Source organism: Papio anubis, chromosome 6 (genome assembly GCF_008728515.1).
Source record: "Papio anubis isolate 15944 chromosome 6, Panubis1.0, whole genome shotgun sequence".
Lineage (NCBI taxonomy): Eukaryota > Metazoa > Chordata > Mammalia > Primates > Cercopithecidae > Papio > Papio anubis.
Window position 1 is genome coordinate 87,156,945 of NC_044981.1, and position 144,179 is coordinate 87,301,123.

Below are 144,179 nucleotides of genomic sequence, written 5' to 3' on the forward strand. Positions count from 1 at the left end.
GAATGAGCTAAGACATAGGGAGACTGTTGGAAAGGCATGATTGTGTTTTGAAATGTAAGGACATGGGATTTGGTTGGGGTCATGGGAGGAATGATATGGTTTGGCTTTGTGTCCCTATCCAAATCTCATCTTGAATTGTATTTACCATTATCCCCATGTACCATTAGAGGGACCTGGTGGGAGCTGAGTGAGTCATGACCCACACTGTTCTTGTGATAGTAAGCGAGTTGTTATGAAATCTGATAGTTTTATAGTTTTCGTCCTTTTCTTGGCACTTATCTCTCCTGCAGTCATGTGAATAAGAACATGTTTGTTTCCCCTTCTGCCATGATTGTAAGTTACCAGAGGCCTTCCCTGCCATGTGGAACTGTGAGTCAATTAAAACTCTTCCCTTTATAAATTACCCAGTGTCAGGTATTTCTTCATAGCAGCATGAGAATGTGCTAATACAAATGTTTATGCATTCTTTGAAGTTATAATTTTCTTAATTGGGTTACAAAATAATCCATAATTCACGATATATAGCAAGGCTTGTTCTCTCTTCCTTATTCTACTCTTCTTGCTAATTTCCCTTCTTTCAAATTCAACAAATACCAATAATATATTTGTCTGAGTTTTTAACTCTACTAGGTTTTGATAATATAGAGGATATAAAAGTAAGTTATAACCTACAAAACTTTATGATCAAGTGGAGGAAACAGGAAAATAAAAATTGGAATGCAGTAAGATAAATGCCATGAAATTCAGAAATATAGAATGTCCTGGATTATGCAGAATAAGTAAGTAGCACAGACTAGCCATATCTTTGAAGTTTCTAGAGAACATCATTCTCTGACTTGAACTTCTAACTAGAAACTATATTGTGAGTATGGATTTGAGAGACAAGAAAGCATTCTTTTTTGACTAGGTTAGAAGCTGCCCTGGTTCATCTTCCCTAGCTCCAAATACCAGCAGAACAGTGACTACAAAAAAAAACTTAGAAGTGAGATTTGTAGGCTTCTTAGAAAAAAGTCATTATGAGAACTCCGACTTTTTGCTCTATAACACTCTTGTAGCACTCATTTTTATTGTGGCACAAATATGGAATTATTTTCTTTTAAACTTTTTTATTATACAAGCAACGTACTTTCACTATAAAAATAACATTTTAGCTATCAGATAAGTCAAAAGAGGAAATAAAAGCCCACATTTTTACCATCCTGTAACACACCTTAATTTAAACACAAGAACCATTTCATTTTGTTTCCCTGAGTCCCTGTAGATTTGTCTTGATGATTTTGACCAGAGTTTCACTTGTCCTTGGGCCACTGCTGGACAGAAAGTTGTTTCATAGACTCTCTCTATCGTGTTGTACCTGAGGAAAGCCCATAACCCTCATGAGGCTAAGAGATTTTGCTGCTAGCAACAGTGGGCAAGAGAAAAATTAAATGCAAAGGGAGAGTTTAAAAGTGACAAAATATCTAGTTTTCCAAAAGTGGTTTCTGCTATTCTAACCTGCTGTATGACTTTGAGCATAGCATTCATTCAATAATTTTTTAAATGATTCTACCAGATAACAGAAAAGTGTTTCCAAACTCATAATTCTACTCATTGGAAAATTAATAAATTAGTTAACAAATGTTGTTTATTTAAAAAAAAAGAAAAAAAAAACTTGTATTGATTCTCTTACTGGCACCTCTGAGGAGCTTTTATTGCCAAGATATAGCGCCCTTTCTCTTAATCTTTCCCAGGATGTACAAAACAGGGGATATTTGTCATTTCATTTGTTGAAAAGCTTATGTGATTTCTATAGCTAGCTGAGTGAATACCTGTTTTGGCTTTTTGTGTGCCTATGTATTCCAACTCAAGGAAATTTTTTCCTGCAGAAAGAGAAAACCCCATTCTTTTGTCAATCATAAATGAATATTTTTATTTCCGAAAGCCATTAAATATGTTTTAAATTTCAAGAAAGGGGTTCTTTCCTAGTCCCTGACACCTTTCTTCTTTCACTTACAGCTTCTTAGAGGAGAAAAAAGCAAAGTGAGACAACGTTCTGCAAAAGCACTAATGCTATGTCATTAACTATGAAAATGACCAAAGTCAGTGAAAGAAAAAGGCTGGGAAATAATGCCCAACTTCTAGTATCAGGAAAAAAAAAGGAACATGTCCACAGTCACAGTAAATCATTTGTAAATAAAATAGAGCATGTGAAAGGTGTGAATTACCTATTATTTGCAACTATATGCCATTTAGAAGTCTCATATTCAAGAACTGTACAATAAAAATAAATTGATCACAAAAATACATTCTATTTCATAGGTTTCATAAACTTTTTGTTCTGTTTTGAAATGCTAGAAGGATAAAGCAATTTATAGATAAGGAATCTGTGCCCTACTTTAGGTGACTTTCTCCCGCGTTTGAGGAATGTGCTTGTCTTACAAATAGATGATATAGGTCTTCTGCCTCTCATTGGCAGAAGCTTATATTCTATTAGCAAAATCAATAACTTTTAGAAATGGAGATCAACAAAATATTTCTTAACTAAAATATTTTTACTATTGACTTGCCTAAAATATCAACCTAAACACTATGTTGCCATAATTATTTTGTTATAAGTAAGAGGTCAACATAATTTATTAAAATAATCAAGTCTCCATTTTACCATTTACTTCTTCTGAGTTTGTGGAAAAGTTACTTGTAGGTTTGTTTTCTTTATTGTAAAATAGAAATACAAATTACTTATCTTAGCTTATTTTAAATATTACATTTAATATAAATAAAATCCTCATTACAGCATCTAGAGTCTGTCAATTAGTATTGTATATAATTGCTTATCTATTTTCCTGTATTTGCATTGTTTCCATGTCAAAATGCAAAAGTTAATTGAATGCTATTTGATCTATTTATTTCTTATCATAAATTTTTCTGTAAAATTATTTATCTAAAGACCTTCACTCAGCCGGGGGCGGTGGCTCAAGCCTGTAATCCCAGCACTTTGGGACGCCGAGACGGGCAGATCACGAGGTCAGGAGATCGAGACCATCCTGGCTAACACGGTGAAACCCCGTCTCTACTAAAATACAAAAAGAATTAGCCAGGCGTGGTGGCGGGCGCCTGTAGTCCCAGCTACTTGGGAGGCTGAGGCAGGAGAATGGCGTAAACCCAGGAGGCGGAGCTTGCAGTGAGCCGAGATCGTGCCACTGCACTCCAACCTGGGTGACAGAGCAAGACTCCGTCTCAAAAAAAAAAAAAAAAAAAAACCTTTACTCTTGAGGTCTTGAAAGTATAGGATACATACATGTTAACTCTTGAGAATGATGGTGCAAATATTGAGGAAAAGCATCTGCCGTGATTTACAGATTGGGTTATATTCACAAGCAGAGCAACCCTGAGGTGCTGATTCCAGGATATAGAGTTGAGTGACTACAACAGTAATGAAAACACCTTATATGGGAAAAAAGACTAATGCAATAACTTTCATCCTTGTGAACAAGAAATGAAGCTGTTCTTACAGCACTGATGGAAGAAGAAAAAGTGACTGGGATTACCTTGAGAAATGCAATACACAGATACTGGTTATGATATGGTAAGAATTCAATGAAATGAATCTCAGTTATATCATGAGTGTTTTAATCAAATGAACTTTGCCAAGTTTGTTTGTGAATGTACATTTATACAAAGGCACATGTGCTTCTTAATATGTTTTATTTAAGATCACAAATGAGAATATCTTAACATTCTATCAAGATTTATTTTATTCATCATCTCCGTATAAACACTAAAAAGAATATCTTAGATAGATAGATTAAACAGATAATAGATATAGATAGAAAGATAGATAGATCACACAAATAAGTATTCTCTACTTTCCACAAATGAAAATAATAGTCATAATTATTACTAAGGCATTCAAAAGTCACATTGGACAGAGATACCAAAGGTACCTAGGATTTTATTAACAAGGAGCTACTGAGTTCCTTTAGAGTGCAAAAAGACAGGCTGGGCATTTTCAAGATATTAAAATATTTTAAAAAAACATCTAGACTCTAAAGGAAACAAGACATTGATAACATAATGAAGATAATATCTGTAAAGTCTCCCAATGTATTTTTTTGGTTTGCTTACTTTGGTTGTTTTGTTTCTTTCCCCATTTCTATACGATCCAAACGTTAAAATCTGATCATGAGGATTTTGCAGTAAGACACCAAGCTTTTCAAAGGATGACACTGTCTACAAAAGTAAAGCCCATACGTAGAGAGGGAAAAGGGTGTAAGTGTAATGGTTGAGTTGGAATCTTTCCAAACAGACAGAGAAAGCAAAAACACTTTGTGTTAGACCATTTTCATGCTGCTGATAAAAATATACCAGAGACTGGGAAATTTACAAAGAAAGAGATTGAATGGACTTACAGTTCCACATGGTGAGGAGGCCTTATGATCATGGCAGAAGGCAAGGAGGAGCAAGTCACATCATACATGGAAGACAGCAGGCAGAGACCGATATTGTGCAGGGAAACTCCCCCTTTTAAAACCACAAGATCTCATGAGACTTATTCACTACCATGAGAACAGCACAGGAAATCCCTGCCCCCATGATCCAATTACCTCCCACCAGGTTGCTCCCACGACATGTGGGAATTCAAGACGAGATTTGGAGGAGGACACAGCCAAACCATATCATTCCACCCCAGGCCCCTCCCAAATGTCATATCCTCACATTTCAAAACCAATCATGCCTTCTCAACAGTTCCCCAAAGTCTTAACACATTTCAGCATTAGCTCAAAAGTCCACAGTCCAAAGCCCAAAGTCTCATCTGAGACAAGGCAAGTCCCTTCCACCTATGAGCCTCTAAATCAAAAACAGGTTAGTTACTTCCTAGACACAATGGGCGTACAGGCATTGGGTAAATATAGCCATTCCAAATGGGAGAAATTGGCCAAAACAAAGGGGTTACAGACCTCATGGAAGTCCTGAAATCCAGCAGGCAGTCAAATCTTGAAGCTCCAAAATGATCTCCTTTGGCTCCATGTCTCACATCCAGGTCATGCTGATGCGAGAGGTGGGTTCCCATGGCCTTGGGCAGCTCTGCTCCTGTCGCTTTGCAGGGTACCGCCTCCCTCCCAGCTGCTTTCATGGACTCTTTGGGAGCTCTGACCCCACATTTCTCTTCCACACTGCCCTAGCAGATGTTTTCCATGAAAGCCCAACCGCTGTAGCAAACTTCTGCCTGGGCATCCAGGCATTTCCATACACCCTCTGAAATCTAGGCAGAGGTTCCCAAACCTCAGTTCTTGATTTCTGTGTACCTGCAGGCTCAACGCCACATGGAAGCTACCAAGGCTTGGAGCTTCCACTCTCTGAGGCAACAGCTTGAGCTGTATCTTGGCCCTTTTTAGTCATGGCTAGAGCGATTGGGATGTGGGACACCAAGTCCCTAGACTGTGCACACCACAGGGACCCGGGCCCAGACAAGGGAACCATTTTTCCTGCTAAATCTCTGGATGTATGATGGGAGGGGCTGATGCAAAGGCCTCTGATATACCCTGGAGACATTTTCCCCATTGTCGTGGTGATTAACATTCAACTCCTCATTAATTACACACATTTCTGCAGCCGGCTTGAATTTCTCCTAAGAAAATTGGATTTTCTTTTCTATTGCATTGTTAGTCTGTGAATTTTCCAAACTTTTATGCTCAGTTTCCCTTGTAAAACTGAATGCCTTTAACAGCACCCAAGTCACATTTTGAATACACTTTGCTGCTTAGAAATTTCTTCCACCAGATATTCTGAATCATCTCTCTAAAGTTCAAAATTCCACAAATCTCTAGGGTGGGGGCAAAATGCTGCTAGTCTTTTTGCTAAAACATAACAACAGTCACCTTTGTTCCATTTCCCAACAAGTTCCTAATCTCCATCTGAGACCACCTCAGCCTGGATTTCACTGTCCATGTCATTATCAAAGTCATTCAACAAGTCTCTAGGGATTTCCAAACTTTCCCACATTTTCCTGCTGTCTTCTGAGCTCTCCAAACTATTCTAACCTCTGCCTGTCACTCAGTTCCATTGTTGCTTCCACATTTTTTGGGTATCTTTTCAGCACCTCTAGTGGTACCGATCTACTAAATTAGTCCTTTTTCATGCTGCTGATAAAGACATACTTGAGACTGGGCAATTTACAAAAGAAAGACATTTAATGAACTTACAGTTTCATGTCATTGGGGAGGCCTCACAATCATGGCCGAAGGCAAGGAGGAGCAGGTCACATTTTACATGGATTGCAGCAGGCAAAGATAGAGCTTGTGTAGGGAAACTCCCCTTTTTAAAACCACCAGATCTCATGAGACTTATTCACTATAATGAGAAAAGCACAGGAAAGACCTGCCCCCGCAATTCAATTACCTCTCGTAGGGTCCTTCCCACAACATGTGGGAATTCAAGATGAGATTTGGGCAGGGACACAGCCAAATCCTATCATACTTTAAATGCTGGGAAAAAAAGAGCTTGATGCAAGATCACAAGATCTTTATTACTCATTGATCTTGGGGCTTAACCTAAGAATGAAGAAAAAGGTGCAATAAACTAAGTTAAGTCTCTCCAAAATTTATGTGTTGATGTCCTAACTCCTAATGTGAAGGTATTTGAATACAGGGCACTTATGAGGTAATTCGAGTTACATTAGGTAGTAAGGGTAGGGCACTTGTGATAGAAGTAGTGGCCTTATAAGAAAAGGAAGATAGCTCTCTTTCTTCTCTCTCTCATTCTCTCTCTCTCTCTCTCTCTCTCTCTCTCTCATTCACCCACTGGACTTTGCCAAGTATACACAGTGAAGAAAGCCCATGTGAGGACATAGTGAGAAAACAGCTACCCACATACAAGATAGGAATAGAGCTCTCACCAGGAACTGAATTGGCCAGCACCTTGATCTTGTATTTCCAGCCTCCAAAACTTTGAGAAAAAATTTTCTGTTGTTTAAGCTACCTAGTCTATGATACTTTGTTATAATATCTTGAGGTAACTAAAACAAAAGGGTAATAATGGAAATAGTCAGATAAGTGTGGTGGAATCCCAGCATGTGGTGTTTTATTACTTTTTGATTCTTAGGAAATGGCTTGAGAAAACTAAAAGTTTCCTGGAGAAGCCTTAAGGTTATGACATAGCCAGGTTAACAGTACCATATTATGCATGTGACTGAGTAGCTGATGAAGGATTTTCTGTAGATAGGCCTAAGATAGCATCCATACATCTCCACATCATTTTTAGAATCCAGAAGTTGTCATCTCCCTGTTGGAGGATGTGTAAAGGTAAAAGGAGTGGTGGATATGATTACTCTTGGCTTTGAAGAGAGGAGGCAACAGTGTTGGAACTTCCTGATGAGAGGTTATGGCAATCAAGACGAAAGTAATAGATGCAAAATAAGCCTTTTAACATATGGGGACCTACTATACTTCAGAAGAGACCCAAAGAAGGCAAGGCTATATCAGGCATGACTCAGTAATCATTAGGGTGGGGCTCCTGGGGATAACACTGAGTCAGCCAGAAAATATGTATAAATGATAAAACTTAACAAAGAGCCTGTGGATTAGATAAGAGTCTATCTTGCTATGAGGCAAGAGAATGAGTACCTTTCTGCCTTCATTCTGGAATCTTTGTGAGATATCAGAGAGAGGGGAAGACCATTTGAGAGATGATAATGACTCTGCCTTGGGACCTTTAAATGCTGAATAGACTATGAAAACAAGAGAACTCTTCTGCCTGCAGTTGAAATAGGAGCATGAAAGCATGTCAGATAAGAAAAATAAGGTCACTTTATTTTTGCACATTGAATTCATAGTTGTCTTAGCTCAGGTTGCCATAGCAAAATATCATAGCCTGGGTGGTTTGAACAACAGAAATGTATTTTTTCACGGTTCTGGTAACTGGAAGCCAAGTGTAAAAGTTCCCAGGTTCCAGTGAGGACTCTTCCTAGCTTGCAGATGGCTACCTTCTTGCTATGTCCCACATGGCTTCACAGTACTAACTGCATGTGCTTAGAGAGGTAAAAAAAAAAAAAAAAAAAAAAAAAAAAAAGAAGAAAAGAAAAGAAAAAAAAAAGAAAAAACTGGTTTCTTTTCTGCTTCTTATAAAGATAACAGTTCTATTGAATTAGGACCAAGTACTTGTGGTTTCATTTAACCCTAATTACTTCTTTAGAGGCCCCGTCTCCAGTACAGTCACATCAGGTTTAGGGCTTCAACATAATAATCTGGGGAGTACACAAATACTCATTATGTAACAATCATATGTAAGTAACTATATCAATTTGGCTTCTCCTGAAAGCAGAGTGTGAGACCAGGACTTACACGATTTCCTTAGGAGATGAGGAATGAGAAAGGAATTTTGTGAAATGAGCTTAGAAAACAGGAGTAAGAGAGTGGAGAGAGTGAAACAGGAAAAGTTAGTAAAAGGTGCATTAGGATACACTTGGGCAAGAGACTTCTGTTAGCCAAGATATCTAAGAACTGCACACAATACTCCAGAATTTTCAATCTGAAAAATGAGAGATTGGAACACTTATCTACCCTCACTCATCTCATTATTCGAAGGCTCAACCCTCAGAAATTTAAAATGCACTTGTGCATTGACCAACTAAGGTGCCTCCAAGTAGTGAAGGTCTTAGTACAGAATGAGGAAAGACATACAATACAAACTTGGGGCAGGATACTGAGCCCCAGAGCAGGTGAGCTGGAACTTCCGCTAACACTACTGCTGATGACAGAATTAAGCAAAATATTGTGACAAGCACAAGAGACATCTGTGTCATATTGATTCTTGTTAAATGAAACTAAGAAGTAAATTGGCTTATACTAAGCTCCATATTAATTCCATTTAAGGGGTACAATTAAAAATCATATTGTCTTTCAAACTTGGGGGAATGGTTTGAGTGTGGTGTAAGAGTGGCAGTGTAGAGAAAATAGAAAGAATGGATGTGAGTTTCAGTTACCTATTACAGCATAATGGCTTGAAACAATATTTAATTTTTTATTTCTCATGATTCTGCAGTCCTGAACTCTTCTACCCCTCTTGATTTTGGCTGGGGCTGCAGTCTTCTGAGGCCTCGTGGGCTTGCAATGACTCAACATGGCTCCCCGACCTGGCTGGCAGTTGATGCTAGCTGCCAGTTCTTCCAACAGTTGGATGGAGCTGTTGACTAGAGCACATATGCATAGCCCCTTTCTCTGACTTGGGCTTCACATTGCATGGCATCTGGGTTTCAAGAAGTATCCTAAAATGGAAGAAGCTAAATCTTCCAGATATTCATAATGCTTACATGCAGAATGTTAGTTCCTTTGCTATGTACTATTCAAAAAAGTCAAAGGAAGACCACCTGGATGCAGTGAGAAATACATACATTTTACTTTTTAATGGAGGAGCAGCATGCATGCACAAAAAATAATGTAATTATTTGCAGTCATCTTTCTGTACTAGTTACCACAGTAGAAAAACAGGATACGTAGACATTTCATGAGAATTAATTAATGAGCAATTCCTCTCAAGTTCCAACCATTTTGTTAATACTGTGCTTCATCATCTATTCATAGGGGCAGTTTTAGAGGAATGAAAGCCTTTTCTACACTCAGTAAGGGTGATGAGGGAGTACCCCAAAATAATTGGGAGTGAAACTTACAGGAAGCCCCCGGCATGATTTTAAAACAATGCAGATTCTTGGGTGGAAGATGCTTAGTGAATCATGGCCTTTAGAATTGTCCAAGATACTGGTGTTTTTATTAATCCACACTAGATATCTATGATAAGAATATCTAGTAAGTGGAATTCTATGTCTTCATTCTAGGGCAAAAAATATCCCTGGGGAATAATAGCTGCTTTGTAAATTAAAAGCTCAGGTAGACATTTCAGATAGCATTATTGAATCTAACTCCAATATTTTGGAGTTAGACAGAGAGCAGTGATCTTGGAATCGGTCTAGAGAGCAAACAAGAGAACAAAAGATATAATAAGATTAGATTAACTAATCCAGAGTCTAGAAAGGGACATAACTGTGAAATATTTGAATATCATACTAAAGAGTAAGTTCATCCTGAAATTAAATGAGAATCACTGCAAGGTTGTAGCAGGAATTGTCATAATTAGATACATGATTTAGAAAAGTTTATGTTTTCTACAGTGTAGGCAATGAATCAGAGAATAAGAGACATAGAGATCTGCTAAGAGGGCATAGTAGCAAAGAATATGAGAATGGATAATGGCCTAAACTAAGGCAGTGACCCACGTGAATAAAGGTAATTAAGCTATTGGTGTTGCTTCAGTGGGAATAAAACACTTTCCTTGTGGAACGATTTGCACTTGGATTAATTGTTCTACAAGGACACCCATCCAGTACGGAAACACAGGTGAATATACATAATGCCTTGTTCATCTATAATCTTTAAAAAAACAAATTTTTTTTTTTTTTTAAAGAAGACTTGGCTATTTTTCTTTCTGTTGCATTTCCAAAAGTACATCAGTTGTCAATGTTCTGGGAAGGATACAAAGCCTATCTTTGCAGCTGATTTTATGGATAAGTAAAGCCACACCCCATTTGTTTCACTTTGTTTTTCCTATTCCCTTTATGGAACTTTACGAGGTGTAACCATAAAGTAATGGTTTTCTTATGTGGCTCGTAAACTAACTCTGAAGGCAATTCCAAAAGAGATTCAACACAGTTAAGAGCTATGGCAGCACTGCTAAAATGGAGTAGAGGCTCCTCAGGTGATTGCTTTGAAGGGGGCAAAAGCCATTAAAATGTATTTCTCTGGTATGTTGGTTTTAAAAGCACCCTTTCCTTTATCTTGACCTTCATATACCCACTGATTTTCTAGGCATTCCATGAGGATTTATTAAGTAATTTTTGGTTATGCCTTATTTAAAGGAAAAAGAATTGTATCAAGGAACCTGTTTCTTCCCTTTCAGCAAAAGACAAATAGGTTACTGTCCTCAGGGTTTTTGACAACTTCCATGTCCCTGACGGACACACAGCAGGCTTGTGGCTCATTTGCATACCCAGGAGAAAAGAATGCAGGGGAACTAACCACACTGGGCCTAAAACTGCTAAAGGCAAAAAGCAGGATCCGAGCAAATCTTTGGAACAGTCTCAGAAACATGAACTATATGCTGACTCCAAATATGTATTTCCATTTTTTGAAAATGAGGCAGCCCTGATACCTTGAAGAAGAAAGTTAAGAAAAATCAGACACTTTTATTGAATTGCAGAGGGACAATCCACAGAGGTAGTAAATCTATGCCTAACAACTCTAAGCCTTTTCTTCCCTTTCCCATACAGACACATAACAATGAAAATGTTCATTCCTTTTCCTGGTCTGAGAAACCCCTGGTCACAATCTAAACTTTTTTTTTTCTTTCCTCCCACACGTGCAAGAGAAGTTGCAAGCATTACCAACATCGTCATTTTATCTCCTTCCAAATGCCTTAAGCTTCCACTTTCATCAAGAAAGTTCTAGCTCTAAGCACAGGTAGTATCTCCCCAACCAAACTGTAAGAAGCACAAGTGACTCTGGCATTAATAAAAGTATGATGTCTACATTATTCTCTCAAAAAGTACTGACTGCAAAAGTAATCAAGTCACAATCTTTTTTTCTGCAAACTCTGATATAAGTTTCTGAATTTTACCAGGCAATTCTCCTCCTAAGTGATTCCTTTCTTCAGCAGGTGAAGGCACAACGCCTATTCCTTGCAAAGGTACTCTGTTTCTTCTGGAGTCTGTGGTCTCCACTAGAACTAGTGTATACACATTCTTATGACAATTTTATGTGCCTAAAATCATGCAGCCAGCCATACCCCTTTTCGATGCTCAAGGGAGAATTGAGCTCGGCACTAGAAAGTTATTGATAGTAATTATAATGAATTATGTATAGACTGAGATGAGTGCTGTCAAGAATCTGAATTTTTAAAAGGAAAGGCTGGTATATTTCAATGCATATGCATTGGGTGGGGGTAAGAAAGCACAGAAGTATAAATTAATGATAAATGGTTTAAAACTTGCCAGTAAATGAGCCTTTTGTTTGAAACATCTCTTTATCTTTTTACTTATGTGATGAAATGAGATATTATATGCTGGGAAGATGTAAGAAAGTAGCCATAAGCAGCACTAATAATCTGTTCATAATAGAGTAATGTAAATATTGTACCTCTTCAACACGCGTTCTCATCTTTATGAGTCTATATTTATTTCTTAACATAAAAACTGTTTTTTGTCTACTTTATAAGTTTAAGCTGAGATCCCTAAATAGCATAAAATATAAACACAACACAGACACATATACCTATATATACTTCCTATTACCCTCATTTATCTGATAGCAAATCTAGAGCAGAGTGATAACAAGGAGTACTTTGAAATACAAGCACTACATAAGTGCAAAACAGAATTTTTTTTTTCAAGAGTGGGAGAAGTCATATTAAAACTCAAGAAGCCTGTAAGATAAGCAAGAAATATAATTCTAAGGCATATTCAGAGAGCAAAGCACACCAGTTTGGATGTTTCAAAACGGTAATGCCTCTATTAAAAGAGGTTAACTGTTTTGAGGAAATACTTTCTTAACAAAAATTTTTTTACTATAGAAGTCAGCATAGAAATGTGCTCCCTCTCTGAATTTCTCTTTCCCTATCTTATATTGGGGACAAGTTAAAGCTACTCAGAGAGTGTAATATTCTCCAATGAGGTTCTACCAGGCATAGTGTTTTAGAACACCTTAGAGAGGCTGTATCGACAGTGTTTAAGAGCTTGGACTCTGATGTGAGACTGCCTGGGTTTGAATTTCCCTCTAGCACTTACTAGTCCTAAGACAGAGTTAAGTTACTTAAACTTTCTGTGCTTCAGTTTCTCAAACAAGGGTAACATCCACTTTGAAGGTTGTTAAAATGAATAAAAGACTTACTATATGTGAAGTATTCAAAATCATAACACTTAAGAAAGTATTGACATACATATACACATATAACTAAACACACATTTACATATATACACACATGCATGTGTGCATGTGAGCTCTGGGAGGCCACTACTACAGAAGCCTCTGTGCCTATAGAAGGCATTTTACAAATCGGAGACTTGAAAAAGTGGCCCAGTGATGGAATAAAATTTCTTGAGAAAGAATATCTGGAAGATATAAAATACATTGAAGTTGGTACTGTTTCCCCATGTTTCCTCTTAGTTACTCTTGTTCCAGTTCAGTGCTAAGGAGAGCCGAACTTTGTCATTGTCCCAGGCTGAGTTTGTTCAAAGAAGCTTTGCTCCCTAGGATTTTCTACCCTAGGAATCCCTGTACCTCAGTAATTCGGAAAGTATAGGCTACATTTCAGATGATAGACTGAATTTTGCCTTCTTATGTGCCACTTTCAGAATCTTTAAGACATTCAGGGATAAAGACGATTACATTTTATCAGACAAATATTGATCATTTTCTTGTATTTATAGATTTTTATGAAAACCAATATCATTACTCTCTAGTCACAGTTTTTTCAGATGTTCAACAACCACTTATTGAGGACCAATTAAAGTGTAATCACTAATAGGTTCTGGGAGTACATAGATGAAATACTTGCTCTCTACCCTCTCTGAGATGTAAATATAGCAATAATATTTTACAGTGATTCCTGAAGTGTGCTAAAGTGTTCCTTAGAATACCAATCCATAATGGCTCTAAAATAAAAATCACATCTTCACAACTTCAAGTTCAGTTAACGTATTATAATTTATCCAAGTAGAATATTGATCAACTGTATACTTTTTAAACAGAAGTGATTCTTAATAATTGACTCTATAGAATATATGATACTAACCAAAGTACTGATGTCAAAATAAATTGTTTAGAATATTCACTACTGTTTATTCATAGAAGTTAACAATTGTTAATTAATTTATATTTTAATTAGCCTCCTAAAATTTAATTCCATTCGCTAAATAGCAACTTATCTTACATACTTAAAGACTTCCTTTTCAAAAGACCATGATTACAAATAATATCTTCACTCTCTCCCTATACAATTCTAGATAGGAAGAAAATATTTGATCCTGAGATGTTTCTGATTTATATTAGTTTGTATGTTGCACAATCTTTCATGTCATAATTTTTGAAGTATTTGTATTAGGGTTCTCCAGAGAAGCAGAACCACTGGGATATTTATATGAAGGAATATGTAAGAGGATATTTATTATGGCAATTGGCTTTTATGATGATAGAGGCCAAAAGGTCTCATAATATGCTGTCTGCAAGCTGGGGAACCAAAGGCCTGAAGAATAATGGTGAGCACCATTGTTGTAAATCTTGGTATCCTATAGGCCAGAAAACCAAGATCTCTGATGTCTAAGACCAGGAAAAGAAGGATGTCTGCATGAAAGAGAGTGAATTCATTCTTCTTTTGCCATTTTTGCCCTGTCTGGGCTTTCAACAGATTGGAGGATCTGCACTCAAATTGGTGAGTGCAGATCTTTACTCAGTCTACTGATTGAAATGTTAGTCTCTTTCAAAAACACCCTGACAGACACACACAGAAGCGTTGTATTACCAACTATCTGGTCATCTTTTCACCCGGTAATTTAACACACAAAATTAACCATCACAAGTTTATTTTAATAAATATTTACTTTTTGAAAAGCTGCTTTATGAACTTGGTACAAAATTGAAAATATATAAAAAGGCAACTACTAAGTCTCTAGTTTTCCTGCCTGCATAATTCGGTGAAGCTTTATGGAAAGACTTTTTATTCATCCTTTTAGAAATAGCCTGTGAATTTAAATACATACATGTGCACAAAATTTTTAAACGTAATTCATGATATAGTATACAGATGGTTCTGTACCTTGCTTTGTCATTGAATATAATTTGGAAATCTGTTCATAAGTTAGAGTAAGTTAGAGGTGTCTCATTCATTTTGAAGTTTGCACAAAGCAGAGGGCACACCTTAGATGATTCCTTAGTAAAAATTATTTGTTCCTGTAATCCACTCTGCTCGACTCTATGCAGAACTTGCTTCTAACCAGTAGAATGTGACCTTGACTAGGTTAGATAATATAGCAAAGGTGCTGACATGTCACTTCCATGATTACTTTTCTTTATGAAGACTCTGTCTTGGCAGACTGGAGAAAAAGAGAGCTCCCATTATGACTTTAAAGAAGTATACTGTGATGTCGTGCAAGGGCTTATGAATGGAGCCTATGCTAAGGAACTATAAGCATCCTAGAAGCTGAGGAAGGCCCCGGTCAACAAATAGCTAGAAAAAAATGACCTTAGCCATATAGTTTCAAGAAATTACCTTTAGCAATAACCCAAATGAGCTTGCAAGCAGAGTTTTCCCAGTGAAAGCTCCAGGTAAGAACACAGCCTGGCCAACACTTTGACTGCAGCCTTGTGAGACCCTGAATAGAGAATTCAGTAAAGTTATGCTCAGACTCCTGATACATGGAAATTGTGAGATAATAAATGTGCATTGAATTAAGCCACCAAGTTGTCTTACTTTTTTTTTACCCAGCAATGGAAAATTAATGCATTTGATGTAGTACCATATGAAGAAAACTTTATTACTTTTTGTTTATTTATTTATTTTGAAATTTGAGGGCAGGCAAAAAAGTTGAATTAATAAGACTCACTATTTTGTGAAATGCTATCATCATTAGTCTAAGACTGCAATGATCCGAATGTTGATTTACCCCAAAATGTAGATGTTTGCGCTGAATAACGTGATAGTGTTAAGAGGTGGGGCTTTTAAGGTAATTAGGTCATGAGGGTTCCTTTCTTATGAATGAGGTTAGTATCCTTATAAAAGAGGCTTGTGGGAGTCTGTTGTCCCTTTTGCCATGTAAGGACACATAGAAGGTGCTATCTATGCAACAGAGCCTTTCCCTGACACCAAATCTGCTAGTGCCTTGGTCTTGGGTTTCCCAGCCTCCAGAAGTCTAAGCAATACGTTTTAATTGTTTATAAATTGCCCACTCTAAGCTATTTTGTCATAGCAGCCAAAGTGGACTAAGACAAAGATCCTTTTATTAAACTTATTTGGTTAATTTCTTTTAACTCACATTCTCTTTCTACCAATAAGCACCACTCAGATGAGTTTGATGTGTATCTATTTCATTAGATTATATTCTACCAATTATGCACATGTATCTGTAATTTGCCTAGATATTATTGAGGTATAGATCTGACTTTTTTTCTTCTCATACAGTTGTAAATTTTTATGATGGATTCATGTTGCTGAATTAGCTTCTATTTAGTTGTTTCTAATATCTAATAGAATTCCATGATTTGTTTACACCACATTCTTATTTTGTCTTTCCCCCGTACTGGATACCTAGAGTGTTTCTTGCTTCTCATTACCACAAACTTTCTAATAGATGAAAGATAATGCTCCTGTCCATGAATTTTTCTAGGACATATGCCCAGGAATAATACTGCAGGATCATAAGATCTTCAGATATTTGCTATGTCTAGTCTTTACACATTGACCATCAGAATGAGAATGGCAGCCATACTATAATATATATACCTTCCAGCAATGCAAAAATATTCCTGTTTCTCTAATGTTCTGTCATAATCCATCAAAGTTTTAACAACCCAGCAAGTACAAAATGGAATCTCACTGTTGTTATGAATTTCATTTCCTTGATTACTGATGACATTAAGCACAAGTCTACATTCTTGTTAAGCATTTGCATTTTGCCTGTCCCTATTATTTGTCTAATATCTGTTTTTTTCTCTCAACGCATATAAATTCAATATGTATATTCTAGATATTTGTGGAGGAAAAGTGTGATGAGGTTCTTAACTTACCACAGTCCAGATAGAAAAGTTAATTTCGGAAAAATTTTCATGAAGTTGGGAGACTGGCATGTGGTGCTAAACAATTGATACTGCCCCATTAAATGATTTGCCTATCTATATACCCATACCACACTGTCTATAAGAATAAATATCTTTATTTGTTTTCATATTTGTCTTAGCTACTGAAAATTTTCTGATTTTACTAGATTCAACTTGTGAGTTTCAAAACAGTCTCACAAAAATCCTATCAAAATATTTTAGGATTAAATTGAATTTGTAGATTAATTGGGCAGAATTGGTACTTTACAAATATATTAATAAGGTGTGTTTTGTATTTATTTAGAGCCACTTTAATTTCTATTAGTGATATTTTGTTATTTTAGTGAAGAAGACTTACACATTACTGATGGATTTATTCCTTGGTATTTGATATTAAGTTGATACTATCGTTTTTCCTTTTTAATTCTATTTTTTGAGCTAGGGTTTCACTGTCACCCAGACTGGAGTGTTGTGGGGAGATTACAGCTGGCTGTTATCTTCACCTCCCAGGATTGAGTGATCCTCACACCTCAGCCTTCCTAGTAGCTGGAGATACAGACACATGCCAACACCTGCGACAATTTTATTTTATTTTATTTATTTATTTATTTATTTATTTGCAGCAGGGCAAGGTAGAGACAGGATCTCACTATGTTTCCTAGGCTGATCTTGAACTCTTTAGATCAAGTGGTTCTCCTACCTCAGCCTCCTAAAATGCTGGGATTACAGGCATGAGCCACAATGCTCAGCCTAAATTGATATTATTTTAAGTCATGTTTTTTCTTCTTAAATTTGTTTGAATTTTTTGTTATTAATACATAGAAGTATAATAATTTATCTATATTTATATGATATCTAGTAATCATATAAAAATAATAATTCGTTATTATTTCTAACGTTTTATAAATTCTTTGGAATTTCCTGAATATATAATCATGTCATCTGCAAAAATTTATTTTTACTTTTAAATTTTATACTTTTACTTCTTTTTATTACCTTATTGCTCTGCCTATGATTGCCAGTAAAATTTTGAATAAAAAATCTTCACTCTTCATTTTTGTTTATTCCTTGTTTTAAAGAGAAAATATTTAAAATTTCACCTACAAATATGATCTTAGATTTTTTTAAGAAAATAAAGTCCTCTTCAACTTTTAACTTGTTGAGTTTTTTAAAAGCATAAATGAATGTGTTTATTTTTATTAAGATATATTTTCTGCGTTTTGTGAAATGATCATTTGTTATGCTCTTTATTCTGTTGATATTGTGAATTGTACTGACTAATTTTGAACATTAAAAAAAAATTTCAATCCTTGAATAAACTTTGTATAGCTAGGATGAATTATTCTTTTTTATATATTGCTATATTCAATTTTTGAATATTATGCTTAAAAGTTTTTGTCTATGTTCATGAGATATATTGGTTTGTCAGATTTCTTTGTTCTTATCAGGCTTTAGTGTCAAACATATGCCAGACTCATAAAACTAGTTGGGAATTATTCCTTCCTTTTCTATTCCCTTAAAGAAGTCACTAAGAGTGGTATAACTTTTCCTTTTTTAAATGTTTGAAGTAACTTATCAGTGATACCATATGGGCCTTAAAGTTTTCTTTGCATAAGTATTTTTACCCACACAATTCAATTACTTTACTAGATATAGGAGAAAGCAGAATTTCCATTTCTTTTGGCCAAATGTGGAAGTTTGTATTTTTCAGAGAATTCGTCCATTTTGTTTAGGTTGTCAGATTTATTAGAATAATAGTGTCTAAGACATCATCATATTAACTTTTAAATATATTGCAGGATTTGTGGTAATATCCCTTATCATACATGATATTGGTTAGACAATAACCAGATATGTCAAAATGTAAACATTCATTAAATCGTTATTAAACACCTAATATAGACCTAGCACTATTATAAATATTGAGAATACATCAGTCAGCAAACCAGACAAAAATCTCTGCCCACATGGCATTTATATTCTAAAGGGCTTACATTAAACTCCAAATTTATATTTGCTTCATCTACATAACTCCAAAGACTTTTTACTTTGACATTTAAGAATATCTAACTTCTCCTTCTGTATGAAAATGTATCAGATTAATATTAATCAAGACAAGGTTTTTTTTTTTTTCCATCCATGATCATAGTCATAGAGAGTAGAAGGATGGTTACCAGAGGCTGAGAAGTGTAGTGGGGGGTTGGGAGGGAGGTGGAGATGGTTAATGGGCACAAAAAATAGAAAGAATGAGTAAGAGCTACTATTTGATAGCACAATAGGGTGACTATGGTCAATAATGACTGTATATTTTTAAATAATTTAAGGAATATAATTGGATTGTTTGTAACTCAAGAGATAAATCCAGTTTTTGATATATCTTTGGTAAATACTCTCATTCAGGATACATTCATTGCGATTAGCTGCTGTCCAGCTAAAAGCTTTCTAATAACATTTAAGTAGAGTGCTGTTTGTGGTTTAAGAGAAGCACCTAGATTAGAGTGATGTTTTGTAGGCCTTCTCTCTCTCTGAAGCTCATTTAGCTGGGCCTGCCCAAAGTGATAAAAGAGGATGTATAATAATCAGCTGATAGAGCTGCCTAAATGCTGTGAAAACAGGAATAAAGGATGCCGTTTAGTCACCAGAGCATGCTTCTTGCCTGACCTTGACATTATCTCAAGTCTTCATGGTCTGTGTAATATACGTGATACCAAATAGTTATTCTTAATGTAGGTAATTCATTCTCTATAATTCCTTGACTCTCCTCTAGTTTCAAAGAAGGGCCAGCATATATACTGTCAGCTCCTACCTGCAGTTTGCTGTGCTGCATCTTTTGTGTGTCATTTACTTTGGGTAAATTTAGTGTTGTAGTTCTTTCAGTGTTTTTCTCTCTGTGTCTAATGAACTCTACAGTTCTGCATTATGTAATGTAAACTTCCAAGGACTTCTTTCTATTGCTTGCCTTAAGCCCCAGGATACTGGTTGAGGCTTCTACACTACACTCTCCACACTGTACTTAAGCACTTCTCGACATAGTGTAAGACACATTTTTAGACTCCAGGCACTCAGGAATTCCACACAATAAATATTCTCCATCCCTAGGAAAACTTCTACACTTCAAAGAATATTCCGTAGGACCTTCATCTTTATTGGGGAAAATATTTATCAAACACCTTCTCCACAAATCAGTTATGGGGGAGAAGAAAATGTTTCTATATTTATTCTTTAGAAAAGTCTTCATTCCTAGAAGTTTTCTTTCTTTCACATAATTCACTTTGTGAATTAAGATATAAGAGAGGCAAAACAAACAAATTCATATCATTTATTCGATAGATTATGTCCTTAAGCAGACTAGTTTAATAGAGATTAATTTTGTGAGTAATTGAGAGTACCTCCTTTTTAAAAGTCAAGTTGCGGAATGGACTACACGGAAAAAGCAAGAGAACTCTTGGCTTGAGACCTTAAGTCATTGTTACAAGTACATGCTATATATCCCATTCCATTTCAAAGAGTTAAGAGTTAATATGATCAGATCATGTTCAAGCAATAAGTCAAAAACAGGGTCAAGGTGCAGGTTAGGAGGCAGAAAACAGTAAGAGAGCAAGATTTGTGAGAAGTAGAGTTCTCCAGAGTCAAATACCTGCTGTTCAATGTTCAGCACTGGACTAGACTACAGGTCAATCTTCCTTGGAGAGGAAAGCAATTCTTATAAAACATAAAAGATTATTCCCTCAGTGGCTGAAGAATTTCAAGAAATGTCTGGTTGGACCAAAGGTGGACACTGGAAAAATGAGAACTACAGTACAAACACCACACAAAAAGAGGAGAGAAAAGTTAGGGTCAAAAAAGCACGAACTGAGTAGCTGGAAGGAAATATTTTGCTTACATGATTTTTCTCTTTATATCTAGAAAGTGAACACAGTGTGCCTTAAGGGAAAGAGGATGGGATCTGGAATACAAGCTGTGAGATCAACTCCTTGCTCTCCTTAAAGAGACCTTGATGCTTTGGGACCTGTCATTTGATCTCTTATTTTTCTCAGAAGTAAAAATAGAAATAACTGAAGTACTTATTTTCAAGCTCATGTAAGATATAGAGTATAATTATTAATAGAGTTTGTGCTATATTCTGACAATGTTGACAACGTTTGCTTTAGATCGTAAGTTAAAGAAGGCATGACATGTTCATGAATAGTGGCAGAGTCACCTGAATTAATGTCCACTTTACATTTAACAAGGCTTTTTTTTTTTTTTTTTTTTTTTTTTTTTGAGACGGAGTCTCACTTCATTGCCCAGACTGGAGTGCAGTAGTGTGATCTCAGCTCACTGCAAGCTCTGCCTCCGGGATTCACACCATTCTCCTGAACAAGGCTTTTTTTAAGCTTGTATTCTAGAGACATCTTGATATCATTAAAGTGGTAATTATTTCATCAAATTAATTCATTAATTCAGTGAGAACTTCATATTTTTCTCAAACCTTATGTGCTGCACATACAAAATACGGTGACCTTTGCTATTATCTACCCCTTTCTCTGCATTGTGCAAATTTCGTTCTTCCGTGAGTGAGTTTCCCTTCCCTATACAATTTTTGAAAATCCCAAAGGAACATTTACATTTTCTACAAATAGGTCTTTTTGGTTGCTTTTTAATTCTGCAAGGTATTGTATCAGTGGTTCTAGAAATATATAAGTAATCTGTAGTTTCATAATTGACTTTTCAGGCAGCTCTGTCTTTGCTTGCTGATGTTTCAAGTGCAATCACTTATTGTCCTAAGTGCAAATAAGACCAGCCTGTATTGTTTTTTAAAATTACTCATTGACTTTAAGTAAAAAATTACAGCCCAGAAAAACAATCTCAAATCTACTCTCAGGTAGGACCAAGATTAGAATCTACAGACCTCTCACCTCACTTTGGGCTCCAAACCAATACTATGCTGCAAATCTGTTAGCTTTCAGTCCAGAAGGAGAAACCTGTTCTGAACTGAGAATACATTTTCAAGTATTTTGAAGAACAGTGAAATTGTTCTATAGAAGTACACATTTTGCCCTAAGATTATGCAGAAAATTTGTATGTTTTCAGAGTAAGAACTCGTTTATCCATTACACATTCAGAAATACTGAGGTCAAGTATCAGAACACCATGGTACAAAAACCATTTGTGAAGACTTACCATGAGGGTCTTTAGGGACTCAAGTAATACCCATTATTAGAGATTTCAAGCCACTCCTACAGCTCTTTGGGTGCTGACACTTTATTTAGAGAGTGAGACATAAGCATGGATGAGGGCAGAGCAACATGTGAACTGTGGGACAGAGACTCAAATCGAGGGCAGTATTTCTGGAGAAACACTAAACATTCCTGGCAGTCTCAAGTATAAAGTATCCCACATACATATACACAATGGATTATTATTCAGCCATAAAAAAGAACAAGATCCTGTCACTTGCAACAACATGATTGGACCTGGAGATCACTATGTTAAGTGAAATAAGCTAGGCACAGAAAGACAAGCATCACATATTCTCACTTATCTGTGGGATCTAGAAGTCAGAACAATTGAACATAGAGAGTAGAAGGGTGTTACCAGAAGCTGAGAAGAGTAGTAGGAGGCCGGAGGAGAGGTGGGGATGGTTAATGGACTTAAAAAAAGAAAGAAAGAATGAGACCTGTTATTTGACAGTACAACTGGACAACTTAGTCAAGAGTAACTTAATTCCACATTTCAAAGTAACCAAAAGAGTGTAATTGGATTGCTTGTAACACACAGGATAAATGCATGTGGGATGGATACTGCATTTTTCATGATGTGATTATTTTACATTGCATGCCAGTATCAAAATATATTATTAACTCCATAAATAAATATACCTACTATTTACCCACAACAATATAAAAATTGAAAATAGGTAAATAAATAAATAATCCCAGAAAAAAAGGTGTTGCCTTTTGATGGATGTAAGATTATTTATGGCAAGGAGAGGAAGGTATCTCAAGTCAAGAGAATATCCTGTGTAGAAGCTCAAAGTATTCCTTGTAATTTGTGATTTGAGGACAATGACAATTTGATGAAACCTTGAGTATGTGGAGAAAGTGGCAGGAAGATCGTATTAGTGAAAGAGTAAATTACACATTATTAGGGCCTAGAAAACCTGGCAAGATCTAGTGATAGGTGTTTATTTTAAAAATTATTTTTAAAATTTTTTCTAAAAATAACTAGCCTTAACTGTTACAATGACCATCCAACCTATCTTTCATGAAGAATAACAATTGAATGCTAACATTTTTTTCTAAGTGCTTTTATGAGAACAGGGTGAAATATCACCAGGGATCTTTTTCAAATCTCTACCATACAAGATAATTTGACACATGCCACATTTTGGGAAGGATTAATCTTTTATTTCATATCCCAGAGGGGAAAAAAGCTATTGAAAATATTATGACTAGCTTCATCCAAAATACTCTAGTTTGATTTTCATGCACCCACAGCTAAACCATAGATAGTGAATCATAAAATGCAGAATTAATAAATTCAAATTCAATAAATATTTATTGAGCAACTTCTTTGTGCATGGTATTTTTCTAGGGACCTAGCTTATAGGGAATAATAAGAAAAACTCTGGCCACCTTTTACATTTTAAATATTGCCTTCACAACACCATGTAGTTTAAATGAAATTCTAGAATTCTTCCTTATATAGAATCACATAGTATTACTGAACATATGCATTAACATAAATAATGGCATATGTGAAGGCAAATATTTTTCAGAAATGTTTCTACAAAATTTATTTTCTATCATTGCATTAAAAATGGAATAATGACTGATAAAGAATAAAATGCTGAAAATATGTAAAATAAAAGAACAATAGAAGACATAAATACAAAGACAGATTTCATTATACAAAATTTTAAAATTCTAACACCACATATATGTTATAAATAACAAAGAAAATACATATCACAGAACTACGTTGTAAAATGATGCAATTACTTTGGAAAACTATATGATCACTCCTCAAAAATACTAAACAAAGAACTACCATATGATCACATATATAAACTGTGGTGTGTGTGTGTGTGTCTATATATATAGACACACACATATGACGGAATACTACTCAGTCATAAAAAGGAATGAATTAACAGGATTTGCAGTGACCTTGATGAGATTGGAGACCATTATTCTCAGTGACGTAACTCAGGAATGGAAAACCAAACATTGTTCTCACTGATATGTGGGAGCTAAGCTATGAGGGCACAAAGGCATAAGAATGATACAATGGACTTTGGGGATTTGAGGGGATGGGTAGAAGCGGGGTGAGGGACTAAAAGGCTACAAATATGGTGCCGTGTATACTCCTCCGCTGATGAGTGCACCAAAATCTCACAAATTACCACTAAAGAACTTACTCATGTAAACAAATACCACCCATACCCCAATAACTTACAGAAAAAAAGAATATGATTGTGTGTTCCTATAATGACATACTATGAGATCATCAGAAACATAAGTACTATGCCTTCCTTGTGTACTCACTAGAAAATAAAAGTCCATAATTATAACTAGAAAATCTTTGTAAAGCCTAATTTCATTACAGTTATAAAAAATAACAGATGCTGGTGTGGTTGTGGAGAAAAAGGAACACTTACACACAATTGGAGGTATTGTAAATTAGTTCAACCATCGTGGAAGATAGTGTGGCAATTCCTAAAAGACCTAAAGGCAGAAATACCATTCAACCCAGCAATCCCATTACTGAGTATATACCCAAAAGAACATAAATCATTTTATTATAAAGACATATGCACGCATATGTACATTTCAACACTACTAACAATAGCAACGACATGGAATCAACCTAAATGCTCATCAATGATAGACCGATAAAGAAAATGTGGCATATATACACCATAGAATAGCATGCAGCCATAAAGAAGAATGAGATAATGTCCTTTGCATGGACATGGATGGAACTGGAGGCCATTATCCTTAGCAAACTAACACAGGAATGGAAAACCAAATGCCGCATGTCCTCACTTATAGGTGGGAACTAAATTATGAGAACACATGGACACAAAGAGGGGAACAACACACACTGGTGTCTATTGGAGCGTGGAGGGTGGGAGGAGAAAGAGGATCAGGGAAAACTAACTAATGGATACTGGGCTTAATACCTGGGTGATAAAATAATCTCTACAACAAATCCCAATGAGCAAATTTACCTATGTAACAACCTGCACATGTACCCCTAAACTTAAAATAAAAGTTAAAACCAAAAGAGTGTGTATGTACATGTACATGTATTTGCATATGCAACATAAAGACAAAGATGATTACAGGGATGGGAGATTAATTCCCATGTCAAATGTATCTCTAGCAATATATCAATCGAACTTAGTTTCAGGGTTTATTGATGAATTTTTCTTTTTGTGTTGTTTAATGTGTTTTAAATATTTTAAAATAGAAAAGTAGTTGGGAAGTTGCTCTGTATTTAACGACTCTGCCACATGTTATCTTTTCCTTCGCTTTCATTTGAAAAATGACATTGCAGATTTTATAAATTTTTATTTTAAGATTTTAACTTAGATACATTATTTCTCTAATGCTTTTTTATTGCTTTAATTTTATTTTGAAACAAAACATAAGGATGCAAACTTCTTTCTCTCATTTTGTAAGTCTAGGGTTGTTTTTAATATTTAAGATGAAGATTCCGTTAAATTAGATAATACATGCTATGGTTTGAATGTGTCCCCTTCAAAATTTAGGTTTTGCCAATGTGTTCACATTAAAGGACGCAGCCTTTAGGCACTAATTTGGCAATGAAGGCTTATTCCTTGTTAATGCCATTAGGGGCCCTTTTAAAGGAGTGTGAGTAGGGAATCGGTCCTCTCTTGCCTTTTCACTTCCTGCCACAGCATTTCTCTCCTCCGGAGAATGCAGCCCTCAGCAGACACACCAGATGCCATTGTTTTGACCTTGGACTTCCAGCCTCCAGAACTGTGAGAAATAAATTTCTGTTATTTATAAATTACCCAGTTTATGGTACTCTGTTAATAGTAGCCCGAAACAGACCAAGACTCTGTTTCTCAAGTGTGTGAGGGAATTGCAGACCTAATTCTAGTTAGGGTAGTAAATGACCTATATCCAATCACTTTTCTTGATTTAACTCTGGAATATTCTAATTTTACTGGTTGGGTTGCTGATGATAAATACAATTTCAAAATGACCAAATAAAGCATCGCAATCAGAAATGATAGCTAATTTACCTCTGAGACTATTGTGAGAATAAAATTTCTTATGCACTCTGCCTTGAGTGCTTCCTGGAATTATAGAATGTAATTATGTTTTAAAACTCTGATTTTTAAGCCACCTGCTGATCATTTATCTGAAGATAATACTATTAAAATTAGAACCAAATTTTCAAAATTATTTAAGCTTGCCTATATTCTTAATTAAATCACTCATTCTGATGATCAACTCAGTAAAACAAGAAACTGATTTGATTACTAAATCAAATTACCATTCTGACAGTTGCTCTCATCTGCTGACTTATCTTGTAGTTTAATAGTGTGTCACTTAGTAGCCTTAGACTTGTACCGTGGCCTGAGTTTATGAATCCAACTTTAAGTATTTCTGAACATATTCAGAATTTTTTTAGTAGAAGTAGCTAAATGTGATTCAATGAAGAATGCTGTGTGTGGTGACTTTGTAACACATAAATTGAGCCGGGCTGAACTACGTTTCTGAGAATTTCCTTTACTGTATTTTTCTATTTAGGGTTGACCATCAAAGGGATTCTTGTGAGAGATTTAGAGGGCAGATGGGAAGCAGTGGCCATTTTGAGCTCACACACATTGTTGCTGACCTCTTGATTTATCTCCTTGGCCATGGCTGGCCGGCCACCTGCTTCACCTTTCCCTTCAGCTTTTTCAACTCTGGGGCCAGGTGTGGGTGCACGGTTTAGTGATAAAGGATCCCACCTTCTGCCAGACACTGACACCATCAAAGTCAGAAGCAGCTGCAACTAACATGGTTTCATTCTGTTCTAGTGGACCTCACTGCATGCTTGTGAGCTCCAGCTTTTCTTTCCCTTGCTGTTCCCCAGTTTATCCATTTTCTCTTCTCCATACCTTCCAGTTCAGCCATCAGACACTAAGGAAGAAGCTTAGATGCAATTGTGTTAAATACTTCTAATAAATAATAAATACATACATACATTCATCACAGTGGTTCTGCTTCTCTGAATGAGCCCACTGGTGCTCTGAATGAGCACTAACATATGCTATTGTATAGACTGAAAAACTTTAACTTTCACTTTAACTTCTCACCCAGAAAAAAAAATTTTAATATTGCCAATCAATTATTATTAATATTTAATTTTAAGCCAGCTTGAAGTAATTAATATATTTCATTAGGTACTAAATGAACATTGAGCACACACTAAACATCACTAATTTGATAATTTAAACTCTGAAATCCTCCACGATCCAAAACTTTTGAGCACTGACATGATACCACATGTGGAAAATTCCACACCTGACCTCATGTGATGGGTCATGGTCAGAAAGAAGACACACAACACACAGTTGATTCAGCATTCTTGAGGTAAAAGATACCCTCCCAACCCCCTTCAGCTGTGATATATGTTTTTCATGGACACCTGGATTCCCCATGCTAGCAAACCCACAAAATGTATTAAAATTGCATGTGTGCAGGCCAGATGTGATAAAGTAGATTCTACACAATGCCCTTCAAGAAGCTAAGACTCACAGGTATTACTTGCTGTGTTTTATTTACTTATTCTCTGCTTTTTGGTGTAAAGATATTGTTGAAAATGTCAAAAAAGCCTGTAGATACCCCTATGAGTAACAGTGATAAAAAAGGAAGCATTTATACTTATCTGTGGCATAGAAAGTCAAGCTGTTGGAGAACATGAACAACGGTGCAAATGTGAAACATCTTACAGAAAAGTACGGTGTTGGAATGACCATCATGTAGGACTAGGACCTAAAGCAACAGAAGGATAAACTGTTGAAGTTCCATGCAAAAAGTGACAAAAATAAGTTAATGAAAAATGGAAAAACACTGCATAAAGCTGCTTCATAAAAATGAAGATCTCAATTATATATTGAAAGAGTGGATCCCTCATTATCTCAGTGAACAGATGCCACCTAATGGTATGCCAATCATGAACCAGGAAAAGATTGATGATTATCATCACAAACTAAAAATCAAAGGAAATTGTGAACATTCAATAGGCTAGTCACAGAAATTTAAGAAAATACATAGCACTAAATTTTTAAAAATTTGTAGTGATAAAAAATTGTGGTGATCATCTGCTAATCATAAAGTGGCAGATAAGTTAATGATGAGCTTGCCAAAAATGATTGCTTATTATTTTATCACTGACGAATTCTGATGCCAGAACATATCTATAACATAAATGAAACATCACTGTTTTTTTGGCATTAGTGCCTCAGAAAGACAATGACTACAACTGATGAAGCAGACCCTGCAGGAATGAAAGATGTAAATGACAGAATAACTACACCAGAATGTGCTAATGCAGTAGGCACACAGAACTGTAAACTTGCTGGAAAAGGCAAAAGGTGTGTCCTCACTGTTTTCAAGGAGTGATTTTCTTACTCGATCATTATTATGCTAACAAAATGGCGTGGATCATGAGGAACATCTTTCTGATTGGTTTCATAAACATTTTGTACCAACAGTGCCTGCTCATTGTAGGGAATGACTGAAAGACGGTAATTCTTTGACAACTGTTCTGCTCATCCTCCAGCTGAAATTCTCAGAATAAAACATTTATGCCACATACATTCCCAGAAATGTAATTTCATCAACTCAGCCATGTGACCAGAATATTCTTACATCAGTAAAGAGTAAATTAAAAACACTTTCTTAAGCAGCATGCTAGCATTAGTGAACAGAAGCATGAGTTTGGAGGGCTTTCAAAAGGAGTTTAGCATGAAGGATGCCATGTATGTTGTTGCCAATGCTTGGAATGCAATGACTAAAGATATGGTTGTTCATACCTGATGCAGCCCTTGGCTTACAAGTATGTTCAATAATGATAATGCACAAGGTGGTGACTGAATAATACAGTAAGTCAATTTGAAAAAATGTTGTCTGACCTCCTTACATATGTCAAAAAAAAAAATACATAATTTCAGAGTCTGTTGGTAAGCTGTAAAAAGTGCATATCAAAGAATATTTTAACATTGATAAAGTGGTCTCCATTGTCCATTCATTAAGTAATGGTGAAATGGGCTAAATATTTCTAAATCAAGATGATTGTGATAATAGTGGCAACAAAGATTACATCATTAACAGTGAAGAACAGGTTCCCATAGATAACATAGTGAAAATGTGTCATGGGCTTATGAAAAGACTAGAGCAGCAAGCATGTATAATGGAACAAGAAATCTCATGTCAGTTTATAAAATCAAAGAGAGACTTCCAAGGGAAAAAAACATTGTTAATGAGGCAGACGACTCTGACATAAATATTTTGAAAAGTCATTCAGCAAAATGCCTCTGATATAGTTTGACAGTCTGTCTCCAACCAAATCTCATGTTCAATTGTAATCCCCAATGCTTGGGGAGGAATCTGGTGGGAGGTGATGGGATCATCAGGGCAGATTTCCCCCTGGCTGCTGTGATAGTGAGTGAATTCTCATGAGATATAAGGTTGTCCGATACCCATCAAGCTACCAATGACTTTCTTCACAGAATTGGAAAAAACTACCTTAAAGTTCATATGGGACCAAAAAAGAGCTTGCATTGCCAAGACAATCCTAAAACAAAAGAACAAAGCTCAAGGCATCATGCTGCCTGATTTCAAACTATACTACAAGGCTATAGTAACCAAAACAGCATGATACTGGTACCAAAACAGAGATAGAGACCAATGGAACAGAACAGAGCCCTCAGAAATAATGCCACACATCTACAACCATCTGATCTTTGACAAACCTGAGAGAAACAAGAAATGGGAAAAGGATTTCCTATTTAATAAATGGTGCTGGGAAAACTGGTTAGCAATATGTAGAAAGATGAAACTGGATCCCTTCCTCACACCTTATACAAAAATTAATTCAAGATGGATTAAAGACTTAAATGTTAGACCTAAAACCATAAAAACTCTAGAAGAAAACCTAGGCAATACCATTCAGGACATAGGCATGGGCAAGGACTTCATGTCAAAAACACCAAAAGCAATGGCAACAAAAGCCAAAATTGACAAACAAGATAATTAAACTAAAGAGCTTCTGCACAGCAAAAGAAACTACCATCAGAGTGAACAGGCAACCTACAGAATGGGAGAAAATTTTTTCAATCTACTTAGCTGACAAAGGACTAATATCCAGAATCTACAAAGAACTAAAATAAATTTACAAGAAAAAAATCAAACAATCCCATCAAAAAGTGGGCAAAGGATATGAACAGACACTTCTCAAAAGAAGATATTTGTGCAGCCAACAGACACATGAAAAAATGCTCATCATCACTGGCCATCAGAGAAATGCAAATCAAAACCACAATGAGATACCATCTCACACCAGTTAGAATGGCGATCATTAAAAAGTCAGGAAACCACAGGTGCTGGAGAGGATGTGGAGAAATAGGAATACTTTTACACTGTTGGTGGGATTGTAAACTAGTTCAATCATTGTGGAAGACAGTGTGGCAATTCCTCAAGGATCTAGAACTAGAAATATCATTTGACCCAGCCATCCTATTACTGGATATATAATCAAAGGATTATAAATCATGCTGCTATAAAGACACATGCAAATGTATGTTTATTGCGGCACTATTCACAATAGCAAAGACTTGGAACCACCCCAAATGTCCATCAATGATAGACTGGATTAAGAAAATGTGACACATATACACCATGGAATACTATGCAGCCATAAAAAAGGATGAGTTCATGTCCTTCATAGGGACATGGATGAAGCCGGAAACCATCATTCTCAGCAAACTATCGCAAGGACAGAAAACCAAACACCACATGTTCTCGTTCGTAGGTGGGAATTGAATAATGAGAACGTTTGGTCACAGGGTGGGGAACATCACACACTGGGGCCTTTCATGGGGAAGGGAGAGAGGGGAAAGATAGCATCAGGAGATATAGCTAATGTAAATGATGAGTTAATGGCACCAACATGGCACATGTGTACATATGTAACAAACCTGCACGTTGTGCACATGTACCCTAGAACTTAAGTATAATAATAAAGTATAATAATAATAAAAAAAAGAACTTTAAAAAAGGTAAAGAAAAAAGTGTGTAGCACTTCCCCTTTCACTCCCTCTCTTTTCTCCTGGCCATGTGAGGTTGTGCTTGTTTCCCTTTTGCCTTCTGCCATGATTGTAAGTTTCCTGGGGCCTCTCCAGAAGCAGAAGCTGGTACAGCCTGCAGAACTATGAGCTGATTAAACCTCTTTGATTTATAAATTACCCATTCTCAGGTAGCTCCTTATAGCAGTGTGAGAATGGACTATTGTAGTCTCCTCATCCCACTTCCTAATTCTTCAACTGCTTCTAATGTTTCTTCTCAAGTAAAAAAATAAAATACAATGTACAGTAACCTTTTAATCAAAACACAGCATCATTGATGGAGACTGAAAGCCTGCTGTTATTTGTTGTTGCTGTTGTTTAACAGGGGATGCAGGTATTCTGGTGATGCTACTGTGATGCATGGTTACCCTGAATGCATATTTTTACTGTATTAATGGTATGTCATATTTTTTACTATCAAGTATTTATGTCTGAATAAGTGTAAAAAACATGATTGCTTATTATTAGCATATAAATTCAGAGTCAAGAATGAAAGTGATGCAAACAAATATAGATTGATCAATGGGTGGCTGAAATGGTGACACATTTGCATTCTGATGATTCAATGTACATAAACTTTGATTCATGCACAAAGTTATTTTAAAATCTTCTATAAATTACCATTAGGCTATGTGTACAAGGTGTATACAAAACATAAATGAATTTTACATTTAGACATGGGTTGCATCCCCGAGGTATCTCATTTATATGCAAATATTCCAAAATTTTAAAAATTTCAAAATTTGAAAGACTTCTGATCGCAAGCATTTTGAATAAAGGATACTCAACCTGTATCAGTGAAGGTGTGTTATTGAAGAAGAAGAGATACTCAACACCAGTAATGAAAAAGGAATAAAACATGATGCATTTCATTCTATTCCAAACATAACTTTTTTATTGACTGGGAAGATTAAATTCTGCCTTCAATTCCCACTCTTACAGTGACTTTATAAAAGATAAGGGTGTCTAATCTAGAAAGTCAATGTTAGGAATCATTCAGTAGTTGCTCCTTGTAACCCTATCCCATCAGTGCAGATTAGTTTATCACATTAGATAGTTAATAATTTGCAAAATCAGAATGCTGACACAGAGTTTAGAGTAGATGATATAAATTGCAGTGGGCTGGAAGCACGCAAGCAACAAATCCCAGATGGTAGAAATCAGGACGAGGGCTCTGGCCCACGAAAAACAGGCTCCTGGTGATGGCACCATTAGAAGAATACATGAAAACAGAGATCCGGAGAGTATTGGGTAAGAGTCACAGACAGGAAATAGTTCTAGAAATATCCAAAGGTAGGTTGAAAGTATCTGTTAATTTTTTTACCAAAGTTTTAAGATGTATTAAGGTTTGAGTTTTTCATGAGATCTCTTACTTTTCTTTGAGGATCTCTATAGTTCCACACACAAAAAAATTGCACAGTGACTTATATGTGACTATTCAGCAAATACTGTTGATCAATAAGTATGTAAAAATGAGCAATTGTTATATGTTTTATTGTACAGCCTCCAGATTATTTAAATAATTTGCTATCACAGGAACTGTGTTAGCAAAATACTAGAAAAGACATTGGAATGACCTAAGGTGGGCAAGGACATTTTCTTTTTTCCTCATTTGTTCACTAGTATATCCTAAATGCCTAAACCAGGGTCTGGCATGCTGCAGTAACAGTCATTTACTGAATAATGCTACAAGTAAAATAAAGTTTACAACATATTGTATTTTAACAATAAAGCCATGTTATTTTATTTTTTCTATGTTTCCGTTCAACTCCAGTTATATCTTGATAGAATGAGAGACAGAAGAAAAAAGCAATGGGGCTGGATTTAAGACAGCAGATTTGACACAGGAGGCAGTTTATCCCCATTAACAAATGTTGGGATTGATAGAAAACAGTGTCAAAAAGACAATGCAAAGCCAGTTTAAAATATAAAGAAAAGTTTTGGTGGACTGGAAACTGTAAGCTTCAGTGTCAAGAGGGAGAAATGTCTCAAAATACCTGATGCAAAGGATAAAGAGAAGAGAAACATATAAGCAGAATGAACACATAGTAGGCAAGAGTCAAAGGATCTTCATTTTTAATAGGAAGATGGGTAGAGGAAGATTTAAAAAAAGAGATCATATTTGAGAAAATAATAGATAAAAAATTCACACAATTGAATAGAGAGATATATAATAAATTTCTAAGACAAAAAAGAGAACACTCAGAAACTGCCATTATTAGGGAAAAATAAAGCAGTTGACCTCCAAAGGAAAAAAGACTCACTGACCATTGGTTTGATAGCATCCCTGGATATAGGAAGAGAAAGGATCAGTGGCTTCAAAGTGCTGAACCAAGAATTCTCAACTCAGTTAAAGGTCACTCAAGAATGACAGTAAAAGAAATGTCCAGACATAGAAGGACTCAGAATATTTAACATGCAAAGAACTTCTCTCTAAGAAACTCTAAGATATTTACCATACAGAGAACTTCTCCCTAAGAAACTCAAAAAAGTTAGTAACATATATTTTTAAATAAACATTGATTTCAAAAATTGTATTTTCAAATGAGAATATGCAGTCAAATTCCAGATGATTTAAAAATGTCGATGACAAGAATACCAAAGCATCTGTAGAGAGAAAGAAAATCTCAATAAAATGCTCCGTAATTAATAGGAAATAACAATTTTAGTATGTTAGGTAATGTTTTATGAGTAACTACTGGAATATAAGTAAGATACACAACTTTTAAACTATTAGAACTACTAGAAGAAAAAAGAAACTAAGAAAACTTAAACTCATATAATTTTATATGTTTTAGAAAAAAAAATCCTCCTGTTTAATTATTTGACTAGTGCCTCTTTGGTGTCTGAAGTTTCCTTCTTGTGATCGGAAGAATGGCAGCAGTATCTGTCCCAGAGAGGGGACACTTGTACCTTAGACCGATTCTGCAACAGTGAATCTTTTCTCTCATTTTTCCAGAATATAGGAGAATGTATCTGATACCCTCTGCCCTGGTCATACACTAAGAATGTTCTGAAAAAACAATACAAGGGCTGGATTTGATATGAAAGAATACAAGTAATTTTCAAATATATTTATCCAGGAGCATTTTCATTTAAAATATGTTGTTTCTTCAAATCCTGTTCTCAAACCAACTTACATCAGACCTTGGTACTCCCACTCTCTAGAGACACTCCACACTCGGCCCTTTCCTGTTCAGATCCACACTTATCTTGACTTCAATAGAGCTGTTGTTCAATTCATGACCTTCACATCACTGAACTTGTTAACAGCATTAAATTAAATGATGAAACACATTTTTATTTTTTTCGTTAAAGTTGTATTATCTAATCATGCATGCTTAATTTTTTAAATATTTTTACTCATTTTTGAAACTTATAGAAGAAATCATAACATGTAAAGTGTTGCATAGGGCTTTTGTCACTTAATATAATACAATGTTTAGGGAATATCCATTGATTTTCGTTAGTATATAGTATTACATATTGTAAATATATTATATATATTTATCTATTCTGCTCTTTATTGGCATTAAGCTTTCTTCCAGTTTAGCACCATTTCAGTTAATGATGCTATGAAAATTTTGCAATTATTTTGTAAACATAAGCATACATTTCCACAGGGTATATACCTAGGGGTGAAGTTTACTGGGTAAGGCGGTATGTTTATTCAAATATATGAGATACCGTGAATATTTTTTCCAAAGTGTTTGTGTCAATTTGAATTTCTTCCAGTAACTTTATGAGCATTTTCTTTACTCCACTTTGCCACTTACGCTTAGTATTATTATGATTCTTATGTTTTAGTGTATCTGTTGTTTACTATGTGGTTTTTAAAAGCACACTGTAGTAACAATGTGCTTTTAATCTGCATTTTCTAACTAGGTGTTGAGGACTTTCCATATGTTTCTTGGATATACAGATTTAGTTTTAGGAACTGACTGTTAAGTCTTCTTCTTCTTCTTCTTCTTCTTCTTCTTCTTATTATTATTATTATTATTATTATTTTAGTAGTAAACTGCACTGCCTCATATACCTATAGTAGTTCTCTGTGTATTCAGAATACAAGTACTTCCCGTTTTATCAAGTGTTATCAACCTGATTTCCCATTCTGGGGCTTGGCTCATGAATTTGTATTAAGAGGTATAACCGTGTCTTTTGTTAAGAACAAAACTTTTATTCTATTGTTTTCAAATTTCTCAATACTTACCTTTATTATGGCTTTAATATTAGTGCATTTTTATGTATTAATAAATCATTCCCTCCACTAAAGTTATAAAATATTCTGCTATATTATTTTACATTATGGATCAAATTATCTTTTATCATATATGGATAAGTAAGGGTAATAATACATTGATTTAAAAGCCATATTTCCTACAAACTGATGCCATATTTCTCTTTAAGTGATCATGTATTTACAGATTTGTATCTAGAATCCCCATTCTCTTATATTAGTTTATTTCTATATCCTGTAGCAATATCACATTTTCTCAATTATTTTGACTTTATCAATGTTTGCTTTCTTTCAAGAAAATCTTTCACCTTGTACATCTTAGAAAGTATCTTGGCCCTTTGCATTTCCATATAAACTTCAGAACCAACTATTTTTCTTATTGGGTTGAGGGAAAATTGAAAACTGATAAGTGCAATATTGATTTTTATAATTCATAAATATCCATCTCCACTTTCTATTTAACAATTATTAAAATACTACTTTATCAGTGGAAAATGTTTATATACCTTTTTTTAACTTATATTTTAAGTTCAGTGGTACACGTGCAGGTATGTTGCATAGGTAAACTTGTGTCATGGGGGTTCGTTTTACAGATTATTTCATCACTCAGGTATTAAGCCTGGTATCCATTAGTTGGTTTTACTGATCCTCTCCCTCCTCCCACCCTCTACCCTCCAAAAAGGCACAGTGTGTGTTGTTTCCCTCTGTGTGTCTATGTGTTCTCATTGTTTAGCTCCCACTTATTAGTGAGAACATGAGGTGTTCAGTTTTCTGTTCTGTTCCTGTGTTAGTTTGCTAAGGATAATGGCCTCCAGCTCCATCCATGTCCATGCAAAGGACATGATCTCATTCTTTTTATGGCTGCATAGTATTCCATGGTGTAAATGTACCACAACTTTTATATTTTTATTAGATTTATTTATGCCTTCATATTTTTGGCATATATGTTTCATTAATATTTTAACTAATTATTTATGTTTAAATATACCATTCATTCTTTTAATATTTAGTTCAGCAAATGTGCTAACTTCTTATTATTCCAATTGCTAGGTATGTCTATTCTAAGTTTGCCTTCCGGAATGGGGCTATAACCAGTGGATTATTGAGGGTGGCTCAAGGACACACTGGGCCCACTGTAGAATGGACCAGTCTCAAAACTCCACTGATACCTGAACTCCATAAGCCCCTGCTCTGACAGGAGAACTGCTACCCCACACCCATGAGGTGAATTAGAAAGTTAAACATACCACACGTGAGAGGCCAGAAAGCCTGCCCTGCACCAACCATCAGAGAATTATGGCTGCTGCTCTACTTCTCTTTGAATCTCATGGACATTTCTTTTGTGATGTAGCGTAACTTAGAATGGTCTATAAAATGCAATTCCAGCTTAGGTACCTAACATAGTATAAAAACCTCTAAAATCCCAGTTTTCTTCCAGATGAAAGGATTATTCTAGATATTTGTCATATTTGTCTGTTCTCACACTGCTCTAAAGATACTACCTGAGACTGGGTAATTTATAAAGGAAAGAGGTTGAATTGACTCAGTTCCACATGCCTGAGGAGACCTCAGAAAAATAAACTTACAATCATGGCATAAGGTAAGGGAGAAGCAAATACCTTCTTCACAAGGCAGCAGGAGAGACAGAGAGAGAGAGAGAGAACCGAGAGAGAGAGAGAGAGAACCGAGAGAAAGAGAGAGAGAACCGAGAGAGTGAGAGAGAGAGAGAGAACTGAGAGAGAGAGAGAGAGACAGAGAGAGAACCGAGAGAGAGAGAGAGAGAGAGAACCGAGAGAGAGAGAGAGCATGCAGGGGAAACCGCCACTTTAAAACCATCAGATCTTGTAAGAGCTCTCTCACTCTCACAAGAATAGCATGGGGGAAATCACCTCCATGATCCAATCACATCCCAACTGATCCCTCCCTCCACAGGTGGAGATTACAATTCAAGATGAGATTTGGGTGGGGACACAGAGACAAACCATATCACTCATACATTGACATTTGTATGAAATTTAAAAAAGGAAGGATTCACTTTCTTCTTTGTAGTTTCTGGTGGTTTGCTGGCAATCTTTGACACATAGGCTTGGAGTATTTAATGTTACTCTCTTGTCTTCACATGGCATTCCACCTGGATGTCTTCACATGGCTGTCTTCTTTGAACACCAGTCATATTGGATTCGGTGCCCATACTGCTATTGTATGACCTCATCTATTCTAGTTATATCTACAACCATGCTTTTTTCAAATACAGTCACATTCTGGAATACTGGGGATGATTCCATTTTTCTTTAAGGGATGTGGATAGAAGACACAATGCATGGGATGGGAAACACCATTTAATGATGGAACTGAAATCAGGCTGGCTTATGGAATGATGGCTGTGAGCAAAGCCCACACACCCACATGAGACATCTAGTGTGAGTTAGAAATAAGCTTGTTTTCTTAAACTGCTGATTTAACCTGGACTGTATTCACTAATATGACACCTTTTGTTGCATTATTAACCAAGATTTAATATCTCATATTATATTAAATAAATACACAGGTATGTATCAGTTTCTTGTGTGTGTCATATATATATATATATATATATATATGACTGCATATGTAAAACACAACTCATTAAAACTAAAAATTTGAGATTTGAAAAATATGAAAAGAAGGAAAACTTTCTTTAATGGGATATGTTACCATATTTTGCAGTATCTCTCATAATATTAAATTTAATTATAACAATGATATGTTCATAATAATATTTCCTGGTTTGATCAAATAAAACATATGAACTATCATCTTAAATTTCACAGAAAAAGATAACCTTAAGTACTTTATTATTGTATTATAAATAATTATAAGTACTATGATATTCTATTAGAACAACTTACATATTTCTAAATCTGTTTCTAGTTGGACGTTTTTCCAATATATTAATTTGGTCTTTCTCAGTGTCAAGAAATGAAGGAAGATTACTCTAAATAAGAGACTATGGCATTAAAGCCAGTGTTTCAAATGCAGATGTAAAGCTTATTTGAGTCTGGTAATAATGTCAAAAAGACCTTAATGAGCAATTTAAAGCAAGATAAGATAATATGAAATATTCAAAATGTGAAACCTCAATCAACAGGATACGCTGACTTATGCAAAATCATTTATGTTGAGAATAAGAAGGGATAGAGCCATGTTTAATTTATTGTATCTATTTGGAAAAGGTTTTTCTGTTTGTATTTTTAATTGTTTATTGCAATGAAGCAAAATATTAATAATAATAGTTAATTTATTAAGCACTTATTATGGGCTAGGGCACTCTTTCAAGGATTTTCTTACATGAACTCATTTTGACCTCTAATAATGTCTTGAATTGTCATACGAGAAAGCACTTCACTCTTCTGCCTTATTATCAACACGAGAATGGCAGAGATCTCATCGGCAGGAAGTGGATTTTGGATTCCTCATCCCACACTGAGGGAATGTGGATGCTGCGACCGTTTCCAGCTTAGAAGTCTCTATATCTTCTCCTGGGCATGTGTCTCTGAGGAAAATTATTTGAAGTGATGGGTTTTGGACATAACCTTGGTTCAAATACCAAAAAACTGTGTGAGTAAAATGTGATGGAATTTCACTGTGGAGCACAGTGGTTAGAAGAAGCAATAACAAAAACAGACAGAAATGATGACAGGTCATAAAAACATATGGCTAAGACAAAAAAAATAAAAAACATTATAAGCACACACAAAAAGCACAAAACAATAAATAAAGAATACAAAATAAACATATTAGAAGAGTTGTCTAATTAGAAAGGTGTATTAGTGAAAGCAAAGAAAAAGGAAAGAGAGGGCAGATTACTTTATTTAAATTTAAATTTTAAAACGTGAATGAAGAAATTTTCATGGGTGAAGGAAGATAGTGTGCCATGCACTAAGAAATATTACTAAATTGGTGTTTTGCACTGAGTTCTGAAATAAAAAACATATAAATACAAGTAAAAATATTCAAAAGTTTGAAGGAATGTTGTCTTTCAGGTCAGAAATTAAAAGGATAGTACTTAGTATTGCTTGAAGGTGAGGTTATACAAACTAATATTCATTGTTAGTCTAAGTTAAATTTGAACAACTATTTTTAAAGGATATTTTTATAAATATGCACTATCTTTAGTCTAACAATTTATCTAGAAGGATTTTGTAGTAGAAAAATAACTGGACAAGTAACAAAAAGATATATCTGCAAGACACTTTAATTGAAGTAGCTGTAGAAAGGTCATCATTTGCTTTCATTATATCTATCCGAAAGATTATAAAAGTATTAATATATAAAAGTCAAACTATTTATTTATATGTTATATAAAGGGAATCAATTCCCAGCAAGTAAACTTATTGCAAAATTGATAATTATATCTCGAATTTTAGATAAGCACTTCAGACTTGTACTTTGGAGAAGACCAGCATTGTCAAAATTATTGCTTAATTGAAGCTAAATAAATTTCTTCTGCCAATACATAATTTTAGCCTCTATCTCCATTCGATTCTTGCATTTTCTCTCTTTCTATTAAACTAAGAGAAAATATAATAAATTAGTAATGACTTTATAATGTATTTGGAATCTATACACTAAAACATGGAAAAATATAGTTAAATATGAAAAATGATGGGCTCTGTTATTGAGATTATACTTTATTTTTACTTCTCTTTATTTTCTCATTTTTTCTACAAAGAACACAAATCACTTGTTTAATATAAAAGGACATGGTAATTCTTATTTTTTCTGAAAAGACAGGTTAGGGGACTCTTTTGCAGATAAGAGGTAGAAATAATAGGGTTGCAAAAAAGAATTTTTCTTATAAATGGAAACAAAGACACAGTGTAGTAAACTCATAATGTTGCCTCTGAATTAGCCTGCAAAGTTCTAAGTTAGAGCCTTATATTTCCACCGTTCTGTAGGCATCACTATCTAGTAAACATATCCTTTCCAATACTGGACAAATCTCCAACTTTGTCTCAGAGTGGAGACATGTGGACAGTTGCCTTTTCTTCCAAGTAACAGCCAAATCCAATCAGATTGACTGTATATGCCCAGCAGTTCATCAATCAATGTATGTTACTTTATTGATCAAGAAAATCTAAATCTCCTTTTTATATAGTGCTTTACATATCTAAATTTTTTTAAAAATTGATTTGGAGAATTATTAAATTTTTCAGGTTACAGAGATGGAGTTAAACCAGTGACAGTCACTGGGGCAAGGGTAAAATGTATCTCAGCATAAGAAATCTGAAACTTTGCCTAAATACATCTCTTAATTAGCCTATACATTTGCTTTGTTTTCCCAACATTTTACTATAAAATATTACAAATACATGGAAAAATTTAAAGAGTTTTGTAAACACTGGCATATCCATCTCCTACATTCGCTAATTACCATTGTCTTCTACTTGTTTTATCACTTATGAATGAAGCACTCTAATCTCAGTCAAGGCATCTTTTTTTATTGGTGCATTTAAAAGTTTCAGACATCATATGCTTCCGCCTAAATATTTCTCTCTCTATATATATAGTTAACTATAATTCAATTTTTACAGTACTGCTTTTTTCCCCACTTACGTTAAAATCCTTTATCTTTCACAGTTTATTTCACCCCAAAATTGTCATGTCTCTGAAATTTGGGGCTTAAGGTGGTAAATATTCACCCTAAACAATTTCTGAGCTAATCCTCATAGACGATCACTTGAGGCTCTTCCCACTAGTAGATCCATTTTTGTCTTGTAATCCAAATGGAAAAATTTAGAAAAGAAATCATCAGAAGGCACCACTCTCATTTTATTATCAACAAATCTCCAATTCTGACCATATGCTTACCAGTTTTCTTTAGTCCTTTTGTTATAAGATATTTGTTATAAGTGTTGTGCAGAGCCAGATGTGGCTCTCTGTTTGGCAGGGCATGTTTTATTAAATTTGTGAAGAATATGGCTATTTCAAGAAGTACCAAGAAATCGAAGGGAAGAGAAGAGAGTAAAACTGATTTATGCTTAGAAGCCCTGAGTAGTCCAGGATAAGATTGTAAAACACACCAAAATTGGAGATGATAATTTACATTACCAAAAGAGATATTGTTTGTTAGATTGCATATGTCTGTGTAGAAGGAGGGGTGAGAGACTGCACAGTTTATATTCTTCCAAACTAAACAATAAGGACTGTCTGACAAAGTATACAGCAGCATGCTATTCTAACCTCCTTTTGGCCCATGGGTTTTTTGAAGGTTTTGCACAATAAGGTCAATGAAGGTTACGTGGATACTCTCACAGTTGAACATAGTATGGAAGCTCTGATAGTTAATTCTGGGACTTTCATGTGCTATTTGGATGCAGGACTTGCCAAAACTACCACAGGAAATAAAGTATTTTGGCTTCCATGGATTCTTTTCCATCCCTCACAAAATCAAATTATTCCCTGGTTACATTTCTCAAAGTGAAGAATTCAACATGAAAGTACATTGTAAGCATATCATGGGCCAGTATGTTGCGGATCAGATTTTTTGGGGAATTCACAAAGAAAAACATTCTTATAGTAATTCACTGTATACCTAAAGTACAATATAGCTCCTCTATAATGTGTAGAGGACAATGTCCTCTCTACATAAAGGACAATGTAAGTCTGAACATAAGGTGGTTGGTGAATAAGAAAACTTATGCTGCAACCCAAAGATTCGTGCTCCCGTGGATGAGGAGGGACCTATGAAAAAAGCTTAAGTGTAAAGATGGTTTCGCTCCAAACTATCATACCCTGAAAAAGGTCAGGTTGCTCAGTAGCAACTGAGTGACGTCACAGCCTAGGAGCAGGCTATGACAGCTAAACCAAACCATCAGTTTTCTAGGAAGACCTTTAAGATAAAAAATAAAATTATTAATAGAGAAAAAAGTTACCTGTTTTCAAAAGCCAGTTCTTGCAAATTGGCTAGTAATTCTTTTCCTCTGTAATTTTTCAAAGCATGTGATCTCCCTTGCATTTCTTCCATTATGAAATTTTCTAATATTTAATCAACATGTTCTCCTATATTTCATTCTAACTCTCATAATGCTTAAATTACACTCTCATTTTTCCATTCTCTATAAAAAACAAATTCCAAGAAATACTATATCCATTTTTCTCTACTTGCTAAGCTTGCATTTTTAATAGACTTCATTTTCTAGAGTAGTTTTAGATTTGCATCACATTTGAGCTGAAGTATAGAAATTTCCCATATAGTGGCTGATCTCAATGGCTCATGCCTGTAATTCTAGCACTTTGGGAGGCCAAGGTGGACAGACCACCTGAGGTAAGGAGTTCAAGACCAGCCTGGCCAACATAGTGAAACCCAGTCTCTACTAAACACAAAAATTAACCAGGCGTGATGGTGGGCGCCTGTAATGCCAACTCTGGAGGCTGAAGCGTGAGAATCTCTTGAAACCAGGAGGCAGAGGCTGCAGTGCGCTGAGATCATACCATTGCACTCCAGCCTGGGGAACAGAGTGAGACTCTGTCTTTAAAAAAAAATAAATAAAATAAAATAAAAAAAATAAAAATAAAAAAAAATTCCCATATACCTTGTGCACCCACATACGCATAGACTCTGCCATTATCAATTTCCCCCACCAGAGTAGTACGTTTGTTACAATTGATGAACCCACTTTGACACATCATTATCACCCAGAATTCATAATTTGCATTAGGGTTTACTCTTAATGTTGTTTGTTCTATGGGTTTGTACAAATTTATAATGACATGATTCATCACTGTATACAGAATATGTTGATTAAGCTAACATCCTCTGTGCTCTGTCCTTAGACCACGGAAACCATTGATCTTTTTACTTTCCCCATACTTTTGCCTTTTCCAGAATTTCATATAGTTGCAATCAAACAGTATGTAACTTCTTAAGATTGGTTTCTACCACTTAGTAAAATGAACTTGCTTTTCCTCCATATTTTTTTATGGATTGCTAGCTCATTTGTTTTCAGCATTTTATATCCACTAAATAATGTTTCATTGTATAGATGTACCACTGTTTAATCGTTCACCTACAAAAGGATATCATGGTTGTGTCCAAAACTTGCATTAATTTTCAACTCAGTTTTTCCTTATGCCATTTGTATAAAATTGCACCTACTGCACACTATACTTGTTCTCAACTCACAGAGATACATTTCTACCATCATACTACATTAGCTGCATATGATTAAGTTAGCGCTCCACTCCTCAACTCTCTATAATATTTTAATTCCCATGACATTACATTTTTCCCATTTTCCTTTTTCATCTCAGGCTTTTAGTTGTGTTTCTTTCTCATAAGTTCCTTTTTCTTCCTTATGGTAATTAAATGTTGTTATCCTGCTGGGTTAAGGCATATACCTTCTTTCCTATCTCTGTTCTCTTCTTAGATGGTCTTAATCCCAGGATTTTAAACACCATCTGAACCAACTTCTTATTGGGTATTTCCACTTAGATGTATCAACACCTGTCAAAATATATTAAAAAATCTCTAGCACTACAAACATATATTTTTCTGCATCTCAGTAAATGGCATTGCCATATAGCCAGTTTGCAGTTATTGTTAATCATTGTACTTGCTTTTCATAACTCTTACCTCAAATCCATCAGCAAGCTTTATTATTCTTTAAATTTCTTGACTCTATTACTGTCTGTCTCTCCTCTTGTGTTCCCATACAATTCTCCAATGCTGCTCACCTAGAGTATAACAGTAACCTTTATATGGTGCTTCCCTGTTTCCTCCAGTGTATTCCCCACATTGTTTCAGAATAACCTTTTAAAAACTTAAATCTGGCCGGGTGCGATCACTCACACCTGTAACCCTAGCACGTTGGGAGGCCGAGGCGAGCGGATTGCCTAATGTCAGGAGTTCGAGAAGCATCTGGGCAACATGGTGAAACCCAGTGTCTACTAAAAATACAAAAAAAAAAAAAAAAATTAGCTAGGCTTGGTGGCGTGTGCCTGTAATCCCAGCTCTATTCGAGAGCTGAGGCAGCGGGAATTACTTGAACCCGGGAGGCAGAGGTTGCAGTGAGCCAAGATTGCGCCACTGCACTCCAGTATGGGAACAGAACAAGACTCCGTCTCAAAAACGAAACAACAACAACAACAACAAAAACTTAAATATGTTCAAATCATTTACCTGCCTAAATCTGCCCATGCCCTCTCTTCACTCCCAAATCACATCCTTAATTCCTAGAATGGATTTGTCTATATCTAGCCCTCCTACCTTACTGTGTCCCACTTTTCTCCCATTTTACTCTTACTTAAAAACTAGCTTCCATTCTGTCCCTCCAATGTATATGCCAAGCTTTTTCCCAACTCAGGACCTTGGCACATGCAATATCTTCTGTCTGGGAGGTTTTTCTCTCTTTTGCTCCTTTCATAGCTGGTTGTTTATCCTTCAAGCTTCTGCTTAAAATTATTTCTGAACAAAGCCTTTCCCTACTACTTTGGTTAAATAAGTATCACATTTCCTTCTCTATCACCAAATATTTTTATTTATATAACTCCAAAAAAGTACTTATCATATGTTTACTTCTGTACTCATCACTAGATTTTAACACTTTTGAGTTCAGAGAACATCTGTTTTCTTCACTATAGCCTAACACATACTAAACACAATACAAATTTGTTGAACAACTGAATGAAGACATTTTCAGCCAAAGAATAATTTAAATATCCCTCGCATTATCAAAATCAGCCAGAAATTGCACTGATATTGCAAAAACAATGTGGAGTGTCAGATATCTACACACATAGAGGTAATGAGCATGCAGATAAGGAAGACAGGGGTCTGCAGCATCAGCCAGGCACATATCATATTGTGCAGAGTATATTTATGCATTCTGTGCATTTTAATACAGATTCAGTGCTCAAGACTAACTCTAAAACCTCATACAAACAAAGACTAAGGCCTAGTAATAAGTGCCCCGAAGCAAGAGAAAGACAGTACCAGAAGATAGAAGTGAACAAAGGTCGGGGAGCAAACACATGACGGTAGAGCCTGGGTATTAAGTAGTCTCTGGTCATAGTAGCAAAAGTAACAGGGGAAGTTGAAAAGCATTCATTACGTATTTGTTTTTCCTCCTTCCTTATTATATATAACTACAACTAGAAAAATAAGTCATTAAGCATTAAATCATGCTTCACGTTTAACCTCCCCAATTTATTTATTTACTGAATAAAATTTATTTGCAAGACATTGCCCCATTGCACTTACAAAATTAAAGTTCCAATAAATATGTAGGTGGTCATGTTTCAGAACTACAACAAAAAGGTATATATTTTTATTTTCTTTACATTTTAATGTAATAAAATATCTGTAACACACTAATCCCAAAGTGCAAAAAAAAAAGGTCTACTTGTTAAAATCACAGACCATTTCTAACCCATTTTTGGTATACCCTAGTTGTACTAACACTTCTTATATGATAAGAAGTTGCTATAGCAACAGATTTTAATCCTTTAAAGATCACTTTTGCAATTTACTGCTGGTTTTCAGTACAGAGATATACAAATGACTCTTTTTGATCCATATTGTTACTAAAATTAATAGTGTATCAATTGAGAGTCCAAGGGTTTTGCTGTAAGTATAAAATGGAACCAGCAACATTTAGCTTTATTCACTTCGTTTCTCCACATTGCTTCTATTCAAAATGAAATTTGCACATTATGTATCCCAAACTCTCACTGAAAATTCACTATCTGGTAGGAGCAGCTTCATTAGGGGATAAACCAGACCATGATCCGCTCTCTATCACTCTGTGGTCAGAAATTTCATTAAATAGGCAGAATGCTTTGTTTTGTTTTGTTTTGTTTGTACTAGGCTACAAGGTGTCTTTTTTTTTTCTCTAATTTGTTAATCTATTTTAAAATGCATTGAAAAGGGGCATAACTGTGGATAAACATTTTTTAAGGCTTCTTATCAGAAATTGGAAAACATGATCTACCTTTATTGAAAATTTTCAATTAATATTTTATTCTGATACAAAAGTAATAAGTGTCTAAGAATCTCGAAAATACAGCAACAGAAAAGACAAATATAACTAAAAATTCTAGCTTCCTAGGGTTTATCACAGCTAACATTTGGGCATAGAGATATATAAAATTAGGCTTATTCAGTACCTAATGTGTAATAACCTGCAATTTTCTCTTAAAAGCATATCATGAATATATCTCTATATTCACAACTATCATAGAATGATATTTAATACCTCCACAGCATTTTAATTGAAGGATGTAAGTTATTTGTAACCATCTCCTTTTGCAGATCATTTAGGTTGTTCCCAATAACTTGATCTTTTATATAATACCCCGTGAGCATATCTGTGTGTCGGTCTTCACCCAATCCTCTCTTTCCTTAAAGGATTGCTAGTTCAAATGACATGTGTATTGTGTATTTTCATTACTTACATTCAAAGTAGTTCATAATTAAGTGGTAAAACCATAGCCATTAGCTTCAGACCACTTTGACTGAAATTGGAGTTGACACTTAATATCTCTGTAACCTAAGGCAAGTTACTTAACCATACTATGCCTCCAGTATCTCATCTGTAAGATGAGAATAATCATATTCCCTACCTCAGAATAATTTTTAAACAATTAAATCAATTTATACACTTAAAGAGCCTATATCAATGCCTGGCAAAAAGTAGTCACTCTAAAATGCTCCCTGCTATTTGCCAAATATACTGCCGGAAATAATGTACAAATTTATGCTCCAAAAAATAGTGTATACATATTCCAATGTCCTTACAATACAATCAACAGCAGATATAATTACTTTGTACAATTTTATATTAAATAGTCAAGTGTTACTGATGTTTTTAAATTAATAAACTTCATTTTTAGAGCAATTTTAAGTTCACAGCAAAATGAGCAGAAAATACAGCGTTCCAATGTAGCCAACTCCACCTATGCACACGTCTTACACTAGCTACATCCTGCACCACAGTGGTACATTTGTTACAACCTTTGAACATACATAGACACATGTTTATCATCCAAAATCTGTCATCCACTCTCAGAACCATCCATTCTATGGGTCTGATACATGTATAATGTGATGTGTCCACCATTGTAGTATCATACAGACCAGTTTCACAGCCCTAAAAGTCCTTTGTGCTCTGCATATTTATTTCTTCCTCCCCACAATGCTTGGAAACCACAGATTTTTTTGCTTTTTCCATACTTTTGACATTTCTAGAATGTCATAGAGTAGGAATCATACAGTGTGTAGAATTTTCAGACTTGCTTCTTTCACTTAAGGAATATGCATTTCTAACATGTAATTTCAAGACTTGATAAGCTAATTTCTTTTTATCACTGAGTAGTATTTCTTTATCCAGACATACTATAGTTTCGTTACCCATTCACTTGCTGAAGAACATCGCAGGTGCTTGCAAGTCTTGGCAATTATGAATAAAGTTGCTATAAACATTTGTGTGCAGATTTTTGTATGGACATGATTTTTCGATTCATTTGGATAAATACCAAGGATTATAGTTGGTAAGTGAATTGATAAGAGAATGTTCAGTTTTCTAAGAAGCGATCTATTTATCTTTCAGAGTGGCTATGCCATTTTGCACTTCTACCAGCAATGAATGAGAGCTCTTGTTTCCCTACATCCTTATCAGCATTTGCTGTTGTCATTGTATTGGATTTTGGCTGTTCTAATAGGTATGTAGTACTATCTCATTATTTAAATTTGTAGTTTGCTAATGACATCTGGTACTGAACTTCTTCCAATGTGATTAATTGCCATTTGTATATCTTCTTTGGTGATGATTGTTCAGGTCTTTTGCTCATAGTAAATGGCAATTAAATTTGAGGCTCAATATTGTTCACAATTTGAAAGACAATTCTCTTTCAACTTAAGTAAAGTTACAGCATTGAAAATGGTTGGTAGTGAAAGGCATATTGATTTCATTTAGTTCATTTTTCTGATGAGATGAAGGTCAAAATGTTTAAGAGATTTACCTTAGTAAGCATGACTGATTAAAGTAATAATAAGATACAATCAACTTTTATAAACTGCAAAGACACTCGAACTAAGACATAATAATTACATTGGGAAAAAACAAATATTTAGTTAAAGTTATAAAAAGGCAAGATTGCAGTATATCCTAAATGCTCTGTGCAATCCAGGTGTTTGTAATTTAAGAAAGTTATGTCAATAAAAGCCTAGAAAAGTTTTAGAAGTAAATATTAAAATAGTCAAGGGCGCAGGCTCTACATTTAAAAATTAAACAATAAGAATTTTAGTCTTACGGTGAAGGTAAGGAGGAATATAATCAATGCTTTCTGGTTCTTGCTCTTGAAAGATAAGTAGGTAGGTAGGTAGATAGATGAAAGAGAGAGAGAGAGATAGAAAATAAAGTCATTCAGCAAATGTTCAACTGTTCAACTAATATAAACACTGGAGTCTTCCCATAAGTCTTAACTACAAAATAAATACAAATACATACTATGTGGCATTGAAAGCAATAAGCTTATGAAATTTATAACATAAAATGACTGATATCATGTTGGAAATATTTTTATGTATAAATATAATTCATACGTATAAATTTAATAAATTTTATATACATGTAAATTTAATATACATATAAATAATATTTTTTAAAATCATTTATTCAAAATTCAAGAAATATTACATAAACAGAGAAATAATAGATTCTTCACAGTTATGAAAATGTTAATGTAGTATTTCTAAATATTTAATGTCGTCTGGAGGACAACCAAAGTCTCTTAAAAAGATATAGCTAGTTGCTATAGTAAAGGCCCAGTGATAAGCTGAAGAAATCATTGCGCCATGGAAGTATGGCACTCCTAGTGTCCTTGTGCTTCCCCACAATACATATTAAAGCCAAAATTTACACATCTGAACTTTAACAATAACAGTGACTATCACATAGAAACTCTGCCTTGACATTACAAGTATGGCTATGAAGGACTTTCTGGTCTATTATACTAATGATGTTGTTGGCTTTCTGTAAATCATCTGAATAATTGTAACCAACTGTCAGCTTTTATGCAACTGGAGTTGGAAAAGAACAACTTTTGGGAAAGATGTCAGAGAGAAAGACCAAAATAGTAAGAAAAAGTTAATAATCTTCTTCCAAAGAAAACCATACATGCACATACACATATACACAAATAATAATGTTTGCAAACATTATCTCTAAAGCTAAGATTAGGAAGATATCTAAAAATCCATGTATGTCTAACATTGGGTAAATTTATGCACTTTTATAGATTGCTTTCTCTCAGATGATCTATTAGTTCCTTATTCGATCACTTTTAAAACTATTAAGGTAAGTAAAACATATGAAAATACTCATTTTAAACACTTTGGTTGAAAATGCAGTAATGGATCTGAAAAAAGACTGATTTAAGGTGACCAAGTATCAGACCAGATTTATAATTCAGATCATTTGTATTTTCAAATATTAATTTAATCTAATTATTTAACAATTTGATGTAGGTGTGTAAAGGATAAAATGACAATTTTTAAAAATCTTTTAAGTACGTGTTGGGTATTATGGTAGTTAAAGTTAAATTACACTAAGGAAATCTGAAGTGTTCTCCGTCAGTGTGCCTTTAGGGAGCAGGGGATTTTATGACTTGGTTTTTAATGACCCTTGTGATTCCTGAGGGGAGTCATAATTTTTTAATCAAGCACAGCTGCCATTTAATAAAAGCCAACTTTTCGAGGCTAGGTCAGTGACAGTAAGTTTAACAGCTTCCTTGATAGTTTTGTGAATGTTTTCTCCTAAGCCTCACAGTTCTCATCTTTTTAAACTTTTGTAACCTAATTGAACAAGGGAATAGAATCTACAGGTCATAAATTTTTTTGCAATAGATTCCTTTAGACTCTAAGTCCCCAGATGAGTATAAATGCGTTCTATTAAATTTGTCATCCTGTTTTTGAATCTTTACGTTAAAGACATTTGGGAAAAAAATAGATGAGTCAATGTGCTCAATGTGAAGAATTTGAAACTGTTACATAAAATTTAGGAAAGTTGATTTAGCAACAATATTGTCAAAATGTCTAGTTATGACAGTGACATTGTCTATCCCTTTCTCTCTACTTTCAACATCTGTGTATATACTAGTATTCTAAAACTTATCTCAAGTCTTAATGGTCACAATTTTTCTCTGAAATGACATCATTCTTCCCTCCATTACTTTAACTATATTCTCAAATTTTCTCTGTATTTTCTAGCATGGTAGTGCTTGAAAATGGAAGGCATTTGTAAGGGCTTTTCAGAAAAGATAATGAAAAATCAGGTAAATTATTGTATCATAGCTTGGGCCCTGTTGCTGTATCACACTGTGCTGGGATTTGTATCTGTGGTAATGGCGGTACTGGCCACTAACATATCAGGTCTGTTCTCCCTCCCGGCATGTGGAAGAATTTCACTTACTGAGCCTGATGAAGTTAGACATGGGCATGTTATTTGTTTTGCTATTAAATAAGACCAGGGTTAGAGTGTCATTTCTGGGCTGAAGTGTTTAATTGGTAGAGGCGTACATCATACATTGAGAGGGCAGCATCATCTTAAGAGGGTGACACTCTGTCTGCCTGGATCTTAGGTGACTCTGATAAGATTGTCTCTTGTGAATGTATGCTTTATATCTAGAGTAATCATGAAACAAATTTTTATTGTTACAAGCCACTGAGATTTGAGGTTGGTTGTTATCTGGTCTATCTTGACTGATCCACAATCTAATTTTAATTTATTCCTAATCACCAAGCTAATTATGTGAGTTCTTTTTATTTCAAGATAAATGTCTAGAGATGGTTGTCATAAAATCTGTAAGTGCATTAAACTACATATTTTAGTCTTACCCACTTTTATAAACTGTATTTCTATTTTAACTGTGAATAATGCAGCTATTTTCTTTGGACTAGTAGGCTAAATTAAGAAAAACTGACATCATACACTAAGTTTAATACTCATCAAAATGAAACTTTCCATGTCACTTTAAATGGCATCACTGATAAAGAATGAAGGCTGGGAACTTGATTTAATTTCACTGAACTTACTGTTGAGAGAATTATGTAGCTCTAACCTTTCCACCCCTGTTCCAGTGTCCTAGTCTACCACCTGCAGCATCATAAACAGAGGCATCTTGGTAAACGGGAGCCATCTGCAACATAACTCATCTCTTCAAAGGGCGGCTGGATTCAAGTGCTCTCATGTCTTCCAGTGTGCAGTATATTTAAGTTATTGCTTTTAAATAATCTTCTGTTTTCTCTTTTGTACAATGGCAAAGACTTTAAATAACCGATGTCAAAATCACTTGGTTCATCTGCTTACTGAATTTCCAGAGACATTAAATATGAAAATCTGCATCTATGGTGTAGTGTTTGTATGTGAACTAAGGTAATTCAATCATGCTTTTGTATAGACAGCAATGGTCCATTTATGACAACAATTCTGAATACATTATGAAAAATTAACTTCAATATTTTTGGTATTATACTTAGCTCCCTCAAGATAAACAAAATTTCATGCCACTGTTGCTGATGCCCTAATTCTTACTTTACCTGCTGTGCATAAAAAATATACACTAGTAGGGGAACACAAACAGTGGTAATGGTATAAAGATTTCTTATTTCAATATTTACCTTTTGTGGATAGATTTAGGAATTTTCCCTTCCTTTTAATGAGAAGTAAAGGTAAGCTGGCTACAGTAGGGTAATACAAACGTTAAAATTATTGTGAATGCTATGCCATATGGTGCTTAGATAATGGTAGAAATAGTTTTTGATCAGCAGATACATTCTCATTAGAATCTCAACATTTTTAGCATAGAACAGATGAATTTTCTTTGGAGCAGTTTGTTCTAAGGATGGCTTTCTTGGCTGTGATAGCAGGTTTTGGAGTTTCATGAATTGTTGCTATAGCATTATGAATTGAATAAAATGTCTATTGTATTTTCCAAGGTGCATGCCTCCTAACATTTAATGGCATCTTAGTCTATATCACATTTATTTAGTCTATATCACAAATTAATGCTAACAGTCAAAGACAAAGCAGTCTTCTTCTAAGGTCATCCGTATACATCTTCACATTACCTTTGTGTATGTTGAGAGATAACCTCCACATTTCAGGTTATTAATGACTCTCATGGCTGAGGGCTGGGAAGAAGAATGATGTTAGTCAGTGCCTCATCATAACCATGTAATGATTTACAGATGTACACTGACTATTAGACCTTAGAACTAAGATTAATATGAGAAAAATAATGTAAAGAACCATGAAGTAAGTTTAGATATATAACTGACTAGACTCTCACTCAAATTTGCAAATATAAAATAGAACCCTGCTTGTCTGTATTGTTTGATTTTAATTCTTTACTTTTTAAGTAAATCAACAGAACTAATTTTATAATAGCTTTGATTGAACTAAACAGTTATTAACATAAATAGAAAAGAAGAAAATTTCAATGGCTATGCTAAGAGAATAGTGAAGCTTCATTACTGAAAATTTTGTAAGGACTTTTTTTTTTTAAACTTCAAACCCTTAGTTATAATCCCATGTTTGTTTGTTTGTTTGTTTTCAGTGACTCTTAGTTTAAGATAACCCTGTTACAGAGCATATTTAAATCTGCTGGAAAATAAATGCGTTCTTTTTTATTCCGTTAGATACAAACTCATCATAGAGAAAAGGAACAGATGTGTTCAACCTGGTATGGTTAAGTCACATTCTGCCTTTGTAATTTGGAAGTTGTGTAACTGTCCAGTGCCTCAGTTTCCTCAAATGTAAAATGGTGATTATAACAGCATCTACTTTTGGAGGCTTCCTCGAGGATTACATTGAAGGCTTATATTAAGGCCTAACATATAATTAGCACTGAGATTTTGCACATTGTTTTTATTGTAGTATTTTATTATATCATAGGACAAGGCATCATTAGTACATTGTATCATTCATACCTAATTGTTATTAGATTGCATCATAGACCAGTATTAGCCTATGGAATTAGTAAATTTCCTTCAAATGCTCATACTACTGCTATTCATAACATGACAAATTTGTCAAACTCCTCCATTTCCCTAGTCGACGCATTCTTTCACTCTCTTAGATAACTTGAGATGATTATTCCACAACTTCTCCTTTGTCTTAACTCTCAAACCCTTCCTCCAACTTAACTCTCATGTTATGACCTGGCTTCCTATTTAACTGAGAAAACTGAGAGGATAGGAAAAGGGTATCCTCATGTTCATCTCCCCAGGAACTACATGCAAGCCTAGCAAATGTTCTTTTCTGTAGCATCAGATTAATCCCTTTCTACTTAATCATTTCTATTACCATGCAGTACTATTTTTTTAAATTGCTTACATTTTCATCTAGAAAGATCCTATTAATCTCTTTGCTTTACAAAAGAGTTCTTCTAAAGATCTTACATTTATGGTTTTCTACAATCACTGTGCTCTCATTCTTTCTTGAACCCCTGACAAAAAGGAATTTTTGCCTCTATGACATAACTAAAGCAACTATTGTTATTGTTAATAATGACATTGGTGATGCTAAATCTGATTTTCATTTTGAGGTTCTCATTTGAAATATCAGCAAAATTGAAATAGTTAATAAATCATGTTTTTCTTGAAATGCTTCCTAGTTTTTCTATGTCCTTACCACTTCCTTCTTTTAACTCTTTCTTGCTCAACTTCCAAAATTATAAATATTGTAAAATATTTCAGTTCTTCTTTTCTTCTCTATCTTCACCCGCTCCCTGAATGATTTTATCTAGCCTTTTGGCTTGAAATTATAATATGTGGTAGGACTTAATTACATACCTCTCATCTTGACCTTCACCAGCAACTGCTTATTCAGCAGCACAACTTGGATGACAGAGGGAATCTCAATCCTCTACCCGTCTTCCTCTGTACTGCTTTCTATTTACCAATCCAGTTTCTATGTGTGCCCTGAAAACAGCTTGCTCACAACAGAATGTTTTGCTATAAGAATATATATTTGCCAATTAACTTTGGCATGTATGTAAAGCCCTTTTGTCTAATGTAGGGAGGCCTGAAAGTAGTTCATTAAATAAAATCAGGTACATAAATATATTGGTGGGTTATGATTTTAACAAGTATTATATGATAGAGTAATGCATATTTGGTTTATTTAATATTTGTTAGCAACAGTACTTCTCCATTTTCCAGAATTTGCAGAATAATTTCATTCCTTTTCACACACTTAAGATACTTTGTTTCATGTCTCATAGCCCTCTATTATTTGAGTTCCTGTACTAATTCAGGAATCTCACCTCAGACCTTAATTTAACCAAACAAAGCAAAGTGAAAACAACCATCCCACCAAGCAATCAAATTCCCTCTATTGTAAAAATTCCTTTTACCACCAATTCTGAATTTTCATTTGTAATTATTTTATACCTAGAAGTCTCTCTTTAGGTCTTCTCTTTTAACCAGTGTAGTTATATAACTTGTATCCAAACTCTGTGATAGCCAGTGTCCAGAGCTGAATCCTCAGTGGAAAAAGGTTTTCATGCCCTGTGTAGTTTGAAATTGGGATATCTTTATGACTCGATTTTCAACAATATATGGCAGAAATGGTGTTTGTTCATAACAACCCTTACGCTTCCACCTGGGGCTCTTAGAACACTCACATTTGGAATACTCTTTTAGCACCGAGCTGGCATGCTTTAAGAAACTTGGTCACATGGAGAAAAGATATGTAGGCTTTCCAGTTAACAGCCCAATTTGAGCAACTAGTCAACAGCCAACACCAACAACCAGGCCGGGCGCGGTGGCTCAAGCCTGTAACCCCAGCACTTTGGGAGGCCGAGACGGGCGGATCACGAAGTCAGGAGATCGAGACCATCCTGGCTAACAGGGTGAAACCCCGTCTCTACTAAAAAGTACAAAAAACTAGCCGGGCGAGCTGGCGGGCGCCCGTAGTCCCAGCTACTCGGGCGGCTGAGAAAGGAGAATGGCGTGAACCCGGGAGGCGGAGCTTGCAGTGAGCTGAGATCCGGCCACTGCACTCCAACCTGGGCGACAGAGCGAGACTCCGTCTCAAAAAAAAAAAAATAAAAATAAATAAATAAATAAACATAAACACCAACAACCAACCATATGAATAAGCAATCCAAATCCAACTGAGTCTTCATATTGTACTCTCAGCTACAATTTGACTGCAATTGAATGAGAGACCTTTTCCAAGAATCCAGCTGAACCCAGTCAATCACAAACTCCTGAGAAATAATAATAATTATTTGTAGAGGATTTAGGGTGGTTGCTATCCAACAATTATTGTTCATGACATTGGGATAGGTTTGAGATCATAGGTAATACCAAATTAATAAAATGTACACAATTTAAAATGCTTATTTGTTGATTTTTAAAAACTGGCTTATTGGTATACTTATAAACTACTTATAACAAAACTATTTTCAATTTTTTTCTTACACATTTGAAAGTACATATATCATCATAAATTTAAACAAAATATGAAACCTTATTTATATTGGTTATCTAAATATTAAAAATAACAGAAGCCAAAAATTATTCTCAATGTACATATATTAATTATATATTAACGTTATATATCAATTTGTTTTCTAAACTGCATTTTTCTCTAATATTGAGTTACTTGTATTTATCTGGTGAAATACTATTTTCAGTTTTATTATTTATGTTCATAAAAATTTTTAATATCTTCCTACAGTTGCACTCTATATTTAGTATGTACATTTGAAATTACTCACCTTTTCCATTGACTACATGAAAACAAATTATGTAAAATGAAAGATATTCTCAATACTTTATTTTGACTGAAATGCTTACATATATTAATCCAGAGTCCCTTTATCTGAGAATTATTTTTATAAGATAAAACTCATCAAAAAGTTATATTTATTAATATTTATGATTATTTTGACTATTTCATCAAATTTAAATGCAGCAAAGCCTTACACTTTTTCAATTTTATTCCATGTCTGAATAGAGACATTCATTCAAAGCAAACAAAAGCTCTATCAAAATTTTCTTCTTACAAGCATAAATATTTCAAAGAACAAGCATACAGTTCAAAAATAAATTTTGAATACTGAGTTCTCAACATTGTTCTTCAGTTTTCCTGTGTTTTATATAAATACAGTTTAACTTCTTCCTGTTTGCATGCTTTTATCAATAACTTGATTTGCTAATAGCATTAAAAACTAAAAATTTGAGGTATTACATTAATTAAGTACTTTAACTAGAGATTTTGATTTGTTCTTCCTAAATGCAGCCAAAGTATTACAAAACAGTTCAACATGGGAAATACAGGAAATGTGTTTTGATTTATGATGTATGAAGTAGTTCCTTATAGGCTCTACTGTATCTAAAATCAAATTATTATTGAACAACAAAGGAAGTCTATATTACAACAATGAGATATTATTTTTTATCCAACATCAGTGTATGAGAAAAATATGTAGTTAGTTCATCTGAGTATATGTAAAAGTAATTTTTGTCAACTATGGCTCCTATTTAGGTTGTTCAAAATAGTACAGTTTGCTTGAACATACTTTCAAGGTATATGTGTACCACAAGCAATTACAAGGATAATTTTACTTTACAATTTTCTTTAAATAAAACTTTTAATTTTCACTACACACACAAAAAAATTTATTCTAAATGCTGAGTTTTTATCTGAATTTATATAGCCACAAAACTACCAGGTATTTCAAAGAAAATTTTTGAAGGCTCAACTTCGATTTGATAAATTGTATGAAAAAGATCAAATTGTTATTCTGATTAGCTGGTTTTCTTTTCTAAGTAATGACACTGTGTATCAAGTTGGAATAATTTAATTGATGCAAAATTCTGCAAATGGAACCAACATGTCCCTAGCCACACTTTTTGAATGTACAAGAAAAACAAAATTAAAAATGTGAGAAAATAATTGTGAATAAGTCATATGCTCTAAATAAAAAGTTACATTTCAACCCAGAATTTCATATCCAGCCTAAGCTTCATAAGTAAATGAGAAATAAAATCCTTTACAGAAAAGCAAATGTTGAGAGATTTTGTCACCCCTAGACTCATTTTGAAAGAGCTCCTGAAGGAAGCACTAAACATGGAAAGGAATAATCAGCACCAGCCAATGCAAAAACATACCAAATTGTAAAGACAATCGATGTTATGAAGAAACTGCATCAACTTAAAGAAACTATCATCAGAGTTAACAGACAACCTACCGAATGGGAGAAAATTTTTGCAATCTATCCATCTGACAAAGGGCTAATATCCAGAACCTACAAAGAACTTAAATTTATGAAGAAAAATACAAACAACCCCATCAAAAAGTGAGCGAAGGATATGAGCAGATGCTTCTCAAAACAAGACTTTTATGATGCCAACAAATATATGAAAAAAAGCTCATCATCACTGGTCGTTAGATAAATGCAAATCAAAACCACAGTGAGATACCATCTCACACCAGTTAGAATGGTGATCTTTAAAAGTCAGGTAACAACAGATGCTGGAGAGGATGTGAAGAAATGGGAACACTTTTACATCGTTGGCGGGAGTGTAAATTAGTTCATTCAACCATTGTGAAAGACAGTGTGACGATTCCTCAAGCATCTAGAAGTGGAAATACCATCTGACCCAGCAATCCCATTACTGGGCATATACCCAAAGCATTATAAATCATTCTACTCTAAAGACACATCTTGAATTAATTTTCATATAAGGAGTAAGGAAAGGATCCAGTTTCAGCTTTCTACTTATGGCTAGCCAATTTTCCCAGCACCATTTATTAAATAGGGAATCCTTTCCCCATTTCTTGTTTTTCTCAGGTTTGTCAAAGATCAGATGGCTGTAGATGTGTGGTATTATTTCTGAGGACTCTGTTCTGTTCCATTGGTCTATATCTCTGTTTTGGTACCAGTACCATGCTGTTTTGGTTACTGTAGCCTTGTAGTATAGTTTGAAGTCAGGTAGCGTGATGCCTCCAGCTTTGTTCTTTTGACTTAGGATTGTCTTGGAGATGCAGGCTCTTTTTTGGTTCCATATGAACTTTAAAGCAGTTGTTTCCCATTCTCTGAAGAAACTCATTGGTAGATTGATGGGGATGGCATTGAATCTATAAATAACCTTGGGCAGTATGGCCATTTTCACGATATTGATTCTTCCTATCCATGAGCATGGTATGTTCTTCCATTTGTTTGTGTCCTCTTTTATTTCACTGAGCAGTGGTTTGTAGTTCTCCTTGAAGAGGTCCTTTACATCCCTTGTCAGTTGGATTCCTAGGTATTTTATTCTCTTTGAAGCTATTGTGAATGGAAGTTCATTCATGATTTGGCTCTCTGTTTGTTTGTTACTGGTGTATAAGAATGCTTGTGATTTTTGCACATTAATTTTGTATCCTGAGACTTTGCTGAAGTTGCTTATCAGCTTAAGGAGATTTTGGGCTGAGACAATGGGGTTTTCTAAATATACGATCATGTCATCTGCAAAGAGGGACAATTTGACTTCTTCAAGATGGATTAGAGACTTAAATGTTAGACCTAATACCATAAAAACCCTAGAGGAAAACCTAGGTAGTACCATTCAGGACATAGGCATGGGCAAAGACTTCATGTCTAAAACACAAAAAGCAACGGCAGCAAAAGCCAAAATTGACAAATGGGATCTCATTAAACTAAAGAGCTTCTGCACAGCAAAAGAAACTACCATCAGAGTGAACAGGCAACCTACAGAATGGGAGAAAATTTTTGCAATCTACTCATCTGACAAAGGACTAATATCCAGAACCTACAAAGAACTCAAACAAATTTACAAGAAAAAAACAAACAACTCCATCAAAAAGTGGGCAAAGGATATGAACAGACATTTCTCAAAAGAAGACATTCATACAGCCATCAGACACATGAAAAAATGCTCATCATCACTGGCCATCAGAGAAATGCAAATCAAAACCACAATGAGATACCATCTCACACCAGTTAGAATGGCAATCATTAAAAAGTCAGGAAACCACAGGTGCTGGAGAGGATGTGGAGAAATAGGAACACTTTTACACTGTTAGTGCGATTGTAAACTAGTTCAACCATTATGGAAAACAGTATGGCGATTCCTCAAGGATCTAGAACTAGATGTACCATATGACCCAGCCATCCCATTACTGGGTATATACCCAAAGGATTATAAATCATGCTGCTATAAAGACACATGCACATGTATGTTTATTGTGGCACTATTCACAATAGCAAAGACTTGGAATCAACACAAATGTCCATCAGTGATAGACTGGATTAAGAGAATGTGGCACATATACACCATGGAATACTATGCAGCCATAAAAAAGGATGAGTTTGTGTCCTTTGTAGGGACATGGATGCAGCTGGAAACCATCATTCTTAGCAAACTATCACAAGAACAGAAAACCAAACACCGCATGTTCTCACTCATAGGTGGGAACTGAACAATGAGATCACTTGGAGTCGGGAAGCGGAACATCACACACCGGGGCCTATCATGGGGGGAGTGGGGAGGGATTGCATTGGGAGTTATACCTGATGTAAATGACGAGTTGATGGGTGCTGACGAGTTGATGGGTGCAGCACAGCAACATGGCACAAGTATATATATGTAACAAACCTGCACATTATGCACATGTACCCTAGAACTTAAAGTATAATAATAATAATAAATTAATTAAAAAAAAAAGACACATTCACACATATGTTCATTGAGGCACTATTCACAATAGCAAAGACTCGGAGCCAACTCAAATGCCCATCAGTGATAGACTAGATTAAGAAAATGTGGCACATATACACCATGAAACACTATGTAGCCATAAAAAAGGATGTGTTAATGTGCTTTGTAGGGACATGGATGAAGCTGGAAACTATCATTCTCAGCAAAGTAACAGAAGAACAGAAAACCAAATACCACATGTTCTCACTCATAAATGGGAGCTGAACAACGAGAACACATGGACACAGGGAGGGGAACATCACACACCAGGGCCTATGGGGGTTGTGGGGTGGGGCGGTGGGTGGCTAGAGGAGGGATAACATGAGAAGAAATACCTAATGTAGGTGACGGGTTGATGGGTGCAGCAAACCACCATGGCACATGTACACCTATGGAACAAATCTACACATTATGCACATGTACCCCAGAACTTAAAGCATAATTTTAAAAAATAATAAAAAGTTACATTTTTCAGAGTGGTATGCAAGCACAATCCTCGGCAGCTGCTTGTGACCTACCATTTTCAAGCAGAATCTTCTCAAAATAATTGCTCATATTTGAAGTTGAGGATAAGGAATTTTCTGAAGGTTAGGTCTTCTGCTTTTCATCTGGTCAGTGATAACCTTATGGCACCCATATTGAATGATAAATGTCAACAGTAGTGAAAGTACACATATATGTTACCTTCTTGGGATACAGAAATCCAGATCATAATTTTTGAGTGATTCTGGCATTCACTGAAATAGAATGACTTAGAAGAAGGTAATATCTTGAATACACTGAAAAGAACACTCTTGGTCTTGAAGAAATCTCTACAGACATTGGTGGATGACATCTTCTGTGGGACTAGACACACCAGTTAAGCTGGGCTGACTCAAGCATAAATCTGTGCTCCCCTTAAGCACTCAGTTTTGATAAGAATAATTTGTAGAACTTGCTTGGGCATAACTAATTAAAATAAAAAGAAGAAGAAGGATAACGATATAGAAAAGATTTAAAAGAAAGAAAAGTTAAGAAACAAGACTCCATGAGACAATTAAAACATAGAAAAAGTTATAGAAATTCTGAAATTAAAATAAAAACTGTAGAAACAGTAAAAATTAAGTAAATGCCTCATTACACATAAACTACTTCATTGCTACTTGGAAAATTTAAAAAATGGGTTGCCATAAAATAGGTAACTGTAGTTTTACACTAAATGATAAAAGCACTCCAGACCATTCTGTGGACTCAATGACCTCTGTTTCCTGTACACATTTCAGATATATCTGACCTATTAGTAGATATCTGACGATGTTTGTCCATGTCCCCCACAGACCGTATAGGCTGATGATCTGGTATCCTTCCTGTATTTTTCAGGTAGTGAACCCAGCAAAGATAGCAGTGTCTAATGCTGTTTTCAGCTACTTACACTCAGCACCCAGCACAAGCACCTTGCCTATGTACACTTGGTTTATCAGCAAGTGCCTTCCAGTTGTCATCTTGACAAGGAAAGGATAGGAAAGGTTGGAAAAAGAGAGGTTATTGCTGCTTGTATTTCTTATTTATGCACATATTAAAATGAAAAATATGTCCATTGTACATTTGTTTTATTAAATACTAGAGGAGACTAATGCAGATGACGAAAATACAAAGTAGAAGTCTATCAAAACCATCTCATCTTATTTTAGAGCAACATTTCATTACACTATTCAGTAAAAAATAAAAATAAATAAAAAAATAAGAATAATCCAAGACAAATCTAAATCAGGATGCCAAGATAGTCAACATAAATTGAAAATGTTTCAGGCCAACTGAGATGGATGTATGATCATTCTATTTCTTAGGCAAAAGTCTGCTACCCTCTTCAATAAATGAACAAACTATTGACATCACTTATAAATCTTTTACTGATTAATCCATTTAGCTTCAGTTATTCCATTTTCTTCAGTTTTGTTTATGCATTATGTGCTTAGTTCTTTGTAGGTGGATAATTTGACATCTACTTTGTATATTTTTCTATTGTGTATTCTTAGGTAAATCTTTTCTGTTAGTGTTTGTATGTGTTGTAGTGGCGAATATGCTTGTAAAATTAACTGTTTCATTTCCTGGGAACGCGAGATCTACTTGTCTTTTTTAAACAGATTGATTGACATATAATTCACATACCATACAATTCACTTATTTAAAGTGAATTCAATGTTTTTAGTAAATTCACAGGATTACAGGTGCCTGCCACAATGCCCTGCTAATTTTTTCGTATTTTTAGGAGACATGGGGTTTCACCATCTTGGCCAGGTTGGTCCTGAAACCCTGACCTCGTAATCCACCCACTTCGGCCTCCCAAAGTGCTGGGATTACCGGCATGAGCCACCATGCCTGGACTTCATTTTTATATGATGTTACTTCACTGTTCATAACTTACTGGTCACAATGAAGTTCTTGTAAATTTTGGGAAAACTAGACCCTTACCCTATGGTCTTTCAAAGTTTTTACATGGTGAATGTAGGATTTTGGTGACCACATTTCCCAACAGATGAAGAAAGCTATACCATATTGAAGGTCATTTATATTAATATAGAGGAAAGAGATAAGAAATGGAATTCAAATTTTAGAGTTACATTCTTTATGGGTTTCAATGTTGAGCAGCCTAGCCACACTTTGCCTTGTGCATAGTTTTGTTGTCCATATCTTCTTTGGATTCTTCTACCCAATTCAGTCCTTATTCTTTAACCAAAAGAATAATTTTTGGCGTAAATTTCTCCTAGGAAAATGAATAAAATAATGTCTCAGAACCATCATCTCAATATGGATTAATAGGAGATTCAGTGAACCATTTCCTGTTTCCCTAAATTGGCCACTTTGATAGAATCTTGGGGAGAGGTACCCTAAGAGTATCCTAAAGCAAGCAAGTAAAAAAAAAAAATGGTACTAAGCATCTTAGGATTTTATTAAGTTTTGCAAATACACACACAGATGCACACCACCAATAAGCAACGGAACAATACTTCTTCCAAATATTAACTTCCCAGTTAGTATAATAAGATGGCAGTATGAATTTAGGACAGTAATAAACAAAGGCTTTAAATGAGAACATGTGATCCATTAGTGAGTGTTGTGGCTTTATCCTTCTTTTGTTATGATAAACTGCCTTCTCTCTTCAATAGCATATACATGGAGGGAACCTGCAGGGATACCAGCAAGGCTCATGTGTCAATCTGCTTAAGAGCCAGCATTAGGATGCTGGTGGTCTGGTGGTGTGGAAATCACTTGGTGATCATCATTATTATTATTATTATTATTATTATTTTGAGACGGAATCTCACTCTGTCACCCAGGCTGGAGTGCAGTAATGCAATTTTGGCTCACTGCAGCCTCTGTCTCCTGGGTTCAAGTAATTCTCCTGCCTCAGCCTCTTTCTGAGTAGCTAGGACTACAGGTGCATGCTGCCAAACCCAGCTTATGTTTGTATTTTTAGTAGAGACAAGGTTTCACCATGTTAGCCAGGATGCCCTTGATCTCCAGACCTCATGATCTGCCCACCTTGGCTTCCCAAAGTGCTGAGGTTACAGGCGTGAGCCACCGCACCTGGCCTTGGGTGATCATTCTTGACCAGAAAAACAGTGACAGTTAAGAAGCAAGTCTTGCAGCAGCAAGACATTTTGTCTTTCCAATTCCTGAGTCTTCACTCACAAAAGGAAAAAGAAGGGATGCCCCACTAGGGGGATGAAAGGAGAAGCAGAAGAGCAGGCCCAAAACTCTCCAGGTTCATCACTGAGGGAAGGGGAGGAGAAGAACAATACATTGGAAGTGTGACTGAATTTTTATCCTAGATGGAATTGTTCTACTTAAGAGTGACCAGAGAATTTTTAAAAAACTAAAATCATTTTAAGTTTAGATTGTTCAATGAACTAGTTACATATGCAGCATTTTTTCCAACATTCACAGTAATGGCAGAAATAAAACATGTTGGAGTGTGTGTGTGTATGTGTGTGTGTGTGTGTGTGTGTTTATTTCTGGAGAGGAGGGGGACAGCTTTCACAAAAGTGTGGAAGATCATAAGCTTTGAGATCGAATAAAGACCAGAGATAATCTATTCCAAAGACTCAAAAGAGGTAATGAGAAAGCAAACTCAGATAACATATCCTGCCAAGTGCACATTCCCTTCTGAAGGTCATGGGTGGCATTTCCCACAAAGATTCAGAGTGCATGCTGCTTCATGGCTTCAAACACTTTCCCCTTGTTATTTGGCTTTCTTAACATCACCCATCATCTGAGAAGCCCCTCAAAACACTGAAATCATAACTTTTCCTGGTTTAGAATGAATCTTAATTTGATTCCCCGTGCCTTGCTAGGAAAATGGCTGGGTAGTGGGTGACAACTATCAGCTATTTGCAGCATTAACAAACCTTACAGGTTCTGAATAATTATGGTTGCACGCTTTGAATGTTAACATTTTCACATGAACATGGAGTGCCATTTGGCTTGCAATGCTTTGCTTAAATATCTTACTTTGTAGGTCTTTGGATCTTTTGTCCAGCAGGATATTTATTTTTCTTTAGTCACTTGTTCGGGGCTAGCCTTGTGTTTACTTTATATTCTCCTGTTGGCATCCAAGCAAGCTCTTGAGTAGATGTGGGGTTGGGGACTTAAAAGAGAATGCAGTCCTGAGAACGTAACTCCAGATTTTCATAAAGATTTATAAATATAAAAGAGCTGTTAAATTAGGTATGTGTGATGTTGAGTAGAAATACCTAAACTTTTCATTGTTCACATAGTTTTAGATGCATTTTTAAATAATATATGGGATATTTTTATCATTTTAAATACTACCTTTAACCAGTACTGTCTCATAAAAGACCACATTTTAAAATACAAGAGCAGCATCTTTATTACTACACTATACAATATATAATTAACTCATAAATGATTCAGCTTTGTTAGCATAAAAAAGAATTACAGGAATAGGAACAGCTCCAGCCTCCAGCTCCCAGGGTGAGTGACACAGAAGATGGGTGATTGCTGCATTTTCAACTAAGGTACTGGGTTCATCTCACTGGGGCATGTCGGAGACTTGGCACTGGTCTGCAGGTGCAGCCCGACCAGCCAGAGCTGAAGCAGGGTGAGGCATCGCCTCACCTGGGAAGCAAAAGGGGGAAGGGAATTCCTTTCCTTAACCAAAGGAAATTGAGACATACAACACCTGGAAAATCGGGCAACTCCCACTCTAATAGTGCACTTTACAAAGGATCTTAGCAAACGGCACACCAGGAGATTATATCCCACAACTGGCCTAGAGGGTCCCAAGCCCATGGAGCCTCCCTCATTGCTAGCACAATAGTCTGAGATCTAACTGCAAGGTGGCAGCGAGGCTGGGGGAGGAGCGCCAGCCGTTGCTGAGGCTTAAGTAGGTAAACAAAGCCACCACCAGGAAGCTCAAATTGGGTGGAGCTCACCACAGCTCAAGGAGGCTGGCCTGCCTCTGCAGACTCCTCCTCGGTACAGGGCATAGCTAAACAAAAAGCAGTAGAAACCTCGGCAGAGGTAAATGCCCCTGTCTGACAACTTTGAAGAGAGCAGTGGATCTCCCAGCATGAAGGTTGAGATCTGAGAACGGACAGACTGCCTGATCAAGTGGGTCCCTGACCTCTGAGTAGCCTAACTGGGAGATATCCCCCTCTAGGTGCAGATCAACACCTCATACCTCACATGGCGGGGTACACCCCTGAGACGAAGCTTCCAGAGCAAGAATCAGATAGCAACACCTGCTGTTCAGCAATATTCTATCTTCTGCAGCCTCCGCTGTTGATACCCAGGCAAACAGGGTCTGGAGCGGACCTCAAGCAAACACCAGCAGATCTACAGCTGAGGGTCCTGACTGTTAGAAGGAAAACTAACAAACAGGAAGGACACCCACACCAAAACCCCATCAGTACGTCACCATCATGAAAGACTAAAGGCAGATAAAACCACAAAGATCCAGAAAACGCAGAGCAGAAAAGCTGGAAATTCAAAAAATCAGAGTGCATCTCCCCCTCCAAAGGAATGCAGCTTATCACCAGCAACGGAACAAAGCTGGACAGAGAATGACTTTGATGAGTTGAGAGAAGAAGGCTTCAGTCGATCAAACTTCCCAGAGCTAAAGGAGGAACTACATAACCAGTGCAAAGAAATTAAAAACCTTGAAAAAAGAATGGAAGAATGGCTAACTAGAATAATCAACGCAGAGAAGACCTTAAAAGAACTGATAGAGATGAAAAGCATAACAAAAGAACAACGTGACAAATGCATAAGCTTCAGTAACCGACTCGATCAACTAGAAGAAAGAGTATCAGCGATTGAGGATCAAATGAATGAAATGAAGCGAGAAGAGAAGTGTAGAGAAAAAAGAGTAAAAAGAAATGAACAAAGCCTCCAAGAAATATGGGATTATGTGAAAAGACCAAATCTATGTCTGATTGATGTGCCTGAAAGTGACGTGGAAAATGGAACGAAGTTGGAAAACACTCTGCAGGATATCATCTAGGAGAACTTCCCCAACCTAGTAAGGCAGGCCAACATTCAAATTCAGGAAACACAGAGAATGCCACAAAGATACTCCTCAATAAGAGCAACTCCAAGACACAAAATTGTCAGATTCACCAAATTTGAAATGAACAAAAAAATGTTAAGGTCAGTCAGAGAGAAAGGTCGGGTTACACACAAAGGGAAGCCCCTCAGACTAACAGCAGATCTCTCAGCAGAAACTCACCAAGCCAGAAGAGAGTGGGGGCCCACATTCAACATTTTTAAAGAAAAGAATTTTCAACTCAGAATTTCATATCCAGCCAAACTGTTTCATAGGTGAAAGAGAAATAAAATTCTTTACAGAAAAGCAAATGCTTAGAGATTTTGTCATCACCAGTCCTGCCCTACAAGAGGTCCTGAAGGAAGCGCTAAACATGGAAAGGAACAACCGCTACCAACCACTGCAAAAACATGTCAAAATGTAAAGTCTATTGATGCTCGGAAGAAACTGTATCAACTAGCGAGCAAAATAACCAGCTAATATCATAATGACAGGATCAAGTTCACACATAACAATATTAACCCTAAATGTAAATGGACTAAGTGGTCCAATTAAAAGACACGGCTGGCAGATTGGATAAAGAGTCAAGACCCATCAGTTTGCTGTATTCAGGAGATGCATCTCACATGCAGAAACACACATAGGCTCAAGATAAAGGGAGGGAGGAAGATCCACCAAGCAAATGGAAAACAAAAAAAAGCACAGGTTGCAATTCTAGTCTCTGATAAAACAGACTTTAAACCATCAAAGATCAAAAGAGACAAAGAAGGCCATTACATAATGGTAAAGGGATCAATTCATCAGGTAGAGCTAACTATCCTAAATATAAATGAACCCAATACAGGAGCGCACCCAGATCTCATAAAGCAAGTCCTTAGAGATTTACAAAGAGACTTAGACTCCTATACAATAATAATGGGAGACCTAACAACCCACTATCAACATTAGACAGATCAACGACAGAAAATTAACAAGGATATCCAGGAATGGAACTTATCCCAAACCAAGTGGACCTAATAGACATCTACAGAACTCTCCACCCCAAATCAACAGAATATACATTCTTCTCAGCACCACATCACACTTATTCCAAAATTGACCACATAGTTGGAAGTAAAGCACCCCTCAACAAATGTGAAAGAACAGAAATTATAACAAACTGTCTCTCAGACCACAGTGCAATCAAACTAGAACTCAGGACTAAGAAACTCACTCAAAACCGCTCAACTACATGGAAACTGAACAACCTGCTCCTGAATGACTACTGGGTACATAACAAAATGAAGGCAGAAATAAAGATGTTCTTGGAAACCAAAGAGAACAAAGATATAACATACCAGAATCTCTGGAACACATTTAAAGCAATGGGTAGAGGGAAATTTACAGCACTAAATGCCCACAAGAGAAAGCAGGAAAGATCTAAAATTGACACTCTAACATCACAATTAAAAGAACTAGAGAAGCAAGAGCAAACACTTTCAAAAGCTAGCAGAAGGCAAGAAATAACTAAGATCAGAGCAGAACTGAAGGAGACAGAGACACAAAAAAACCCTCCAAAAAAATCAATGAATCCAGAAGCTGGTTTTTTGAAAAGATCAACAAAATTGATAAACCGCTAGCAAGACAAATGAAGAAGAAAAGAGAAGAACTCAAATAGACGCAATAAAAAGTAATGAAGAGGATATCACCATCGACCCCACAGAAATACAAACTACCATCAGAGTACACTATAAACACCTCTACGCAAATAAACTAGAAAACCTAGAAGAAATGGATTGATAATTTCGACACTTAATTCCCAAGATCAAACCAGGAAGAAGTTGGACCTCGAATAGACCAATAGCAGGCTCTGGAAATTGAGGCACATTAATAGCCTGCTCAAACTAAAAAAAAAAGTCCAGGACCAGATGCACTCACAGCCTAATTCTACCAGAGGTACATGAGGAGTTGTCATCTTTTCAGAAACTATTCCAAATGAATAGAAAAGAAGGAATCCTCACTAACTCATTTTACAAAGCCAACATCATCCTGATACCAAAGGCTGACAGATACAACAAAAAGAGAATTTTTAGACCAATATCCCTGATGAAACATTGATGCAAAACCTCAATAAAAATACTGCACCTGGAATCAGGTAGTACACCAAAAGCTGTCCACCATGATCAACTAGGCTTCATCCCTGGGATGCAAGGCTGGTTCAACATAATGCTAAATCAATAAACGTGAATCCAGCATAGAAACAGAACCAAAGACAAAAACCACATGATTATTCCCAAATAGATGCAAGAAAAGGCCTTGACAAATTCAACAGCCCTTCATGCTAAAACTCTCAATAAATTCGCATTGATGGAACGTGATTCAAAATAATAAGAGCTATTTATGACAAACCCACAGCCAATATCATACTGAATGGGCAAACTGGAAGCATTCCCTTTGAAAACTGGCACAAACAGGGATACCCTCTCTCACCAATTCCTCCGGTATTCAACATAGTGTTGGAAGTTCTGGCTAGGGCAATCAGGCAAGAGAAAGAAATCAAGGGTATTCAGTTAGAAAATAAGAAGTCAAATTGTCCCTGTTTGTAGATGACATGATTGTATGTCTAGAAGTAAAACCCCATTTCTCAGCCCATAATCTCCTTAAGCTGACAAGCAACTTGTGCAAAGTCTCAGGACACAGAAATCGGAGCAAAGTAAAAAATCACAAGCATTCTTATACACCAGTAACAGACAACAGAGAGCCAAACAAGCGAATGAACTTCATTCACAATAGCTTCAAGAGAATAAAATACCTAGGAACTAAACTTACAAGGGATGCCGTAAAGGACCCTTCAAGGAGAACTACAAACCACTGCTCAGTAAAATAAAAGAGGACACAAAACAAATGGAAGACATGTCATGGATAGGTAAAGAATCCATATTGTAAAATGGCTGCCCAGGCGTACTGACATTCTACCGCCATCCTATTAAGTCACCAATGACTTTCTTCAGAATTGGAAAAACTGCTTTTTAAACTCATATTATGGAACCAAAGACCCCAGCATTGCCAAGACAATGCTAAGCCAAAAACAAAGCTGGAGCATCATGCTACCTGACTTCAACCATGCTACAAGGCTACAGTAACCAAAAACAGCAGATACTGGTAACAAAAACAGAGATATAGACCAATGGAATAAACAGAGTCTCATGAAATAATACAACACATCTACAGCCATCTGATCTCTCTGACAAACCTGAAAAAAGAAGAAACAGGGAAAGGATTCCCGGCTTAATAAAATGGTGTTGGGAAATTGGCTAGCCATAAGTAGAAAGCTGAAATTGATCCTTTCTCACTCCATATACTAAAATTAATTGAAGATGATTTAGAGACTTAAATGTTAGACCTAAAATCATAAAACCCTAGAAGAAAACCTAGGTAATACCATTCAAGATAGGCAGGGCATGGGCAAGGACTTCTGGCGTCTAAAAACACCAAAGCAAACAAAAGCCAAAATTATTAAAATGGGATCTATTTAAAACTAAAGAGCTCTGCACAGCAAAAAGAAACTACCATCAGGAGTGAACAGCAACCTATGAATGTGAGAAAATTCTTGCACCTACTCCATCTGACAAAGGGCTAATATCCAGAACCTATAAAGAACTCAATCAAACTCATGAAAAACAAACACCCCATCAAAAGCGGGCAAAGGATATGAACAACAGACATTTCTCAAAAGAAGACATTCATACAGCCACAGACCACATGAAAAATGTCATCTCCGCCATCAGAGAAAGTAAATCAAAAACCACAATGAGATATCATCTCACACCCAGTTAGAATGGCAATCATTAAAAAGTCAGGAACCACAGGTGCTGGAGAGCACGTGAGAAATAAATAACACCACTTTTACACTGCCAGGACTGTAAAGTAGTTCAACCATTGCGGAAAACAGTGCATGGCATTCCTCAAGGATCTAGAACTAGAAATACCCATATGACCTAGCCATCCCATTACTGGGTATATACGCAAAGGATTATAAATCATGCTGCTATAAAGACACATGCACACTTATGTTTATTGTGACACTATTCACAATAGCAAAGACTTGAAATCAACCCAAATGTCCATCAGTGACAGACTGGATAAACAAAATGTGGCACTTATACACCATGGAATACTATGCAGCCATAGAAAAGGATGAGTTCGTGTCCTTTGTAGGGACATGGATGCAGCTGGAAACTGTCATTCTCAGCAAACTATCGCAAGAACAGAAAACTAAATACTGCATGTTCCCACTCATAGGTGGGAATTGAACAATGATATCACTTGGACACAGGAAGGGAGTCATCACACACCGGGTCCTATTGTGGGCAGGGGGAGGGATAGCATTAGGAGATATACTTAATGTAAATGACAAATTAATGGGTGCAGCACACCAACATGGTACATGTATACATAGGTAACAAACCTGCACGTTGTGCACATGTACCCTAGAACTTAAATTATAATAAAAAAAGGAAAAAAGAAAAAAAAAAGAATTATAGCACAAGCTTTTATAAGTATGTGTTAAGGTTATGGTCATTGCTATGGCAGGCTTCATGATACTCTGATACTCTTAGAAGCCTTCTTGTCTTTAGCTCTCAGAGGTTATCTATTAGATTCTAAATCAGAGGGTGTTTTCTTCTTAAAATCCCATTATGGTTGTTATTATTAGAAAGGCAGCAAAGCAAAAGACAGCACATGACCTAGATAAGACATACCTATAGTCAGTCCTCAGACTCTCCAGTCAGCAAAAGTTCATCAGTGGAGGACGAGAAAAAGAATAAAGAGAAAAAATACTATAGGAGGAAAAAAGAGTATAAGAGGAAGGTAGCTGCAAAAAGTAGAGGCAAGGAGGAGAAAAAGGAGCAAGTAGAATGGGAAGAGGAGCTGGTAGGATGAGCAGGATTCAGTTTGAGAGAAGAGAGGGAAAGGAGGAGAGAAGTAGGAATAAGATAACGGAAGACAAGGAGGAGGAGGAAATAATTGAGTGGTGCACACGGTGCACGGCATAGGAGAATCTCCCAGGAACAGCTCAGGATTCTTGAACAGGTCTTACTGCTTCCGAAACTGTCTTCTCATGTGGGTCAAGATTTTAGAAACAGGAAATATGAAGCCTTTTGAGAGTTTCACCATACATGTTATTTGGATTGAAAAACATGATTTTTATTGTCTAGTATTTTAAAACTTTCAACTGGCAAAATGTTTGAAATTTTTTTACATTTTAAAATTGTGTAATATACATTTTGGGACTTTATTCTCCCTAAAAATACATGGAATTCATTTTGTAAAAGAAATGAGATCAGAGCAACTCTCTTTTCCACGTTAATTGTATTTCATTTACTCTTTTCATTTATTGAATATTCTTCTAACAACATTTTAACTGGTGCTAAGTAGTTCAGTGTGCTAGAAATCTGTGAACTATTGTTTATTTATTCCATTCCCATGAGGGGATTTTTTAGGGAGACATTTGATGTTTTCAGTTTGCTTTCTGCATTTTAAACTGAACAGTACTAGAAAATCTTTATATATACATTTGTGTGTGTATTATTTATTGTTTCCTTAGCATCGGTTACATAAAGAGAATCCAAATTAATGAGTTTGTGAATTTTCTGGTTTTTCATTACTCGTTATCAAATTGTTCCTCCAAAAGTTATTGATTGACATCCTTCTAGCATTACATGAAGAGCCCCACAGGTAGATGTTTCTACATTTCTCAATGATTAGTGAAAATGTGGAATTATTTTACTTATCTGAATGATATGCAATTGAAAAAAAGTGTTGAAGATAAAAGGAGGATATAATCATATTAATAAGAACAAAGAATAAGAAATTATCTCTACCAGTCATTTTTAAAAATTCCTTAAATAATGTTCTAAAGGCAGTATAAATATTTGAATGGGAAGAACTGGTTATTGGTACTAAAGTGAGGCCTCTAGACTTAAAAATCCACTGCTATTTGACTAAAGACCTTACTTTTTTTTTCTTTCCATCTCTGTCTTCATATTTTAAACAAATTACTTATGGAGTTATATATTACTCCAGATGATCATCTTCTGCCAAAATTATCCAAATCAATTCTTTAATATACTTTGCTGTATATTCTGTGCATACCAGCTTCACTTTATATAAGGTACACGTCAAGCTTTTTCTATTGTAGAAGAGTATTCAAATGTGACCCATAGATTATTTTGATAACTTACTGTAATAAATACCAAAACTATAATAAGTTCTTAAGTATTATTTGAACAATTAAAACATAGTCATATCAATTATATTTTAAGGTTGTAAAATGGTAACTCCAACTATAATCATGTCAATTGATTTCAGAGGGTGCCCTTCACCTAAACCATACACAGAAAAGGAGAATCTGAACTTATATAACTGACAAAATACAATTATCATTTATGAAGGAGTTTTAAAATTGTTATTGATTCTTTAAAATCCATTCTAAAAACTGATTGACAGCTATAAATAAATATAATGTTTTTCAATAGCTTCAACTTTTGGTCATCTCAAAAACCTTTAGGAAATAATAGAAAATTTGTTTCACCAATAATCATTTTTTTTCTCTCTCTCTCTCTCTCTTTCGGACTTTCTTTAGTCTATTCCTTTTATCGGTTTCTCAACATTACCGCCCTCTGCACCCCTGCTCCCTGAGCAACTTAATACTCAAAACTAAAATTATTATTTTGCCTCTAATATACCATATCTCAAAATGGAATTTACCCTGAAGAAGAAATCTGGATTTAGAAAGCACACATTCTATGGAGAGGAAGAAAATAAAGATCTAAATTGAAAATGAGGATGATTTTATAATCAGTTAGCTGAAAATAGGAGAACTGCCCAAGTGAAAACTATATATCTTCTCTACTGAGGGGATATTCGAAGCTGATAACATATTTTAGGTAGAATGATTTAAGGTAATTGCAGCAGTCAGATTTAATGTAAAGGAGAGATGCCAAAAGTGAGAAGAAATCTGAGGGTTGTTCCTGATTAGAGAGCAAGATGGATTTGTGTTCTTTTTTGTGGTGGGTGGGATTCTTCTCTTTCCACATTGTTTAGGCATGTACATTAGTCTTTTTAATTTTTTAAATCATTTAAATATTATTTAACTACTATCACTTACTTGTAATCATTTTGTGTTTTAATGAATGGCTAGAATTTTGCAGTTTATGAGAAATAAATTTTGATTATAGAAAAAAATACATCTTCATTTGTAAGGCATTTCATGTAGGAACAAAATTAAGTTCTTCCTGATCTATATCTAGTCATATATTTTTTCTCTTTGTACATAGATAACATTCTCTGAGGCACTCATGAATATTTTGGTGGCTCCCATGGGGGTCTGACATTTCAATATTTCCTGCCACGCTTGAGAAGGAAGCATTTCAAGAAATTAAAGGCACTGATAAGCAAACCCTTCATTAATAAAACAGACTATTAAGTTTTCAGCTCCTGTACTTAAAATTTCCCTATTTTATCTAAAATTAATTTGCAGGTACCATGAACCTTTTTGAAGTCTGAAAAAAAAAAGAGATGAAATTAAGGGCAAGATTTTTTTAAAAAAAACAGCTTCATCTACAGTACATCCCTACTCTACAGATCATTTTCTTCTTTATTAAATAATTAATGCCAGCTACACCAGCATGTTTAAATCCTCAACAGATAAGAAATAATTAAGTTAACACCACTCAAAATGATATGTAACATCTCAATCAGTGAGAATTTTTAAGTGGTAACAACAAGAATAAAATTATTGGAAGCTTCACTGTAGGATTTTTTTTCAGTGTCAAAGGCACACTCACACAGTTGCAAGAAACACCACAATTTAGTGAAGTTGTTGTATCATCTGCTAAAATGATAATGTTGCTGTCAGCAATGTAATGAATAGTCAGTGGCACACAGACACTACTCTTCTGGCTTTCGCAGTTAGTTCTAAATTTGAAAATTAAAATATATCTTTGGATGTTCAGCCCCTGCATTGCCTCCCTTTACCATTGTTACCTCCCTTTCCAGCTCAAGGAACTGTTAATAGATGTGAACAGTAGAAATGTGTTTGTGTGTGTGCATGAGCTCACACGCACATGCATGCACTAGTGTGTCTTTGTGGGTGGGTCTCTTTCTTTTCTCACTCAATTTGCTGAAGCAGCTGTATTCTACTCTAGACCTCTGGAAAATTATCCATGTGCATTTGCCTGTGAATGGCTACATACCATAGGTAGTGATCAGTTAAAGCAAAGAAAATACACCAGAAAAAGTGGCTTGCAGCAAACACACTCCTTGCATTTCTTTTGACAGCTACCTGACATTTAGTTGACCCAGACAAATTTGCACATTTTAATTTATCTTTCCCCACTTCGTTTCATTTGCCTTATCTGAGAAATGAGAAAAATGACATGAAACACAAAAGTCCACTAAAAACAACAGCAGAGAGCAATGATTTCCTCTTCTAGTTGCAATTGTCTTCATCACCCAATACTTCTCATCAACATCATCATGTTGACATTTCATGAATGCTTATTGCACATCAGGTGACCATTGAATTGTTTCCAAATAATTATGGTTCTTTGGCTTTCCAGCAAAGAAAGCCTGGAAATTCTATCTTTCCAGCCCAGTGGTTGAATGTCTAGGATGACAAGTAATGTGGTTATTCCCTTCTGTTCCTAGGAAAAGGCCTAAAAATGCACATTAACCCAAAGTCACCACACTGCAGTATAATCATTGTCTGGAGCCATTCAGCTATTCCCAAGCCAAATTCCCAGTCTAAACTGAGTGACCCAAGAAATACTTCAGGCAGTTGCAAAGAGCAGGCTAATAGGTGAGTGGCAACAAATCTCTACTGTCTCAGTTTGAGGGCACCGATGAGGTGAAGAGACTGAGGCCTTCATGACTTGCTGACAGCAGGGCTCTGCTGACAGGCTTGTGATGTGGATCCACCCAAATGTGCTCAGGTCAGTCAGAGCAGCAGGGAGAGAGAATCACAGAAAAAGTAGGCATATTTCTGCTGTGTTCCCTTGCTGCTTCTTCCAGGACTCTAACCCCTCAACTTATGACTTAATAACACTATCAAAGCAGTTCAGACTGAGGATAGACTCCACAAGAGTGCTATGTTTTCCAGTTGTTCCAGTTATTTTGGTCCCCATGACAAAATCCTTAAGAATGCTTAATTGAGGTTGTGTGGTAGTACTGTTCACGGTTAATGGCTTATTTTCCCAAAATAACCACAAGGCACTCTACACCACAAACAGCCTATGTTCCAAACAGATGCTATTTGTAGAGTAGTGTTCATTTACTCATCCCTGCTGGATACTGACTATAGCCTCATGAGTACTCCATGTTAACCTATCATTGCACTTACTACATAATATTGCATGTGTCTTCTCCTTTATAGCAGAGATTCTGCCTCAGTCATCTTCTATCCCCAGTTCCTAGCTGAAGTCTGGCACAGAACTGTACTCATCAAATATATTTTGAAATTAACTGAACTGAGGCAATGTATCTCATTCATTTATTCATGCTTGTAACAGTTTTTTTTTTTTTTTCTCTGTAAGTAGTAGTTTGATCCATTAATTGTGACACCTATACTTAAAGATAGCCCAACTCTTTTCCTGAATACCCCCGAGGAACTAAACAGCATGAAATCATTACCTAAGAAGTGTTCAAAACTATCTTGATATGTAGTTTTTAAAATTTTGTTTTTATAAACACTGACAGTCCTATGTATATAATATGTTTTTACAATTAGAGGAAGCAAAATGCATTAGTCAGGATTTTCCAGAGAAACAGAATCAATAGGATTTGCATGTGTGCTTGAGTGTGAGTGTGCGTACTCACTCAACTACGGAGGCTTGGCATGTCCAAAAATCAGCAGGGTCCAATATGGACCCAGGGAAGTTGATGTTGCAGTTCAAACCTAAAGATAGTCTGGAGGCAGAATTTTATCTTCTTTAGGGAACTTCAGTCTGTTTTCTCTTAAGGTTTCAACAGATAAGTTCCACCCACATTATGGAGGGCAATCTGCTTTACTCAAAGTCTGTTGACTTTCGTGTTGAGCTCATCTAAAAATCACCCTCCCAGCAACATCCAAACTGGTGTTTGACCAATATCTAGGTTCCTGGTCTCACCAAGCTCACACACAATGCTAAGTATCACACAAATTATTACAATTGAAATTTCTGAATTTTTTTTCCAATGATCTCAGTTTAGTGAAGAAAATGCTGGAAAGAACTGATAAAATACTCAGATAATAGAGATTAAGATTGCCAACTTTCTCTAACTGAAACTTTGTCAACATGTAGAAACTTTTTCTGCATCAACTGCCCATGAATTTAAATTTGTCAACTTAGGAATGATTGCAGTTTGCATGCTTTAGCAAGGTACTATTCAAAAAGTCTTCAATCCACTATTCTAATCACTGTCATATCTGTTGCATGTCCCCTAAACTCCCTGGAGCTAAACATCCACAGGAAATCTTTGTAAAAATCTTGGCTCATCCATTGAAATTCAAAACAAACATTAAGATTCTTCTCAAATGCCATTTCTCAGAAGTCTTCCAGGATAACTTGTTTCCTGTCTTCATCTATGCTTCCATAGTTTATGACATATACATTTATTTAAATAGTCTCATTTTATTTAAATTATTCAATTATTACTGTATAAGTCTGTATAAGATTGTGAGCCATACAATTTGACTAGGCAAGGTACTAGCTTCTTGAGTTTCTAAGTGTGGTTCCCAAATCAGCAACATCAAAATCAGCTGGGAACTTGTCAGGTATGTAGAATCACAGGCTCATCTCTGACCTAAAAAATTCTGAGTATTTTAACAAAATACTCCAGGTGATTTTATATTAAAATTTGATAAGTACTGCTCTAGATGTTGGTATTAACAGACATGACTAAGGAAAGATTTTCTGATTAAAGAAACTCATGTTCTTGTAAGAGAATCATTATCAGTTTCTAGGACAGGCTGTGTTTTCTTTCAGATCATTTGTCACATCTATTCCACATGCCAGGGATAGGTCTTTTCACCAAATTCCTGAACTCCTCATGTTTCCCAGGTCACAGCTTACATGTCAATGTTACATGCAATTCAAAGTGAAATATATACTAAGCCATAAAACAAGAGAAATAAATTTCACTAAATGTTTTGTACATCTGCACTACTAACACTACCTAACCAAGTATTACAAAATTGAGTCAAAGTGTTTGTGTGTTGTTGTTTTATTTTGTTTTCCAGTGTCTGTGTCAAATGCCTAATCACAGGGTGAGGTCTATCTATTGGAAAGTCATCACTTCCTCAAACATAAGATTGGTTTGTGTCCTTTATTCCTACCACCATGAAATTCTAATGAGGGCATTACATGTCATTTTTCTGTTTGCTTTTTTAGTTTACCTATTGCCAGCATGAGAGTAAGTATCATTGTCTATTGCACATTATTACCTTTAGTGTCTTATCCAGAACCTGGGGCCTGGCAGACTCAGTAAATATTTGTTGATTTTTTTGAAGAAGTGATGAATGCAATTAGATAAGTCACAGCCCCACATGTTGGAAAGAAAAGGGCAGATAGAAAGAGAAATTTGAAAAGAAAAATACTAATTATCAAAGTAGGAGTTCTTCGAGGCAAAGTTACTTTTGTTCTCTCAATTCTAAAAATTATAAGTGAGAGTTTGTTTAATATTTATTATTGTAGGGACCATAAATTTTACATTTAATATTTTGAAATTAAATTCACTCTTCTCACCACCCCTGAGATTGTAATCATCAGAAAGTAGGCACTGAACAGAAGTGAAGATGATTAGAAAAATAATTTGTTCCTAATGAAATCAGTGGAATGCCACCCTGACCCTATTCAGTTATTTCAGGTACTCAAGTGGCCAACTAAAATTAAAAATTTAAAACCTTAATCTCATGACTAATCCCTTCCCCCATCCCTGTTGAAGGAAATTCTTGGCCAAGGTTAAAGAAATGCCTCCTTAAATTTGATCAAGTATTTCCATTTTAACTTTAAGAAACATTTGCAGAGTTTGATATTTCTCTCAGGTGCTTGCAGGGGGTTTAGTTTTAATATCATTTTTCTTAATGTGTTAGCTATTATTTTTACATAAATAGTTTAGCAGCAGGCTATAGATTAAATCCTGAAGTACACTGTATTCTTAGTATTTCTTAAAATAAATAAAAGCACACAGAAGAACCATTTATGAAAAAACGACACACTTTTCTATATATTCAGCTGAAAAAACAGAAGTGTATTAAAGAAAACAAGATATGATTTGTAGTGGTGGAAGATAATGCCCCAAATAAACATGAATAGGATCAGCTCTTTGAAAAATCTCTGGATCTTGTTATGGTCAGTTTCAATGGTTCTGATGACAACTTTAATGATGGATTTAGTAAGGCTTGGGCTACATTTGTACAAAACTAAAAGTAAGCAGCTGGAAACAGCTGAGGGGACATTCGTATGACAACTGGCATTGAGGAACGAGTGAGTAATGGTCACAAATCTGTATGCTTGTAGGGCATGACCAATTTCAGTAAACCACTTGAGTCAGCTCTGTTCAGCATCTATCTGTAGGCACTACAGAGATGTCTATCACTAATGCTCCTTAGTGCTCAGGGAAAAATGTTAGAAAGATTGGCAAATTATCTTGACCTAATTAACTGAAGTTCAAACGGGGGCAGTGTTTTATGTACACTAAATCATTATGAACTTGGGTGTGGCTATTTTCAGCATATAGTGATATCTTATAATTTTGCACACATATAGCACTCATATTTTCGAAGTGTTGAAAAACATTGAAATTACTCTTTCCTACTATAGTTTAATAATTTGTAAGATTCCTGTAGTAAAGATGAAAGAACTGAGGCATGAATAAATTAAACTGTCAGTCTAAGTATACTCAAATATAAGAAGGACATACATGGTAGAATCTAACATAACAATAAAGCATTGTGAAGTTCTCATGGCCAGCACTACCTGATATGATTTCTCATGCCCAACGGTGACTCACTTGTTGATAATTCTCACAGTGACAGAAGAAGCATCATCCTCCTGTTAGTATTACTGGGTAGTATTACCAGATGATTCTGATACTTTCACTCATCTCTAGAGAGAATTACTGACCTGAAAGAATGACATTCATAAATTTCAGGAGGGCCTGAAATAAAATCTGCTAATTATTTATTCTAAAAAATTTGCTACAGTTTCTTTTCATATGTTGCTACATTTTGTTTTGCTACATTTCGTTTTCAATAATTTGTGGGAATTATTTATTCCAAAATACTGCTATATTTTGTTTTGCTACATTTTGTTTTATTTGTAGCTATATTTTGCTACTTTTTAAATTGAAAATGTCATTTTCAATAAAGTGAGATTTTTCAGAACTGAATGCCATTGATTTGTGTTTGCAGTTGAATAAGGAAATACTCAATTATTCTTAGCACTTATTATATAAAAATCACAAAGTACAAATTTTCACCCAATAGACCATGCCAGTAATTCTCAATATTTTATCATATTGTATTCTTATAAGACTTTCCATGGTTCTCCATTTGGAATGAAACTCACTCAATTTCTTAAGTCACAGATGTTTTCTAGTTGTCAAGAGATGATATGAAAAGTACCCTATATTGATTTAAATAGTTTTAGGGTGCTGGAATAATATAATTGTGCTTGTCTGAAACAAATATCTTTCTTTATATGCCAACCATGAACCTCGCCATCTTCAAAACTAGATCTAAACTCACCTTTCTTAGAATGTCATTCTGGATGACTAATAGTCTCAAATTGTTCTGCTCACTCCTTGTTCAGTGACCTTGAACATAGACATATCACAGACATTTGTGTTTGTGTAGCTCTTTTCATTCTAGGCACTTATTTGAGTCCCTTGTTTAATTCTCATAAAAGTCTAATGAAGATAGTACTACAATTTTCATCAGTTAGCAGATGAGAAAGTTGAACCCAAGAGATATTAAGTAATGTGACAATAAACAGGCATATTAGTGAAAGATAGAATCAGGATTTGAACCCAGACCAGAGAATTTCAGTGGTCATGCTCTTGACCAGCACGCAGTATTGTCTCTCAGGAAGAGAGTGATTTTTCTATTCATTTTATTCCCCACTGGGACAGAGATATTCTTTTTAACTAAAATTAATATATCTACATGTTTCATACTGATAGATGGAGGGCGAAGATAAGGGATCCTGCCCAGGGACTTGCCTGGGCATGGCTGGACTGGGGGCCCACCTATGCACTGGGAGAATGGGGTGGAGCCACTGGGAATTCACACCTTACGCAGGTGGAAGAAGCCTGGTCTCTTCAGCTCCTGTGTGGCGACCTGATATTCAACCTGGGATGTGGGAGCCTGTGGGCAGGACCCTTTTTTTCACTGAGAGCTTTCATTTAATAAATTCCATTCTCCTCACCTTTCAATATGTCCATGTGCCTATTTTTTCCTGGTCCTATGACAAGAACCTGGACTGTAGCTGAACTAAGGAGCAAAAGTCCTGTATCGATATCTGTCATTCGGGTATTTAGGCCTGTTAGAACAACATTAATATGCATTTTTCATAAGATTTTATAATTTGATTCTGATAACTTGTGAAACTTGGTAATTCTCAAGGTCACGCTGTACTTTAATTCTGTCCTTCAAGGTGCTAAGTAATCCTTCCCAGTCTGATGTTATTAACTACGTAAATGAGCATGTTTTGAGATGATTGATGGAATTATTAAATAGCACTCATCCTAGGACTAACCCCATTAGTCATGTTTCCCAACTTTGATATTGAACTATTTGGACTACCACTGTGAAACAAATTATATACCTAGGTAGTAGTAATATGGTAAGTATCTCAGCTCCTCCAATCCTTTCTGGAAGTAAGGGGGGCATTAAAAAACATATTTCAAAATTCAAAACTGTTCTCAATCACTTTTATTAATTGATGAGATTGTCAGATTAAGCACAAACCTTCGTAAATTAAGAGAATAACTCCTTAATTAAAGTAATTACTAATTTTTAAACTCTTCATAATTTTTAACTTTAGCATGGAAGAAAAACTCATCTGATAGCCTTTGTTTCCTCATGAAATAATTCTCATTATTTTATAATGTCTATTGATGATATTGAGATTTATGTACTGAAAAACAAGAGTTCTTCAAATGTCAATTTTTTCAGTTAAAAATTTATATGTATAATTTGACATTTTTTTCTGAAATTTCTTTTGCATTAAGTTCAAAATATAATTGCAATAAATTTTAAATCTGTAAAATAAGGTTTCTAAAAATTCACCTGCTTACCTGCCAAGAGTACGTTTTTCTTATGTATGAAGATATTTGCAGAACTCAGTTTTATGAAGAAGCATCAAATTCCCCTGACTGTATTGCTTTTATGTTGTTATTTATTTGTTTTATGTTTAGCTTGCTTCCATCTATTTTTTTGATAAGAACTTGTTGCTATATTCTTCTCCAAAATTGTTTGGATCCCATTGCACTTGATGATTGTGCTACTTAATTAAATAAATAATTAAAAGGCTATTTTACCCTTTACATTTCCTTACAACTTTTCACTGTGATCCCCTGGTCAGGGTTTGTCTGAAATGATAGCTCTTCAAATCAACATGTAACATCCTGTTCCCGATCTTTAATAAATTATATCTAAATTTCACCTTGCTACCTACCACTGCAATTAATTTAACTTTCAGTTCATTCTGGGGCTACTGCTTGTGTTTTCTAGATGGTATAGAACAAAGGTTGAATTGGGAGCTCTACACTACACCCAATTTAGAATTTAATTAACCACTAAAGTTAAAAGCTAGGGCAGTCCCCAGTAAGCTGACAGTAAAAGTCATGGCTGCCCTAAACCTGATAAGAAAGAAACTGTGAGTTTTAAATTGAGATCACTACCAGCATAGCCGTGGGTTTCGGCAGTGACAAACTGTAGTTACAGATTCCAACAGCCCCTGATGAAAAGCAGTTCTCATTCCCTAATGCTTTATGGGAGAGCTGCAGCTTCTTGGAATATTTTTCAAGCAGAAAACCATCATCATGACAACACTGGAGTAAAAGAGGGCAAAAAAAAAATTTCTTTCTGGTAGGGAAATAAAGACATCTTAAGCTTGACTTCAAAAGCTCTCTACAGCAAACAGTGGCTGTGGAAATACCGTTTCATCTTTGCCTCTGGGATATTACTAAGCTTTTCTAGTAGCTCTAACTGCAGGAGAAGGGATTACAGAAGTTGCTGCTGTGTAGCTGCCTGCCATACAAATATCTGGAAAAGCTGGGATCATGGATTTGTATTAGGACCAGTGATTAGCCAACCCCAAGAAGCTAACCTGGTAATGAATACAGCAACACATTCCTATTCACACCATATAAATAAAAACATGCAAGGCACTTGCATTCCTTGCTGAAATGTCAAAGACTTCTCTTTGGTCAAAGTTTGCAAAACACAAGTGGGGCCAGTTCTAGCTGCACCTACTACAGCATGCATAGTTCAGTAATGCGATTCACACGGCATCAGTTACGGTTGTGTCAGGATTTCCGTGATGAATCCCTACCTTCAAAAGGTTGTAGCTCCATTGTTTAAAAATCCAGCAGCAGCTGCATTGACCCATGCAGTCCTGCTATGGAAACTATACTGTATCATTTCAGCACAGAGAGTAGGAACTAAATAGAAATTAGTAACCAAAGGTATTTTTTATTATTATATATTTTATTTGACTGCTCAATATGATTTCTTTAAAAATCATTTTTCAGTTGAATGTAACTAATGTCCATTTGATATGGATGGATTACTCATTATCTGGAAAAGGAAAAATAAACCAATTCAATTTTAAAAAGAAAGAGTATACATAGAGTACATTTAAATATATCAAAGATTTGTAACTGAGATTGAGTAAAATTTAGTTTCTCTGAGTAAATAATAATAGCCACAATATAGCTAAGTCTCCTAACAAAATAAAATTAATAATGGCTACTAAATAATGGCTTTATGCCTTTACAGTTGGTATTCTGTTCTTATAGTTTAGAATGCAAAAATGAATCTAAAATGTAAAGTGTATGCATGCATATTACATTAGTTGTGGAAAATGAAATACTTTTATCAGGTAAATTTATCTTCTTAGGACAAAAATGAGTCAGAACATACAATGATGGATCTAAAATGTACAATCAAGATTGAGCCACAAGGTATTTTTAAATATAGAATGAAATTATTTTTAACCAACATTAACAATACCTTGATTTCATTTGAGCAAAAGCTGGTACATTTGACAACCCTCCTATAGAAACAACTGCTTGTAATATATTGCTGTTTTTAAAAGATCCTAATAATTTGCCCTCCACAGAAGAAGTTTATACTCTTAAGTTTTCTGTGTAGTTGAAACATCAAGAAATCATTCGATGATAATTTTCATATGCTATGCCTTGTCTAGTTTATCAGTATGGTACATTAGTGTGGCCTCACAATTATTATTTTCCTCAATTTTATTTTTCTCTATCTCACCTTTTTAAATTCAACATATTTTACAATATTTGCAATCATTTTCTGATAATAGAAATTTATCATAAAGGAAGATCACACGGTAAATCTACCTCTCCCAAATTTACGCTGAAAATGTATGCTTTTAAACAAAGACTTTATAAGCATTTAGTCTACTATTGTATTTTCTTGTTTGAGACTATCCTTAGTCCATAAATAGTAAGATGTGATCTCATAGATCAGTATATTTTAGTAGATATTCAATAAAAAGCAACAATGAAAGTTTTAATTAATCCACTAATTAAAGAAAAATTACATCTATCTACCCACTTATATAATTTGAGAAGAATAATATGGTTCTACAATATATCTTCAAATTGATATAATGCTTTAGATTTCATAATACTTCAAGCTTTAAAAATGTTTTCAAAATATAAAATTCAATTAAACAATCAGCTGATTTGGAAACATCTATTTAACAATGACTTTTTAAAACCCTACTTAAATGAATTAAATAATATTGTGAAATACACCCATGAACCTTAACTTAAAACTATGAATGTATCACAACAAGTGATCAAATTATCACTTATCTTTAGTGAAACTAAAATTACCTTTAGAGTTTTAAAAACAGTTTAAAGTTCTGGGGTTCCTTTTTGAGAAGTATCTATTTGCATTCCATCTCTTGACACGAAGCTTTAAATATCAAAGTGCTTTGATGAATAATAAATACAAATATAAATGAATAAACAATCTGATGCCAGGAAAGAGGGAGATAAATATTCAAAGGAGGTGACTTTGTGTTTTGTTTCTTTATTTTATAATGTATTTTGCATTTGGCCTAGTCAACAAATAGATGAAAACAGAAAAATAAAATAAAATATTTACTATACAGATAAGCTACTCTTGTAGTTCCTCTATTTCCTGATGAGTCTTAGATGCGTAAATCCAATATTCTGTTTTGCAGGATGGTAATTCTGCCTTGGCATTTTATTCTTCATAATATAGTAGGAGTGACCTATGAGTCGTGGGGTTTCCAAAATGATTTTAAAAAATCAGTCCTTATGGGCAGAAGAGAAACAGTATTTGATTCTCCTGTGGCTGTTGCTGTTCAATCAAATTTATTGCCAGTTTTAGAACCTGGCCTGGAGAAGTGCTCAGTGCTGCTCCTGTTTCACTGATTCAGAAGCACCAGCCATAGGCAGCCGAGTTGGAGGGATTTCACGTTTGAGGATCAAGGCATGGTGGCAAGTATTCTACCACTCTGAACTAGAAAACTTCAGGGAAACGTGTTTATTTGTATGATATGCTAGGAAAGCCAGGACATATAAGCAGATATATGGACTCCATCACTGGTTCTCTGTTTGGCTGGGAAGGTCATGAGTCAGGCTGATGAAATGTAAAAGGCAGTGAGTTGAAGTTTTCCTCCTGCTGTGATCAGATGCTCTTAGGATTCCAGTGGAGGCAATCTTTAAAGGGAACATGGCAGAGCTTTGGAAGCTTTTGGAAGCTGTGCAATCATGACCCACTGGTATCCCATAGGCTCACTGGAGGGGCCAGTATGAACTAGCTTGTGGTCAATTTTGATCCTGCTATTCTTAGATACTCTAAAATTACAGACCATAATCTCTGAAGTAGGACTTCAACTCCCACCATGTAGAAGTGCCAAAAATAAGGTACAAACAATGTATTTAAAAAAATAAGAGAGAAAGTACTTATATACCCTTGTGTCTATAATGTTCCAAACTCAAGAATGAGATATATTAAGATTTTTTATAATTTACGAAAGACTTAGAAATGGCATATGATTCAATTTTCAGAACCATCTTCGGAGTTCAGAAGGTACCATTATAAACTGCCCCTCCTTTTAAAAAACAAAACCAAACAACAGAAAATAGAGTTTGTAAGGATTTCCCCTGATAAATAAACAAGAAATAAACACAAGCTTCCAGGTCCTGGTTACATGTCTATGGCAGACATCAATACTCATGGTGTAGTAGAATCTCTACAAAATCCAGTCTTTGTTCACACAAGCCTTTTCAGCACAGTATTCGAGGCACACATCAGCAACAGAATACTTCACACTAGAAAGGAAACAAGTTTACTATCCCACTCTAATGAACCAGTGAAAGGCAACTATCAGAGCACAGAATATATTACTCTAGCTTGAAATGTTTCCAGTAGTGGAATTTAAGGAGGACTTCATTCTAACCATAAACAAATGCAATGTCAAATGAGTTTTTTTTTGATCCACAGTATTCCTATGCATGTTAACAGCTTATATATTCAAGAAGTAGAAGTAAATCAATATGAAATTTTTAAAAATCTGAGCAGAAACAGGAACAAATTAATCCCATGTATTTCGTATGAATGACACAACCACACTGAAGGAAGGAAAAGCAAAACCAAACCAACTCATACACATAGTTAAATCAAATGAATACATGTAACTTCTGAACACAGATTTTCAACTGTCATAATCTCAGTCCAAGGGGATAATAAAACCACCTTCAAATCTTGAATTTTTTTCCTGTAGTTTGTGTTTCCATAGTGGGGTGGGTCTAGCACTTCAGAATCTATTTTATGTGTATTGTCAGATTGAGTAAATGAGTAAGTGAGCTTGTGTTTAAAGCCTCAGTTCTCATTATGAACGAGGGAACATAGAAATACAGACTAGGAAAGGCATACAAGAGCCAGGAGGTGGATTGAACTTGAAGGTAGAAGTATGCACTCAGTATGTATACATGCACACACACATACACATGTACAGAAATCTTAGTGCTGTGAGTCAAATGGGCCTAGCAGAAATGATATCCTGACAACAATAAACACACTTTTCATCTTGATTTGTAAATAATGATTCCCCAGTGAAAGGAACCAGGACTTGGAGAATTGACTGGATTCCTTTCAGGGCTGGAAGGCAAGCCTTAAAAATGTTGTAGAATGTAAAAAAGTGCTCAAAATAATAATAATGGTAATAATAATGACAAAAAAAAAAAGAGCCAGCTGGAAGGAGCTACTAAATCCCCAGGTTTGTTGAAAAGTTGTGATAATATGAGAATAAGCATAAATAAGTACAAAATGGAAAATAATCCATTGAATGAAATAGGAATTCTTAAGTTCACACTAATAATCGAAAAATGATGGGTAGACAGATAGATAATTGGAGATAGATAGGTACAGATCAATACACAGAAAAACACCTAGATAATAAGGAGGTAAGGAGGGCTCTTCATTCCAGTAGATTGTCAACAGACAAATGTGCAGCAAATAGTGAAGAAAGAAAAATCATTATTTTTCCACCATTGTAATAAATACTGTTTCTGTCAGATCTCATCAAAAGATGCTAAATACAGCCATCAAGGTTTACAAAGAAAGTGTCTTTTTGCAGATTGGTTACTACTTATAAAGAAAAAAAGAAATATTAATAAATTGGCATTATCCAGTAAAAACCCAATCTCACTTTTTTGGGTTTGTGTAATATATAAGTGTTAATTAAATTGACAGTTTCCCAGTAGGCCCCAATAAATTATTAGACCATCTTACTAGCACTTTTTAGAAACCTATTGCTATCGCATGGTTTCCCCATCTTAGCTGCTTTTGAATGAGGCAGAATTGTCCCAGATAATGACTACTTCCGGGTTTCACTCACAGAGAAAATCTTTCTTCAACAACCCTGAGTTAATTTGTCTGCAAGTCACTAAGAACACTTTCTCTGAGTGAAATGTAAATAAACCCAGGAGAACCACACAACGCAAACACCTGCCCAGGTTCAGAAGTGAAACCCCTGTGTTTCACAAACTGTGGAATTATCATCATCATCAACAAAAGCATCACAACACTTAACCTATCTCTCACTCTGTGATAAGAACTTCATATGCATTATCTAATTTAACATGATAAAGAGGAATTTGCTACGACTTGAATTGCCAAATTTAAAAATATTTATACATATGTTTCCTCCTGTTAGGGGGAAAAGTTTCCTCTACCCTCCTAGGGTTGTTGTCTAGGTCTGAAATATAAGTTGACAAAGACAGATTAACAGGAGGAAAGCATAAGAGATTTATTTAATCAGACTTTTATGTGACACAGGAACCTTTGGATATGAAGAGCCAAAGGCACTGCGGGGTGGTGGGGGAGGTGGGAAATGCCTATTGTATTCTTTGATGAAACAGACTGAGTCGAGGAACCCAGCAAGACCTGTTTATTCACATTCTTCTTAACCTGCCTGTGTGGCATTTCTTCCTATGAGGCATAGGGCAGGACCCCTTCTGGAATGAGGGTCTTATGACCTACTGCTAGACAAGGTAGGTCAGAGAATTTCATTACAACCAGCTCTTACACAGAAGGGTGGGAGGAGGTTAGACAAATATTTTTTAGGTTTTCATGGCTGGCTTTGGAAAAAAGGGGTTCTGGTTTTTATGACCCACCTTGCGAAGAGGAGTTCTAGTTTGTACGGCCTGCCTGGAGAAGAAAAAGAAGCAGGAGGGCAGGAGAAGTGTAGAAAGATCTCACTTCTGAGGCCCTCAGTTCAAGGTACTCAGCATGCCACAGCACCATACTTTTGGGTATCTTGCTCTGAGCACAAGCACTCTCCAAATTATTACTAATTTAATCTGTTTGCCTGTGTCTTTATGCATACATTTATTTTTAAAAAATATTTTATCTAAGGAAACTACATTAATATTTTGGCATAAAGAAACTTAAAAACTTATATGCTATTTACTCTAACTGCTGTACCTCCAAAGCACTTAGCCCTCTAATAGCCAAACTGCAACCCATTCTATGATAACTAAAGTTACATCCAAATGTTTCTTTGTTGACACAAGAAAGTTTGATGATTGAAAGCTAAGATGTTATTTTAATAGAGAACATGGGATCTGGGCTGACAAGAATCATTTTTAACTCCATCTCTGTCAACTTTAAATCTATGATTTTAAGAAAGGAATTCACCATCTTGAATTTTATTTTTCTCATCAGCAGAATGTTATTTTAAATAGAGTAGTTGTAAGCTGCCACCTTCACAGAGCTGTTGTTGTATGGATCAAACTGTAGAGAGAATGGATGTTCAAGTTTTTATGAACTACAAAACAACGGCCAATCGTTGGTATCAGTTGGATAAACATTTCAAGGATAATCACCTGTACAACTCTAAAATCATTTTACTAAATATTAGAAGAAAGTCATACAAATCCCAAAGGATCAAAATAAACTTACAGAAATTTGTAATGAATATCATGGCAGAGCAACAAATTTGTACTGCAATGAAAAACCACGGAATCAAACACTATCTTAATGTGATGACTCTTTTCTACTTTTTTATATGAAAGGCTTTGATTCTGGGAATATGGTGTTATATTTTCTTTTAAAATGTATCAATATTATTATAGCATATCAAAACCTCTGACAGGTTAAAGAAATTCTGACAGATCTCAAACACTGAATTACAATAGGTACAAATTTCCTTAGAAATTTAAAGGAACTGTTAGACCTTACAAAGTGCTACATATTAGATAATAAATAACTGAGTATGACTATAAAGTACTTTACATCTGGTGTTTTATATTGCTGAATAATGATAGATTTTATCAACATATTTTATAATAAGAGATCTACAAGTGAATAAAAAATTGAGGGTAAACATTTATATGATTATCAACTCAGAAGACATTTTCTAATATAAAAGCTATGTTGAGGGATGGAGAAGAAAGTAAAGAATCAAATAGTTGCTCTGTATGATGAAATCTATTAAAAATCATATTGCAAGGTAAAGATATAATTATGTAGTATTTTAAAAATATAAACTAAAATAATCATAATTGAACACTGTTAATGCAAGTTAAAATAATTACTTAAGCAGTATAAAAATGACATGAATTTATTTCAGAGAAAAATGCAAATTATATATAAAAACCAAGGAAAATATTTCAATCTTTCCTTTATTCACAAATTTTCAGACTGAAATAACTAACAGCTACTATGGTTTACCAACAAATCTGCAAGTATTTTAAAAGGCATATTTAGAATGGGTACACTATAAGACTCATCTATTTGCTCTACTGGTGAGAGTGTAAATTAGTACAACATTTTTGGAAAGCAATTTGTCAGTACACACTGAGGTCTGTAAAAAGTTCGTAACCTTTAATACAGTAATTTCTCTTCTAGAGCCTTATCCAAAGGAAAAACAAAATTAGACAAACATTTTAGTAAAAAGATGAAAATCATGATGTAGTTGTAAGAGCAAAAACCTATAAGCAACATAAATGTCTAATGTTTGGATAATAATTCAATGTATTTTAGTGGAGCTACAGATAAATCATGTAATATGATTAAATGTAGATTCTTAAGCACTATTTAATAGCATGTGATAATGCTTATGATTTACACTTCAGTTAAAAATAAGAATGTAATTCTCTATTATCTATTTAATCTTAATATAATATGTAGAAACATTTGTAGAAGTTCAAATGCACATATTTAGAAAATGATACAAATATGTCAAAGTGATTACAATACTTTTTACATGAGGTAACTTTTATTATACGTTTCTATTTTTCTACATGCTTTCAATTTTTTACCATGCACACATATTTTTCTAAAAATAAAAATGTCACTATTATAATTATTATAAGTCCATAAGTTTTAATATATTATTGCATTTCAATCTGAGATTCAGCTTGTAAATCTGAGTATTTAAATTTATAATATGCAAATCATCAAAAACTTTTAAAGTTTACATACATACTTGAAATTATTTTTTATTTTATTTTTTTTTAAATCAGTTTAGTTTATCTTTTTTTTTTTTTTTTGTACTTTAAGTTCACGGGTACATGTGTGCATAGCGTGCGGAGTTTGTTATATGTATACTTGTGCCATGTTGGTGTGCTGCACCCCATCAGCTTCGTCAGCACCCATCAACTCGTCATTTTACATCAGGTATAACTCCCAATGCAATCCCTCCCCTACCCCTACCCTACCCCCTCCATGATAGGCCGATTATTGTGATGTTCCCCTTCCCGAGTCAAGTGATCTCATTGTTCAGTTCCACCTATGAATGAGAGGAGCATCACGGTGTTTTGGTTTTTCTGTTCTTGTGATAGTTTGCTAAGAATGATGTGGTTCCAGCTGCATCCATGTCCCTACTAGGGACACAAGCTCATGCTTTTTGTGGCTCAAGTAGTATTCATGAATTGTATATGTGCCACATTTTTCTTAATCCAGTCTGTCACTGATGGACATTTGGGTTGATTCAAGTCTTTGCTATAGTGAATCGGTACGCAATAAGCATGTGCATGTGTCTTTATAGCAGCATGATTTATAATCCTTTGGGTATATCCCAGTAATGGGATGGCTGGTCTTATGGTATTTCTAGTTCTAGATCATGAGGAATCATGTACTGTTTTCCATAATGGTTGAACTGGTTACAATCCACCAACAGTGTAAAAGTCTTCCTATTTCTCCACATCCTCTCCAGCACCTGTGGTTTTCCTGACTTTTTTAATGATTGTCATTCTAAACGGTGTGAGATGGTATCTCATTGTGGTTTGATTTGCATTTCTCTGATGGCCAGTGATGATAAGCATTTTTCATGTGTCTGTTGGCTGTATGAATGTCTTCTTTTGAAATGTCTATTCATATCGCTGCCAACTTTTGATGGGGCTGTTTGTTTTTTTATGTGTGATTTGTTTGAGTTCTTTGCAGGTTCTGGATATTAGCCCTTTGTCAGATGGGTAGATTGCAAAATTTTCTCCCATTCCTGTGGGTTGCCTGTTTCCACTCGATGGTAGTTTTCTTTTGCTGTGCAGAAGCTCTTTAGTTTAAATAGATCCCATTTATCCAGTTTTGGCTTTTGCTGCTGTTGCTTTTGGTGTTTTAGACTTGATCTTTGCCCATGCCTATGTCCTGAATAATTATTACCTATAGGTTTTCCTCTAGGGTTTTATGGTATTAGGTCTAGCATTTAAGTCTCTAATCCATCTTCAATTAATTTTCATTGTATAAGGAGTAAAGGAGAAGGATCCAGTTTCAGCTTTTCTACTTGTAGGCTGTGAATTTTCCCAGCACCATTTTATTAAATGGGGAATCCTTTCCCATTTCTTGTTTCTCTCAGGTTTGTCAAAGATCAGATGGCTGTAGATGTGTGTGTGAGACTCTGTTCTGTTCCATTGGTCTATACCTCTGTTTTGGTACCAGTACCATGCTGTTTTAGTTACTGTAGCCTTAGTATAGTTTGAAGAGTCAGGTAGTGCCTCAGGTTTGTTCTTTTGACTTAGGATTGTCTTGGGGGAATCGCGAATCTTTTGGTTTCCATATAGACTTTGGCAGTTGTTGTTTCCCATTCTCTAGAAGAAACTCGTTGGTAGCTTGATAGGGATGGCATTGAATCTATATAAATAACTTAGGTGTTGTTTTCATGATATTACAGTTACTACATCCATGGTATGTTCTTACATTTGTTTGTGTCCTCTTTGATTTCACTTTCGGAGCGGTGGTTTGTAGTTCTCCTTGGAGAGGTCCTTTACATCCCTTGTGGAGTTGGATTCCTAGGTATTTTATTCTCTTTGAAGCAATTGTGAATGGAAGTTCATTCATGATTTGGCTCTCTGTTTGTCTGTTATTGGTGTATAAGAATGCTTGTGATTTTGCACATTAATTTTGTATCCTGAGACTTTGCTGAAGGAAGTTTCTTATCATTAAGGAGATTTTAAGGCTGAGACAATGGGATTTTTCTAAATATACAATCATGTCATCTGCAAACGAGGACAATTTGACTTCTTCTTTTCCTAACTGAATACCATGATTTCTTTCTCTTGCCTACAGTTACCTAGCCAGAACTTCCAACACTATGTTGAATAGGAGTGGTGAGAGGCATCCTATCTTGTGCCAGTTTTCAAAGGGAATTTTCCAGTTTTGCCCATTCAGTATGATATTGGCTGTGGGTTTGTCATAAATAGCTCTTATTATTTTGAGATACGTTCCATCAATGCAATTTATTGGCGTTTTTAGCATGAAGGGCTGTTGAATTTTGTCAAAGCCTTTTCTGCATCTATTGAGATAATCATATGGTTCTTGTCTTTGGTTCCTGTTTACATGCTGGATTATGTTTATTGATTTCTTGAATGTTGAACCAGCCTTGCATCCCAGGGATGAAGCCCACTTGATCATGGTGGATAAGCTTTTGATGTGTGCTGCTAGATCCGGTTTGCCAGTATTTTATTGAGGATTTTGCATCGATGTTCATCTAGCAGGGATATTGGTCGAAAATTCTCTTTTATTATGTCTCTGCCAGACTTTGAGTATCAGGGATGATGTTGGCCTCATAAAATGAGTTAGGGAGGATTCCCTCTTTTCTATTGATTGGAATAGTTTCAGAAGGGCCGGTACCAGCTCCACCTTGTACCTCTGGTAGAATTCAGCTGTGAATCCATCTGGTCGTTCGGACTTTTTCGTTGGTAGACTGTGTGGTGCCTCAATTTCCAGAGTCTTATCATTGGTCTGTCAGGATTCAACACTTCTGGTTTAGTCTTGGAAAATTAAGGAGTGTCGGAAATTATCCATTTCTTCTGATTTCTAGTTTATTTGCATAAGTGTTTATAGTATTCTCGATGGTGGTTTATTTCTGTGCTGGGGTCAGTGGTGGTATCCTTTATCACTTTTATTGTACGTCTATTTGATTCTTCTCTCTTTTTCTTCTTTATTAGTCTTACTAGCGGTCTGTCAATTTTGTTGATCTTTTCAAAACCAACTCTTGGATTCATTGATTTTTGGTTTTGTGTCTCTATCTCCTTCGGTTCTGCTCTGATCTTAGTTATTTCTTGCCTTCTGCTAGCTTTTTGAATGTGTTTGCTCTTGCTTCTCTAGTTCTTTTAATTGTGACATTAGAGTGTCAATTTTAGATCTTTCCTGCTTTCTCTTTGTGGGCATTTAGTGCTATAAATTTCCCCTACACACTGCTTTAAATGTGTCCCAGAGGATTCTGGTATATTGTATCTTCATTCTCATTGGTTTCAAAATTTGTCTTATTTCTACCTTCATTTTGTTATGTACCCGTGAAGATCATTCAGGGTAGGTTGTTCAGTTTCCACACATGTAGTTAGTAGGGTTTGATTGAGTTTCTTAGTCCTGAGTTCTAGTTTGGTGCACTGTGGTCTGAGAGACAGTTTTTATAATTTCTGTTCTTGTACATTTGCTGAGGAGTGCTTTACTTCCAGTGGGGTAATTTGGAATAAGTGTGGTGTGGTGTTGGAAGAATATGTATATTCTGTTGATTTGGGGTGGAGAGTTCTATAGATGTCTGTGTAGGTCTGCTTGCTGCAGAGATGAGACCAGTCCCTGGATGCTCCTTGTTAACTTTCTGTCTCGTTGATCTGTCTGTCTTGACAGTGGGTGTTGAAGTCTCCCATTATTATTGTATGGAAGTCTAGAATCTCTTTGTAGTCTCCTAAGGACTTGCTTTATGAATCTAGGTGCTCTCTGTATTGGGTGCATATATTTAGGATAGTTAGCTCTTCCTGTTGAATCGATCCTTTTACCATTATATAATGGCCTTCTTTGTCTCTTTTGATCTTTGATAGTTTAAAGTCTGCTTTATCAGGGGCTAGTATTGCAACCCTTGCTTTTTGTTCTCCATTTGCTTGGTAAATCTTCCTCATCCCTTTATTTGAGCCTATGTATGTGTCTCTAGAGATGGGTCTCCTGAATACAGCTTGAACTAGGTAGATCTCTTGACTCTTTATCAGTTTGCCAGTCTGTGTCTTTTAATTGTTAAGACATTTAGTCTATTTAGAACTTTTAAGGTTGCTCATTGTTATGTGTGAACTTGATCTGTTACATGATGTTAGCTGCGTTTATTTTGCTAGTTAGTTGATGCAGTTCTTCCCATAGCCTAAATGGTCTTTACATTTTGGCATGTTTTGCAGTGGCTGGTACTGGTTGTTCCTTTCCATGTTTGGAGTGCTTCCTTCAGGGGTCTCTTGTAAGGCGAGGCCTAGTGGTGACAAAATCTCTAAGCATTTGTTTATCTGTAAAGGATTTTATTTCTCCTTCACTTATGAAACTTAGTTTGGCTGGCCTGCTTGAAATTCTGGGTTGAAAATTCTTTTCTTTAAGAATGTTGAATATTGGCCCTCTCTTCTGGCTTGGAGTTTCTGCGCAGAGTCTGCTGTTGTTAGTCTGAGGGAACCCTTTGTGTGTAACCCGACCTTTCTCTCTGTGCCCTTAACATTTTCCCTTCGGCAACTTTGGTGAATCTGGCAATTATATGTCTTTGGAGTTGCTCTTCTCGAGGGTATCTTTTTGGCGTTCTCTGTATTTCCTGAATTTGAATGTTGGCCTGCCCTACTAGGTTGGAAGTTCTCCTGGATGATATCCTGAAGAGTGTTTTCAACTGGCTCCATTTCCCGCTCATTTTCAGGCACCCCAATCAGATGTAGATTTGGATGCTTTTACATAATCCTATACTTCTTACGCAGGGCTTTGTTCATTTCTTTTCTTCTTTTTCTTTTGGTTTTCTCTTCTCACTTCATTTCATTCATTTGATCTCAATCATTGATACTCTTTCTTCCAGTTGATTGAGGTCAGTTATGAAGCTTGTGCATTTGTCACGCATTTCTTGTGTCATGGTTTTCATCTCTTTCATTTTGTTTATGACCTTCTCTGCATTAATTACTCTAGCCATCAATTCTTCCACTTTTCTTTCAAGATTTTTAGTTTCTTTTTGCACTGGGTACGTAATTCCTCCTTTAGCTCTGAAGTTTGATGGACTGAAGACTTCTTCTCTCATCTCGTCAAAAGATCATTTCTCTGTCAAGCTTTGATCCGTTGCTGGCGATGAGCTGCGGCTCCTTTGCCGGGGGAGATAAGCTCTTATTTTTTGAATTTCAGCTTTTCTGCCCTGCTTTTTCTCCATCTTTGTGGTTTTATCTGCCAGCTGGTCTTTGATGATGATGGTGGCGTGCAGTAGGGTTTTGGTGTAGGTGTCCTTCCTGTTTGATAGTTTTCCTAACAGTCAGGACCCTCAGCTGTGGAATCTGTTGGAGATTGCTTGAGGTCCCTCCCAGACCCTGTTTGCCTGGAGTGTCAGCAGCAGAGGCTGCAGAAGATAGAATATTGCTGAACAGCGGTGTACCTGTCTGATTCTTGCTTTGGAGCTTCCTCTCAGAATTGTACTCCACCTGTAGTGTGGGGTGAACTGCCCCTAGTGGGGGATGTCTCCCAGTTAGGCTACTCAGGGTCAGGGGTTGACGTGATCTGTCCTTCTCAGATCTCAACCTCCCGTGTTGGGAGATCCACTGCACTCTTCAAAGCTGTCAGACAGAGTCGTTTGCGTCTGGGAATTTCTGCTGCTTTTGTTGTTGTTTACTGTGCCCTGTCCCAGAGGTGGAGTCTACCACAGGGTGGTAGGTTCCTTGAGCTGCCTGTGAGGCTCCCAGTTCGACTTCCCAGCGGCTTTGTTTGCCACTACTTATGCCTCAGCAATGGCGGGCGCCCCTCCCCCAGCCTCGCTGCTGCCTTGCCGCGAGATCACAGACTGCTATGCTAGCAATGAGGGAGGCTCCGTGGATGTGGGACCCTCCCAGCCAGGTGTGGGATATAATCTCCTGGTGTGCCTGTTTGCTTAAAGCGCAGTATTGGGGTGGGAGTTACCCGATTTTCCAGGTGTTGTGTGTCTCAGTTCTCCTGGCTAGGAAAAGGGATTCCCTTTCCCCTTGCACTTCCCAGGTGAGGCGATGCCTCGCCCTGCTTCAGCTCTCACTGGTCGGTCGGGCTGCAGCAGCTGACCAGCACCGATTGTCTGGCACTCCCTAGTGAGATGAACCCAGTACCTCAGCTGAAAATGCAGAAATCACCGGTCTTCTGTGTCGCTCGTGCTGGGAGTTGGAGACTGGAGCTGTTCCTATTTGGCCATCTTGCTCCGCCCCCCTGAAATTATTTTGTATACAGGCACAAAAACACTGTATTTTTTAATATCTACTGTTGTATGAATATAACAGTTTTTCATAGCAAAAGGAAGATTTTTTACTTCATGGCATACTTTATGAATATTGTTTGATGATTATTTTATTGTCATTGTTTCCTCAAATATTTGTTTTTATAGATATGGGAATGGCTACTGGACTAGACCTCACTGTTCAAACTTCTTGCTCTTTTATACTTGCAGTTACCAAATGCAAATTGGAATTTTCTAATTTTCAAGCAGCATAGCAATTTTATTCTTATAAATATATCCTATAAAAATGCATCTTATATAGTATAACATGGAACTGCTAGAAACCTAATAAAAGAGTGTGTGAATTTCTTCATTTTAGACTTGAGGAAAGCAAGAATAAAAAGTTTCCCTCATTTTTTCTTTCTCCTAGATTTCCAACAACCCTAATACCTTTGCTAATTATTTTTATTTCATTTTTAATCATGTGACAATCTACAATTGTGTTACATTCTCTATGAACATACTTGAAATGGCTTTAAAACAGTTCAAGTGGGTAAGATATTGCATTAGTGAGAGTGGGGTGGGGACAAAAAAGGCATTCTGGAACAAACAAAGAAATAACCACATCAATTGAATAACACACCTAAGGACTTCAATGAGTCCACACCTTAGGAGGAGGGATTTAACTTGAACAAAGGTGTATAAACAGATCCCTAGAGATTTTACTTGAAAATTCAAATCCAAACTTTTACTAATCTAGATATAGAAACAACTACAACCTCTTTACTTTTGACTTCTGCTCCTTAAACCGTTAAGAGCAGACCATAGGAGAAAATAAGATAAGCTATAAATGAAATAACTGTGCACATGTTTACTAAGCTATTTACACCAAGATGTCTTTATCCAACTCTGCTTAAATTGTCTCCTTGCCTTGCAATGAAGGAGAATGAGAGGCCAGGTAACAGCCTTTTACAATTCACTCTTCTGATGTTTTTATTTTGTGTAAGGACAAATGGATCAACTAGATAGCTCACAATAAGACAGAAGAGAATCCTTAGTAATCAACTTTCCCTGATCTGTTTTTCTACTTGAGGACTCTTGCCCAACTTCTAAATAATTACTGCCACATGGAATACAATAATAATAATAAAACATTGTCCTTAAAGAAAACATGGAATAGAAGTGGAAGTAAAGAAGAGATAAAAGGCAGTGAAGGGGAGAACAAGCATAAATAATGTGTTTATTAACCTATGAGGAAGAAGAAAAACATTTTTGCAACAAATAACCTACTATTTCAAATATCCAATACATACTGAATATATATATAGTGGATACTAAATAATGTAAATATGCAATGTAAATTATAACTAACATGATAGATATAATTTATTAAATCAACAAAGGCTCTAATACTTGTTTAAGTGATTAAATGATTAGGTGGTCCTTATGATGAGGTAGATAACATAACTTAAAGAGGATTTTGAAATTATCTAATAATATTTATATTAGAAAACAAAATTATTCAAAAATTTTTCCACAAATAATTAAAAAATATATGAAGCAACCTGGAAATCTCTAAATTATGTTCACACATACAAACAAGTCTTTTATTTTCAATAGGAAATGTTTGTATTTGTCATAGTTCATTTTGTGCTGCTCTAAAAGAATACCTGAGGCTGAGTAATGTATAAATCACAGAAATTTGTTTTGAAAAGTTCTAAAGTCTGAGAAGTCTAACATTATGGATCTGGCATCTTTCAAGGGCCTTCCTACTGCTTCATCCCATGGAAGAAGGTGGAAGGGGAAGAGAGGGCTCAAAAGAGCATTCAAGTGGAGACTGAACTCATCATTATGTGAGGAAACCACAACCATGATAACAGCATTAATTCATTCATGAGAACGGGACACACAGGACATTAATACCTCTTAAAGGTCCCACCTCCCAACACCTCTGCCTTGGGGATCAAGTTTTTAACACATTATCTTCAGTGGACACATTCCAACCATAGCATCAGTCTTTTTTATGCACAGGGAAATGTACTATTATAAAGCTATGAAGCAATATGATCAAGAGTGGTTTCTGTGTTGCATTGACAGTAATATATATGCCCTTAGACTCAAGAACAGAGAGGCTGATAGCTGGGCTCTGATACTGAATCACATGCCACTCAATATCCATATGATCAATATTATGTGCTGTCAAAATAATCTGAATAGAGATTTACAGAAATGGATGTCATGGCTGCTGTAGTATCCCCTTACTCTAGAAGGTTTAGCTTGGTGATTTCATATTAGCTTTTCAGCTCTCTTATCTTTGTTTCTGGATGATTGTAGACATTCACTTTCTATCCACACCCTTTGTGCTAATAGCTTAGCAGAATGTTGTCTCAGTATATTTGAGTTAGCTACCTAGTACAGATTGATGCTACAGGAATATTTCTCTGAATAGGGAATTCTTATTAAATAATCATGTAGTCATTCTCTTGCCTCTCCTCCCTTCTATCCCTCTCTGTCCACATTTGTAGAGTATTATGATGGTAGATATCGTTTACTGAAACTTTAACATACAGACAATCTATGCCTGGCTTGCAATGTGGGATAATGAGTATTTAAGGTATGGTGTATTCCACCAATTCCATGCTTGTAAGATTTTCCTGCCAAAGTATTCTACTATAAATCTGCCTCATGTGGAACCATAGTGTTGTCTGTGCCCCACTGCATGGTGATATGGTTTGGCTGTGTCCCCACTCAAATCTTATCTTAAATTGTAACTCCCACTATTCCCATGTATTGTGGGAGGAACCTGGTGGGAGGTGATTGAATTGTGAGTATGGATCTTTCCTGCACTGTTCTTGTGATAGTGAATGAGTCTCATGAGATTTGATTGTTTTAAAAATGGGAGTTTCCCTGCACAAGCTTTTTGCCTGCCACCATCCAAGTAAGACGTGACATGTTCCTTCTTGCCATTTGCCATGAGTGTGAGGCCTCCCTAGCCATGTGGAACTTTAAGTCTAATTAAACTTCTTTCTTTTGTAAATTGCACAGCTTTGAGTATGTCTTTATCAGCAGCATGAAAATGGATTAATATGGCAAGTTGGTACCAGGAGTGGGGACAGCAGAAAAGATACCCAAAAATGTGGCAGCGACTTTGGAACTGGGAACAGGCAGAGGTTTGAACAGTTTGGAGAGCTCAGAAGATGACAGGAAAATGTGGGAAAGTTCAGAACTTCTTAGAGACTTGTTGAATGGCTTTGCCTAAAATACTGGTAGAGGTATGGACAATAAAGTCTAGGCTGAGGTGGTCTCAGATGGAGATGAGGAACTTGTTGGGAACTGGAGAAAAGGTGATTCTTGTTATGTTTTAGTAAAGAAACTGGTGGCATTTTGCCCCTGCCCTAGAGATTTGTGGAACTTTGAACTTAAGAGAGGTGATTTAGGGTATCTAGTGGAAGACATTTCTAAGCAGCAGAGTATTCAAGAGGTGACTTGGGTCTTGTTAAAGGCATTCAGTTTTATAAGGGAAGCGGAGCATAAAAGAGCTGAACATTTAGAGAATGATAATGCCATAGAAAAGAAAAGGCCTGTAATCCTAGCACTTTGGGAGGCTGAGGCAGGTGGATCACAAGGTCAGGAGTTCAAGACCAGCCTGACCAACATGGTGAAACCCCCGCCTCTACTAAAAATACAAAAGTTAGCTGGGAGTGGTGGCACATGCCTGTAATCTCAACTACTCAGGAGGCTAAGGCAGAAGAATCGCTTGAACCTGGGAGGCATAGGATTCAGTCAGTCAAGATGACACCACTGCACTCCAGCCTGGGTGACAGTGTGAGACTTCATCTTAAAAAAAAAAAGAAAAAAAAAGAAAGAAAGACAGAAAATCCCATTTTATGAGGAGAAATTTAAGCTGGCTGCAGAAATTTGAGTAAGTAATGAGGAGCCAAATGTTAATCCCCTAGACAATAGAGGAAATGTCTCCAGGGCATGTCAGAGGTCTTCACAGCAGCCCCTCCCATCACAGGCCTGGAGGTTTAGGAGGAAAAAATGGTTTTGAATGCTGGGCCCAGGGTCCCTCTAGTGTGTGCAATTAAGGAACTTGGTGCACTATGACCCAGTCACTCCAGCTACGGCTGAAAGGGGCCAACCTAGAAGCGCTTGGGCCATGGCTTCAGAGGGTTCAAACCCTGAGCCTTGACAGATTCCACATGGTGTTGAGCCTGTGAGTGCACAGAAGTCAAGAATTGAGGTTTGGGAACCTCCTCCTAGATTTCAGAAGATGTTTGGAAACTCTTGGATGCCCAAACAGAAGTTTGCTACAGGAGCACAGCCCTCATGAAGAACCTTCTCGGGCAGTCAGGAAGGGAAAAATGGGAGTGACTGGGGGAAAAATGATGTGGTTTGGCTGTGTCCCTACCCAAATAACATTTTGAATTGTAACCCCCACAATTCCCACATGTCATGAGAGGAACCTTGTGGGAGGTGATTGAATTAAGGGGACAGGTCTTTCTCATGCTGTTCTCATTGGGAAGGAAGGAGTCTCATGTGATTTGATGGTCTTAAAAATGGGAGTTTCCCTGTACATGCTCTTTTTGCCTGCCATCATCCATGTAAGATGTCACATGCTCCTCTTTACCTTCTGCTATAATTGTGAGGCCTCCCCAGCCATGTGGAACTGTAAGTTCAATTAAACCTCTTTCTTTTGTAAACTGCCCAGTTTTGGGTATGTCTTTATCAGTATTATGAAAATGGACTAACACACATGGCAATGTTATAAACTGAGACAAAAATTAAAGCTGAAAAAGATTATACTTATACCAGTCCAGAAAGAAAATCCAGGAGGCCTAGGCAACAGGCAAGACCTTTACTCCCTTTGCATCCCATAAATAATATCATTTTTGATGGCCCAATGACTTGGCAATACAGTTTAACGCATAAAATTAAGTGACCAATAAGGGTGTATTAAATTGATTTTATCATTTGCCCTTCTTCATTGCTCTGATTTTTTTTTTTCTACATGTTTTCTGGATTTACTATTTTCAACTTGGCTGTGCTAAACGCTATAAATATGCAGCTTTCTGTAGAAGTCTTTGATCTTTTTGAAGAAAGAAGCTGTTGAAATTTAATAAATAATTAGCAAAAACTTGACAGCAATCAGTCAATTAATCAGAAAGTGTATGCCAAGTGGATCATATTATGATAAGCATCAGGAAAGATAAAGAAAGAAATATAAGATATTGTCTTAAGCCATTAAGATTTTACAACCAAGTGAAAAGATAAGTCATACACATCTCAAATTAGCAGTGTATGTTTGAATATTTACTTATTTACTTGATATAGCTATTAAGAGTAAACTGGAAGGGTACAATACAGAAGTGTTGCATTGGGAATTATTTAAAACATTTTAATTTTGCATATTGAAGTCCATACTTCTCTGAACAATCTACAATACCGATGCAAAGTATGAGTTGCAAACTGTTGTGAAAATCAATACACTTTGCATGTAATTTTTTTTTCAAATAATCTGTCAAAGCTTATAATGAGTATGAGAGGAGGCTAATACTGGTTCAAAAATGTGCTGTGTGCATTCTAGTTTTGAAATAATTTTTTTTTTTATCACAAGACTCAGTGAATTTAATTAAATCTCAACTGCCTCAAAGCAATTCTTTTTATTGTACAAAATTGCACTTATCATTCAGATGGCAAAAACCATATAAAATGCTACTGTCTTTCAAAACAAGAAATTTACATATAGGCAATAAGTAAAAAGGTCCATAACATGGCCCAGAAATGCCACTTAAGCTTTCTGATGGATGTTTTAAAATCAATTCAAGTCAATGTATGGTGAATTATGTGACTGCCTTAGAGAGCTTATGTTATTCAAGCACCTAAAATGATACAAGTCATCTCAAGTGTGCATATTCTCAACAACAAAATAGTCAGTGCATGTCCAGGTAAAAAAAAAAAAAAAAAAAAAAAACTCTGAGAATATAGAAGTTCCACCATTCTGACATAGATTTTTCTTTATGTATTTTTCATTGCCTTCTCATTCTCCTTCCCCAGTCTCAAAATCACTTAGTTTGAGCTCAGTTAAGTCATTATCTCATAAAAGCAATTGACCTAATAGTGTGAATAACCAATGATTTTAAATGTCTGTGATTATCAGTGGGCATTTTTATGTGTGTGGATAGATGGAAAGGTGATAGATAATCTTAGCTGCCTTTATTCATTTTTCCATTATTCTTTGTAGGATATAAAGGTTTCCACTGGGAAATAGCCTCTGAATGTTCATATGGTTGAGACCAAATGGCCATGTTCAACTATTCCTGTAGTACTGCTGTGATGTAGTCTGTCTGTTTAGAATATAAAAATATAGATATAGTAAATTAGTAACATGTGACACAACTAGACACGTGAATTTTATTAAAGCAGTTATGTCTACATATTATGCTCACTGAATTTTACCCACTCTGTGTAGCATAATGCATGGTTTTTCATGCTATAAATATTTTATTTAGCTTTTTATTAATAATAACTACCTACATATAACAAATAGGAAAATGAAAAATAAAACTTCCCACCCACCAGAGAAAAGAGTTTGCCTCTGGTATATTTCCTTACATCTATATCTGTATCTATATCTATATCTACATCTATAGCTATATCTACATCTACATCTATATCTAAATCTATAGTCTCCTTATTACCTTAACCTTATAAGGCAATCCTAGGATACACACTTATCCTTATTACCAAACTGAAATCACAATTTTATTATTCATATTCAGTCTATTGCCTTTTTCATATACTTAATTGCTCTGTTTGTTAAGGATGCCCGCTTTCTGCAAGTGAAACTTCCACAATCTGTTCTCCATTCATATCAATCATATTCATTTTCATTGATCATCTCTTTTTCATTTTCTTAGACTCTAATGGATTTTTTAAAAACAAATTTCTCCAGATTATTAGCTCAATTTTCCTATACGATTAATGCTTTTCTTTATCATCTCAATTGTGGATTTAAATCCTGCTATTCCTATTTCAGTTTCAGTTTCATTGTCTAACCCAGGTCTTTTTTCATCTCTGCTGTTCTTTATATTTTTATCTGTTTACTTTTTATCATATAATATTCTCTATGTAAGACTTTCAGCTCCTAATTTTCTAAAGCTGCATGATTTTATATTGTATTGATATATTTTCTGTATTTTTTATTGCTTATGGTAAATAACTATTGCATTATGCTATTCCTGTGAAAAATCAAAAAGATGGTCCTTTGTGTGTGTGTGTTTGTGTGTGTGAATGTTTACAAGTGGTTAATATGATATTTTATATTATTTTATTACCAAAGGAGAATGTTACCATTAACAAGGCATTCCCTTCCTTTAAGGTTTTGTGGTCAAGAACAACAAGAAGGAATCCAATCTCATTTATAGGATATTAGAAATGTTTTCTAGTTTTGATTTTATAATTCTTCCTTCTCAACTCCTTTCCATTTTATCTTGTCTCCCATAATGATAACAAACTACAGCCCTTCACCAATGTCAAGGCCATTATAAGAATGAAAGACGAAATAAAGTCAGTTAGTGAGAAGTTTCTTTCCAACCTGGAGGAGTTTTTTTTTTTTTTTTTTTGGGGGGGGGGCAGAGTCTTCACTCTGTCGCCCAGGCTGGAGTGCAGTGGCGCGATCTCGGCTCACTGCAAGCTCCGCCTCCCGGGTTCGCGCCATTCTCCTGCCTCAGCCTCCCGAGTAGCTGGGACTACAGGCGCCCGCCACCGCGCCCGGCTAATTTTTTGTATTTTAGTAGAGACGGGGTTTCACCGTGTTAGCCAGGATGGTCTCGATCTCCTGACCTCGTGATCCGCCCGCCTCGGCCTCCCAAAGTGCAGGGATTACAGGCGTGAGCCACCGCGCCCGGCCGAGGAGTTTGTTTTTGAGAGTTTCACCAATAATCTTACATTCTTATTATTGGCTCTGGGTGTACACAAGCACTTAACATAAGATTGAGGTATTCTTAACATCTTAGCATGAAAACAATCACTTATACCCATCCCAAAGTTTGATTATTTTTCATAATATAATTGATAATGTTATAAGTTCCTTTTTAAATGAAAATTTTAGTGGGAAGAGGTGACAGACTGTTTGAAACTGCTAACCAAATGACCTTTTGGTCTACACGTTCTTACACATTTTAAAAAATATTTTACTTTATTTACTTTTATTTTATAAGGATTCACTCAAACTGAAGTTTGTAAAATCTGTACTCAATGAAGAAAATAATATTTGAAGAATTACTAACTATATATTACAGAAAAAATAATAAACATCCGCCATGAAATGTATCTGTATATTCTATACTGATATTGAACAAGTATCTCCTACTTTTAAATACTTTAAAGCCTACCACCTGCCTCTATTTTCTGAGTGCTTTTTTGTGTGAAATTATTTTCTGTCTCAATGAATCAAATGAGTATGGGATTTAAACTCATGTACACATGTATACAGGAAGAGCAAGATGAAACTTGTGTTGATATCTCAGCATTTCCATGAATTAGATGGGTAATCTTCATTTCTCTTAGCCCTCTCAAATGTACAAATACTTTTTTTGTTGTTGTTTTGAGACAGTCTTGCCCTGTCACCCAGCCTGGAGTACAATGGGACGATCTCAGCTCACTGCAACCGGCGCTTCCTGTGTTTAAACAATTCTCCTGCCTCAGCCTCCCAAGTAGCTGGGATTACAGGTGTCTGCTATCACGCCCAGCTATTTTTTTGTATTTTTAGTAGAGATAGGGTTTCACCATGTTGGCCAGGCTGGTCTCAAACTCTGACCTTGAGATATACCCACCATGGGCTCCCAAAGTGCTGGGATTACAGGCGTGAGCCACCATGCCTGGCCACAAGACATTTTCTAAAAGATTAAGTGACAAAATGTTCTGTATGTATTAACCCTTCTCAGGTTCCCTTTTGATGTAAATGTGAATGTCACAGTATCTCTAGTGTAATGAAGTCAATTGCCCTCTCTGACTAAAGCATCTCAGAGAACATTCTTGCCAAACTGTTTTATAATGATTTTCACACAGGGCTAACAAACTGGCAATAAAACAACAGTAAAAACAAGGACATATATTCTCTTAGAGAACATTTTCTTCCAACTTTTATTAACATAAAAACCATAAAAACTGAACAATTATTACTATTTTTCTCCTCAACCAATATTTACTGGCTGCTGGTTATCAATAGTGTATGAACCTTGTCCTAAATGTTACAAAAATACAAATATGATTTCCTCAAAAATTCAACTTCATTAATGTATCTACTCAACAAATATTGAGTGCCTGCTGTGTTTAAAAATTGTCAGTCTTTAGACTCTGTGTTAGAAGCAAACAAACATTACTGTTCAATCTTTGTTCAAAATGGAATAATATACAGTTAACAAATTCACGTGTGAATAACAGAATATAATATTTTAAAGTAATTGATAAAACAAAGCAATTGAAGTCAATCGGCTTCAGTTAAATTATAATTTGCCATGTTCTTAAAATTATGACTTTGGGTAACAATAATTAGCAAAAGATGCATTAAAGGGAGCTATGATATGAAACCTGGAGAATGTGGATATAAGAACAATAGAGAACCTAGAAGGTTCACTTCCAGTGTGACTCTATTGTGTTCCCTTTTGTTGTAATCTTGGGCAAGATGATTAATCCAACTCTCAGATAGCTCAGAGTAAACCCAATGATACTGTCGTTGCCAATCTCACTGAGGTGTTGTGAAAATTAAATTAAATAATGCCTTTGGAGGCATTCCATGTAAACATGAAAGCATTTTACAACATGCAAGCATTTTATAACCTGCTATAAAAATAATATTGTTACAATGGAAAAAAAAACATACATAATCTAATAGTATGATATTTTCCAATCTACATTCTTTAAGAAAAATGTTTTGATGTGAATGTATACATTTAATATCCATGATCACTCAAAGAAAAAAAATTGAACCAAGTGGTTATTAAAAATGACAAGCAAGGCTTCATTCAAGACTCTTGATATAGGGTCAAAATTATTGCAATAAAGGAGAAACACTGAACTCAGCTTCACTGAAACAAGAAACAGAGGATTTTTAAACACCGAGGAAAGCTAGTGGAAACATAATGAAAGACTTTAGTGGGCTGGTTGGTCAATGTGATCAGGCTATCTGTGTTTGATAATTGGCGCTTACAGAAGAAGTTAGACACCTGTTCTCCACACAGACTAGGAAACAAGGGCACCAACTTTCTTGATGATTGTATTTCAAAGGGATGGCTTCAGGGTCCTTTAAGAAGGCACCTCTAGATTGCAGAAAATTTACATCTCAAAGGAATAGGGAAAGAATTTACAAATGCAAGTTTTCTAAAGTAAATGATGGAAGAAAATAGAGAGTAGGATTCTACAGTCAGAAAAGAAGCCTTAGTCAATAGAATCAAGTTGAGTGAAACACTAAAACTATCTTGGTCAAACTTAAAAAACACACCATGTATTTTTTGTTTAATTATGCTAGAAAAAATGCTCAGGAAAGCCAGAGTCCCTAAATGAATGTATCTCTATCAACATTTTTATTTATTTATTTTCATGAGACAGTGTCTTGCTCTGTGGCCCATGTGAGAGTGCTGTGGGGGTGATCACGGCTCACTGCAGCTTTGACCTCCTGGGCTTAAGTGATCCTCCCATCTGAACCTCCAAGTAGCTGGGACTACAGACACGTGCCACAATGCCTGGGCAATTTTTTATTTTATTTTTATTTTTTGTAGAGATGGGGTCTTGCCATATCGCTCGGGCTGGTCTCAAACTCTTGGGCTCAAGCAATCCTCCTGCCTCAGCCTCCCAAAGTGCTGCGATTAGAGGCATGAGTCACCTCACCCAGCCTAACATTTTTAACTAGATGAATTAGGATTTTTTTTTTAATTAGAACGAGTCATTGCAAAATTTAGATATTTAAATTATTATAAAAAATGTCTGCAATTTTTCAAGAAATGAGCCTGCTCAATATTCCAGACGCTGTGTGATTTCCACAGAATACAGTGAAATTTTACTAGTCACATAAAATCATTTCGTGTTTTTTTTTTAAAGATGCCTCCAGTGATGAAATATACCTAACAGATAGAATTTTGAAAAGCTAGGTATATACCTGAAAGTTTATATTACCGTGTCCACACATGTAGTTCTTTATTTTTATTTACTATGTTCTGTTTGTTAATTTATTTCTTCAGTTTTAACCAAAGTCATATACAATTCATTTCGAATCATTCCAGCCCCTCTAATTTCTTTTATTATTGATGTTTATATTACTTCTCAACTCTGGCAAAGTCATTTGAAAACCAGGAAAGACTGTTACAAGCAATATCTTTCTTGATCATAACAATTTGATGTGAACTCATTCATTCTGTGTGCAGATCTAAAGAGGAAAGTAAATTGGAATTTTTCAATTGGTGATACAGTCACATTGCTGCTACCCTGGAGACCTGTTTTCAAAGGCAACCAAGGTATTTAGGCATCCCATACCAATTCAATTTAGGGCGTCTATTTTAGGAGACTTGTTCACTCTCGAAAGAGAATTGGCTACCAAAGGAAATGAGACCGCCTGCAAAACAGTCAATACTTCCTGTAGTACTAAGTGAGGTTTTAGTTTGACAGAAACAACATGACATACCAATGCTTCACGTTGCCTTCTCTTTTTTTGATTTTGTTACTGTTTTCCCTACTTATCTCAAATATAATTTAACTCATTTAGGCAAACCTAACATATGCTGCTTCTCAAATAGAAATATAGATGCAAAAATGTAAATATATGTCTGTAAAATTTTACAAATTGATTGTGGAACCGAGGATGTGTTTATATGTTAACAAAGCAAAGTACCAAGATCAGTGATTATTTTCTATGAGACAAACGAATGCATTTTAGAAACCACTTTATGTGCAATCTGAACAATGTATGCCTTTTTTGTCATGAATCTTAAAGAAAATCCTAAAAAAAAATACTTTGTCATATTCCTTTTAAGAGAGTAATATTTTGTAAATAGTTTAGTGATTCTTTACAGACAGGATAACATACAATCAACACGAAAAAGATAATAGACCAGATTTTTTTCTTCCTTGATGTGGATTCTCCTTTTTTACTTTTGAAGCATTTAAAATAAGTTAAAATAAGTTCTTTAGAGAGTCAAGAGGCTATATATATATACACACACACGCACACACACACACACACACACACATATATGTATTCTGGATCTATCCCTTTCTTTAATTTTTGGCTTGAAGCAGATTAGGGTAATTGGAGGTAAAATTTTTGTCTATGCTGCTGTTGCTACTGTTGTCCTTATTGTAGGCAAAATCTTCTGTAAATTTTGCACTTAGTTGCATGGAAATTTTCTAGTAAATTGTTCATCATGTTAGAAAAACCACCAGCTTGCATTAACAAAGTTCAACTGTTTATAAATTTCAAAAACCATATTTATGTAGCAAGAATGCAAGCAGAATCCAAAAGCCTGTTTCGTGAACATGTTCATTTGAGCTAACTGACATGATAATATAGCCTACCAAAGTGATTTGCTTGAATTGTATGGAATAAAGTGATATAATGAGCCACAGTTTTAAAGATTGTTATCAAATTTCATTTCCCCTTTCTCTGTGTAACCATACTTGAAATAATCAGACCAAAATAGCCAGACTAAGATGGAATATATTTTGTAAATTCAGACATCTGAATGGGGCAGTGTGTAATATCCAAATTGATTAGAAAATAGATTGGAACTCTAGTCCAATCCAAAATAGTGTAGTCACATAGCTGCATCCTTAGGTTTTGAGAAAAAAGATTCAATTAGAGTTATTTAAAACCAGGACTCAAGTCACTACATCACATGCTCAATTATTTGGTGCCACAGAGAGGCACTAAACCCTATAGTTTAGGGTTAATAGTTTTTTATGGGACTCGAACAATTATAGATATCTACAAAATCATACATGTGTTTGTGTGAGCTTAAGTTATAAATGTAAGTTATATATAATAAATGTAGGACAGTTATAAAATACAAAAATAAAATAAATACTTTGAAATCACTATGTAAACTCAGAACTAGGATATTCATTACCAATATTTGAAGCTACCGGTGTGTTTTTCCCATATCCTATTCATGTTTTCTCTTTTGAAAAGTAACAAATATCCTAAATTTTAATGTTGTTAGTTTTAATGTTTTACCATTTAGTATCAATCTTTTGTTTCCTTGCTTAAGAGCATTAAAAGTCATACTGTATTTTAGACTTTTTAGAATTACTTCAATGAGAAATATTATGTTTCAAAGATTTACCCATTCTGTTTAATGCATTAGTAATTTGTCCATTTTCACTGTTGTCTATTCCATGGTATGACTATTGTAAAACTTAAGTATCATTTTTCAGTACAGAGCCCCTGCAATATGGTATTAATATGCCTCTAGACTTTGGACAAATAAGATAACTATAAATATTCCTGTACAAATCCCCCTGTGAAAATATTTAGGCTTGAAATAGTTTGCTTGAAATTATACAATAATGTCCAACTATTTTCAAAATATTAGAATGATCTTTTTTCATACCCACAGACAAAAGAACTTCCACTGAACTTCCATTTTCAGGAATATAATAAGATAGGCAATTCTGAGCATTATTCCCACCAAGCCAACTCCAAATACTAGAAAAAAAAAATATGTATTTCCAATTATTCTTAAAAGAATTAACTGACAAGATAGTGAAAAATTAAAATTACTTAATAAAAATTAAGAGAAAGCTGATGAGCAGAGAAGAAATGGATTCTTAAAGCCTTTTGTACACAGCAAAGTTGACAATCCAAAAAAACAATCTTGAATGTTGAGTTTGATCTTTAAAGTTATGAAGCAACAGAGACAAAAGTTAAACCTACGAGGCTGCCTAAGAAAGGAGCTATTATAGTAGACACTGCCCACACTAAGCTAAGTCCCCAAAGTATTAAACCATCATTATGAGAGGAAGACCAAAAAAAAAAAAAAAAAAAAAAAAATTGACCTCATTCCCAACAGCATACCACAGGACACTAACAACAACAACAGTTCCCTTGGTGCTAAACAAAGCTGCAAGTAAAAAGAAAACACATCTTGAGAAGCTACAACATAAGGCAGCCAGAGTGTAAACTTGGAGCTTTAATCTCAGATCTTGAAATGAAATAGACCTAGACACTTAGTGGCACCTCACACTTAGAAGAAGTAATCACAGATCTTCTCTGCAGAAAGTTATCTTCTTTACAACCTCAGATAATTTGTTAAGAACATTGAAAAGGCAATCAAATAACAAAATAACCAAGAACATGGAAAGACAAGGTACCAGAAGAGATACAAAGCAAAGTATCTGCAACAAAAACACACTCATAAAGAAGCCAGACAGGAATTATAAGACATACACGCACAGTTCTAAAATATTTTCTTTAAAAACAAGAAGTTTAAAAATATCTTTAGAGAAGTGGAAACAAAGCATATATAAAAAAGAATCAAAAAGAACTTTTGAAAATAAAAGTTTAACAAAAACTAAATAAAAAATAAAAATTTAGTGGGTAAGTTAAATATCTAATGAATATTAGAGTCAGCTGCAGGGAGAATTTTAAAGCCAAAAATAGATCAGAAAAAAAGTTATTCAACGTACAGCACAGAAAGATAAAATGATAAGTTATAGATAAGAGTAAGAAAAGTTAAAGGATATAATAATGTCTCATACAGTTGAAATGATATTTGGGACATACTGGATTTCATAAAATGTATTATTAAAATTAATTTTACTCATTTCTTTTTACTTTTTTAATGTTACAATTAGGCTTGTAATATTACAGATATGTCTACCCTTATATTTCCTTATCAAATTTAGCTATTCCAGACTTCAGTATTTAGCTCAGTGTGCTCCCCAAATCACAACTTCATAAAGATTACTTATAAGTCACCAATATATTCAAATATTACTTTGGTTTTACCAAGGACTTAGTTGTGAGAGACAAAATAGAGAAGACACCTTAGAGTATTTAATCCAAAAGTCTACTAAATATGAATGTGCCCAAAGTAAGTTTTTTAAGAAGATTGAGATTTTCTGAAAGCATTTGGGTGACTTGGTGTCTTCCTTAACTTTTCCTATAATCGTAGGTGAATTATTTAAGTTTGCTGTGCTTTAATTTTGTGATTTGTAAAGAGTTTGGGCCAGATAATCTTAAGTATGTTTCTGAATTTAATATTTAACCACTGACTTAAAATTACACTCACAATGATAAGAATCTTGACAAAAATCTAAAGAAGTGTTTTTAATATATGGTTATACTTTCTAAGTTAAGGGGGATGTGTTACCATTGCTTGAATCAAGAAAGAAAACAGAGAAGCAAATGAGCAAAGAATATTTTAAAGGAGAAACATAATACGGCTCTTAAAATGCAGAAAATAATGATTTTGACATGATAAAAATATTATTGCATAAGAGTAAATATTATACATCTTTTAAAAGTACATGATCATAAAAGAAAAGCAAAGTGCAGTCTATTTTTTGTCTTCTGAAATATTGTAAAGCAATGATTGTAGTGCAGTTTCAAAATTACAAGTAAGCACATTGTTGGCATTCACAGATTTACAGAAACATAATGTGCAAATTGAACAGTAAAAGGTGCACAGTACAATAATATAGTTAGAATTCTTGGAATATATTATGTCTATTCTCATGGCTATTTATAGTTTTATACTATTATTCATCATCTATAAATTTTTTTAATGTCAGGGAAGTAGGAGGAAAGCTGTCACCATACTTTTTAGAAAAAAAGATGAATTTTCTGACAAGACAGTTTAATCTGTAATTTTCCATCCTCCTGCATCTCTTACATTTCTATAGAATGGTTCATACCTTTAGGTAAAAAACAAACGTAAATGTGTAATAATTTTCTCTAGCCATTGACCTGTTTATTAATGGTTTTAATTTCATTTTAAAATTATGTATTTCTTACTATTAAAATGATTATGTTTTCTGTTATTCAACTAAGATGCTATCCCTAACTTCCTCTATTTTTTTTACCTTACACCTTACTCATTCACTCTCAGCTATAAAATGCATACATACAAGCAGTGCAAAACTTCTGACTACCTATAACATTTAGAAGATATTATTTAAATAATATTTAGTGTTCCATACCATACTAGAGGAAAAATAGAAAATAAATACTTCAAACAAAAACTATTTTACTAGATGTATATTTTTCATATTTTATTTTTGAAGAGTTTTTAAAATTTGCATAATGTGTGAAGGTGGTAAAAATTGCCAAGATTACTTATTATTCATTATAAATAATAAAATCATTATAACAGCTATCAAGATTTCTATATGAACAAATTAACAATTATAATTTTATGGAAGTACATATCCTAGATTTCTCAAAAACACTTTTGCTTCCATTCTATAAAAACTTTTGAGGAAATCAAGAGGATGTAGTGCCATAAAATTTAATCTTTTAAGAAGAAAATAAGAGTGTATTTTATTAATACCAAGTATTAATTAAAACATTGACATTATACTAAGAGTTTATTAGTAATATTTATAGATGAGGCATTTCTAGAAGAAAAACATAAATAAAATAAAATAATAACATTTATTCTCTTCCTTTTGTTCCTTAAGAGACAAATTAAGTTTTAAAATAAAATTTCATTGTGAATTTAACATTGTAATTAATTTGACTATGATCATCTTTGGCTAGCAAAACTGTTGTTTCTTAAATATAATAATATTTCTTTAGTTTAGAAAGAGAGGTTCATTTAGACAATGATATTATCTATTCTTTATCATTTTATATTACTGAGGACTTGTATTATTTTTTTCTATTTATCTTTCCTTTGCCCCATAATATCACAAATTTTGGCTGTCAATATTAGTGGCACCAAATATTAAAATGCTTTCTACAAATCTTTATGAGGAACCCAGAATATTTACTGAAGAAGGGAAATTTGCTGGGATTAGATTTAAGGGATTTTCCCTCCCTCTTTCTCTTACATTTAGGGAAGCAACAATAGATCCTTTAAATTCTGTTAGATTAGCACCGGAATTAGTACTAAGGTTAAACTAATTTTTTAAATCACGTAAATATTACACAATTATTGGTTCTCATTCCTCTCTGGTGCTTTTGGGGGATGACCAGATGATGACTGAAACAAATATACTTACCTGAAACAAAATAAAAGATTTATGGAGGATTTGAAAATTTTGTAAGATGTCAGGAGAAAAAAATGTGATAGAAAAAGAAGTAAAAAAAAATGATTTCTGAGTCAAAGAAGAAATTAAAGCATAAAGTTGGATTTAAAATGAGAGCTAAAGTTCAGCAATGCCTGCCTGGCAGGTCTCAGCAAGACTTGCATCATGGTGAAACTGAAGATCCTAAAATTAAATTCCCACATGGTTTGATCTGTCAAGCGTTGGAGTGGTAGAAGTAAGTGTGTCTGTCTGGGCTATTGTGTTTGAATAGTTTGAATGGTATTGATATTCCCAGATGACCATTTGAATTCTGGCTGCGTATCTTGCAACTTTCTTTGATTTTATCTCTAAAAGAGTTACAGTATGAAATGGAAAACCATTTATTTGGATGTCACTGAAATATATTTTAAGTATAGAAGCAGGTCTTTCCTGTTGTCCTTAAAGAAGCTTTAAATATTCTCAAAGTTTTAATGGAAACCAAAAATTTATGTTTGCCTATTTTGGGTTTCTGCCAAACAGTGTAATAGAACTGACTCAATTGATAGTACTATGGATCATAATTTATTATGAAACAAATATTATGTGACACCAATAGAATAGAAAAAATGAACAACTCTAAAAAAGCATTAATGGGTAATGAAAAGGGTTCTGCCTTTCTATAAGCTTTTTCCCAGGCTCTTTCTCTCATTCCTAAGAGAATAATCCCTCTTAAACCAAATCCGGGAAGAAAAGAAACTTGAATTCACGGTATTTCAAAAGATAGTCAAATCTTTTTTGTATCTTTTGGTTTACTCAAAAGCAGACTGAGTCATATGAATTTCTCCTGTAAGTCTTTAAATTCTAGCCAACTTTTCTATTATGAATTAGTCAACTTTGTTTTGCAAATGAAGAATGATCATTACTAAATCATCTTTCCCAGATTGATTTTTGTAAAATAAGTAAAGAAAATAGCACTGCAATATTTATTTCTTTCATTAAATAATGATGCACTGTATTGACAAATTAAACATTTTCAATAAACATCTGTCTAGATCTAGGAATTTTTTTACATGTATGCAGTGCATGATTTAAGATTTAATTCAGGCCGGGCGTGGTGGCTCACGCCTGCAATCCCAGCACTTTGGGAGGCCGAGGCAGGCGGATCACGAGGTCAGGAGATCGAGACCATCCTGGCTAACACGGTGAAACCCCGTCTCTACTAAAAATAATTTAAAAAAAAAAAAAAAAAACTAGCCAGGCGTGGTGGTGCGCGCCTGTAGTCCCAGCTACTCGGAGGCTGAGGCAGGAGAACGGCGTGAACCCAGGAGGCGGAGCTTGCAGTGAGCTGAGATGGTGCCACGGCACTCCAGCCTGGACAACGAAGAGAGACTCTGTCTCAAACAACAACAACAACAACAACAAAAAGATTTAATTCAGGCAAAGAAAGTACTTGGCCCCAAATGGAACTAGAGTTACTCAAGATGAATAAGCTCTGGAGATCTGTTGTATAGCATTGTGCCCATAGCTAACACTATTCTATTGCACACTTATATTTTGAAAATAGATCTCACATTAAATTTGTTTTTCTATATTAAAAATAGACTACTATTTCCTACACAAAAGACAACCTACAGAATGGGAGTAAATGTTTGCAAATCATACATCTGATAAGGGACTAATATTCAAAATATGTAAAGAACACTTACAAATCAATACCAAAATAAAATAAATAACCCTGTTAATAAGTGGAGAAAGGCTTTGAATAGACATTTTGCCATTTTGCCAAAGAAGACATACAAATGGCCAACAGGCATATGAAAAGATGTTCAACATCACTAATTGTCTTCATGAGTTTGGGGAGCTATAACAAATTATCAAAGACTGAGTGACTAAGACAACGAACATTTATTTATCATAGTTCTGGAGGATGGGAAGTCCAAAATCAAGATGCTGCCAGACTTAGGGTCTTTTGGGGTCCTGCTCGCTGGTTTGCCAGCTAACTTCTCCTTCTATGATTAAATAACCAAAAAAATAACAAGAGTTAGCAAGGATATAGAAAAACTGGAATGCTTGAACATCTTTGATAAGAATGTTAAATGGTACAGCTGCTACAGAAAATAGTATGAAGATTCCTCAAAAAATTAAAAATCGAACTGCAGTATAACCCAGCAATTCCACTTTCAGGTCTTTATCCAGAATAATTGAAATTGGGATCTCAACGTGATATATGCATTCCCACATATCCCACATACATGCATTGCAACATTATTCACAATACCAAGCTGTGGAAACAACCAAATGTACAGCAAAGTAATTAATAGGAGAATGTGGTATATAGACACAAATGGATAGTGCTCAGCCTTTAAAAAGAAGAAAATTCCACCAGATGGGACAACATGCATGGACTTAGAAGACAGTATGCTAATTAATGTAAGCTGTTCATAGAAAGACAAATATTGTGTGACATTAAGTATTAATGAAATAGTAAAACTTACAAAAGCAGAGAGTAGAATGGTGGTTGCCAGAGGCTAAGGGAGAGAGGAATACAGGAAGTTACTATTCAATGGGTATAAAGTTTCAGTTATGCAAGATGAATAAGTTCTAGAGATCTACTGTACAGCATTGTGCCTGTTGTTAACAATATTCTATTATACACCTACACTTTGTTGAATGTAGATCTCATGTTAAATGATCTTTCCATAATAAAAATGGTGACTATTTCCCCCATTGATTAAATAATTTTATTGTATCAGCTTTTCTTATTAATTCTTTGTCAAGATTACTGAAAAATGAACATACTTTTAAAGCAAAAATAGAGGTGAACTCTCCCTTTAGGCCTAATAGTTTAAAAATGAAAATATCTGTAAAGTTTTCTCTTTAGAGATTAATCCATTATCATTTAGTTCCTAGAATTCAAATACGGTACTGTTATGTATGTACTATCTAATATATATGTAAGTATAATTCAAGTTTATAAGCACCATCCAATTTGTGGAATTAACATGAACAGGAAAGAAAAATTGAAACTTGCACATCTGTAATGCAGTAAGTCACACAGAAATTATGGTTTAAAAATTTTTTAAGATCTTTTTTCTTAATGTATGGCTCAGAAATTATGTTTTGGTCATTTTACATAGTATTTTAACAACATCGGCCATGAAATTAGTATGTTGACAAAGCAGTTTTGCTCACCTTCATCCTCTCTTTTTATTGCCAACTTCAGTGACTATTATTAAGGTCAGCAATACGTTTCTGTGAAAAGTTCTTAGCAAGTTAATCAACCCCTTCCTTCAAAATAAAACACAATAGACCTTGAGGGTTTAGAAAACCAGTTCAAGAGAACTAAATGCGAAACACATTTTAGTGTGAAACAAACCACTCTTCCTTCTTTACTTGAAATTAACATTAGCCCAGGATTACACAATGATAAAACTAATGGTGATTATTGAAACTCAAGGTTGCCCTAAAGAAAGTCCTTGTATTGCTCACAATTATATCTTTAAATTCAAAAGCAGAAATAAAAGAAATGATGAATAAATTAAGACCTAAGTTCAAAATATGCATTGAATATCTTTAAATAAGTAGGACGTCATTACTTTGCTGCTTCAAGTGCAACTACACCTCTCTTTAGTGTTATGCTTTATTTTCCACAAACTTCTAAAATTGGCTCCTTTCCAAGGACTAACGTCTCCTTATCTGTCATGGTGTCTTTGTTACTATACATTATTTCTAAGAAACTCCTTTCCAGCCCTGAATCACTCCATATTAAATCAAGCAGATGAAACTTGTTCTTTTACGCTGAGGGCCAATGTCATCCAAATAAAGTCAAAGAATTATTTTAAAACACAAAATGTTTGCATCCCAAGAATCAAGCTGCATGGACGTTATACATTTTGAGATACTAAATGAGAATCAAGTAGAATTTGTTAGAGACATAAATACTCTTGTTCTGTGTTCTATGATGAGTCTGAAGGAAGTTATACTTCTCCCTTCACTAGGTTTGTAGGTGTACTTTACACAAACACACACACCCACATACACAGCCCCCTCACACACACTTCTTTTGAAATTATGCCAGTATTTCAACGAACAAGGAAGACAGACGGAAAACATTATAGGCCCATAATTGTGAAACCCAAGAATGTTAGCAGTACTGCTAAATCCTTAACAACATCCTGTGTCATTCAAATTTACCTAATTTATTCTTTCCAGAGTGCGGTTTATAACGGAGCCTTTCTCTATTAATTGATAAACAGCTGTAAGTGCAAAAGAATGAAATGTGGGAAAAAAAAGCCTTTATGTTCCCAGAAAAAAAAGAAATAATGAACATGGCTTAATCTAAGGGTAAGTCAGCAAGCACTTCTGTAGGAAAAACTCTCATTGAAATTAATGAAAATTTTGTCCCTATGTGCGATTAGAGTTTTATTCTGACTGAAGCTAGTTTCACAATGAACTCCGGAATATAGTATCACATTGATATGTCATCCTCTTAATCAGTGAATAAATATTTGTAAATACTGGCCGGGCGCGGTGGCTCAAGCCTGTAATCCCTGCACTTTGGGAGGCCGAAACAGGAGGATCACGAGGTCAGGAGATCGAGACCATCCTGGCTAACATGGTGAAACCCCGTCTCTACTAAAAAATACAAAAAACTAGCCGGGCGCGGTGGCGGGCGCCTGTAGTCCGGGCTACTCAGGAGGCTGAGGCAGGAGAACGGCGTGAACCCGGGAGGCAGAGCTTGCAGTGAGCCGAGATCACGCCACTGCACTCCAGCCTGGGCGACAGAGCGAGACTCCGTCTCAAAAAAAAAAAAAAAAAAATTTGTAAATACTGAGAAATATAGAATTATTTATTTTATTTAGGAAAAAGTCAGCACACTTGGACAGCTGGGTTGTTCACACAGTAAGATTCACTGTTTGCCAGCTTACATATATGAGTAAGATTGAAAACTGAATTTAATGTGTTAAGTGCCTGAGCATTTTGCCATGTGTAAAGCCTAAAGAGGTCTAATCTCTAAAGGAGAGTCTCTCAAATTCAAAAATTCTAAGCTTAAATAATGCAATCTGCTATTACAAAATATTTGCTTCTATAATCATGGAATTTCCTTAGCAAATAAAATATGTTTTGGACAATGTTTAAGAGTGCCATTGTTTTCTCTGAAGTGATTTTGAAAACCTTAGAGAACTAGTTGAAGTGTATTTTTTCTTAAGTTATATAGTTTGAATTTAAATTATTAAAATTATTTAAACAAGACAAAATTATTTTCTGATAGAAATGCTTACTGGATGATATTGTATAAATCATTCTATGGCAACAACATCCCTTCTAAGTTGACATAAATGTATTTTAGCTCGACAAATATTTTATGTTGTAGATTATTTTCAGAGATATTATTGAGGGTAAAGTTCTATGAAAGTTTGGATTCTTCACAGATTACTGTATTTGTTAGGATTAGATTTGACTATAAAGGTTAAAAAAGCAGCCCAACCTCCATCCCAGAGTCTTCACAAATGCTGACCCAAGAAAATTCTCGGGACGATTCAGGGGCCTCTGAGATCTGTTCCGAGATGTTGATAAAGAACCTTAGTAACTTGACTATCAACGCCAGTAACGAATCCCCTTCCCCTCTATCAGAAGATTCACTCCATCGAGTGATAGATGGAATTGCTGCAAGAGCACCAGTCCTCAGGGAAATCAGAGATGACTTGATTTACAGGAGGAGAGGAGTAAGAACATTGCTGTCTGTGCAGAGAGAAAGAATGGCAAGATTCAGATACATGTTACTCGGCAGAGTTCGTACGCATCAAAGAATACTAACAAACACTGGGCTTAAGGGAGTTAGGAAGGAATCAAGACCATTCAAATGTCCCTGCAGTTTCTGCGTGTCCAATGGATGGGATCCTTCTGAGAATGCTAGAATAGGGAATTACGACACCAAGCCACTTCAGCCATAAAACTTACTCTTGCACCTTTTTCTTCTTGCTGGTAATTTTATGCAGCAGGTTGTGAAAGCTACTCTATGCTAGCATAGACTATACACCAACAATATTAATGAGTTTTAGGATGTATTTTTCTTCTTGTATCTTTTTCTTCCTACTGTGATACTAGTAATTTGTAAGGGATCTGTGTCATTTGAATGTATTTGAATAACTTTAGCTCTACTGTTTGATTTGACCCAAAGACGACATAAGTATTCCCATGTGTCTTAGAAGCCCAAAGTCAGTGAGATGAAACCCAGCATCATGAAATTGAAGCAAAGTTACTTGTGGATAAAGAAAGCATTAGGTAGTTTGGCTATAGCATAATAACTGGATTTTCTGGCTTTCAAAAATTTGGATTGCAATCACAGCACACTTTGTTATTTTTACAGTTTTCAGTACAAAAAGGTGTTTATATAGAAACAATAAAGTTGACATATGAGTACCTTAAAAAAAAAAAAAAAAAGGTTAAAAAAGCTAATTAGAGTGGCTTAAAAACATACAAGTCTATTTCTCAAATAAAAATCCAAATAAAGACTCTAGGACTGAAATCATGGCTCCAAAAATATTAGTGACATAGTCTCCTTTTTTTCTAAGTGTTCTATCATCCTCAAAGCCAGCTTTAAACTCATGGACCAAAATAAGTGCTTCAGTTCTATCCATTACATCTGCATTCTAATGAACAAGGAAGGAAAAAAGTTAGGAAATACAAATAAGCCTTTTATATTTAAGTACTCTTACCAGAATCTGTATATATCATTTGTAGTTATATTCTGTTCTCAGAATGTTATATAAATTTGCTTTGTTGCAAAGGGGAATAAGAAATGTAATCTATATCTATCACTTAAAATCAGACTGTTATTTATTTAACATAGAAGAGTTCTATTACCTTAGAAGAAGAAGATTATAAATTTGACAGAAGGATATGGATTTCTGCCACAACAACTATACCCTATACCCTGTTAAGGTAAAGGGCCCAATTTACATTTCCAGAATCCCCAACCATGATAACTGCATATATGTAGGGGATTTGTAGCTATTATGACGACAGAATTATTATTGAAGGCATGGCAGTTTTCAAAATGGTTATCAGTAGCTTCCTGCTGATCATGGCTCATCAATATCTGCTGTGTGAAAAAAGTTCTGACATATCCTTCTGTTGCTGATATGTACTGAAAGAATTTACAACCAGCCATACTGAAGGTAAGCTGATGAAGGTAGTTCCAGCAACAGAGACGCTTGTCCATATGTGATTTAGAAAGCAGGGAGTAAAATGAAGAATGATCTAACGGTAAAGACATTTTTGCTTATGCTATAGCTTTTCTGGAGAGTATACTGAAGATGACTCAACTTGACATCTCATAGCAAGTTTTAGTTCCACTACCCTGGCATTATGTAACCAATCCTGGCTGTAAAACCTATTCTTCTATCATTTGTACAATCAACAGTTAATCTGTCTTCTTAAAATTTTCATTTAAGAAATTGATTTCTTGGACTTTATTAAGCTCCTTATTCCAGAATCCTAATTCACTGCTGTCTTCTACCTAAAAATGTGTCTATGTCTTCATGGGTGTTTCATTACCAAAAGAAGGTAATATTTTGAGACGTTAGTCTTTTTAGTAATTCTTGTATCTTTCTCATTCTCTTGTCTCCATTTAAGCAAGTGGTCAGCTTGTTTTTATTGCCTCAAGAAATGGATGTACCAGGCTAAAACGCTGAAACTCCTACAAGATTTCCCAGCTTTATTCTAAAAAAGAGTAAGTCCCAGGGAGAAAAGAGGATTCATTAGTATAGGTAGACAACAGATCTCATTCAAAAGCATGGAGAAGACCATTACAGGATATAGGAAAAAAGGATCTTAACCAAAAGTGGAAGAGAAGGAAGAGTTTTCTTCCAACTAGAAAGACACTCCCTGAGGACTGCATTAGGATTGCATCTGTGCCCTGCTTCCCCACAGTGCTGCTGTGGGTACAGAAAGCCTCCAGAGATGTCTGAACATCTCAGGAGCAGTGGGCATGAAGCCCAGCCTCCTTTTAGCATCGCAACAGATTAGCCAGAACCCAGTAGGATACAGGTTGATACAGGTGTGCCTTGTGAGAAGCTTCCTATTTTCCTGAGCACAGCCCACAAGTGGAAGAGTCTGGAGCTGACTGGGCCAAACTGCCTGCAATGGGAAACCTACTCATGTTAATGTTTATAGGGAGTGGCAGAAGGCCATCCCTGAATGCCTTCATATGACTGAGCTTTCCAGAATCTTGACCTGAGTTTAGGAGGAGAGAGACTTGAATAAGGATATAAAGGTATAAAGGATCTAACAGATTAATATATAAAAGATCTAAATAGAAATTAATTTGCAGGAAAACATTTGTTCTCATCTGTGTTAATGGAGTATGAGCCTATTCATTATATTGCTTAAACTTTTGACAGTGATCAGGTGATTTGTGACTATTGTATTAACATGGATTGTGACATAATCTACTTTTTTCACTTCTGCTGTCATCTCTCCCACCACCTGCAAAATCTTCCACTAGATACACATAAACATACATTTCCATGAATATACACATGTTTACAAATGGACCAATGCTTTTTATTTGGCTCCCTGGCTCACATAGTCTGTTTGTGCTCCATAACAAAACACACAAGACAGGGTAATTCATAACAAGTGGAAATTCCTTTTCTTAGTTTGCAAAGATGGGAAGTTCAAGATCAATGAACCAGCAGGTTTGGTTGTCTGGTGAGGGCTGACAAGATGGAACTTTGATGCTGCATTCTCTGGAGGGGAGGAACTCTGTATCCTCACATGGCAGAAGACAGAAGGGCAAGTCAACAGAACTCTGCAGAAACCTCTTCTGTAAAGACCTTAATTCCATGCATGAGAAAGGAATTCTCAAGCCCTAATCACCTCTAAAGGTTCCACCTCTCAATACTATTATATTGATAATACCTGAACTTTGGAGGGGACACATTCAAACAACAGAACTGATTTACCTTGGAATTATCACACCTTAGAATTCAAACAGAATTTAAAGTCCATCTGGTCAAATCTGCCCCGACTCATCAATATTTTATAAATATTTCTAGTAACCCATCATCTAGGCTCAGTTTAAATTAAATTATTATGTGGATTGTACTATCATTAATGGTCATCCAGTTAATTTTTAGATTGTTCTAATTATTCTAAAAGATCTGTCTTTGTTTTAGTCAATCATCGATAACTCTCTCCCATTTGGTAACATCTGAACAATCAGACTGCATACAATGTGTCTTTCTCTGACATTTTTTCTGGCATCTCAAAATTTCATTTATCTCTCAAATCCATGATTCTCCATGCCACATACCACAATTTCCTCCAACTCTACCTCCCATGGCACGTTTGAAAATCTACTTACTGCAATCATTTCTCTCAAGAGGTCTAGTTTTTCCACATCAATTTTAAAGTACTGATACAAAGGTAGGTGAAAAACACTATTTTTTTATTTGTCTGAAAATGCTTAAGTCTTATGAAACTGAATATTACTTTCTTCTTGTAGCCACTGATGATATTATCTATTTGTATTAAGCATAATTTCAAAGAGTTAGAAAGGAGATGGGATGCTGGCTGTTATATTTCTTGAGGCCACATGAATGAACCCAGATTGCTCTTGATCCAAAAGAATATGTTCACAGATTTCTGATTAGAATACATCTCTAGTTACCTAATGCAATAAATCATTTTATAGTGTATTCCTGAAGACCTCAAGCTGGTTAGCACAATATATATGTGCATTATGGCTGCTAAAACCTTCATGAAATCCAAATTAGTAAACATGTTTATATGAAATATCAAAATGCTATTCTCATATATAAAATTGATGTTTATTATAGGGAAATTAAAAAATCACTCACAGCCCAATTACCCAATATTTATTTATGTTAATAAATACTCTTGACATTTAATATAAATGATCTTGGAAATTTTTCATACAAATACGCATCCTTGTTACATTGTTTGGAAATAGGACTATATTTTACCTAAATAGATATTTTACCTAAATATAGTCCTATTTAACACCTTTTAAAATTATTGCCCTAATATGCAATTATATAAAAATATAGTAATTTATTTAATCAGTTCCCAAAAGGGAGAAATTTAGATTATTTTAGGTTTCGCATTTGTAAGTCCTACTTCATTTTGAAGTCCAATAAATGTTTTATTAGGTCTATAGAAAAGAGACAACAACAGGAATTTCTAGTAAAAAATTTACTTTTACCTGGAGTAAGGTAGAGAATAAGACTAAGAGTGGGATTCTGTTCCAAGATGGCCAAATAAGAACAGCTCCGGTCTGCAGCTCCCAGCGTGATTGGAGCAGAAGACATGCGATTTCTGCATTTCTAACCAAGGTACCTCGTTCATCTCATTGGGACTGATTGGACAGTGAGTGCAGCCCACGGAAGGTGGGGCATCACCTCAGCCAGGAAGTGCAAGAGGTTGGGGAAATTCCCTTTCCTAGTCAAGGGAAGCCATGAGAGACAGCACCTGGAAAACCTGGACACTCCCACCCAAATACTGTGCTTTTCCAACAGTCAGCAAATGGCACACCAGGAAATTCTATCTCGCACCTGGCGGAGCAGATCCCAAGCCCATAGAGCCTTGCTTACTGCTGGTGCAGCAGTCTGAGATCAACCTGCGAGGCAACAGCCTGGCAGGGGGAAGGGAATCTGTCATTACTGAGGCTTGAGCAGATAAACAAAGCAGCCAGAGAAGTTCGAACTTGGTAGAGCCTGCTGCAGCTCAGCAAGACCAGCTACCTCTGTAGTCTCCATCTATAGGGGCAGGGCATAACTGAACAAAAGGCAGCAGAAACTTCTGCAGGCTTAAATGTCCAGCTCTGAAGAGAGCAGTGGTTCTCCCAGCATGGTGTCTGAGTTCAGAGAAAAGACAGACTGCCTCCTCAAGTGGGTCTCTGACCCATGTACAGCCTAACTGGGAGACATCTCCCAGTAGGTGCCAACTGACACCTCATACAGGTGGGTGCCCCTCTGGGACGAAGCTTCCAGAGGAAGGATCAGGCAGCAATATTTACTGTGCTGCAATATTTGCTGTTATGCAGACTCTGCTGGTGATACCCAGGCAAACAGGATCTGGAGTGGACCTCCAGCAAACTCTGACAGACCTACAGCTGTGGGACATGACTGTTAAAACAAAAACTAACAAGCAGAAAGGAATACAATCAACATCAACAAAAAGGACATCCACACCAAAACCCCATCTCTAAGTCACCAACATCAAAGACCAAAGGTAGATAAAACCACAAAGATGGGGAGAAACCAGAGCAGAACAGCTGAAAATTCTAAAAATCAGAGAGCCTCTTCTCCTCCAAAAGATTGCAGCTCCTCGCCAGCAATGGAACAAAGCTGGATGGAGAATGACTTTGACGAGCTGACATAAGTAGGCTTCAGGAGGTCGGTAATAAGAAACTTTTCCGAGCTAAAAGAGGATGTTCAAACCCATCACAAGGAAGCTAAAAATGTTTAAAAAGATTTGACAAATGACTAACTATAATAAACAGTGTAGAGAAGACCTTAAATGACCTGATGGAGCAGAAAATCATGGCATGAGAACTATTTGATGCATGCACAAGCTTCAATAGCCAATTCAATTGAGTAGAAGAAAGGGTATCAGTGATTGAAGTTCAAATTAATGAAATAAAGTGAGAAAAGAAGTTTAGAGAAAAATGAGTAAAAAGAAATGAACAAAACCTCTAAGAAATATGGGGCTATGAGAAAAGACCAAATCTGTGTTTGATTGGTGTTTTTGAAAGTGATGGAGAGAATGGACCCAAGTTGGAAAACACTCTTCAGGATATTATCCAGGAGAACTTCCCCAACCCAGCAAGGCAGGCCAATATTTAAATTCGGGAAATACAGAGAACACCACAAAGATACACCTCAAGAAGAGCAACCCCAAGACACATAATTCTCAGGTTCACCAAGGTTGGAATGAAGGAATAAACATTAAGGGCAGCCAGAGAGGGAAGCCCATCAGACTAACAGCGGATATGTCTACAGAAACTCTACAAGCCAGAAGAGAATAGGGGCCAATATTCAACATTCTTAAGAAAAGAATTTTCAACCCAGAATTTCATATCCAGCCACGCTAAGCTTTATAAGTGAAGGAGAAATAAAATGCTTTACAGACAAGCAAACACTGAGAGATTTTGTCACCACCAAGCCTGCCTTACAAGAACTCCTGAAAGAAGCACTAAACATGGAAAGGAACAACCAGTACCAGCCACTACAAAAGCATGTCTAATTGTAAAGGTCATCAATGCTGGGAAGAAACTGCATCAACTAAAGGACAAAATAACCAGCTAACATCATAATGACAGGATGAAATTCACACATAACATTAACCTTAAATGTCAATGGACTAAATGCCCCAATTAAAAGACACAGACTAGCAAATTGGTTAGAGTCAAGACCCATCAGTGTGCTGTATACAGGAGACCCATCTCACATGCAGAGACTCACATAAGCTCAAAATAAAGGGATGGAGGAAGATTTACCAAGTAAATGGAAAGCAAAAAAAAAAAAAAAGCAGGGGTTGCAATCCTAGTCTCTGTGGTCTCTGATAAAACAGACATTAAGCCAACAAAGATCAAGAGAGACAAGGCCATTACATAATAGTAAAGGGATCAATTCACCAAGAAGAGCTAACTATTCTAAATATATATACACGTAATACAGGCACACCCAGATTGATAAAACAAGTCCTTAGAGACCTACAAAGAAACTTCGACTCCCACAAAATAATAATGGGAGACTTTAACACCCCACTGTCAGTATTAAACAGATCAACAAGACAGGGGTTAACAAGGATATCCAAGGTTTGAACTCAGCTCTGCACTAAGCAAACCTACTAGGCATCTACACAACTCTTCACTCCAAATCAACAGAATACACATTCTTCTTAGCACCACATCACACTTATTCCAACATTGACCAAATACTTGGAAGTAAATCACTCCTCAGCAAATGTAAAAGAGAAGAAATCACAACAAACTGTCTCTCAGACCACAGTGCAATCAAATTAGAACTCAGGATTAACAAACTCACTCAAAACTGCACAACTACATGGAAACTGAACAAACTGCTCCTGAATGACTACTGGGTAAATAACAAAATGAAGGCAGAAGTAAAGATGTTCTTTGAAACCAATGAGAACAAAGATACAACGTACCACAATCTCTGGGACACATTTAAAGCAGTGTGTAGAGGGAAATTTATAGCACTAAATGCCCACAGGAGAAAGCAGGAAAGATCTAAAATCGATATCCTAACATCACAATTAAAAGAACTAGACAAGCAAGAGCAAACAAATTTAAAAGCTGCCTGAAGGCAAGAAATAACCAAGATCAGAGCAGAACTGAAGGAGATAGGGACACAAAAGAACCTTCAAAAAATCAATGAGTCCAGGAGCTGTTTTTTTGAAAAGATCAACAAAATTGATAGACCTCTAGCAAGACTAATAAAGAAAAAAAGATAGAAGAACCAAATAGAGTCAATAAAAAATGACAAAGGGGATATCACCACCGATCCCACAGAAATACAAACTACCATCAGAGAATACTAAAACACCTCTATACAAGCAAACTAGAAAATCTAGAAGAAATGGATACATTCCTCGACAAATACACCATCCCAAGACTAAACCAGGAAGAAGTTGAATCTCAGAATAGACCAATCAACAACAGGCTCTGAAATTGAGGCAATAATTAATAGCCTACCAACCAAAAAAAGTCCAGGACAAGACGAATTCACAGCCGAATTCTACCAGAGGTACAAAGAGGAGCAGGTACCATTCCTTCTGACACAATTCCAAACTAGAAAAAAAGAGGGAATCCTCCCTAATTCATTATATGAGGCCAGCATCATCCTGATACCAACGCTTGGCAGAGACAACAAAAAAAAGAATTTTAGATCAATATCCTTGATGAACATCAATGCGAAAATCCTCAATGAAAATACTGGCAAAATGAATCCAGCAGCACATCAAAAATCTTATTCACCATGATCAAGTTGGCTTCATCCCTGGGATTCAAGGCTGGTTCAAGAAATGCAAATCAGTAAACATAATCCATCACATAAATAGAACCATAACAAAAACCACATGATTATCTCAATAGATGCAGAAAAGGTCTTTGACAAAATTCAACAGCCTTACATGCTAAAAAAACTCTCAATAAACTAGATATTGATGGAACGTATCTCAAAATAATAAGAGCTACTTATGACAAACTCACAGACAATATCATACTCAATGATCAAAAACTGGAAGCATTCCATTTGAAAACTGGCACAAGACAAGAATGCCATCTCTAACTACTCCTATTCAACATAGTGTTGGAAGTTCTGGCCAGGACGATCAGGCAAGAGAAAGAAATAAAGGGTATTCAATTAGGAAAAGAGGAAGTCAAGTTGTCCTTGTTTACAGATGACATGATTGTATATTTAGAAAACCCCATCGTCTCAGCCCCAAATCTACTTAATCTGATAAACAACTTCAGCAAAATCTCAGGGTACAAAATCAATGTGCAAAAATCACAAGCATTTCTATACATAAATAACAAACACAGAGACAAATCATGAGTGAACTCCCATTCACAATTGCTACAGACAGAATAAAATACGTAGGAATCCAACTAACAAGGGATGTGAAGGACCTCTTCAAGGAGAACCACAAACCACTGTTCAACAAAATAAAAGAGGACACAAACAAATGGAAGAACATTCCATGCTCATGGATAGGAAGAATCACGACTGTGAAAATGGCCATACTGCCCAAGGTAATTTGTAGATTCAATGCCATCCCCATCAAGCTATCAATGACTTTCTTCACAGAATTGGAAAAAAACTACTTTAAAGTTCATATGGAACCAAAAAAGACTCCGCATTGCCAATACAATCTTAAGCCAAAAGAACAAAGCTGGAGGCATCACACTACCTAACTTCAAACTATACTGCAAGGCTACAGTAACCAAAACAGTATAGTACTAGTACCAAAACAGATATATAGACCAATGGAACAGAACAGAGCCCTCAGAAATAACTCCACACATCTACAACCATCTGATCTTTGACAAACCTGAAAAAAACAGAAAATGAGGAACAGATTCCCTATGTAATAAATGGTGCTGGGAAAACTGGCTAGCCATATGTAGAAAGCAGAAACTGGATCCCTTCCTTACACTTTATACAAAAATTAATTCAAGATGGATTAAAGATTTTTAAATGTTAGGCCTAAAACCAGAAAAGCCCTAGAAGAAAACCTAGGCATTACCATTCAGGACATAGGCATGGGCAAGGACTTCATGATTCAAACACCAAAAGCAATGGCAGCAAAAGCCAAAATAGACAAATGGGATCTAACTAAACTAAAGAGCTTCTGCACAGCAAAAGAAACTACTATCAGAGAACATGCGGTGTTTGGTTTTCTGTCCTTGCAATAGTTTGCTCAGAATGATGGTTTCCAGCTGCATCCATGCCCCTGCAAAGGACATGAACTCATCATTTTTTATGGCTGCATAGTATTCCATGGGCTATATGTGCTACCTTTTCTTAATTCAGTCTAACATTGATAGACATTTGGGTTGGTTCCAAGCCTTTGCTATTGTGAATAGTGCCACAATAAACATACATGTGCATATGTCTTTATAGCAGTACTATTTATAATCCTTTGGATATATACCCAGTAAAGGGATGGCTGGGTCAAATGGTATTTCTAGTTCTAGATCCTTGAGGAATCCCCACACTGTCTTCCACAATGGTTGAACTAGTTTACAGTCCCACCAATAGTGTAAAAGTGTTCCTATTTCTCCACATCCTCTCCAGCATCTGTTGTGCCCTGACTTTCTAATGATCACCATTCTAAGTGGTGTGAAGTGGTATCTCATTGTGGTTTTGATTTACATTTCTCTAATGGCCAGTGATGTTGAGCATTTTTTCATGTGTCTGTTGGCTGTATGCATGTCTTCTTTTGAGAAATGTCTGTTCATATCCCTTGCCCACTTTTTGATGGGGTTGGTTGTTTTTTTCTTGTAAATTTGTTTGAGTTGTTTGTAGGTTCTGGATATTAGCCCTTTGTCAGATGGATAGATCGTAAAAATTTTCTCCCATCCTGTAGGTTGCCTGTTCATTCTGATGGTAGTTTCTTTTGCTGTGCAGAAGCTCTTTAGTTTCATTCAATCTCATTTGTCTATTTTGGCTTTTGTTGCCATTGCTTTTGGTGTTTTAGTCATGAAGTCCTTGCCCATGCCTATGTCCTGAATGGTAATGCCTAGGTTTTCTTCTAGAGTTTTTCTGGTTTTAGGTCTAACATTTAAGTCTTTAATCCATCTTGAATTAATTTTTGTATAAAGTGTAAGGAAGGGATCCAGTTTCTGCTTTCTACATATGGCTAGCCAGTTTTCCCAGCACCATTTATTACATAGGGAATCCTTTCTTCATTTCTTGTTTTTGTCAGGTTTGTCAAAGATTGAATGGTTGTAAATGTGTGATGTTATTTCTGAGGGCTCTGTTCTGTTCCATTGGTCTATATATCTGTTTTGGTACTAGTACCATGCTGTTTTGTTTACTGTAGCCTTGTAGTATAGTTTGAAGTTAGGTAGTGTGATGCCTCCAGCTTTGTTCTTTTGGCTTAGGATTGTCTTGGCAATGCATGCTCTTTTTTGGTTCCATATGAATTTTAAAGTAGTTTTTTTCCAATTCTATGAAGAAAGTCATTGTTAGCTTCATGGGAATGGCATTGAATATATAAATTACTCTGAGCAGTATGGCCATTTTCACAGTCATGATTCTTCCTATCCATGAGCATGAAATGTTCTTCCACTTGTTTGTGTCCTCTTTTATTTCGTTGAACAGTGGTTTGTGGTTCCCCTTGAAGAGGTCCTTCATATCCCTTTAAGTTGGATTCCTAGGTATTTTATTCTGTTTATAGCAATTGTGAATTGCAGTTCACTCATGAGTTGGCTCTCTGTTTGTCTGTTATACTTGAACACAGGGTGGGGAGCATCACACACCAGGACCTGTCATGGGGTTGGGGGGTGGGGGAAGGATAGCATTAGTTAATATACCTAATGTAAATGAAGAGTTAATGATTGCAGCACACCAACATGGCACATGTATACATATGTAACAAACCTGCACGTTGTGCATATGTACCCTAGAACTTAAAGTATTATATATATATTTATTAAAGTATGATATATAATACTTAAAGTATTATATATACACATATATATGTATATATATATGAAGAAACTACCATCAGAGCAAACAGGCAAACTACAGAATGGGAGAAAATTTTTGCAATCTACCCATCTGAGAAAGGGCTAATATCCAGAATCTACAAAGAACTTAGACAAATTTACAAGAAAAAACAACCCCGTCAAAATGTGGGCAAAGGATATGAACAGATACTTCTCAAAAGAAGATACTTATGCAGCCAACAGACACATGAGAAAATGCTCATCAGAGAAATTCAAATCAAAACCACAATGAGATACCATCTCACACCAGTTAGAATGGTGATCATTAAAAAGTCAGGAAACAACAGATGCTGTAGAGGATGTGCAGAAATAGGAATGCTTTTACACTGTTGGTGGGACTGTAAACTAGTTCAACCATTCTACAAGACAGTATGGCAATTTCTCAAGGATCTAAAACTAGAAATACCATTAGACCCAGTAATCCCATTACTGGGTATATACCTAAAGGATTATAAATCATGCTACTATAAAGACACATGCACATGTATGTTTATTGTGGCACTATTCACAATAGCAAAGACTTGGAACCAATCCAAATGTCCATCAATGTTAGACTAGATTAAGAAAATGTGGCACATATACTCCATGGAATACTATGCAGCCTTATAAAAGGATGAATTCATGTCCTTTGCAGGGACATGGATGCAGCTGGAAACCATCATTCTGAGCAAACTATTGCAAGGACAGAAAACCAAACACTGCATGTTCTCATTCACAGATGGAAATTGAACAGTGAGAACACTTGGACACAGGGCGGTGAGCATCACACCCCAGGGCCTGTCATGAGGTTGGGGGTCTAGGGAAGGGATAGCATTAGGAGAAATAGCTAATGTAAATGACGAGTTAATGGGTGCAGCAAACCAACACGGCACATGTATACCTATGTAACAAACCTGCACGTTGTGCACATGTACCCTAGAACTTAAAGTATTTAAAAAAAAAAAAAAGACTAAGAGTAAGTAAGTGTGTTAAGTGCCCATATTTAGACCTAGTGGAATTTCTGAGTTAGTTTCATATTCCTATTGTTTGTATTATTTAGAGATCATACTATTAATATATAATCATGAATATTTAAATCAACTTAATTATTTTAACAGTTTAAAAATGGTAAAGTTTATCTAGAAGGTACCTAGTGGAAACCAGTCTCATGTAAAATTATATGTGTGTATACAAACACACACACATATACCGACATTCTTACATATTGTTCACCTCATACGAGGCCCCACAACACACACATTTGAGAATTCATATTATCCACTAGGTCTCTTTTTGTCTGTGGTGCTTCAAAGTCATTCAATGAAGGGAATATCTTTAAAAAAAAAAACATGACTTAAATGAAAGAACTTTTTCAAATATTTTCAAAATTAAATTGCTATTCAGCCCTATGGGAAGATGTTTGGAAGCAAGCCATTTGTTCCATTTACATATAGAACCAGTTCTTAATTTTCTAAATCCTTGAAAGATTTTATCAAATGTAAGACAGCAAAAACACAATTTTTCAGAGTACACAGAAGATGGTGGATTTGCAAAAAGAAAACCAAATAAGAATAATTTAAGACAGCTTTTTATTTTTATAAATGCCTATTCACACTTTTGGCAAGCAAATAATAAAAATAAAAATAATTCACATTCACACCATGGAAGCTTGGCTTGCTTGTGTAAATTTCTCAAAACTAAGAAAACACAACTGTTGCTTCTGTGTCTCAGAAGAACAACATCAATTCTTTATTAAGGACAGAAACACTACAAAAATATTCTTTTTATGGTTTTAGAACTTTTTAATGGTTGCAAACTACTTTTCTATATTTTAACTCATTTGTCTTCATAAGACTGCATAGCAGTATGGCATTTGGTGAATGAAACAGGCAAAAGGTTGTTGGACAAAATTACAAACAGAATAATTAACACAAACAATTTTACCTCATACTTAACTTCAAGCAAATATAGGATACATTTATATAGAATCAGATTAGAGAACTTAGATATTATATATCTGAGCAGAACAAGCACTATCAAGTAGAAAATGTGATTTCTCCTCTTGTAACATGTTTTATGGATATAAAGTTTATAAAAAACCAGTCTTGTGATCATCTCTAGGAGATGAGAAAATGCTTTTGAGGAAGACATAGTTTTATATCCAGCATAAGAAATTATAGATATTGTGCAAAGTAAATAGTCACATATGTAAACAAGTTAGGAACATACTGTTTTTCATGGATTACTGGGAATAAGCATCTAACTGGGAAGTGTTTCCTCACTTCAAAAAGACTCAAAACATTTCTTAGAAATCAGTATGCCTCTGATATGATTTGGCTGTGTCCCCAGCCAAGTTTTATATTGAATTGTAGCTCCCGTAATTCCCACAGGTTGTGGGAAGGACCTGGTGGAACATGATTGAATTGCGGGAGCAGGTCTTTCTCATGCTATTCTTATGAGAGTGAATGAGTCTCATGAGATCAGATAGTTTGGGAGGGGTAGATTTATTGTGTGATCTTCCTTTACCATAAATCTCTATTATGGGAAATGATTGTAGAAGTTATAAAATATATTGAATTTAAAAAGGGAGTTTCCCTGCACAAGTCATCTTCTCTTGTTTGCTGCCATATGAGATGTGCCTTTCACTTTCCACCATGATTGTGACTCCTCCCCATCCAGATGGTACTGTGAGTCCATTAAACCTCTTTTTCTTTGTAAATTGCCCAGTCTAGAGCATATCTTTATCAGCAATGTTAAAACAGACTAATCCAGCTTCCCACCTTTCCATGTAGGATGTTCTAAATGACTTAATGGTTCAGGGAGAAAGATATGAGAAGAGGTTTCCAGGCACTGTGAGGAACATATGGAAAGACCTTGCAGTGAGAACTTATGTAGTCAACAAAGAGCTTTTCAGGTAAAGCCATGGATTGAGTACCAAAGGTTTTTAAGTTAGAGAAGTTAGGGTCAATGAACACAGCATTTCTTGTGAATCCTAAATATATTCCTCTTATTGCCCTGTGGAGAAGATTTTGGTAGGAAGAAGTATACCTGACCCTTCTATGTTCACATGTCTAATCTCAGGTCAAGATTACTTCCTTGGGGAACCATCATATTTTTTGTTGAATACTGTGCTAAATCTGTCATTTGTTTCTCCAAAATATTTTAATATATTATTAATATTTTAATAATATATTGATTATTATATTTACCTTATTAATTCTGCCTTCTCTCGGATCTTTAAGTTGCATCAATAGGAGACAATTGTACACCTAGTCGTTAGCAATACCACTAAGTTTTTTGAACTAATTCCAATTAGTTGAATGAATTTTGAAGAAAAGATAGATTCAGTATATTTTCTCAAGAATGCAGTGCAAAAAAAAAAAAAAAAAAAAAAGTGAAACTCATTACCTGAGTCTGCAATTCTCTATGTCTTGTGTGTGACTGACACTGCTAGATTAAAATATCAAATTAATTTGGTTGGAAAGAAGAGGACTGCTTAAGGAGATGTTTTGTTAGCAGTAAAAATGGATGATTTAGTGCAATCTACAGTGGCCTGTATATTAGAAGTAAATTTCTTTTCTTCCCCTGAAACGCATTAATCAAGACGCGAATTATTTTAGTGTGACTTGAAAGCTTAAGAAAGGCAGCACATACAACTGTATGTATCTGACTTACATATACACAATAATAAGCATGATCATAAAATCAAGGAAATTGAGGAAAAAAAGGAAGAAAGCTAAAAAAAAAAAAAAAAAAAAGCATGAGGAAAAGACAGATAAACAGGCCCATAAAGCCTAGGGAAAAGCAGACTTAAATAGACGGGATCACAGAACAATTGATAAAGGTAAAGAGAAGAACAGACAGCAGAGAAGAGAAAGTGGTCAAGAAATTAAGAAGGAATAGAGGTATTTATCATCTCCAGGTACACAACCCTCTATGATGCTGTCAATATTTCAGATAGTCATCTTGTTGGCAGTCAACTGACACTCCAAGTAGCTAAAAAAATCACTCATTCAAGTTATTAAATGTCCTTTAAACTAAACCTCTAGATCTTTTTCTGAATGAAATATTCATAGACAGGTAAGAGGAAAGGATAGTTGGAATGCCATTTTTCATCATTTAGTCCTTTCTAAAAGCAAATACTATCTGTAAAAATGCTTAAGAATTTTATTAGTATGTAACATTCTTTTCTGCATCTATTTTGAACAGAACTGGTAAAAGACTAGAAGATTATTCAAAATAAGCAGTAAGAAAATCATGTCTAATGACAACGGAAATTGAATAATTTGTCTTTTGGAACCCATTTTGAGAATCAGATGAACACAGAGATTGAAAATATATAACAAGCATGAGGTTACATTTTAGTTCCAAGGATCTTCATTAATATAAATTGGTATATTAGATTTTTAAATTGGGATGCAAGATATAGAATTTGAGTCTGTAAATTAAAATGTTCTTGGAATTAATTACAATGTTATATTTGCTGATAGATAGATTTTAAAAAGATTAAAAACAAAAAGTCACAGGCCTTTATATAATTTATGTAAGTGGTATCATATTATACATCTTATTCTGATTCTTACTTTTTTTTGATTAGTACAATGTCTTTATCACTCTATTGTATCGTCATATGTATATATAATCACCCTAGATTATGAACACCTAGATTACCCAAACTTCATCCATCACAACAAAATCACTGTGATAAAATTCTTTCATGTGCTTTCTTATATAGAATTGTGTGACGATTTCTCTAGGAGTTATTTGCATCAGTGAAATGTATGAGTCATAAGGTATGCATATACTGTTTGATTAAGTACTGCCAGATTGCTTTCCAAAATGGCATCATTAGTTTACAGACCCTCTTACAATGCATGAGTGCTCCCATATCTCCTCATTCTAGTAACACTTGACATTATGCAGCATTCTAACTTTTGTCAATTTGATAGATTTACAGTAACATCTCATTTTTACTTGCAGTTTTCTGATTATTAATGAGTTTAAATTTCTCTTTGTATGTTTGTTTAATATCTGGACTTTAATTTCTGTTAATTGCTCTTAAAAATGCTATTTTTCTGATGGGTGCATATCTTGTATTATTTTGGAGTCAGAGCCTTACTCTTTTGCCGTGACTGGAGTCCAATGGCACAATCATAGATGTCCATAGCCTTGAACTCCTTGGGTTCAAGAGATCTCCAGCCTCAGCCTCCCAACTAGCTGGGACAACAGGCTTTTACCACCATGGTCAGCTAATTTTATTTTTAGAGACAAGGTCTCACTATATTGTCCAAGCTACATGTCTTCTTCTTGGTTCTTTGAGGGTAGATGTATTTGGCAGATGTTAATTGGTTGTCAATTTTAGGCATTGTAAATAGGTGTATACAGGACACTGTCATCTGATCACTTTGGCTCCGGTATAATTCACTGAATAGAAACCCCTAATTCTGATGTTGTTGATTGTATAAATGTAATGCTTTATAATTTGTTCTGAGACCTTGTTAAAAAGAATTCCTTCATTTTTTATCAAGTTTATAGCTTTTACCCTTTCCAGTTAGATGTCCAACTCACCATATGGTTTTGGGAGGAAAACTGCTTTTACTTCTCTTTATATAGTGACTCAATCCATCACAGTGTCAGTTATAACTTTATAAATTTAAAGACTAAAGGTTTCAATATATGGGTTTTGTGATGGTTACTTTGACTTAAAAAATCACACTGGTATAGATCACTTATCTTTGTCTCATCTACTTTTTTTTTGAGTACTTTCTTTCAGACATTAAATTTATACCTTAGCTTTCTTCCCCTGGTATATGTTTTTCCATCTACTTATTTTCATTTTCTTTGTCTTTTTAAGTGTGTCTTCTATAGACAACATATTATTGAATTTTAGTTTTGAGTTGTTGCTGCTGTTGTTGAGTCCAATAGGATTCTCTTTTTGTCTTTGATATATTGTGTTATTGTGTTTTTTCGTTTATGTTGGATGTACTTGTGTGTGTCATTAATTGTCCCATGCTTTCATTTTCCCTGGGTTAATGGCTATCTTGTGCAGTGATGGACACTGGAGACTGGTGAAATTTTCTTCTCTGTTACTTGTCAGGATTTTAAGAGGAGGAGGAATCAGCCCCAGAGCAGAGAAGTCAGGCACCAAAATCTTAAGCTGGCACCTACCAAATACTATGTTCAGGATTTTCCTGTAATATTTTGAGAAAGAAACACTAAAGCAAGACACAATCCACCAGCCCTGGAGGTTTGGATGGGGAGACATGAATAAACCACCACTCTCATCATTTGTTTCTCAGCCCAGTCTGGTTTTCATATGGTCCTGAAATTATTACAGCCACTTCCTGCCCACAGCGGTCTCAATTGTTGCTGTTGATTTATATGGATAAGGAAGAGGAAACAATTTTGCCCAGGTAATGTTGTGAGGAGGAGAGAGGGGAATTTATAACCTCTCCTCAACCTATTCTGCCACTTCCTTCTGACCACCCCTGCCCCAAACTGCCACCCATCATCTTAGTCCAAGACAGCTTTCGATCTTGGCAGAGTTTCTCAAGGTTCTATATTATTTATTCCAGTATGTTTTCCTCTTCTGTAGTTTCCCCAGGGTTGATTTTTGGAGATGTAGCCAGCAACACATGGAAGTTTGCCATGCTGAATGATCTGCATGACATCTTATCTGAAGCATTCTAGTATGCTTATTATCTCCTTTCCTAACTGTACAGTTTTCCTCCTTTCGACCCACTGGCATACAATGATCTGTTGTCCTCTGAATAGTTAGGGATGCCTCATCGGGCTGATATATCTAATATGCTTCCTTCTTTTCCAATTTACCCTTATCTCTACTTGTTTGCTTCTCTTACCACATGACCTGACTCCACCCACCTCCACTCACTGACCTAATAGATTGCATGCTGGAACTGCCCAACAAATACCACGTGCAATGGTTGTCCAATGGAGGATAGGAAGAGGGACAAGTGGGTGGACAATGTTTCCTTCCATTCAACACAGATTCTACTTTCCTCACCCATATGAGCATAACAAATTATCTGATATTGTCTCTAAATACTCTCTTGCATATCGGCCTGCATGAATACTAGTGACATCATAATTTAAAACATAGTAATCGCACATCTTTAACTTCGAAGAGTGGTTAATAATTAAAGAAGTAATAAAAGACACAAAATAAATCCAACTTACATCATCAGCTACATGTGCTTTTCTATGAATAAAGTATAAATTTTTATTAGAAAGAATTATGAAAATGTTAAGAAAATCGAAATCTTAGTAATATATACAATAAAATATTAATGGTTTAATTATTTTTCATCCTTTTGAATAGCTCCGACTGAACTACTAAAACACAGAAAAGGCCACTTTTGGATTTAGTTGCACATTTAGTCAGTAATTAAGAAAATGCTGGAATGCATTTGTGCTAATCCTATCAGATATGGAAATGATATTTTATTTTATATTGTGGAAGTTTATAGAAACTATAACACCAACTGAAAAGTGTGATTCCATGAAACTTTTAAAAAGACAAGTCTAATTTTTATTTTATGTTTTAAACATTTTTAAGAAAATTGTGATTTAGTAATACAGTATATCAAATTGAGAGAAACATAAAATAAATAGCAATTCATATATTGAAGACCTAACCCTCCGTACCTCAGAATGTGATTATTTGAAGATAGGACCTTAAAGAGATGGCTACGCAGCCGAGAGCGGTGTCTCACACCTGTAATCCCAGTACTTTGGGAGGCCCAGGTGGGCAGATCACGAGGGCAAGAGATCGAGTCCATCCTGGCCAACATGGTGAATCCCTGTCTCTACTAAAAATATACAAATCAGCTCCCCATTGTGGCAGGTGCCTGCAGTCCCTGCTACTCGGGAGGCTGAGGCAGGAGAATGAAGCTGGAAGCGGAGTTTGCAGTGAGCAGAGATTGTGTCACTGCACTCCAGCCTGGTGACGGAGCAAGACTCAAGAAAAAAAAAAAAGAAAAGAAAGAAAAGGTGACTAGGCTAAAATAAGGCCATTGGTGTGGGGTCAGCCTTAATTCAATCCAAATGATAGTCTCATAAGAAGAGGATATTGGACACATAAGAAGACACGAGGTGTAAGCGCATGGAGAAAAGAGCAAGTGCAGATCTAGCAACATGGCGGTCATCTGCAAGCCAAGCAGAAAAACCTCAGGAGAAATCATACCTGCTGATTCCTAGATTCTGGACTTCTAGCCTCTAGTACCGCGAGAAAGGGAATTTCTGCTGTTTAAACCATGCAATCTCTGGTGCTTTACACAGTGACATGAGCAGACCAACACACCTTCCTGAGACTTTTAGATTTTATTTACTTCTTGTTCAAATAAAGACTCATATACTACTGATTATGGCTATGTCCATGTGTTTTTGTGTTTGTGTATTTGTGGTGTATTCGCCTCTGTGCATTGAAAATGTTTGTGTTTTTGTTCCCACACCCCGCTATACCATAAATCTAAATTTAACACATATATATTGCTTAATTCATGCCAAGCACCAAATTAATTATTTCAACACATATTAAGAATTCACAAAATACGATAATATCTTAATCATTTTTGACCCAGTTGAGAAATCCAAACTAGTCTCTGGGGTACCCTAAACTAAGCTAACCTTGCCAAGATCTGAAACAGCAAGTTTCACAGTTTGAATGAATTACTGAAACTATCCCACAGTGATTGAACTATGACTTAGCGACTTCATCAACACACACTAATTTTAAAGTCACAAATGAAAATGTTTCCTAGAAATAAAAATTTCCAAAAAGATGACAGTCTATAAAATGCAAAGCTATACATTTTTTCTCCCTCAATAAATTAGAATAAAACACCCAGTGAATGTTTATGGGAGAGTAATGTATTATTTATCTTAGCACATTAAGTTAAGTAGAATCTGAAAGTACGTAACATGCTATTTACCTATGGGAATTGTTTGTGCTTTTATTTTTTTTTCTCTCTCTCTCTCATAACAACTAATTTATAAGGCATTTTGGGAACAAGTTTCCAAAGAGATAACTGCATATAGTTCAGTCTAAAATTATTTATCATTTCTGGTACTTAAAGGAAGAGAAATTTCCTAGTTAGTGTTAGAGGGAAGATGCTATCCTAACATAATTACATTGTTAGATATCAGGATCCTGTCAGGAAGGAAACGATAAATGGCAGAATGCCTGGAAACACACAGCCTACAAGATTCAGAAGTTCGTGCTATAATAAAGAGAATAAAACTTTCAACTGAAACTTCAAAGACAAAAACTTCTTACTCATTGATCTGTCCTAGTCCAATATTAAGAAGTGTCTGATTACTTGGTATCCTTTCTTAGAGTAAGCTGAATGCCTCTCTTGAGGAGAGTTCAAGGTTTTTACTAAAATAGCTAGAAACTAAGTAGGAAGAAGACTTCCAGTTAATACACTTTTCCATGGGCTCACAAAAGGCACTTCTGTCAAGCCATATAGACAACCCTGACTTTAGTAATCTTAGAGGTTCTTTCCAGGCAAAACGGAAAGATTATCCTCCAAAGTAATAATATTTAGCTATTCCATCAGGGTGAAAAATAAGAACATGTTGAAGGATATCCAGTCTTCCTTCTTAATCTAAGATTTATAGAATCTTGGAGTTGGATTCAGTCATTTTCATGAAAATTCACTTTTTGCATAACTAGAAAAGGCCATAAAGACTGCCCTGTAACTAGTTTATTTACTAAATGGAGGCAAAAGTAATTTCTCAGAAATTATTAAAACTCCAGGCAATATATTTTGACTTTAAAAATAGGCTTTTCAAATAATGATAATCCCTATGATACAATGAATATCATAGTCTTATTGTTTTTTACATAGTTAATATAAATATATAAATACATTAATTGTTTTTCTTTTTATGAAGATATTAAAGCTCAACAATTAAAACTTCTGTCTGTACATGGGAGCAGAAACATCAGATTAAGATTTCACCTACGGGCCAGACTCAGTGGCTCATGCCTGTAATCCCAGCATTTTGGGAGGCTGAGGCGGACGGATCACCTGAGGTCAGGATTTTGAGGTCAGCCTGACTAACATGGTGAAACCCCGTCTCTACTGAAAAAACATACAAAAATTAGCCAGGCATGATGGTGTGTGCCTGTAATCCCAGCTACTCGGGAGGCTGAGACAGGAGAATCTCTCAAACCCAGGAGGTGGAGTTTGCAGTGAGCCGAGATCACGTCACTGCTCCCCAGCCTGGGCGACAGAGTGAGACTCTGTAAATAAATAAATATATATATATATAGAGAGAGAGAGAGAGAGAGCTACTATGATAACAAATTTTGCATAAATAATTTTTATTTCTTCTGTAAATAGTTCTGGTTTGTCCCTGCATAATTAGGTGATGTTCTTTCAAGATCTTGATATAGATATACTACAGGGTGATTTTCCCAGCTCACATTTTTATTGGTCCTCTCTATTCCATTTTGATGTGTTTATAAATATAAATGTTAAGGACTGTATATAAAACAATACTTAATAGTATATAATTTAATAATACATTTGATGGCTCTTTTTTTTGGAAAGGTCATTAGGTTGAATCTACAAATTGGTAACTAAGTCTTGAGAACACGTTTATGAGGATTGTTTATTTATATTAAAATATTTTAAAAGTTTATTTTATTTTCTCTGAAATAACTAATAAATGTATTTTGAAGAATTTTGTGGAAAGGAGGAATATATTATATTATCTCCAAAAAAACTTAGTAATAACCTTTTAGTATATTGTCTTCCAATTATTTCCAGGGCAAATACTTTAAAATAGTTGTGCTAAAAGTATTAAATTTTTCAGATGAAATTTGAGTCAATGGTGTAAATATTTTTCATTTATTTCAAATCTTCATAAGAACAAATTTCAATAATTTCAAAATATTCTATTATGAGGTTAAGATATAATATACTTAACTCTCAATTTTTTGTTTGTTTTCAATCTTTCCTCATGCTTTACATTACTTTAATGATTATATTTAAAATATGTAATAATTGTGATTATTTAAATACATTTATAGAAATAAGATGAGATCCTAGATAAAAGAAAACGTGTATTTTTGAAACTGCTAATGCATAATACTTAAGAGTCTGATTTCTTTCCAGAAATGTTACATAAATTCACAATAGTATAAAATGTACAGTCATGCACTGCATAGTGGCATTTCAGTTAACAACCCATCATATATACAATGGTGATTCCATAAGATCATAATTAGCTGAAAAATTCCTATGGCCTAGTGACATCATAGGCACTGTAATGGCATAGTGCACACAAACACATTAATTATTACTTATGTGTTTGTGATGAAGCCAGTGTAAACCAACCACTTTGACTTTTCCTCTTTATTTTAGACTGTTTTTATTCTACTTATTAAAATAAAAAGTTAACTCTAAAATATCCACAGACAGGTCCTTCGTGAGGTATTCCAGAAGAAGGCATTGTTATCAAAGGAGATGACAGTTCTATACATGTCATTGCCCCTGAAGACCTTCCAGTGGGACAAGATGTAGAGGTGGAAGACAGTGATATGGATGATTTTTACCCTGTGTAGGCCTTGGCTAATGTGTGTGTTTGTGTCTTACTTTTAACAAAAAGGATTTCAGAGAAAAAGAAAATTTAAAGGTAATTAAAAATAGAAATAAGAATGACATAAAGAAAGGAATTTTGCATAGCTGTGCAGTGTGTTTTTATGTTTTAAGCTAAGTGCTACTACAAAGGAGCCAATTTTTTTTTTTTTTCTTAGACAGAGTCGCTCTTCACCCAGGCTGGAGTGCAGTGGGAGTAGCGCAATCTCAACTCACTGCAAGCTCTGCCTCCCAGGTTCATGCTATTCTCCTGCCTCAGCCTCCCGAGTAGCTGGGACTACAGGCACCCGCCACCACACCTGGCTATTTTTTTTCTATTTTTAGTAGAGACAGGGTTTCACCATTTTAACCAGGATGGTCTTGATCTCCTGACCTCATGATCTGCCCACCTCCGCCTCCTAAAGTGCTGGGATTACAGGCGTGAGCCACCGCGCCAGACCCAAAATGTTTTTAAAGATATTAAAAGTTTATAAAGTAAAAAATTTACATTAAGCTAAGGTTAATTTATTATTGAAGATGAAAATGTTTTAACATTAAATTTAGTGTAGCATAAATGTGCAGTGTTTGTGAAGTTGAGAGACGTGTACAGTACTTTCCTAGGCCTTTACATTCACTCACCACTTACTCACTTACTGATATGGTTTGGCTGTGTCCCTACCCATATCTCATCTTAAATTGTAGTTCCCATAATCCTTCCATGTTGTGGGAGGGTTCCAGTGGGAGGTAATTTAATCGTGGAGGTGATTACCCTCATGCTGTTCTCATGATAGTCAGTTCTTACGAGATCTGATGGTTTTATAGGAGGCTTTTCCTCCCTTTGCTCAGCATTTCTCCTTGCTGCCGCCATGTTTGGACACATGAAGAAGGACATGTTTGCCTCCCCTTCTGCTATGATTGTAAGTTTCCTGAGGCCTCTCC

At 35.4% G+C, this 144,179-nt stretch overlaps 1 pseudogene; it reads left to right on the plus strand.

Annotated features, from left to right (window-relative positions):
* The first annotated feature begins 32,335 nt into the window (after nucleotides 1-32,335).
* Nucleotides 32,336-120,795, plus strand: LOC101013783 (annotated as a pseudogene).
* Nucleotides 120,796-144,179: the final 23,384 nt, after the last annotated feature.